The 121,896-nt window shown below is 38.3% G+C and overlaps 13 protein-coding genes, 1 long non-coding RNA gene and 2 other non-coding genes across 27 annotated transcripts; 6 read left to right on the top strand and 10 right to left on the bottom strand.

Annotated features, from left to right (window-relative positions):
- The first annotated feature begins 2,323 nt into the window (after positions 1–2,323).
- On the top strand, positions 2,324–4,367 carry LOC143358724 (CUE domain-containing protein 1). Of its 2 annotated transcripts, XM_076796075.1 has the most exons (5): positions 2,324–2,784; positions 2,867–3,034; positions 3,111–3,480; positions 3,573–3,668; positions 3,751–4,367. In XM_076796075.1, the coding sequence occupies exons 2-5, from the start codon at positions 2,882–2,884 to the stop codon at positions 3,885–3,887; spliced, it is 756 nt and encodes a 251-aa protein (XP_076652190.1). In that variant the 5' UTR covers positions 2,324–2,784; positions 2,867–2,881; the 3' UTR covers positions 3,888–4,367. The 2 variants fall into 2 exon arrangements, with proteins under 2 accessions (XP_076652190.1, XP_076652191.1); XM_076796076.1 differs by lacking the exon at positions 2,324–2,784 and having other exon boundaries at positions 2,894–3,034.
- An 806-nt stretch (positions 4,368–5,173) lies between these two features.
- Swip (strumpellin and WASH-interacting protein) lies at positions 5,174–9,085 on the bottom strand. Its single transcript, XM_076796070.1, has 2 exons — positions 8,892–9,085; positions 5,174–8,803 (listed from the first exon to the last, which is right to left on the bottom strand). Exon 2 carries the CDS (start codon positions 8,597–8,599, stop codon positions 5,342–5,344), a length of 3,258 nt encoding a protein of 1,085 aa, XP_076652185.1. The 5' UTR covers positions 8,600–8,803; positions 8,892–9,085; the 3' UTR covers positions 5,174–5,341.
- A 760-nt stretch (positions 9,086–9,845) lies between these two features.
- On the bottom strand, positions 9,846–19,295 carry LOC143358722 (popeye domain-containing protein 3). 3 transcript variants are annotated; one of them, XR_013082992.1, is made up of 10 exons: positions 19,160–19,295; positions 18,630–18,803; positions 18,117–18,378; positions 17,438–17,805; positions 16,233–16,390; positions 15,824–15,926; positions 15,609–15,749; positions 15,344–15,509; positions 13,155–13,429; positions 9,846–12,517 (listed from the first exon to the last, which is right to left on the bottom strand). XR_013082992.1 is itself a non-coding variant. In XM_076796072.1 (9 exons), exons 3-9 carry the CDS (start codon positions 18,337–18,339, stop codon positions 12,450–12,452), a joined length of 1,227 nt encoding a protein of 408 aa, XP_076652187.1. In that variant the 5' UTR covers positions 18,340–18,378; positions 18,630–18,803; positions 19,160–19,295; the 3' UTR covers positions 9,846–12,449. The 3 variants fall into 3 exon arrangements, 1 of the variants encoding a protein (XP_076652187.1); XR_013082993.1 differs by lacking the exon at positions 18,630–18,803 and having other exon boundaries at positions 18,117–18,409; positions 19,160–19,277; XM_076796072.1 differs by lacking the exon at positions 13,155–13,429.
- Positions 19,275–20,774, top strand: LOC143358725 (centrosomal protein 20). Of its 2 annotated transcripts, XM_076796077.1 has the most exons (4): positions 19,275–19,404; positions 20,003–20,061; positions 20,334–20,543; positions 20,637–20,774. In XM_076796077.1, the coding sequence occupies exons 2-4, from the start codon at positions 20,034–20,036 to the stop codon at positions 20,771–20,773; spliced, it is 375 nt and encodes a 124-aa protein (XP_076652192.1). In that variant the 5' UTR covers positions 19,275–19,404; positions 20,003–20,033; the 3' UTR covers position 20,774. The 2 variants fall into 2 exon arrangements, with proteins under 2 accessions (XP_076652192.1, XP_076652193.1); XM_076796078.1 differs by lacking the exon at positions 20,003–20,061.
- Positions 20,775–21,569: 795 nt separating this feature from the next.
- On the bottom strand, positions 21,570–35,696 carry LOC143358719 (uncharacterized). Of its 3 annotated transcripts, XM_076796069.1 has the most exons (17): positions 35,447–35,696; positions 34,690–34,874; positions 34,383–34,617; positions 34,031–34,270; positions 33,444–33,610; positions 32,802–33,167; positions 31,770–32,031; positions 31,451–31,694; positions 31,062–31,371; positions 30,877–30,946; positions 30,248–30,535; positions 29,842–30,156; positions 29,455–29,748; positions 24,913–25,155; positions 24,399–24,632; positions 23,122–24,007; positions 21,570–23,019 (listed from the first exon to the last, which is right to left on the bottom strand). In XM_076796069.1, exons 2-17 carry the CDS (start codon positions 34,853–34,855, stop codon positions 21,571–21,573), a joined length of 5,769 nt encoding a protein of 1,922 aa, XP_076652184.1. In that variant the 5' UTR covers positions 34,856–34,874; positions 35,447–35,696; the 3' UTR covers position 21,570. The 3 variants fall into 3 exon arrangements, with proteins under 3 accessions (XP_076652184.1, XP_076652182.1, XP_076652183.1); XM_076796067.1 differs by having other exon boundaries at positions 21,570–24,007; XM_076796068.1 differs by having other exon boundaries at positions 21,570–24,001; positions 35,447–35,695.
- Positions 35,697–40,862: 5,166 nt separating this feature from the next.
- Positions 40,863–47,003, bottom strand: LOC143358721 (kinesin-like protein Klp61F). The gene is made up of 17 exons (XM_076796071.1): positions 46,853–47,003; positions 46,629–46,776; positions 46,353–46,502; positions 45,633–45,793; positions 45,408–45,557; positions 45,069–45,305; positions 44,623–44,998; positions 44,290–44,561; positions 44,053–44,192; positions 43,886–43,983; positions 43,461–43,802; positions 43,157–43,384; positions 42,900–43,079; positions 42,606–42,828; positions 42,418–42,539; positions 41,732–41,969; positions 40,863–41,357 (listed from the first exon to the last, which is right to left on the bottom strand). Exons 1-17 carry the CDS (start codon positions 46,915–46,917, stop codon positions 41,257–41,259), a joined length of 3,231 nt encoding a protein of 1,076 aa, XP_076652186.1. The 5' UTR covers positions 46,918–47,003; the 3' UTR covers positions 40,863–41,256.
- Positions 47,004–48,325: 1,322 nt separating this feature from the next.
- Positions 48,326–64,536, top strand: Dnah3 (dynein heavy chain 3, axonemal). The gene is made up of 15 exons (XM_076797212.1): positions 48,326–49,005; positions 49,959–50,179; positions 50,247–50,516; positions 50,598–50,960; positions 51,031–51,241; positions 51,309–51,536; positions 51,617–52,775; positions 53,265–55,930; positions 55,995–56,300; positions 56,520–60,511; positions 60,589–61,636; positions 61,868–62,025; positions 62,169–62,937; positions 63,025–63,522; positions 63,763–64,536. The coding sequence occupies exons 1-14, from the start codon at positions 48,484–48,486 to the stop codon at positions 63,319–63,321; spliced, it is 12,210 nt and encodes a 4,069-aa protein (XP_076653327.1). The 5' UTR covers positions 48,326–48,483; the 3' UTR covers positions 63,322–63,522; positions 63,763–64,536.
- Positions 49,606–49,677, bottom strand: Trnad-guc (transfer RNA aspartic acid (anticodon GUC)). Its single transcript has one exon. It is a non-coding gene; the product is annotated as a tRNA-Asp (tRNA).
- On the bottom strand, positions 64,001–68,860 carry LOC143359326 (UNC93-like protein MFSD11). Its single transcript, XM_076797213.1, has 2 exons — positions 68,535–68,860; positions 64,001–66,677 (listed from the first exon to the last, which is right to left on the bottom strand). The coding sequence occupies exons 1-2, from the start codon at positions 68,625–68,627 to the stop codon at positions 65,400–65,402; spliced, it is 1,371 nt and encodes a 456-aa protein (XP_076653328.1). The 5' UTR covers positions 68,628–68,860; the 3' UTR covers positions 64,001–65,399.
- An 837-nt stretch (positions 68,861–69,697) lies between these two features.
- On the top strand, positions 69,698–79,095 carry LOC143359022 (rho GTPase-activating protein 44). Of its 2 annotated transcripts, XM_076796636.1 has the most exons (10): positions 69,698–70,346; positions 70,732–70,885; positions 71,362–71,647; positions 71,724–71,948; positions 72,542–72,839; positions 72,923–73,162; positions 73,477–74,270; positions 74,484–74,659; positions 75,601–75,648; positions 75,733–79,095. In XM_076796636.1, the coding sequence occupies exons 1-10, from the start codon at positions 70,294–70,296 to the stop codon at positions 76,024–76,026; spliced, it is 2,568 nt and encodes an 855-aa protein (XP_076652751.1). In that variant the 5' UTR covers positions 69,698–70,293; the 3' UTR covers positions 76,027–79,095. The 2 variants fall into 2 exon arrangements, with proteins under 2 accessions (XP_076652751.1, XP_076652750.1); XM_076796635.1 differs by having other exon boundaries at positions 75,601–79,095.
- LOC143359026 (acyl-CoA-binding domain-containing protein 6) lies at positions 78,744–79,979 on the bottom strand. The gene has a single exon (XM_076796641.1). The coding sequence runs from the start codon at positions 79,845–79,847 to the stop codon at positions 79,149–79,151; it is 699 nt and encodes a 232-aa protein (XP_076652756.1). The 5' UTR covers positions 79,848–79,979; the 3' UTR covers positions 78,744–79,148.
- Positions 79,980–79,981: 2 nt separating this feature from the next.
- LOC143359024 (histone-arginine methyltransferase METTL23) lies at positions 79,982–82,421 on the bottom strand. Of its 3 annotated transcripts, none has more exons than XM_076796639.1 (3): positions 82,295–82,421; positions 80,998–81,220; positions 79,982–80,707 (listed from the first exon to the last, which is right to left on the bottom strand). In XM_076796639.1, the coding sequence occupies exons 2-3, from the start codon at positions 81,160–81,162 to the stop codon at positions 80,123–80,125; spliced, it is 750 nt and encodes a 249-aa protein (XP_076652754.1). In that variant the 5' UTR covers positions 81,163–81,220; positions 82,295–82,421; the 3' UTR covers positions 79,982–80,122. The 3 variants fall into 3 exon arrangements, with proteins under 3 accessions (XP_076652754.1, XP_076652753.1, XP_076652755.1); XM_076796638.1 differs by lacking the exon at positions 82,295–82,421 and adding an exon at positions 81,292–81,470; XM_076796640.1 differs by lacking the exon at positions 82,295–82,421 and adding an exon at positions 81,323–81,457.
- Sirt7 (sirtuin 7) lies at positions 81,674–85,908 on the top strand. Its single transcript, XM_076796637.1, has 4 exons — positions 81,674–82,286; positions 82,433–82,530; positions 82,730–82,945; positions 83,015–85,908. Exons 1-4 carry the CDS (start codon positions 82,188–82,190, stop codon positions 84,174–84,176), a joined length of 1,575 nt encoding a protein of 524 aa, XP_076652752.1. The 5' UTR covers positions 81,674–82,187; the 3' UTR covers positions 84,177–85,908.
- Positions 85,909–86,723: 815 nt separating this feature from the next.
- Ckn (CRK like proto-oncogene, adaptor protein) lies at positions 86,724–115,294 on the top strand. 3 transcript variants are annotated; one of them, XM_076797217.1, is made up of 7 exons: positions 86,724–86,855; positions 107,706–107,984; positions 108,210–108,533; positions 109,844–110,181; positions 110,615–111,001; positions 111,217–111,666; positions 111,954–115,294. In XM_076797217.1, the coding sequence occupies exons 2-7, from the start codon at positions 107,714–107,716 to the stop codon at positions 112,209–112,211; spliced, it is 2,028 nt and encodes a 675-aa protein (XP_076653332.1). In that variant the 5' UTR covers positions 86,724–86,855; positions 107,706–107,713; the 3' UTR covers positions 112,212–115,294. The 3 variants fall into 3 exon arrangements, with proteins under 3 accessions (XP_076653332.1, XP_076653331.1, XP_076653333.1); XM_076797216.1 differs by lacking the exon at positions 86,724–86,855 and adding an exon at positions 89,365–89,850; XM_076797218.1 differs by lacking the exon at positions 86,724–86,855 and adding an exon at positions 97,335–97,761.
- LOC143359329 (uncharacterized) lies at positions 99,409–104,481 on the bottom strand. The gene is made up of 3 exons (XR_013083100.1): positions 103,724–104,481; positions 100,155–100,329; positions 99,409–99,955 (listed from the first exon to the last, which is right to left on the bottom strand). It is a non-coding gene; the product is annotated as an uncharacterized LOC143359329 (long non-coding RNA).
- Positions 115,295–119,788: 4,494 nt separating the features above from the next.
- Positions 119,789–119,981, bottom strand: LOC143359425 (U2 spliceosomal RNA). Its single transcript, XR_013083118.1, has one exon. It is a non-coding gene; the product is annotated as a U2 spliceosomal RNA (small nuclear RNA).
- Between the last annotated feature and the right edge of the window lie 1,915 nt (positions 119,982–121,896).

Raw genomic sequence — 121,896 nt, 5'->3', positions numbered from 1 at the left:
AAACTGTTACACCTACATGTATATGAAAAATTATAAGGTATTTTACTAACAATAAAATAAACAGTTTGTCCTCGCTCGCCAAGCGCAGAAATATTTGATGCAGTGTAACACGATATAAAACACAATATAACTTATTACGGTATAACATAAAATAATATAACATAATTTAATCTAATTTAATACCATATACTATAATTTAATTTAATAGAATAGAAAATCGAATATAGCATAATTGCAACTCTAACATTTATGGCTGTTGGGCGAAACAATGTGACCCCCTAAAAAATTGTAATTACTCCAGGGAAGAATATTAATCAAATAATATCGAGTACATTCTAATAATTACAGATCAAAGTACTAACGAAGTTCAAATGTCTAATGGCCGCCATTGTTGGTCCAACAGCCACAAAAGCACCGAAATTTCTGTTCGATCAAGCGTAAAGTATCTACATTTAAGGTATAAGTCATTATACTTGAATAAGAAGCCTGACCTTCCACTCGAAAGATGTATAAATAACAAAAGAATTTACAATGCGATTTTTCTATAAGGGTCTCGGAAACTTTTTACTATTTTCAAGGTCTAATGCTTGTCGAGCTAATTCCTGTTATTACGCCGAACTGTTTTACAAACTGGACTGTTGTGTACCTTGAAGATTTCTATACGACTGCGCTTAGGTCGAATTGTTTCTCTTTTTTTACGGAGTGTTTCTTTGGAACGTTCAAGATCAAAGAAAAAAAAACCTTTTAATTCTCTCGAACAAGCATTAGAAGAATCGATGATTTGACATTGTTTGGAGTACTTTTGTTGATTTTAGAGTGTTTAAATGGACATTAATAACACGTAAGAATAGTCGTTAGTTTTTTAAAAACACTTCTACGACGACGAATTCGTGCTACGCTGTTTTCCCCCAGTCGGATGTTTACACTAAAAGGTCGACGAGATTGTATGGGACACTCTATGGGGCTCCCGCATCGGACAACATGTGTTTTAAGTATAGCGAACGAATTCTTACGGCGTAAACGTTTGTACGAATCTCTTTTCTAATTTTTTAATCTCTTGAGTCACGACAGGTTACCGATTCATAATATATTCTTCTGGATATCCTTCGGTTTTCTATTAACATTGTAATTAATTATACATATCTGTGACTACGTCTTTAATAAACATGATTATTCTGTTATCAGTTTGGGGTTCGGGTTTAGTGTTTTCTGTTTTGAGTATATGTTTATTGTTTAGAGAATTACTATAAGGATACAAATATATATGTTTAATGAATGAGTAAAGTGTTGGCCATACATGCACAACGTTCAGAAACTCTATTTCTCGTAAGATTATGTGATCTGCTAGCTTCTAAAAAGTATGTTATATTTTATATATACCCGCATCGTATACATACACGCTCTCCGAGTTCTTTCAGGGACGCCGAAAATGTAGGAAAATTAATAAAAGTTCAATCAAGGTCGACCTGTGATTCAGAGAATTTTTGACTAGTCCAATACTCATGGAATTTTCAAGACTCTCCTGAACATGATAGCATATTTTTCTTTTTATAAGATTATAAACAATTTAACTTTGAACATTCCCCGAAAAGAAACATAGAGTTTTGAATTTTGAGAACTTTTTACGCTTTAAAATGTATAAAATGGATTGTGGAGATAGTGAAGACTGTTCATGACTAATTATACTTTATTTGTTGCAAGTAGTTAATTAATAAAATAAAAAATTACAGCTTAATTCCAGACGCAGATTATTCTTGCCGCGATCGTCGTATGTGTCAATACGGTTGTCGGCACGAATTTTCTACTCTAGAAAATATAAAGACAGCGCCATTGCACGTAGCGGCAAAATGCTGAAACTGGTACACAAATGCGACCGACATACGGTAAAATATCGACGCGGTAGTCGTAGATACTGTAGATTTCTGTTTTATCAACGTATTAGTGCATACATTAGTTTTCTATTTTATCGATCATGTTAATACAGGTACAAGAGTAGACCTATCACCCAATGTATTTTTTTGTCTCACGTCCGCGGGTCCCTAGCAGTCCCTAGAGTATATATATAGCTATTTTTAATTTTAATTCCTACCACTAACGACGCTGTCAGCAGATTGTAGTTCCAATTGGTAATACAGGATGTGACACGAAAATGGTAATAGGGTTACGTGACCCCACAAACGTGGGACACGAAAATGCATTGGATGTTAGGTCTATCCTATACCTCGTCTGTGTATATAGTCACTGCAGTCTCGCGAATACGATAGAATATTGTTTTCTAAAACACTTTAAAATTAGTTGTAAATGTTTTCTTTCTAATCCACATCACTCGCCAAAATGGCAACACTGTTCGTATGTGGGTCAAAAATTACGAGATCACGAACATCAAATATTCCGAGAAGAGTTTCGTCTTTGTAATAATGCTTTATGGTTTCGTTAGAATATAAAGATATACACAGTGAGTTTTCGTTCTACAACACAAATGAGAAGAGACTGAACGAGATTTGACAGCTGACAAGTCTTCCCTTGCATGTGTGAAGTGCTGCTAATGTCGCATGTTACTACATCAGTTATGTACATTGACATTTCGCGTAGCTTACCGATTCGCAAAAGATTTCATTAATTACGATACATCGTAACGCAATTTATCGGTTGGAACACCATAATAAAATGTAATTTTCTTCTTTAAGTAATGTCGTATTGATTTAATATTCAAACAACGGCAGCGTAATGGAAAGCTCAATTACTTTCGTTTTTAATATATTTTAATTCTATTACCTTATTAAGGTAAGTCCGATTAGCATTGCATTAGAATGCTCGTGATAATTTCCAAAAAGTTTTCTTAGTTACATGTGACTGTCTAATTCAGGTAATTAGCGAATTTATGATATTTCACGTAATGGCCTCTACCATGGAGCAACAACAGCAACAGCAGCAACAACAACAACAACAACAACAGCAGACCACCCTGGAATTTTACCAGGCAATGGCTGATTTTAAAAACATGTTCCCACAAATGGATGACGATGTGATAGAGGTAAAATTCATTTAATGAATAATTCCGTAAACATTTTGTGTTCAAATAATTTATATTATTTGTATGCAAACATCAGGCTGTATTAAGATCTAATCAAGGAGCCGTGGACACTACTATCGACCAGTTGCTCAGCATGAGCACAGACAACGAAAATGAAAAGATTAGAAGTGAATTAGAACAAAACGAAAAGTCACCGAGTACCTCTAAGTCTCCGAAAGCTGATTCAAGAGTGACCTTAAAAAGTATACGTAAATGGCAGCCTGCTTTACTAGGACCATTACCAGAAACATTTCTTAGACTTACACAAGTTCCAGAAGACAATCACGATTTGTCCTCGAAAGAGAATTCCATGTTGGAGGACGAAAGAATCTTTATGTTTCTTCAGAACGAAGAATTCATGGCTGAACTACGTTGGAACGAAGATTTCCTGTCAACTTTAGAAAGCGGTATGCAATATTTCGCTATAATTATTAAAGTTCAAACAATGGATATCCCACTTGAAAGAATGTTCCACGCTATTTCTTTTATTTTATGTTAGATTCGAAAATACCAGGAACGAATCTCGAAAAGTATGGCCAAGGAGGCCACGATGATGAAGATCTGTTCAAAGAAAGACTAAAACATATGGGAAAAGGTAAAAAAATTTATTACTTAATGGAAGCATAGTTGCTGATACAATTACCAGCATTTATGTGATTTTATTGTTTTTGTTGCAGTGTCTCGACGTAAGTTCGCGCAACTTACCAAAGTATTTACACGCAGTAAAAGACGTGGAGGTAGGCAATTACTAACACCAACAGCTTCTTGTGATGACTTACTGAATCCTGAAGAGTCCTCTAGATCTCAATCTTAGGAGACTTACCGATATTCCTTACTTTATTTAAATGAAAAGACAACTTCAGCAACTCATACCTATAGTCATATGTCGTCCAAAAATGTGGAAAAAGCATATCTATATTAACGCACTTAAACGAGAAACTACAATGCAGACTTACATAGACGTCGATTTGCTTTTAAAAATTGTACAAATTAAAGATGAGTTACATTTTTTTTGTGAGATCACATGCAGTAATTAATGTATTATTATCATTTTATTTATTTCGTTGCTAGGATATGATTTTAACCACAAGCTCAGAAAGATCAAAATGCAAACTATACAAGTAATATCTATAGACACTATACAAGAAATTCAGACCCGCAGAATATTTCGTATTTTAATAACTTAGTACAGATAAGTATACAGTCTATATAGTAACAGTACAATAATTACTGCCATTATACTGTTAAACTAAGAATTTGTGAAACTTTTTTTAAAGAATTTTCATTTACCGAACAATAATGAATTTTACTTCCTTCTTATAAACGGGATATTACTTTTTGAGAAAGAATGATTTTATTGTTGATAATATTTTTAAAGTTTTACGACTGTTTCTTTTTTTTTTATAGAAGCTTTAAGTAATTTATTTTCGTTTAGGGCATTACCGTTTGTAGCAATTAGCAAATGTTGTTAATATATAAGGCAAATAATGTTCACCAATATTGAATGAACGTAGTCGAAAAATATAGTGCAAATATTTAAGAGAGAAACAACAGCATCAAATTTGTGATTTTATGTTCCGTCTATTGGCAATGTAAAATTTGTTCATTTGTGATATAAGTGGATTACGAACGAATGTTCTAATTCGCCAAAGCGAGAAAGGAAATTCCTTTTCGTATTATTTTGCGCACGAATAATAATTTTAAATGCGCGAGCACATATTATTTCAAATATGTACTTAGTTGCATCGCAGTTTTAATTGTAAGTGTAATACATTCTAGTTCGTTCGTCTAGCCATTACTTATTTAACGATAAGTATGAAACATCGCAATATTGTTGGTCTAGGAATCATTTATATAATAATTGAGCGTAGGTAGAATATTTACAAATATACTGGTACGTGCCACTGGCATGAACATAAACTAAAGATATTGAGCTCAAATATACTGATACAAAAAGCAAAACAGCATTGTTTTCAATGATCCTTTGATAAATCAAATCTGCTCGGTTCATTAACTTGTACTTTTTATTTACTCGTTACCATGTAATGCGTAATACAAGTTACAAAAGGATTATAAAAATAAAATAAAATTTATAACATATAAAATGTTTTAAAGCTGTTTTTATAAAGCATACAATTGTATTATATGTATATATTGCACAATTTTATGTTTTTCAAACATCAGTAATGTACAATGTGGAATTAAATTCAATGATTAATGAACAGTCTAACCGCGTTTCGTCGAATTCTCAGCGTCGCTTGATTTCTATTACGTATCTGACTGTTTAAAAAATACTCTGGCCCCAGATAAACTGTAATAGAGTAACTGAAACTCAGCGCTCCTCTCCTTCAAACGTTTCAACGTTAATGCCCTGGTTTGTTGTAACTTCTCGTCCCCATGATCGTTCTTGTTCGCCGTTCCGTGCTTCTCCGTGCTTAAATGCTGTTCAACCGTTTTAAACCAATGCAAACTGTCCAATTCCGCCGACTGATTCAAAAGAGCATTTATATATGCGATTCCCATCGCGAAACCGTCGTCAGTGAATGCCGCACCAGTTTGATTCTTTTTAAACATTTTCTCCTTGTTCGATATCGAATTGTCCACGAAGCTCAACGTTAACGGAGGGACAATCGCGTAGAATTGTTGCAAGTGGTGCGACTCTGTGTCCCTGAACGCAGACGCGAACACATCAACAAGGAGTTTGAAGTATTGTATACCCTTCGTGAAGTTCTGCACCAAACTTGCGATATCGTTTTCCAAGCAGCTAGCCGCTGCTTGCGTTATAGTACTGTAATTCAAGTCTTTGCAGATCAGCTCGAAAGACACGGATGAATTAATGTCCGGCAGGAAGGATATAGCATTCGAGCTCGCATGCAATCCGCCAGATCTGATTAGTCTGACGTATCCCAGCGCGTTTCCGATTTGAGTTATCAATTGCCGGAACTGATCCAGGTAACTCAAACCGTCAGACGTCATACCTAACTTTCGGATTCCCTTCTGGAACTTTTCTGCTCTTTCGTACGTGTAAGGTGTCGCACCGCTTTCTCTTTGGGCCTTGATGAACCTTATGTCCCGCATTAGCCTTGACTTGATGTGCTCGTCGAATAGAAATTGCGAAAACGTGTGCAGCTTCACGCGAAGAAACTGATACACGAAGTTGACCGTCGTGCTCATGATACCAGTCCCATGGGTCCTAATGGAATTGGCTATGTGGCGAATTCCAAAGGTGTTCAAATGCTTATTGTTGCTAGTATGTTCGATGAACGTCTGGGTATTTAAATTATACAAATATTTCGAAACGAACACATGAATGTTTCGCATAATCTCTAACGCGTCCAAACCTTGCTCCAAGGTTTGCGTAGGCAGGTGATTCTGTACAGTATTAAGATTCAGTTTATAGTGAGCGAGAGCATGCATCATCCTGTACGTTCTCCAGTCATGCAGGGCCACCGTAGTGAGATTATAAAACATGTTATCGAGGTAATGTTCGATAAACCTTTTGGCATAGATCATACTGTTCGCCAAAGGTAGTGGCAACGATTGTACTACTCTTCCGCCGTCTTTTGCTCCAATATTGAATGGATTAGTGGAATCCAATTTTAAGTGTGCATGAACGTGAAGCCTCAAATTCGTTTCGATCTCGTGGCAAACAGGTTCTAGAATATTTTTTGTTAACATCTCTTTCAACTGCAGAATCCTCTTCGTTTTCAAATCCGACCCTTCTTGTTCATTAATGGTACTGTTAAATGCTCCGAATAAATGTATGATATGGCTTATGTTCAAATTACTGTCTGCTACAAAAGAGAAGTAAGCAGGAATTATGTTCTGATGATGCAGCAATATAGAATAATCGCAAATTTCATTGATAACATTGTGCAACTCTGCTACGGTATCGTAATTGTCTAATAAAAACCTTAATTTCAGCATGTCTTCCTCTTTGAACGTATCTGTTAACTGACTACCACACGCTAAAGCGCATCTCACTATTAATCTTCTGTCCGCACTCGCCGGCCCATTCAATAGTTTCATGCTCAAACTTATGAGCGACAAAGTGTCCAATCTTTCTTTGCTGTAACCTTTGTCTTTCTGAATTAAACTTTTCCGTGTATTCTCTAACATGGCTAAAATATAATAACATAGATACTGTAATACCTGATTCTGTGATTGCACTATGACTGGTCCCAGTATATAAAACGTGTTCTGTAGAGACTTTTGTACTTCTATTAGTCGGCAAATCAACTGAACAGTATTACGATTCATCGGCTTAATTAGTGCTGCATGCATGTTCATTACAAATGATACAGTCTCCTTAATTTGGGATAACAAAACAATTAAATCTATCAACAAAGACTGCTTTTGCCAGATGTCAGATACTTGTAACGTATTCTTCATCGAAACAGCCTGTACTTCTGTAGACCATGTGACAGCTTTATGAATCAAATTGTTCACGGTCTGAGACAATTTCTGTGTTCTGGAGGACAATAGTTTCTCTCCAATCTGTGGGCTAATAGCGTTGCCAGTTTCCTTTGGCAAAAACTCGCTTAAAAATTTACTCGGTATCCATATAACATTGCCAATCAGAGTAACAGCATAAAATTTCTTATTATTTTCAAGTACTCGTTTAATTAATTTTTTATCACAGGTACCGAACAATTTGGTCATCACAACAAGACCGATATTTACTCTAGTCCAGTTCTTGCTCAACGTAATGCTGTTACTAGACTTGTTCTCGATATCCGACATTAAATTTTTTAAATAACTAGTGATCTGTTCACTCATCATAGGACCTTTACTCACATCCATAACTCGTTCGATTGTTTTCGAGAAAATTACCCTCTTCAACAAACATTCCTGCAAGTCCTTCAGCAACTTATCGAACGTATGGAGCTTTGATTCCAGTATACCAAACTGCGATGGATCATGGATGATAGAGCGCACGTGCATTCTATATTTCTTCCATTGCTCTAACAACGATGGTTGTGACTCAATGATTTCGTCCAACGTTAGAGCAATTACAAATAGATCAACGAAGTGTTCTATCAGCACAGGTAAATAAACCTCGTTAGCATTACCAGCCAAGCTGGACAGTTGCTCTGTCGTCAAATGCACAACAGTCCATACCCTATTCACAAAGACAAACAGATCTTGCAAGTCGGACAGCAGGGACGTGATGCTCTTCTGATTGTTTTCAGCGTCTCTTTCCCCATGCGTAAACAGTTTTTTGTAGAAGAATTTCGCTTCTATTTCGAGGAGCCTGATCTCTCTGCAAGTGGCAGCGACGGCGGCTAGCAACTTGGTCAAAAATTTATTCTCCATTTCTATTAAAAATATAAGACTGACATCTTCGACGGGTTTGTATACCAGCCGCAACGGGCCCTCCATAAAATATTCTAACGTGGAGTCCACGTTCCACGTTTTCTCCGCCAGCTGTTCAAAAAACTGACCATACTTTCGCAAATGTATCGAACCTGCCGCTTTGTATACTGTTTCGTCCTTTTTCGCGTTCCATGCTGTTGATTCTATCATCGCTACGTTGATTGTTTTTTTTTCGGTACACCGAGGAACACAGTGGTCATCCGCTGCACCACGGTTGCATGTATGTAGGGCGCGTCACTGCGTTCCGATATTTCTGATTAGCAGAATGCAACGATGATACGGATTTTATCAGTCAGAAGTCGAAAAGAGTTTAACCAACTCGATAGATAATAATTACGTTCGTCAGTGCATGATCTAAGCGTGAATAAAACATACATAAATTAACTTCACATGTTGACAGATAAAGGTATACATAGATCAACTGGTATATAGCAAGACTTACCGCGAATACATAACCACAAGAAGGCTGGCATAGCATTGTTGCAAATCCTCGATCCGACAATGAATCACTATGCGTGTACACACAACTTGAAAACATTGAATATAGTAGCATTTAAGATAAGGTCTGCTATACAATCTTATTGGTAAATACTATAATTAATTGCTTCTTTCTTCTTAAATTACTAATTTAAATGAACCGCTGTCAGCGATGTCACGTGGTGTAACCACAAACGAGATATAGAAGCAGACCAGACAGGATACGAGAGTATTCACTGCAGTTCACTGGTGCTCACTTTCGTGACTTCGTCGTTTTAGCATGGAACAGAACCTGGGCAACTTTTAGCATGGAACAGAACCTGGGCAACTTTTAGCATGGAACAGAACCTGGGCAACTTTTAGCATGGAACAGAATCTCGGCATCGACGAGGCACTGTTAAAGACTGCCAGCCCCTGTGCTATTCTGCGAGCCCGCAAGTGGGTCCCAGGCACGTAGCTAAGTAGTATCCCCACCCCAACATCCTCCTCTCCCACAATCCATAGTCCGCCAAAGCTTAAATTTGAATTTTCGAATTCAGCGCAAGTTCGCGCCATCTGTACAATAACAGGGATAATTTGAGCGTATCATTACGAATTAATTTATATTTCTTTCCGTATAATGTATTTTTATATACAACATATGCCACGAAATAAGTATATAAATGAATAAATTCTGTAATTATTGTAAATTGCACATGGAAGGGGGAAGATATGGGTGCAGATGCAAAGAATGATTTTTTTCGTGTTTTGTCTAAAACTAACTTTCTTTATTCCTTTCGTCATTAAATCTCTCATCATTGTATTCAATGTGATTAAATTTCTTTCACTTCATCCATATCTCTTTGTGTTATCTAACTACATATATACTAAAAAGACACCATATATGATTATAACAATAAGAAACAATGAAAAACAATGATTAGTAACGAATAATTTACATTCATTTGAATAAACCATTTACACTTTTCTTGTACATACATGAATTAGTATTAGAGTAAAAAATAAAATTACACGATCCTCCGCTCTTCTCTTCCAACTTTGCGGTATGTATAAGAAAAAACATTCCGATTATATAACGAAACGAATAATTCAACATGTCTTACGTAATTATAAAACGAAAGAGAAAGAAACATCGTAACAATGTACTTTACACATATGTAGAATACTTATTATCCAACTTTTAAACTAGTTACAATATTTGGAATACAATATTCTCAGAACTATAATTTTACATATAAAAAGTCTTCTTAATAGTATGTATTACAACCTTAACTGGGCAAGAATTAGATAATTAGCAACATTTTTAATTTTTTTTATAATGCTTTCTGCTAAAGACTAGACAAAACTGTCTTCAAAGATTTTTCTTTGTTCTTTTATAGTTTTTCTTTTTCCTAGAACTGTATCCAATCATCAAAACCTGAGATTTTTATATTAAATTTCAGTACGTAATACTTTCACTATTTCCGTTCAAAGAAAATCATGAATTATGAAAATTATGTTCCGTATGGTTTTACTTTTTCCCTTTTCAAAGCAAATAAAAAATTTGCCTAGAAATGTTTGCACACGAGTAATGAAACATTCGTTTCTCTGTGCGCGTTGATTTCCGTTTCTTTCTTTTTTTCTTTTACTCGTATATCACTTACAATTGTAATCGATTTCAATCATGATTACCGCTGTCAAGTAAAATTAGAGTTAACACTAATATTGTTTTCCAAACGAAAGGAATGATAATCGTGACTATAATATATTATTGTAACGATTTTTCGATAATTTTACCATTATTAACCGTTAAAAGTTATATGCATTTTTATTTCTCTATCTGCAATGTATATCAATATAAATATTCCATCAATGTAGCTTACGTTGCAATTTTTATTATCAATCTGCGCTTTTTGGCGTAACTTCCTGTTTCATTCTCTATATTCTGAAATGCCATCGTTCAAACGGCATTATTTAATATCATGATGATTCGCGCGATAATTCCCTCAAAACTATTTAAAGATAGTTTTGATAATGGAAACGACCAGCTGCCGACGGGAACTGTCGATAAATTAGTTTCTCTCGAGTAAAACAAGTAGAAAAAATTGCAATATTAAGTACCCAACACGTAATAGAATCTTAACATTTATTTCAAAGTTCATTATTTGACAAAAAACTCCATTTCAACACTAAGCTTTATATATGCTTTATATATGCATTATAAAAAAAAAAGATGGCTAAAAATTTGGATAGACACATTCTGCGTACACATCGAACATTAGATAAACTCAGATCAACGTGACTATGTTTTCAAGGTGTATATTTTCCGACAATTATATACCACTGGTAGCAATATGCAACTGCAGATGAATATTATTCCCGTCTTCCCTTCTGAAACAAAGACCAGTTTAAATGGTCCCATTCTAGGCTATACAAAGAAAATTGTCATTTAATTTACTGGGATACATATACGTATATGTATATACATTCTTTCGCATATACACAGCGAGTCACGAAAAGCTACACACACTTGTTAAATTTCAAATACTTCAAGCCAAGTAACAAACATTTTGTACATTTCATGGGTATTAATTGAAAGGTGATACAAATAAAATGAAAACAGAAAAAATCTGTAAAGAATTAATATTAACGTATTACTGAAATTTTTATGTACTAGTCCTGATATATACAGTACAGTACATATTCATAATTTTGTAAAGTGATTGCTTTGAAATATTTGGATTTTATCAGATGTATGAAGATTTCTGTGACCGACTGTGTAGACGGTATAGTGCGGTTACCGTCGGCAACTTTCTTAAACGATAATGAATGAACATGTAAATTAGTACACGGTAATATTGTATATATAATTTCCTTAAAAAATGAATAAATGAAATGCAAGTAAAAAGGCACTATATCTGGGTGTGGGAAACAATCAGGTATTTAGGCCTCCCTAATTTGTTTGTTTCTTTTTTTTTCTTGTTTTCTATACCATATACTTCCAGTAAATCACAGATCTTTCAGTAAAGAAGTTACGCCGTTGCGATCGAACAACTTCCATTCTATTACACATATAAAGTCTTATTTCGTTTGGTACTAAACATACGTATATCAAGAGGAAAAATTAGTGTAAATTAGAAACAGCCGCTCCTTAAAACAATCTTGGTGGTACTCGACAATACATTTGGAAGCATAAAGTAATATTCTTTGTTTTCTTCTTTTTTTTTTTATCGTACGTCGTTTTGTATAAACTAGGATGGAACCATTATGCTCTAGAAACGATGAAATGCTCTTGTTTTCCTTTCCATTGTTAATAATACTTGACTAGTTGTGGGGAGAAATTATTAATTGGCAAGAGAATGTTGAATTGTTCCACGCATAGCATACCATGCCATGTTTTTTGTTTGTTTGTTTGTTTGTTGTTGTTGTTTTTTTTTTGTTTGTCAATGATGTCGAATACATTTCATCGTTATGTAAAAAGACCGATGTTGCTTTTGTTTTATATTGACTGTCGAGGATGACACTCATCTAACAATCATTTTCATTAAACAGGAGTTTCATGATCAGTCTCTTCAATTCTTCCCAATCTCCATGCATTTGGATCTCCAGCTGCTGCAATGTAACAATGCAAACGATCGTTCACTTATTTCATCCAGCAGGTATCGCGAGATTTTAAATAACAACGTATATCTGCAACACTTGAACTGTGTTTATGTACAAACAATAGCAAAGTCTTTTTTTTTCTCCACGATATGTAGGGTGTTGTTCACGCTATTGCGTTTTTCTTGCAAATAATAAATATTTAAAAAAAAAGGATAAAACAGGAAAAAGTAACTATTTTTGCAAGCAACGTGATGTCGTACGTAATTTTTTTGTGTTTGCACTACGTTTTTAGAAATGAAGGTAATCTTCAATTTTTTCCAGTCTCACTTTTCTCTAATATTTGCTATTCGCAAGAAAACGCTGGATAGCAATAACGTGAACACCCTGTATACATTTCTCAAATGTAATACACTTAAAGCGACTCTAACGAGCAAAAGAAAAACCAATATTAAATCTTTAAAAAAACAGCAATTAGGAAAGAGAGCGGATAAACGAAAATATACACGAGTATAGTATACGTTGCTGTTGTATTTCGATTTACAGAGTTTAGCGAGTTTATAAAGTATTTCGATCGAGTTGCAAAACCTGAGAAGTTGATTGTGAACAAAATATAAAAGAAAACGACATAAGCACAAGGACAACTCACCTGAATACAATAACCAGAAGAAAATAACAAATGAAGTTACCCGACGATATTTTGTATAACATATGGGGATATCCATTGTAGAAACATAATACATATACATCACGTACAAATTTGTGCTAGGGTAATTGCACAGCCTGTGTCACAGGGATATTACAAGGAAGTCTGAACATTATTGTGTTGCACAGGATCTAAGGGAGGTGTACGTAGGTGATTGATATGATGCAAAGTGTTGTTCAGCACTTCCTGAGTCGTGTACAGCAGCGGCATTCTCTCTTCTATCCAAAGCAAAATCAAAATTGATGCACAATTATAAAGAGTGTAGTAACAAATATATAAATATATGTTATCAGTGTCGTCATTACTAAGTCGCAAACGCATGCAGAATTTGCCGTGCAACCAACAATTCTCAACTATACTTTTTAAATTACAATTGTACTGCACTTGTAATCAAATTATTATAAATCAGATTTTACAGATTCACTTTAATTTTTATATATTTTTATATATATCTTGAGAGACGAATTCTGTTGAACATTTAATAAATTTTATTAATTATTATAAGTTAATAATCTCTAAATAAATAAAATATAAATTAATGATTTATACACAGATATTGTTTCTTGTTTAGCACATGTACATGAAACAGTTTAATAAAGAATTGAGTCTAGTTTAACCCAGAGTATATATTTTCAAACAAAAACCCAAAAACAGCTTGCTTCTCGTGCAAAGAATCGAGCATGTGCAAATATAGCTGCGCAGAAAAAAGTATAGTACTATTTATATCACTAGAATTGAACTTAAAACATCTTAGAAGTTACAAAAGTTAAAAAAATAGATAATTTATTGCACGTTGTAGCTCTAAAAGTTTTTAGACTTTCTAACCAGTTCATTTTGATTAATTACAGTATTATTAACAAATCTTTATAGCATAGTGTTGTAAAACTTATAAAAATTTCATTATAAAACATCTATTAACGCGCAATAAACTGTTGCAAATAATTATAAAATAATGAACCTTTAAGATTCAGAAAAATAATGCCCATGCATAAATTTAAAGTAGATAATTTAATAGGTAAGAGTCTTCATAAAATTCAAAGTACATTTTATTTAAACGAAACTTTAATTTTCTTGTTGGTGTTTTTTACAAATGGTAAAAGAACTTTGAATTGTTACAACGACTCTTATACGCAATGAGCTTGTGTGCTTAAGAAAGTTTAGAGAACAACTATATATCGGTTGACCTAATTTTCCCACACACAATACCAAAAACTTACCTTCGGCCTCAACCGATGTTCAAAGTTCCTCCACCCTTCTGTACTCATACATCCAAACAACTTTCCGCATAAAACACAAGGAAAATAAGAATACTAGAAATATACGAATGTACTGCAATACAAAAATGACATAAAAAAAAAAGCAAACGAACGTGGAACAAGACTACTGCGAAACAAAATTCCATCATCCATTTTACTATAATCTTGTTCCTATATTTGTTTCGTGTATGTGCTATTGTTTTCTGTAGAAAATTATATGAACGTCTGTGTATAAAAGAAGGAGAGGATATTTGAATACCAGTTATAAGCAGAAGATAAGCTTTTAGTATCATTTCTGTCAGTCAGAGTACTTGTATTTCAAGAAATTAGACTACCTAATAAAAAAAAATCGTATAATTAATAAGTTGAATCATATTAGAATACACATATACGTATAGAAACTTGTTTCATTATTCGAATGTATTGAATGTAAATTCTTTTCATAAAGAATGTCAAAGAATGTAAAAATTCTTTTCATGAACGTATATACTGTCAACCGTTATGTATGACATATGTATACATACTGTGTTACATATATATATATATGTATATAAAATAATACAAGTAACTGAAAAACTGATTAGTATAGTCACACCTTTGGTATGTTCCATTGTACATATATTACAATGTTATTTTGTTATTTGGTCAAATATCAATATCAACTACGAAAACTACCAAGACACGTAGATAATTGTACAAGTAAAAAAAAAATAGAGTAGAAGACTAAGGTACCAGTTTCTATGTAAAATAATGCATTAAGAATTTCGTTTTCATATAGGTGTCGCAACGAAATCGTTTAGACAGAATAATTAGTAACAAATATGTAACACTTCCTCCGCAATCGTACCATTATAAAAATGGTCGATTGGTACTTACCTTGAAGTTGACGACTGATGAGAGCAGTAATACTTTGACTGTCGCCAGTCTTTTTCACAACGAAAAGTTTGGTGTCAGGATCGTTTTCTAAGGCTCCGATACCACTCAAACCAATTACTTGGCCATTTTGTTGTTGGTGACTACTAGCAGCCATTGTTTCACTGACCTACAATCGTAATATTTACACGAACGCATACGACTTAAACAGACATAACATCTTGTTGAATAAATCGATAGATTATCCATGTAACTGAAATTCATATACCTGCATCAATTTTTTTACTACATCCCTTCCCAATATATGATCAAACACTGCCTGCAGAAATTGATCACTAATTATGCTTAACTTTAACTTGTCTCTATGCCATAATAATATTCTTGATTCTACCATAGCTGTTATTGATACCTACAGACAAAAGTTCATAAGGTATTTCAACCATGTTTTGCCAATGGATGTACAAATTACAGAACCACACGAACCTGAAAGTAATCGTCCGTGGAGACACCAAACCATTCTGGAGAATCCAGGAACTGATGTGGGAAGACAATGTGTAATGCTCTTCCATTTTGTGATACTACTAATCTGAAAAGATTTGTATAAGTACACTCACACGATTTCAAAATTGAATTATTATAGAAGATGTGTCTTAAATGTCTAGCCAATACAGGTGTGCGAGAACCCGAAAATGGTGGATCGAGAATTCTATTCGGGACCCCGACGGGTTCTCGAAAATTTTCGATATATTCGGGAATCCCAAAATTCTTAGGAATCCCGATATATTCGAGAATTCTAAAATTTTCGTGAACCCATCCAAACCCGACGTTTTCAGGATCCCGCGCACCTCTACTATTCTAGTATCGCTGAAACTATAACGTATCGTACACTTACTTTCCAGAAAGTACCAAAGATAAAGAATCAACTTTTGTCACTTTTTCTTGGGCATAAACTTCTTGATATTTCAACTGTCGTATAACCTTCATACAATTTAATACTTTTTTAAACTGCTGACGTGATACCCTTAATGGCTGGAACACTGCAATATATACCTGTACGAAGAAGAACGAAAATAATATATAAAATTTACACGATACCAGATCGGATAAGTTATTAGTGTAGAAATAGTACTCTTCGTGAATGTTTTGCATATTACTTCTGCCAAAATTATCAATTGTCATTCATATTATAGTAACTGATACGAAAATAAAACGATTTGATTTTGTGTTATTCTTCGGTCATCGAATATTCAGTCTTTTACTAATTAAAAACAATCATCTTAATACAGAAAGCGTATTCTATAAAGAAATCACTCGTGTTACATGTATGAAGATGCAAATGAGGGGTAGTATATATAAAAAATTCCAGCATAATGCAGATGCAATAGCCAAACGTACAAGCAATTTACAATGATAACTATTTCTAATATATCTATCTAGAAGATCTAAGACAATAATATTATACTACCTAAGATACACAATGTTAAACTACAAATAATATTGAAAAATGTGACAATAAAGTATAATCTTCTGCAAGGTACATATATCAAATATTACTTTAAAGATAGATAGACAACTTAATACCTGGAATTACACATTTCTATTTCGTAATGGTATTCATTACATTGACAATCACAGTGCCTATTTCATACATTTTTTAGCCCTTGAAATATTTTTTATATTAACTATCCACGGAGAAAATATATATAAATATATACTGTACAATTACGTATTCGTTAAAATTCTTGTCTACGTCGAAGAATAAATAGTAGTCACTACCTCAAAGGATGCGAATACAAGTAACTATTTTTCTACGGTTTGAATCGAAACAATTTACACGATTATTAGAAAATAAGAAAAATATTTCAGCTCAATGAATAGGTACACATTATGTCCATGTCTATTGCTTCATTGTAGTTCTTGGAAGGACCGTATTATTTACGAGAAAATCGAATGTATTTATATCATCTAATACCGAAAAACACGGTGCGCGTTAACGCCTAAATCAACTGTACAATTAAATACACACAATACAGAAAAGTAAGAACGTTCTGTGATACCAAGTCAGAGAATCTTTCTTTTGTTCTTCTCTCGGCTTACCTCTTCAACTTCCCTTGGAAACTTGATAGGCCTGAGCTTGTAAAGAAGCGTGCATACATGGACGAAGTTGATGGCAACAAACAGAACATTCCAGAGAGCAGCGTCCAGCCAGCAAGCTATTGTCCAGCCCCACAAAGCAAGAAAGGCACAGCCCACGAGTAGAGTGCACCTTAAATAGAGTACACCGTGTATGCCACTTGGTGCGAGGTGTGACAATAGAAAGAAGGCATTTGCTAGTTGAAAGTAGATGTGGTTCACAGAAATTCCTTGATAAGGTTGGCAGGTAAGAACTCCGTACAGAAAAGCTGGAGGCACTATCGGCGAATGTGGAGAACCAGATCCATGACTGACCACTGACAGATCAATAGCTGCAAAATATTTTTATACCCTTTAAGCATCACGCCAGTTTCATGTTTCAACCCTTATCGCTATGACCGTTATTCCCAGTATATGCTCGCTTGCGAGTGTTTCTTACTATTTATGATAAATGACTGAACAGCATTTGGTCTTCTCTTCGTATAAATATAGTTGCTGATCGTAACAATTTCAAAGAATTTCCAAAAACAATATTCAATGGGCAAACACACTAGGAGCGATAAAGGTTAAACGAAAACAACTTCGAACAAAATTTGCATCGATTCGTTTTAATATGCTCAAAACATAATGTATGTCTACATACCCGCTTTGTTATCAGTGGTCACATTCCTACATTCGTCGTTTTCATGATGTGTTGGAATTGGTAGTGATACTTCTGACGTGACAGTATTGTGAGGAACATTAGACGCAGCTGCATTCGTTAAGCTGGCATCGATACCGAAATATGTCCCAGAGAAAAATACAAGAAATAAGATAGAAGCACGCCAGCCTTCTCGGCTTCCTATAGGATCAAAACAGATCCACATCCCAGCATCACCACCAAACTAAATCAATTTCGTCTTACTCTGCAACATCAAAATCGTACGTCTCTCAACTCTGAAAACACAACAGACTGTATTCAACCCATTTGCATCCGTTAGCAGACTAATACACGCGCGACAACTGTTCCTAGTCGCCTAGCACGGAATAATCCTCGCGTTCTACTGTCGATCGAGCATCTTGGACTTTTGGCCTCGGTTCGCAGCCTGTTCAGAGCTGCGATGCAAATGGGTTAACACATCGCAAGGATGAAATGTATTAAATGTCCGCTGCATACTTATTCATAGAAGATATTAAATTGAATGCTATGCACCACTTGCGAATGTCCTATCATCGTTCACATTCTACTCTCAGCTAAAATTAGAGCTCGAAGACAAATACCATCTTGTAGATTTCAAATTAGGGAAGGGTATTTGCATTACCAACAGCTGCGGGAAGACTATAGAAACATCTGCAATACAAATACACACAACATGACACATGCTCTCTTCGTATACTTTGTTCTACACTTTACGCTTCTCTCTTTACTAGACACATTTGAATCTAACATACTTAATAATAACGTTGGTTAACGAAAAGACTCGCCGAAGTATTACATCGTACTTTACATTGAGCATGACAGTTAACCAAAGACGTCGACAAAGAGTATGCGAGTTTCAGCGTCGTTTACGGACACATGAACATTTAAGGTATACAATTTAGCGATAGAAAACAGCCGTTCGGGGATGAATTAGGTTCGAATATCGTTGGTCGGGTGCGTTAAAGCACGTTGCAAAAGTATCGTGTCGAAATCGATAAATAACTTACTCATGGAAAATTTGAAGAGATGTGAGCGTACGCAAGGCATACAGATGAAAAAATCAACGGTGACGTCGGGTGATACGATTGTTGAAATAAACTGAACACCGTACGTACGCGAAACAAACTTGCTTATCTAATGAACGTCAAACTAGCAGAAAGACGTTACTCTAGCAAGGACAAGCACAGGCAACGGTGTGGAGAACTGGGAAGCAGATAGGGGATAAAATAGGCCACGCGGCCCCTAATTTAAGGTTCGTTCGAAAATTGACTAGGCAAAAACTTATAACATGACACGCGAAATATAACAGACCAGATTGCCCTTACGCTGCGACAAATTAACTATAGGTTGGCGGACGTATAAACGCGGCGAATCAAATCCGACCGAACCCCCCACGCGTTTTCTTTGAAATTCAAAGTTTTTGCGAATATGAATGAGCGATCAACCTGCATCTTCATTCATGCGTAACTGTTCGTTATTTATCGACCGAACAATTTATCAGATTTGATTTAATTTGCATTATTGCTCACCGTGTACCATTTTCCCATGAATAACATACATGTTAATTACGCCCGCTCACCTTTTTTTTTTGCGGAATGACAAATTACTTCGAATAACGCGATCTTAATTCGCGGATCATTCCAATAAACAGCGACTTACCTATTCGTTCTAGAATTTTGCGAATTTTCAATTCGAACAGCGTGGAAAATGTACAGACAATTATTATAAATTTCGAAATAGATTTGAGCTGTATATATATATGTATATATATGTGCGTGTGTTCAACGCCGGTTTAAATATACTCGAACAATAGAAACATTTAATTAATCCGAAACCATTACTTCTTTTAGTTTCTTCCTTGTACACATCGGCGGAGAAGAAATGGCAATGGAGAAGGATTTAATTAACGGTATTCTTTAATTGTATATGGGTGGTCACCGACGTGAAAAAAGAAATTTTTCTGTAGCGTATTTAAATAGCATAGGCTTCGGCAGGAGTCAAGTTATATGAAATATATAAATTTTTACAATTTTCTTTTTAGAGTATCAATTAAATTACAAGTGAAACAGAAAACATATTTCAATGTATCAATCTGTACCTCGTGAAGTTAATATATTTCATACAAAGATTCGAATTTACATAGATATATTTTTTTAATTTGAAAGCTATTTATTATCGTAGCTGTAAGGGAATCGCTCATGGATGGTGGAGAACTATCTCGCATGAAGGCTGAAATGCGCACAAAGATCATACAGATATTGGACAATTCGAATAATGGAGGCAAACAAAAGCTACCAAAGCCGACTCAAGATATTGCACTGTTGAACGAGCTTATTCGCGAGTATTTAGACTGGATGGGATACAAATACAGCTCTACCGTTTTCATGTCAGGTATTAAAACATATATTCCATATGTAATATAATGTACAATAATACAAACGATTATTTATAAAATAAGACATCTAAAGAAACGGTATATTTTAGAATGTAACTTGTCGAAGCAGCCCCCGGACAGATTTTTACTTGCCCAGAATTTAGGAGTAGCAGAAAGCGACAATGGCAGGGAGTTGCCATTGCTTTGCGGTATTCTGGATACAATAAAGGCTACAAGAAACGCGTGAGGAGTATGTTCAATTGTTCTCGGACGAAATCAACGAAAATTTCGATCGCTTATATTTAATATTTACACATAAATCTCGAAATAGTTAATTGTGTAATTAATGACAATTCTGGAAACAGAATTAAATGTCCGTCCTCTGTACATTCAGAACATTTTATTCAACAAGAATAAAGATAAATTAAAAGAATCTCGTCTTTTTATTTTACGACGTCTTTTACATATTGACAGTACATTACGAAAGTACAATATAATGCTGAGATATTTGGAGATCTTAAATATAACTGCCTGTTACTTTCTAAAGTATTGTACCGGATCTCTTAGTGATATCGTTATCTACTGAATGCTATAATATACATCACTTACTGTAATGAATTTACTTACATCGTTTTATTCCTTGAAATCGAAATGTAGACAATTACATGTAAAGGCCTTAATAACATTTCAAAAAAAAAAGAAAAAAATCAAATATAACAAATCAAACGTCATACTTCGTTTACCCACTCGTTATTTCATTAAATGTTTCATTCCCAAAAGTGTTATAAACTATTCGCAGCAAGTAATAAATCGGTAATGACTGTTTCAAATGAACTTTGAACACTGTTTTATAGCATTATAAATAGAGAATAAGTTTTACTACTTTGTTTCGCAACGGACAACCATCGTGTTTTCGGTGCACAGAGAATTCTAAATAATCCTGGGTAGGAGAATCCCTTATATTAAAAAGCATCCACAAAGAAAAAGTTCTTGTCAGAATTCGATTTGTTTGTTTTTAAAACCTCTAGAGGACATCTAGCGATATCATTTGTGCTTCGACTTTTTCTTCTTCTTCGACTGTTTATTCCTACTCTTTGATTTCTTCGATTTCTTTTTGTGTTTTTCCTCGTCGCTGCTCGTGTCGGACGAGTCCGAGTACGTGTCCGAGTCCGAGCTGCTGTCCCTTTTCGCAGACTTCTTTTTCTTGTGCTTCTTGTGTTTCTTTTTCTTTTTCTTATGCGACTCGTCCGAGCTGTCTGAATCTGTACTGGACGTGTCCGAGCTGCTGGACGAGTCCTCGCTGCTCGTCGACTTTGATCGTTTCTTAAGAGACTTCAAATCCATCTCTTTCTCAATATCAGCCTCGTCAAGCTTCAGCTTCTTGGTGGGCAACATCATCTTGCCGTCATCACCGTCAGACTCTGAATCCGAAGCGCTATAGTCAGGCTCGAAACTAGCTTCGTCAAGTATACTACGTTTCCGGTCCGAAACGAGTCTGGGATTCTTCCGTTGTTTTTTCACGGTTTCCGGAACCGGCGGCTCGGGATTCTCATAACCTATCTTCGTCTCGCTGGTCTCCGGCTTCTCCTTCATGAGAAGACTATCTTTATGCTTCTTCTTCTCCAAATTCTTCTCCTTATCTTTCTTGTGTTTCTTCTCCTTCCGTTTCTTATGCTCTTTCGACTTACTTCTGCTCCGATGCTCTTTCTTCCGTTTCTTGTCCTCCTTCGACTTTTTCTCCCTTCTCCTGTCTTCCTCATCTTCCTTGCCTTTGAGAAGACCCACCTTGGGCATCTCGTTCCTCTTGAATGTGCAGGTGGGTGTCTTTCCCCTCCTCTCCCTGTCCCTCTCCTTCTCTCTCTCTTTATCCATCCGATCAGTCTTTGAATCGTTTCGATTCGAGCGGAAGTCACCTCTGGAGTCGATTCTCGGGTCTCTCTCGGACCTGATGTCGTGTCGCTCGTTACGGAAGTCGTTCCTGTCTTTTGAACGGTCCCCTCTGTCTTTGTTGTCCCGTTTTCTATCATCCAGGAACACCTTGCGCTCGTTACCCGGCAACGTCAACGACGAATCGACGCGTCTGTCCAGAAGTGGCGACATCCTCTTGTCTCTGCTCCTGGGAGATCGACTTCTCGACTGCGTCTCGCTGCTCTTCGTCTCCCGTCTCTCCAAGAAGCTTTTGATAGGGCTGATCTTCCTCTCCTTGTTCTCCTCCACCTTCTCCCCTAATCTCTCCTTGGCGGAGAGTCTGGTAGGCGAATATGTTTCCGGGACAGGCTTGAACTTGGTCCTGTCCAATTTCGCTTTCTTCACCGGCTCCGTGATCTCGACGTTTCTCTCGTTGCGCCCCACGTTTATGGTCACGTTCACGCTCTTCCTCGGCTCTCTGTTCGCCTCCGGTTCGAGCACTTTCGGCTCCGGGTTCTGGTACAGCACTTTCCTACTTTCGCTGATCTTCTTAATCTCAATCGGTCTAATGGCATTGATGGCTTTCTGGAAAATCGCGTTTTCCGCTCGCTTTAATACCTCCGACGTGACTACTTTAGCGGACTTCGGTTCATCCAGCTGTATTTTTTCTATAGTAGAGTCACATACCTCGTCTGACTTCTCTATGGTGTCATCTCTCTCCCATTTCGACAGCTCGGGCAGGGGAGCCAAGAATTCGTCCTTCTTCGGCGATTTGTCTTCGAGCAAAGTATTCTTATCCTCGGTTTCGTTCTCGGATAGCAGAGAATACTTCTCCGTGATGACAGTGTTTATCTCCGCGTCATCCAACCCGCTGTAAAGACTATCTATAGGTTTAATTTCGGATTTCAATTCTGGGATTGGCTTGAAATTAGGATTGGGAGGATTCGTCCCGAATTCTGTGTGATCGATTCTCTCTGGACTAGCTTCGTTGAATTCTGGCGGCTCCGGGTTCATAGCCAACGACTTATCCTCGAACTCCTCTTTAATCGACTCCTCCATCAGAACTTCCGTAGGAATGCATTCTATTCTGTTCTCAATGTTCTCGTCCTCGCTGATTGGTTTCATCGCGTCAGCTTTGACTGGCGACATAACCTCCGGTCTAGTCTCCGCTATCGAGTCCTCTTGCTCGGATGATTTGATAGGCTCGTCCTTCGCTGCCTCTTTCTGCCCAGCTTTTTTCTCCTTCTTCTTCTTCTTTTTCTTCTCCTTCTCGTCGTCCTTCTTTTTCTTTTTCTCTTTGATCTTCTTCTCCTTTTTCTTCTCCTCGTTCTTCTCCTCGTGATCCTTCTCCTTTTTCTTTATGCGCTCCGGCGACAAGTCTTTCGCATCTGTCCTGGACTTTTGAGAATACGGAGTCGGACTTTTCCTGTTCTTCTTCCTTTCAACCGATCGCCTCTCGTAACGTTCATGCCGGTCCCTGTCCTTCTCAGATTCGTAATCTCGTTCACGTCTGTCTTTCTCGCGACTGCGGTTTTTGTCGTCCTGTCTGTGACGGTCCCTTTCGTCCCTGTAACTGAACATGTTATAGAATAATGTTCATTGGGTACGCGAGAATAATATTCATTCGATACGTAAGAATAATATTCATTGGATACGCAAGAATGATGTTATAGTATAGACTATGGATTTTTATACGAAATAAAAATGGTCACAAGTCAATTGTAAGAAATATCCACAGTCTAAATACGTAAGACAATTTTTTTATTAAATTTCAACGGCTGAACTAACAGACCGATGACAATGAGGTTTTGGGAGCTTATAGTGAAGACATAAGAGTATTCAATAAAAATGATTTCAGTGGAAAAGAAATTCTTTTCCACCGTTTCAGTAATGCGAAAAGTGTCCGAGTTGGTTTTATATTTCTATGTGTAATGCTAAGTATTATTAGAGAAAGAAATACGCACCGCTCTTTATCATAATCTTTTTTCTCAACGTGTCTGTCATCATCACGACGATCACGTGTATGCCTATCGTCCCGTTCCTTTTCCTTTTCTCTCCTGTCACGTTCATCTTTCTCACGTGGCCTGTCGTCATGATCTCTAGGTAATACTTGTCTGTCACGATCCTCCCTATCCCGGTTCGGGACTCTACGATCTCTGTCGTCCCTCTCACGTAAACGATCATCACGTTCACGTCCCCTGTAAAAAGCAATTGTTCACTTTACCTCATGTTAACTCCTTACGGCTACCCCGTACACATTACATTATTAACTCCTCATATGTAACATCTCATATTAACTCCTCGCAGTACTCCGATTAGATCCTATCATGATTAGTAGGAATTTTATTCGCAGTCTTAATTATTAGGATTGTCAAACTTCTGCAGAATTTTACAGTAGCGAAAGAAGAGCTGTTAAAGAAGAGGATTAAGAAATTGCAAGGTTGCGAACAGGTTCAGCATGGAAAGCATTTGATTTACCTGTCCTCCCTCAATCTGTCTCGCTCCTCTGCATCGTGGTCTTTGAGAGAATGCTCTCGATCCTCCTGATCTCTAATTAATCGTCGATCCCGATCATCTCGCGAGGATCTATCGGAATGCTCAACTCCAGGTGGCGAGAGATCATAGTAGCCCTCAGTTCCAGGAGGAGCAACGTCATCGAATCTTTTGTGAGGAGTGTCCCTCAATGGACTGCCAAACCGTTGAGTAGATGGTCCGGGATACCTGTTGACAAAAAATCCATAAAAGAACGTTTATATTAATGTTGATCCACTCTCAAAAAAGTCATTACAGAAGTCTTTCACTATCAAAACGAATATGTTCCAAGTTCCTCAATGTACAAAATACTAGAATTCAAATAAAAATGAAACTTTGTTAGACAATTTGCTTTACTGTGTATACCCTACAAAATTTGCATTGAATTAATTCAAATTTACAATTAATGTAGAACTTTGTTTTTGGAAAAAAAAGAAGAAATATTTATGAAAACATGTTATAATCGATGCATTGTGTATAATTGTACGTGTGTGTATATACTTTCAACGTGGATCAAAGTACAGCTTTTGTTATTAGCCTTTCTCTGATTCTTTTCAACTGAACGTTGTTAGACAAAATTTATACTATTTGTTGTTCTCTTACTAAAATACTGCCATGGAAAATTGAGACCGTCGCGAGAGAAAATTACACTAAAGCTGAAAAGATGAACAGATAAAATTACTTAGTACCAAATGGATTAAATTTACTGACTATTGTATATATGTATATATATATATTTATGTTTATATATATATATCATAAAAACGAAAAACAAATAAACCAACATTTATAACTTCGATTAAATATCCTGAATACAATGGGGAAATGTGTAAATTACGCTGATTGTATTCCCGTTTCAATTATTAGAGGTACGTAGATTTACTCACCGAGAATGTTACTAAAACCATACAAATACTACTAAACAAACAAATACAATGTATAACGTAGTTTCAAAATTTTGATCTCTACCGTTCCGATAGTTTCTTTGGTCTGGAAAGCGTTTACAGTAAACACTTTACACACGTCAAGTACTGAAAAATAGACAAAAGAAAATGTATATTCTTTTTTTATGTTACAAATGTTGATTTGGCCCTGAATTCACCTGATTCAGAAACCATGCAGATCTGTCAATCAGCTGGGTAGCTTCCAGAAACTCCGAGCAGGTCCTTGTTGTATACACTTTTCCTTGCTTCTCTCTTCTTCTCTCTCACTTTTTTTCTCGTTTGTTTTTTTCTCCTTATTATTTGTATATTTCATAACGTAATATCATTATGTACATACAAATAATATCTTATATGCATGCAAATGATAAAATTATTCACCCAACGATATTGTATATATATATGTATATATATAGAAATAAAACGAATTAAAAAAAAAGAAAGTGAACATAGATACTTGTGTTATTTTTCAAAAAATATTTCCTTGTGTCGCGTACACAAAAATTACATTCTTTGTAAGCAGTACAATTACACCACTATAATGGTATTTAAAGAAAACGTAATATTATGAGATACAGTATTAAAAATACTTATGCTGCTACAAATATGTATAAGACTCAGTGTTTACATATATATCAAAGTCGAAGTGTAATCTTGAGCTTATTTAGATAAAACTGATGTTTATCATGAAACGTGTTTCATTATTTGAAAAATATGTTGCAATATGTGTAAATGCATTAGCTTGTGATTCTTTCGATAGAAAATCTAGATAATATCACAGTGAATATGTGAAATACTGGAACATCTCTGAGCTGTGCGAGACAAAATTGTCTATTCGCATACCGCTCTATTGCCACATGTCTTTTTTTTCTGTAAATTCGAACGAGATCGTAATTTTCAATTCTCATACTTGCACCGATACTACTCTATGAATCAGCATCAACAAATTATATGCAATCATCATCAATGTATAGTTTATGTGGCATATAATTCTTCAAACTAACTCCTCGATCATGTAAATAAGGGTTGATAAGTTATCACAGGCAGTACAATGCTTAATTTAATCCTAGATTGTACCAGTTTCCTAAATTACCTTAGTGCAAACCAATACATTCAACGTAGTGTAATTTTAATAACATTGACAGAATTTACATCGAAAAACATACAGCCAGAAAAGATCTTTGAAAATGAATATCATGTCTTTTTCTCTACTATATCTTGAGCCACTTATTTGTCCAAAAATTAATTCAGAATTAAACATTCATATACAATACAAGAAAAATAAATATCATATTAGTCATTAAATCCTTTCGAGCAGATATTTTTCAATTTACACATCAAATCTGAGTTGTTACTAAAACGGTCTATATTACTTTAAGATCAATATCACTAGCCTTGTCAATTGCAATTTCTCCGTTTATCCATGCGAATCTTTTTTGCAATTCTTTGTATGTATGGAACATCAAAGGATTGTTTATGGTGTTGGTACAATAGCACCACATGATAATGTTCAAAGGAATTTCAGCGAAGCAAAATAACGGTCTGCATAAATTATGTAAAATGCTAACGGTCCAGAAAAGTGAAGATATTAATAAAAAATTCATATATCCCTATTTATAATTTATGTATAACAATATTATATCATAATATTATGCTGTTCGAATCTCGATTATCCAAGACTCCACTTCCACCACAATTCTATTCATTTTAGAAAAATATATTTATAATCTTTCAGCTTAATCTTTAATTGATCGTTTAATTATATATACAAATCATTCCTCGTCTGGATAATCAAGATTGCTAGATTAAATTTCATGTAAAAGTGATAAAGTCCTAAGAATTGCTTAAACAAATCAAATACCATTTTCAAGATTTATCCAAATACTTTTTTACGAAATATGTTTTCGTAATGTGCGCAGCGTCTCTAAATAAAAATACAGCAAAAGAATACAACAGAAAATACACATACTATATATGTATAAGATACACACACCCAGTTCACACACCCATGTATTAACTTGCATAAGTATGTATTCCATATCCATAAACAAGTGGAAAGGTAACGTACGGCAATAAAAAATATCAACGATTGTTAACACGATATTCCAGTGAGATCGTTCTGCGGCACGTAAGTAGTTTATATGCCTTCGAGTCATTTAGAAAAAAGATATTTCATAAATTAGGTTGTAGACAAAGTAATGACTGCTTTCTAACTATTTACCTACGCAACAGTCGTTACATCACCTACAAACTAATTCGCTGATTTTTCGGTTAATCATTTGTACTTCAATTGATTAATTACAGTCATCATTATTCACCTATAATAATCTCTTGCATTAGAAATACGTAATAATATATCACTATCATTAAATAATAAAATAATTCATGAAAATCACGAAATTAGATGTTCGCCTTCATCGAAGGCAAGACAAAATGTTTCTTTTTTTTTCTTTCTTACATTTCAATTGTATCATTCCGATATATGATCGGCAATTGATAATCTCACTGCACACTACCATTAACATATCACATCGGCGATGGCACGAAGCTTGCCTTATTCAAATAGTTGTATAAATCTGTTGTATGCTACTTTCCATTCGCAACTTCTGAGATATATATTTAGCACGACGGTGCAGTGCCCACTTCAAGATTGACAACATATACTTCGTATGATATATTATAGTCTTGAAGTTCCATAATTCGTTTGATTGCTTCACAACTAATACGCGTGTACAGTAGGCGCTCGATAAGTAGCCGTTACACACACACTCGCGCACGCATACTACTCTAACGCCTATAATATCACCGAAATATTACAAATGAAAGTTCTGCGGCGTCAAAGGAGCCATAAATGTATAGCAATAATAATTGTTTCGTGGATGAAGGCTCTTCGGAGATTTCAAAATCAATTTCATTCTTTAAATAAAATCGTATGTTTGTTTCGTAAAGTCGAGAACACTTCGACCTTGAAATCTTTGAAGATCTTTTACCCATAAAGAAAGTTATTATTGCCCTTTCATGGGCTCAATGCGAACACCGAACAACTTTCGCGAATAAACGTTGCTTCGTATCGCTAAAAATAATGGAGATGATTACAGTGATCACATTTAGTGTCCCACCCTGTATATGGTCACAGCGAGAAAGCAGAGAGCCCGTCTGGAGCCCCTAGCGCAGTTACTTATTGAGCGCCTATTGTCTGTACACAGCCTGACTAGTACGCACATATAAACTGCCAGTTTATACAACTATTTTCCCTGTTGCGTGCATGTGTATGTGTTTGCATTATTCTCTATAAACAGATATGTATATGTATGCTCATACATATATATACATACATACGTGTGTAGGGAAACGTAAGTTATTTGCGTACACATTTCTCTTCAAACATCATTAAATTAATCGTCTCACTCATATTACATATATGTATATATATCTGATGATTCCGGAACGCGGTATTGGTCTTTTTAACCGGGACATCGGCATAAGGTAACGGTAGACTGTCTGCTTAGCGTGTACATGAATTAAAGTACTATTGAGGCGGAAATACCTGTTGTAGGAATCATAATAGTCTTTCCTGTCCGTAGGTGGAGGTCCCAAAGACATAAGCGGCGGTGGGTGACCTCCAGTGACTAGATGCGGCAACAATGGTGGTATACTATGTTGTGTCGGTTGGTTCCGTATCGGGTATCTCGGTATTGGCCTGTCTCTAGGAGGCAAATCACGCTCCCGATCACGGAACTGATAATCGTGCGCCGGCGAATCATTGTAGTAACTATTATAGCCTTCTCTGGGCTCGCGTGATCTCGGTCGTTCTCTGTCACGATCCCTCTCTCTTTGGAATCTGAAAACATTGGACTCGTTCAGACATTATAACGAGAAAACTTAGTTAGCTTAATTAACTTAGTTAACTTAGTATATATATATATATATATACCTCGGAGGTGATCTGGCTGGTGACCGATATCTAGAAAGTACTTCTCTGTCTCGATCACGATCCCGATCACGGTCACGCTCACGATCACGATCACGGTCACGATCACGCTCTCGATCCCGATGATCTCGATCACGGTCACGATCACGATCACGATCACGTTCGCGATCCCGGTGATCTCGATCACGGTCACGATCACGATCTCGGTCTCGATCCCGATCGCGCTCTCGATCTCTTTCTCTGTCCCTTTCTCTATCTCTGTCTCTGTCTCGTGACAGAGATAATCTAGGCGACTGACTACGGGAATACGATCTAGATCTGCAAAATCATATATAGTTTATACAGTGGTTGAATAGGTTTGACAAATTGATGTTCATTTCATTTGTATCATGGAGATAATATGATTTACCTGCTAATCGAGAAACTTCCGCTTCTTGATCTACGTTTCGGAGTGCGACTTCGTGCTCGCAAAGGCAAAGGTGATCTCGAGGACCTTCTCTTCGAAGGCGGGCTTCTAGATCTGCTTAAACGAGCCGGGAATGGCGATCTGCGGCCAAACGAACGTGATCTAGATCTAGTGTAACTGCGAGATCTTGATCTTGTTCTACTTCGCCTTCTATGTTTGCCAAGCCTCCTGTCCCGTTCATCTTTCTCTCTCAGCATTCGTTCGAAAGCTTCTAGTGGATCGTCAATTATACTAAAAGGTAATATTAAGAATGATATAGATTATTTGTTCACCATCGAGTACATCATTGTGTACCACCATCGAGAAAGTATTTATGAAAATGTATCTAGTGAAACTCTTTCATTTTGCTATGATTAGACTGCGGATTTTATGCGCTTACGATAAGATTTGGATAGCTGCAATTTTAAACGGTGGAAACATTAAAAGAATCGAAGAGTATCGATGCATTACTTTTGTCCTGCTAACAGTATTAAAGGAAGAATTCTTACATGGTTCTAGTACCTTGAAAATGTTTATTTTGCATGAAGATCCGCAGTCTAGTTACGATATTCTTTCGAAAGCCACTAACTTACCCAGGTGGATTGCCATTATGTATATTTCTACTTAAACCTGGTGGTGGGGGTTGTAATCCTCGATAACTAACTGAAAAATGTATGCAACTATTAGAATGTCTGTACACACATTCATTTTAGAATGTACATAATAAATTGTAGTAATTCATTCAAGAAATTTAAATATCTATTAAACAGTTACTCACTATGGTGCATTCCCCTAATTGGCCGTGGTGGTCCATTATAATTTCTAGGTGGCTGCGATGGCCTGTATCCCTGTTGCTGATAAGGAGGCCTTTCGTATCGAGGAGGTCCATAGTGAGATCCCTGTTGATGAGGATACATAGGTATCCGATGACTCATGTACGGATCTGGCAGCAATGGTGCATTATGTGGTGGTACATTGGGTGGAGGTTGATTATAGCTTGGCTGTGGAATACGATCTTCTCCTGGTGGAAACGGTAACAGAGGTGGTTGATTGCCAGAAGTAGGCACATGTAAGTGTGGTTCATCAACCTGTAATATTCATACGTATGTCATTAATAAGTTACATTAACAAGTTCACATTAACTAATGTGAAATATTTTATACATACTGTCGGAGTGCCTGGACGATCTTCGGTTGATCTACGTATGGTACTATCATAATGCATACTAGGAGGATAATGTCCATCGTCTGGTGGTAATCCTTGATAACCTTTTGATGGAGGTGGGTTCATTAAATGTGATAATGGTGCTCCTTGAGAATTGTAATCACTATGTTGAGAATGCCTAGGTGACAAAGATCGTCTTCTGCTCAATGGTCGCAAATTTTCCATTCTACGACCTCGTTCTCCGCTTCTGAATCGTTGAATGTAAAATTAGTAACAAGCAAAAGCTGATGGTGGTCTTGTTCCATTGATTCAATGGTTTTACCTGTCACGATGACCATCTCTGCTGAAACTTCGCCTTCGTTCTCTAGGTTGCCTTTCACCCAAATATTCATTCTCACGATCTTTCTTTTCCCGGCTTGGGGGATCACTTCTTTCTCGATCTCTTTCTGGAGAACTACCAATAGCAGGTATTGGAAGCAACGGTTCTGTTCCTGGAGGTGGTGGTACCTCTGTTTCTTCGTCAGTAGTCAGCTTTGTTACAGAATCACTTTGCAAATCAGACTCTGACGTTGATTCGGGCAGAGCTATTAAATATGAATAATATTTCACATAATTTTTCGAGCTTTTTCAATGTACATTACTGAATTAAAGAATTTTCAATGATTTCTCCCCACAATGTTGTAAAATTTGGTGTTTTGTCTGTATGTTTGAGGTTAAGTGCAGACGATATCCGCTAGTTTGCAAGTATAAACGTAATTTAAACACTACATAACAAAACGAGTTTATGCAAAGAACTTGAACTCATCCAAATGTTTCAAAATAACCACAATATGCACTGCTACATAAAGAGAAAAACATTTAAACCGGATTTATCGTATATGTTCTTTAATGGCGGCGTCTACCCGGCAACTTCAAAAAAAGAAAGTAATTTTATAACAGGAACTCACGTTGCATAGGTAATTCATTCCGATTTTTTTATCAAAACGCTTTCTATCCATTTTCAAAAATATGCGAGTAAATAAAAAATTAATTCATATATTTTCGATTGTTTTTACAATTAGAATACATGAAAAAATGAAGATGAATTCAGCTTTAAATGTAAATGATCACTCATTACTGGCATTATGATTATGAACATATATATTTATAGGTAGTTTATTTTTGCCGAACATTGATCATTTATTTATTGGATTAAAGGAAAGTCATGAATATTGTATATCACTTTTATAATCGTAAATATCCTAGTTTGAAAAATTCCTTAATGAATATCTTAATTCAACATTTGATTCACAATAGAGACATTATACATTCATTAAGAAATTTTTCAGAATTTAAGTTACGAGGAGCAACTTACTTGTTGTTTGTGGTTGTTGCGCAGTACTAGCTGGAAATTGCTGAGGGGCCGAGGACTCGAAATTTGTCACCTGTGGTTCCGCATTTTCTTGAGAAGGCGCATTTGTTGCAACCGGAGCTTGGGCAGGTTTGTTCTGATTCGATGTTTGACTCGCAGTTTGTTCTGTTTTTTGTTGATCTACTTGTCTATTCGTTTGAATAGGCGGCGGTCTATACGTTTGTCGCTTCGCATACCCAGTTTCATTCTTAAAATTCATTACAGCAGTTCGCAAAAATCGGTTGGGTATAAGCGTTTCCGGCGAAACGTCTTTCTCATTGCAATCTGGACATTCGTGTTCTTCGGACTCTAATAAGAATGTACGGATACCTATCGCACGATATACAGAGATGATAGAAACATACACAGTAAATTGCAATCGTTAACACGTCGACCGCCGCGTTGGTCATATATGGGCGACACAATTCTTCGTGTATCTTTCAAAATTAATTTGGTTCATGATACAGTTGCTTGGACAGAACATCAGAACATCAGAATTGATCCCTGTGATAAGCCTTAGCTCTTCGATATTGTGAGATTATCGGGGGGATGATTGTTCGGCAGTCAACGTGTTAATGATAGAAATGAACAAGAAAAAAAAATTACATTCGTCGCAAAATGAATTCCCACAGCATGGTATCATTACTGCATCGGTCAGAAGATCTTTGCAAATGTTGCACAATAGGTCTTCTGGAATTTCAGGCTTTTCTACAGCAGGTTCTGGATCTTGTGAAAATGGTGGCCGCTCCTTTTTACCCTCTTTGTATGCTTGACTATAAAAATATAAAACATTGTAAACGATATTAACAATATCGAAAGGAAAAAGAGTTTCTTAATACTAAGTTTATGGGAGCCCTCAAAATGACGTGATCTAATATTTTTAATTTACGATTATTGAGATTGTGAAGATGAGGAATTATTCAAAAAACTTATTTCTTAGGTATGTATTATAAAAAAAAAATAGCTAAAACTTTGGATTGACAGATTCTCATTATTTTTATAAAGTAATGTAAAATAGTCACTTTTAATGCTCTGTAAACCTAGTGTTAAACTACTGCCACCGACTGGTCCTGTGAACAGATTGTTCCCATTTGCTACAATAGTAGAATTACGTGGACTTCTATTGTATGAACAATATCAAATTATATTAACTGTTTCATGCACAATCTTACTGTTGTTTTATTGGAACTTACTGATCGATGGCTGGGACAGCATACTGGCCTGTAGGAGTCATCATAGCACCAGGAACTCTTGGCCCTTCTACAGGAACCATAAAACTTCTAGGAATGCCTGTGCTTTTCTTAATTTCTATGGGCTCCTGATTTGTTCCTAGTGGACAATTCTTTATCCAATGGCCAGGCTGATGGCATTTATAACAACGATAATTTGCAGGCACATCACCAGTTTGATTAGCTCCACGTATTTTCATATAACTGTAAACAACATTTTTATTATATCTTAATAAATGAATACAAAAAATTTATATTTGAGGAAAATGTGTCCCAGAAAAGATTACAGTAAGAATTCTGTTAGAAAATCACGTACTTTGATGGATCATAATCTTGGGTTGACTGAGTCATCATCGCTCGAATCTTATCCTCTTCAGATCCATCGAGTCGCGTAAGATCCACAGTTCGACCAAGATTCGATTCATCTTTTAAATTGCTAAACGAAGGAGTTTCATTTCTATCCCATGATCGTTTTTGTTGTACCGTTAACGGAACTCTGGCAACAATAAGGCTAGTATTCTTCGCGATCAATGCATTGTCGTCTGTGTAATCTAAAAAATCAATTCAATGTTATATTTCAATTGATAAGAACAAGATTAGACAAGCACAGTATATTTTATTACCTTCTTTTGTCTGGGCATTTGTTATTTGCAAATCAAAATCCGTATTTTTTCCTATACGTTTTTGATGGAAAATAGCTTTCTTTAGGTCTGCTACAGAAATATGTAATCCATCGAAGGACACAGTGTCGTAGTCCAAAGTGGACTTAAATTTATAATGTACTGACATTTTATTTTATTTATATGTCCTGTAAGGTGAAATACAATACTCGTAAGTCATCGAAGTTAATACTGGTGTTAAGTTATTTGACGATAAGAGTTTACAATATCGGAATAATATAATGTTCAATGTTACATAAAATTGATTACACTGAAAATAAACGATAATTAATATAGTTCAACATTATGAAGGTATGGTACATAATATTCTAAAATATTTTACATGTATTTTTACGAAAAGTATGTTAATTGAACCTGCCTTAGATTTTATACAACATACATACACACCACTAAGTGTGTACACATTACTAAATCTTTTGTACACAATAATCTTAAAATATGTTAAACGTTTACGCACAAAATTCTCCAATATTTCGGAAAAAATTCATTGTACATTGAACAACGCACAAAGCAAGCATAGTACGGCTACAGCAAATGCAGAAAAGTAGTCTTCTTTTGTCATAATAGGTTAGTAGAATTAGATATACAATACTGTGAGATGTCCAACATCAACTAATTAAGAATGCGTTAAAACGATGCGAAAGGTCGTAGCAAGATGTTTCGGAATGAATAGAAACGAGAATAGAAGTGAAGTTATTACCTATTAACAAGTACTCACTACGAAATGAGTAAATTCAAATTGTGCAAGCGACAAACGTATTTTCATGGAGAACATACAAACATGATTCCCGACTTCTGACATGTTGCAAGGTGTAATAACTTTTCCGTAATATCCACCGGGAATCTCGAAATCATCGAATATATAACCTGTACACACACGCGTGTGTACTAATTCTGATAAAAGCGAGGCACTATACGAACAAAACACTGGAATCGCAAATCTGAAAAACACCAATTGACTATATAATTCAACCGTGAGTGTAGCAGAGGCGAACAGACATTGGATTCATAGATGGCACAATCAATAGTGCATACACGAATAGACAAAATAGTTGTCCACTTTATTCCAATTTCCCCAAACACACTAACCAAAACCATAGAGTATGTTGGAAATGCAGTTCCTGTTGGAATCTTTTATGTTTGCATTTCTAAATTGGGTATCCTACATATATACAGTATTGCTGTTTTATAAATTCGAATATTCTCATCCCTTTCCCAGGATTGAATTTAAAAACCACAGCAATATTTGAAACTGAATATTGCTGAAAAATTGTCTTTATTGTGTCAAACATACAGCTAAAGGTTTCTAAATATTTAAAACTAATTTTATCACAAATATTAATGGGTTTGATTGATTTCTAATTTACGCAAGTAGTTCTGAAGCTATCTTCATAAAGTGCATACTTACGCACGCATGCGCAATGCAAGCAATTTTGAAAGTTTGCTCTATGTCATCCATATTGTATGATTGATTTACAGCGCCATGATTGTACGTGGTACGTGGCATTATCGGTAATTAATTCGTGATTTTGGCGGGTATTTTTCTTTGAGTCAATATTATTTATATATCTATTTTATGAAAAATAATTATGTATAGATGTCGTAACGCCGATGAAAAATAAATTTAATTATTTTATTTATGTATTACAAAATATATTATTTGTAATGTACAATTGTTTATATCCTAGCATCACAGTCCATTAAATATAAAAAATGAAATATAAATTAGAGTACTTATGAAATGTTAAAACTTAACTTCTGCAACACACGTTCGCACATAACAAACCTCCTGTAAACCCAACTAATAACTCAACTATTGTCCTAATTAAGAATTGTTTTGAATTTTCAATAGCCTGCTTCTTATTCTTTTCAATGTCTCCATATCGGAGAGTGAGATTTCTTTACTTGTCTCAAAAAATGAAATAACGCAGTCCAAGCTTTCTATCGCTTTCGAAGGTGGAATTTCATTTCTTATCTGTTGATCATTCTCTGCGCCCACTGTAAATAAAACAACTAAATGTATTTGTAAAATGTGCAATAAAGCGCATTATTCAAATTTGTAGTATAATTACGTACCAATCTCTTCATTGATGGGATCTTCAATGGCTTCGATGATTTCTTCATCAGTAAGATTCGCTTGACTATCGGCATGGATCCATTCGTCGATCTGATCCAACGTAATGGTCTCATAAAGCGGAATTTTTTTACATATCTGATGGATATATTCGGGACTGAAATGGTCATTACTGTCGTCTACTTCAATTGGCATATTTAACAATGGTTTCCAACAATTCGAAATTGCCTTTTCTGTGATATTATCCCAAGATTCACTGATAAAATCGATGGCGTGTTTAATATTAAATGAAGTTACCGCTGCACTATATTCCATTCCATCGGCTTGGGCATTTATTACATACGTCAACAATTTTGCTTTATAGCTTCGTTTCATTAACTCCAATACACCTTGACTAAGAGGCTGAATAAGCGATGCCACATTGGGTGGAAAAAATGTTGTCCTAACTCCATTGTTAGTTGAAACATTCGTTAATGAATGCGACCTGGTATTATCCAGTAATAAAATTGCCTCTTCCGGCAAATCTCTCGATTTTAAAAACTTGCAAACACCAGGTGTAAACTGCTCTTTGAACCACCTTTTGAAAATAGTAGTGCTCATACATGCATTCTTTTCACTTGTATAAATTACAGGCAACAATCGTGGTGCTAAATCTTTTAGTGCTCGTGGCTTGCGATAGTTTCCAATAACTAACAATGGCATTTTCAATGATCCATTAGCATTACAGCATGTCAGTATGGTCAGTCTATCCTTGACTTTGTTATACCTTATGGGTGCGTCCTCTGACTTGATAACTGCAGTCTTATCTGGCATCATTTTAAAATAGAGTTCAGTCACATCAGCATTAAATATTTGATACAGAGTTAATTCTTCTGCTTCGATCAACTCTGTTACTTCATTCTTGAACTTGTCAGCTGCCTCAGAGTTTGTAAATAATTGTTCCTCCGGAGATGTTGTAAAACAAATGCCGTTCCTTTGCTTCCAATGCCGAAACCATCCATCGCTCGCTTTGAACGTCTCCATGCCACCAAATTGTCTAAAATATTCTAGGGCTTTTGCTAACAAAAGTATTTTATAGTTAGAGCAAAATGACTTTGTACCAAACAAGATTTAAAGCTAACAAGGGAACATATTCAAGTTACACAATGAAGAAAACATGTGTCGAATATTTTTGTAAGAATTACCTCTCACAAAAGTTTCATTAAAATTGGCTTGTGTAACTTGAATATGTTCCCTTGTAAGATACTTATAAAGATAATACCTTTCACTTGTGAAACACTAATGGAGTTATTCCGTTTTTTCTCATCATAAAACCACACGGTTAACGCATCGTTTACTTTTTCAACTGGAGATAGACGTACACGTTTCGAATAAGTGGAAAGACTATGCTTCTCCAATGATTCCCTGTCGTGAATCCACCTCCTCACTACACTTTCATGAACGTCATATTCAATCGCTATTGCTCTTATGGAAGCTCCTGCATCATTCTTTCTGACTGCTTCCAATTTGTCTTGCAGCGACCAATTTTTATACGTTCTTTGTTTCTTTACATTTTCGCTGCTAGTACTTGGTTTATTGGAATCCTTTCTTAAGCTCTTGCTAGTCACTGGAACAATTATTTCTTTAAAGCTCAGCTATGTGTACAAAGTTCGAATGCAAAAGTTTCAATAGTTTTTCTAAAAAAAAAATTCCGAAAAATTCGCGCGAAAACGGCCTCGAAAATAAGAATCCTTACACATACCACTCTCATCACTGTTAGAATCCTCCGCGGTTTCACTTTCCTCATCAGTCAGATTGAACTGGCTAGTAGTATGGATCCATTCATTAATCTGATCCAATGTAATAGTCTCATGATGATGAATTTGTGTACAAATTTCGTGAATATGTTCAAGAGTATAATTGTCACCACTATCGTCTACCTCGATCGGCATATTTAATAATGGCTTCCAACAATTAGAAACTGTTATTTCAGTGATTTCATTCCAAGATTCGTTGATCAAAGCAATAGCATTTCTAATATTAAACGAGTTAATTGAATCGATAAACTCTATTCCCTGACCTTGGGCTTTTACTACATTCATCAACAATTTCGCTTTATACCTCAGTTTTATTGCCTCAATAATACCTTGATCGAGTGGCTGAATAAGCGATGTCACATTAGGTGGGAAAAATATTGCTTTATATCCATCCACATTTGAAGCATCTGTTAACGAATGCGACCTACTATTGTCCAGCAACAGAACTGCTTTTTCTGGCAATCTCCTTGATTTCAAGAAATTGCAAACACTAGGAACAAAATGTTCTCTGAACCATTTTTCAAAGATAACAGTGTTCATGCAAGCATTCTGTTCGCTTGTGTAAGTTACAGGTAGTAATTGCGGTGCCAAATTTTTCAGTGCTCGTGGCTTCTCAAACCTCCCAATAACTAGTAATGGCATTCTCAATGAACCATTAGCGTTACAGCATGTCAGTATAGTTAGTCTATCCTTCATTCTCTTAAATGTTGGAGACATGTGCTCCATCTTGAGATCTGTGGCCTCCTTGGGCATCATTTTGAAATAGAGACCAAACTCATCAGCATTGAATATTTGATCTAACGTTAATTGTTCCGTTTCTATCAACTCTTGTATTTCATTCTTGAATTGATTAGCTGCCTCAGAGTTTGAAAGTAACCGCCCCCCTGGTGACATCATACAATGAATACCGTTCTTCTGTTTCCAATGCCTGAACCATCCATCACTTGCTTTGAACGTTTCCATGCCGCCAAAATCTCTAAAAAGTTCCAGAGCTTTTGCTGACAAAAATAATTGTTACGATTAACAGCAAAGTTACTTTAAAAACAAACTGTTTTTATAGTAAGTTCACTCGACATATTAATACAATACCTTTCACTTGTATAACACTGACCGGGTTGTTCCTTTTTTTTTCATTATAGAACCACACAGTTAGGGCTTCGTTAACTTTCTCCACAGGAGACAAACGTACACGTTTAGAGTACGGGGAAGTACTATGCTTCTCCAATGTTTCTCTGGTGTAGATCCACCTTCTTACCACACGTTCATGAACGTTGTACTCAACAGCTATTGCTCTTATAGAAATACCTGCATCCCTCTTCCTCACTGCTTCCAGTTTGTCCTGCAGTGTCCAATTTTTGTACGTTTTTTGTTCCTTAATATTCGTGCTGCTTGCATTTGGTTGACTGAAGTCCATTTTCATGTATATACTGATTATTAAGATAACTTAATTTTTATAGTATTAATAATTTAATTATTTTCTATTCTGTCGTATTCTATTCTAATTTAAGAGTAATATATGTATGTATGTATGTAATCGAACCAACCTGTTTGATCACCTGACATGCATTACAGTGGCCGCTCGATAAGTAAAGGCCCTTTATGTGGGAATTAGGAACGCCCCTTGCTCCCACGAATGAGTCATACTTGCGCGAGCATTCTCTTTGTTACCGAATGAGAATGTACACTGTGTCGCATTTAATTGACACAATTTTTTATTACCATAAGTGCTTATGATATTGTTTTATTAAAATATTTGAAATCGAAGTTGTATGATATAAAGGAGGCCATATGAATAGTTGTAGTATTAATAGATGTAATGAACAGATATAATAATAAAAATAATGAGATGTTCATGATGATCCACCCGGTATATGTTCTGCGCGTGGAAGTAAATAATTGAGAGGAAAGTTGCTCGGTCGATAAGTGTTGATTGTAGACACTTGTCGGGGGTAACCTTCTCTAGAGCCCCAATATTTATTACTTATTGAGCGACCATTGGGATCGTAATTATTATTGGACTGCGGATCTTTATGCAAAATAAAAATCTTGTGCACCGATTGCAACAAACACGAGTTAAATACAAATTAATATGGAGACTGCTAATCATTTTAACAAGTTCACAATATTACTATGATATGCTTAACCTCATGCGAGTTTCGACTATTAATTTTTGTTATAAATGCATAAAATCCGTAGTCTAATTATCAAATTTGTATACAGAATTAATAGCAATATGCGTACATAAAAATGTTCACTTAGTTTATATTTTTTGTTACAATTACTCGTAAAATTCATAGACAATATTTGTTATTTACATCATTTTATACATTAATAAAAAATTATATCGATGTAGATTCTTAAGTAAAACATGATCTTGCACCAATGATTTAAGTTTCGGAATGTTTTTGTTAGAATCTAAACGGTTATAAAGTACAAAGATGTTAACTGAAAGATAGCAATAAATGAGCGAGTAGAGCACATAACACAGAAGAAAGCTACTATAAAGTCTTGAGCTTTTTTAAAATCCACAGAAATTAACTTAAAACTTGCTTAAGAATTTATAATTCCTCAGCTTCGAATTCTTGAGTAGCTCAAGAATCTCAAGTATGACGAATGTAAGTTTGTTTCTTCTAATGTTGCTCAATTGTTCATCTTTTTGAAGTTCAACGATGGAGCGTCTTTCGTTTTATCGTAAGGGCGAGAATTGTAATTGTAATTCTCTTTATCTTCACTCTGCAAATCTGAAGAAAACAAACACGTTATTAGGATTGAAATACGCTTGACGTTACACTGGTTTTGTATTCCAATTTCACCATTTTGCAGATCGCATTCAGCTTTGTGCGAAGCAAATTCACCTTTTTGCAAATCGAGTTTTCGTGACAAATTTGTTTCCTAATATTATTGTAATCAAATAAAATGTATTGATCCTAAATTTAAAATTTCATGTATAAATTCTGTGCAACGATTAAGAAAACAAATTTATAGAAAAACTTGAATTGCAAAAGAGTGAATTTCATTTGCAAAAGGATTCATTTGGAGCATAAAACCTGTATTGTGTTCCAATAATTGTTAGATAATTTTTGCAGAATATTAGACCGTGTAATCGGATACCTACAATCATTTAAATTTTTAGGTTGAATGTGTACTGCCGACATATCCAATGCCGATGTGAAATGTTCATTAGAGTCTGTAGGGTTGCACGAGTTGAAATGCTTCAATAACAACTCGCTGTTCATAGACGATGTAGAATATCTTGTACTTTCAAGTGGTGGTGACGTCACCGTAATATCGGATATAGCAGTTGAGTTTACAATTTGTGTTAATGTTATTTCACCACCCAGATCCGAATAGTCCTACAAATATAAGTAAAAAGATAATTAATTCATTTCTGAGCAATTAAAATTTTTGTTTCGTTGTACAATTGGTTTCTGATAGTCATTTAACTTCAAACTTTAGGACACAAGTTTATTTTCGCTTCTGTGGAAATGGAAATAAAAAATGTTTCCCAAAATGCGTATCGTTTTCACGAAACGAAAATGACCATTAAATAAAATTCAAATTATGATTATCTGATTTCATTACAATTAGGAGAAGAACACTTTAGCGCATTGTATCATTGCATAAAAAATATAGGGGATACAAACGTTTGCAACTTACAGAAAAAACTCGCGAATGTGTTTTCTTTTTATTTAATCTAAATGGTCAAAAGTGACCATGAATACCATTAACGTTATTTTAAACGAAGACCGTATGAGGATTAAGTGTTTACGTTATTTAACAGAACTCATTATGATCACTTACATCATCTTCAGATGTTTCAACTAATTTCCTAGTTTCCCTGAATCTTTGAAGAATTCGTTCGTGCGGCGATGTTACAGTAAATTGTCGAGGATAAGAAAATTCTTTTCTGACAGGAGTTGCTCCTGCAAATAAAAGTCAATCAATATATTTTAATTCTCCAAGAAATTTCAGTTTTCAGTATACAATACCTGTGGGTACATCGTGCTGTACTTCATTGTCGAAGAATTGATTGATACTGCCCACAGCTGCGTGCAATTGTTCAATATTTCTGTAGCAACATTCTGTTGAGTCTGTGATTAGATTTTCCGATTTATTAGATATGTTTTCACACATATTAATGAGCTCAGTTTCCTCGTTCTTCACCACACTCGCGTAATTTTCATTTGCGTTGTCGATTATCTTAGAAGCATTCTGTAATACATCACAGTTTTAAATGTTTTATGTGAAACATCTGCTTGTTACAATTTTTTTTACGAACTTACATCTAATAGGACAAGAGCTTCATTTTTATCGTGATCCATATCCTGATAGAGTTCCTCCACATTGCATTCTACAAGATTTTTATACTTCTTCAGAGCATTAGAACTTGCATCGACATTAGATATCAATTCGTGTACCAGATTCTTTCCTTCTCTTACAGTTGTGTTTTCTATATGTTCATTCTGTTAACGAAACAAATTACACGTGACCATTCTAAATTTTCTAATCTGTAATATATCAAAATCTTTATCGAAATTACCTTTTCTGTTTCGGCAACTACATCGTTTCCAATTTCTTCCAAACGAGTTTGTATATGTTCTCGCAGAGTGTTCCCCAATTTTATATTGTTGGTACAAGTATCGGTCATGTGATCGTTGACTTGGTTACAAATGTCACAAATGTAATTACATTTACCAGTTATCAGAGAGAAATGTTCGTTCATGTTCTGGTTGAGAAGATTGAACTCGGAAGTTACATTCTCCAACATCTTAAAAATAATACATCCTGAGTAAAATAGCATAACGCGGTAAGAAATATAAATTTATGCGGTAAAATGGTTGTACCTTCGCAAACGAACGTTGTGTCTCCGTGAACTCTTGCCTTTTACAAATTTCGTCCACATCTTTCTTAATAATTTGAATATTTCTATGAATACTTTCGCAAGCACTCTTTTCCTCGTTACAAAGATGATTTATCATTTCATTTAGCTGAGTTACAGTCTCTTTTACATTGTCCAGTATATTCTGTTTTACTAATTGCAAATGCTTGCTAATTTCAATTTCGATTATTCTATCAATTTTTTCGATCGATTTTTGAGAAACAGTTCGGAAATCATCATGCTTATTTTCGATCGTGTCTGCTGTACCTCGCATCTCACTTCTCGCCCAATTCTGATAACTTGAATACTGAAATGTATAAATTATTATCAATAAACATAACGATATATAAACAAGAAAAGATTCTACTATACAAGTCATTAAACACATACAGATTCATTTATCGTTTCTTTTAAACTATTAAATATTGAATCTTTTTCAGTTAGGATACTTGAATCAGCAGCTTCGCATTTCATGATGGTTTCAGCACCTGACAAAAATATTATAAATTTAAATCACTGTTAAAAAAATATTTTCATCTGATACATTTATGTTTTACCGATATTATTTTTCACTGATATACAAAAGCTCTTCAAAGTTTCCCCATAATTACAGATATCACTTTCAATGCCTTCGAAACATGTGCGAATTGTGTTTCTAAATTGTTCCCCAAGAGTTTCAAATTTCTGTTCTGCAAATCTAAAAACGTATTGCGAATTTTATGTAAGCAATGTTAAGAATATATAACTAGAAGAATTTCAGTTTTTTAGTAACGTGTAGTTTATAATTAACTTACTTTTTACGATCAATTTTCTCATGCAGTTTTTGTGAATCTGCGGTCGCTGTGTCCGCAACATTCAACAACGACTGAGCTTGAGATAATAAAGCTTGTTCCGTACTAACATGTTTTTCTAATAAATATTTTTGTTCATCTCTTTCTCGCGCTGTGATTTTCAGTTTCTGATGCGTCGACTTCAAAGCTTCTGCAGTATTCGTTAATTTGTTTTGAGTTTTCTGTAATTCTTGCATTTGCGCGATGTCTTGCAATTTAAGTTCGTTATATATTTTCTGGAAAGGAACGAGAAAATTGCAATCAACGATGCAAATGAATCATTCATAAAATAATTACCTCTTTGTCTTGCATAGCTTTCTCCAAAGCTTTAATGTGATTAATCTTCACTTCTATATCTTTGCCCTGTTGAGTAATCAGCGTTTTCATTTCGTTGTAATTGTTGTACTCAAGATAAATACCGTTTCTCTCGCGTGTAGCCAATAAATCTCGTCGCAATCTTTCAATTTCTATAGTGTATTGCTTGAGAAACTCTATCTTTGAAAGTTTCTTATTTATCTCGGGACGATTAGTAATATTCTTCGCGCGGCGAGCATAATCTAACGTGGACAGAGTTTCCTCGTGATTGATACAAGCTGGGGAAATAGTTGCAATAATTGATGTCTTCGTGCGACCACCTAATGACTCTTGTAACAATCTTGTGAGCTTGGATTCTCTGTACGAATAATGGATAAAAATGAAATAAAATATTTCTCCTTACGTAAAAAGACAATATATTTCATTACCTGTAAGGTATGTGAGGTGCTCTTTCAACAAGAGCTGTTATGACTCTGCCGAGAGTTAATAACGATTGATTAACATTACCAGCTTCTCTCGCTCTTCTGTCAATGGCCCCAGATCTGCCAACGTTCTCACTACCTGCTAGATCCACCAAATTTAGTTTACCCGTCTTCAAAACTTCTTCGCCGTCCAAGGTGGTCTCTTTCAAGTGTACCGTGATCGAAAATACTGTATGAGATCGACTACAATAATTTTTAAAACTATTATCAGTTGATAGTTACAATAGAACACATAAAACCATATATATACATATATGTACAATGAATATAAAATGCAATACTGACCTGGATTGAGCGTTCAACAATGTTGCAGCGGTCTGTCTTCTTTCTAATCCCTTCTCAAGAATCTTATAAACTTCGCTCTTATTGCGTACTGTTATTTCTTCCAATCCATGGATTATAACTGCTCCTTTCTTTGATGTGTCTTCATACAACCTAATTAAATACATATTATTGAAGCTTCAATATAACGAGACTAAGAAGATGTTTACACAATTTTGTTTTCTATACTTTATTTTGGAGCCGTCATCACTAGATGACAGAAGATCGAACAAGTCCTCATTGTACAGTTCCAGAAAACTGACTCTAATAGTGAACTCCTGTGCTTCCAATAATTGTAACTCATCGAACAAGTGGCTTAGAGACCGGGGGATCATGCCAGCAGCTGAATCCTGTACAACAGTTTAATTTATATTAATGTAGGAAGTAGAGACATTCAAATCGAACGACGCGATGGTTGGACTAAACACATATGAAATCCGATCTAACTGATCAGCGGTTGACCGCTGACAGTTAGAACCCGAAATGTAAACACGTATGAGAGAGAGAACAATACATTAGGTGCGATAACTGTGAAAACCGTGTGTGACAGTGTGAGAGAGTACGAGAGATATATTTTGTGAGGTAGGACGAAAGAGGCAGTTCTTAGCTGATACAGAGCGAGCGAGTTAGAGAGAGAGAGTGCGAGTAAGCGAGACACGAGGTTCGACATTGTGCGTGGCGAGTTATTTTTTTGTAGTACATTATTAATCAATAAATAGTTCTTAATTAACCTTGTATTGGATCTTCCTGACTCTACATTAACATTACAGTATTATCATGTAAATTTTCTTAACGAGTAGACTTTGGATTTTATGTATTTAATGAACGCAGATAATTTTTAGTTTACCCACAGGTCCTCAGTCTAGTAACGTATAGTTTCATTTTAATCTTATCACACAAATAACTTACGCTCCGCCAATGTAAAGTTGGATCGATATTAATTCCTTCCATCGTGAAGGTTTTCCCAGTACCAGTCTGCCCATATGCAAACACTGTACAATTATACCCGGCCAGAACTTGCTCCAATAATGGACTGACAACAGCATTGTAGACATCGATCTAATAATAAATAAAGCCTATAGTTAATTTGAGATGAAGAATTTTGAGATGCAATTTCGAAGGAATTAAGCTTAAAATAACAAGACTAATAACTGGAAATTAAATTTATTTCGAAACTTGTTATACCTGTTTTGAATTAGGTCCGAACGCATGATCGAATATAAACTTCTTCGTAGATTTATCCTTTGGAAATTCGTGTACTACCACTTCCTTATCGTTTGGAACTTCCACTATAATTGAAGATTTGCTACTCTGCTCGACCGCATTGATAGGTCTACAAAAAAGACAGTGTGTATCTAACACGTATAGTTCAGACAAAAATTGGAGGCAAGAAATAAATAATTTCTTACCTGACGCGAATAAAAACTTGTATGTTTTGCGATTTATCCCTCTTCCCGGTCCGTGTGTTGTTCATGTTTCCTTTATTTCAACTGCACTGACTTTTGACACATTAATACAACCGTATGTTTTCAATCTTCGCATCAAAGTTTACGTCCTTTTCTCCAGTTGCGATTTAAACGGAAAACGAATTCAAAATTCATAGTACTCCAAGCGGCCTGTAGAGGCACTATGTTACATTTAAAGGCGGATTCTTCAATTATAAATATTGTGTCCCATGTAACAGCACATTGCAGATCAAATAGGCAAACATTTTGTTTTTCTACGCTTATGTTCATTACACAATTTTTTACATAATTTGGTGGAATTTCATAAAGGGAAGTATATAATAATAATGCGTTTGCTTTCCTCTTTTTGTCATCAATGAATTTATATACGACGAACAGGGTGCAATGGAAACAAACCTTAATTGTAATGTCATTTCAAGCTCCGTTCACATGTATACGGGATTTCCCCCACTCTACATCAATTGCTTGAAAAAGTACAATTTTAAATTCTCCCGCCCCGTAGTAGAAAATCATCAACACATGTTTCACATGTTTCAGCGTTCGCTGTTTCATGAAATACAGCGTGCAAATAATATTGTTTATTCTTAATAAATGAAGACAATGAAGCGCAACGGGACAATTATTGGAACAAGTAAATTGCATCTTTTGGAAACAATTTACAAACTAATATACAGTCGGAGAATATCGTGAAGCGTCCTTCAGGTAATAAATTTATTTAGATCGATTTGACAAAGTTGATGTATAATTGTATCCGTTTACGAATACAACAAGATAACATCATACGATTCTTCTAAGATCTTTCCGTCCGTTTTACGACTAAAACCTATTGTTATCGTCATAGTAACGTTCTTGTTTATGATTGCTATGCTTTTTACTCGACTACGTTCTACTTTAACGCTTTAATACGATTTTGTATAAAGGTAATGTTGATAATCTATAATTTACAATTTCTCATGAAAAGTATTGTATATTGGAATTTTACATGAGACTGTACATTACAGCAACAGTACTTACCATGTGAAACTTTTTATTGATTTTGGTCCATTAGGCTGCATGTAGATAATATTCTAAAGCAAATTATTTTTTAATGAATCTAAGGCATACATCCTAGAGAAGAATAAAGCTACCATTGTAATTATTTTATCAAGTAATCAAATGTAATAAAGTTTTTAAAAAATGTTTCAAAGATTTTAGGTAATTTAAATATAACAATTACCTCGCAATATCTTAACAGAATTTATATCAAATGAAATTGTTTATTGCGTTGTACATAGTACAGTAAGTACTCACTTGTTGCATGGAAATGGAAACAGAATTTCAAGCAAGATTCAAGGTTTTTGCAATGAACAAGGTATCCAATCAATCTAATAAGATTTCCCACCTATAAATCTCTAGCTATTGAATCGATGCCATGATCAATATATGTACAGGTAACAATATAAAGAAACAAAATGCAACGAACGAGTTCCATGTAAAGAACGGGTATTCGTTCAGGAGTGCAATGAGCGAGAACTTACTGTACAACAAAGTAAATATAATTATTATAATTACATTGGAAATTAGATTATAGAACAATGAACAGAAAGAAATATGGAAATGATTTTACACAAGTACCATGGGTACCAGCGGTCAAATCAGTCGAATCTGTAGATTGGTCATTGTGTCAGCAGACCAAAGGAAAGCAGACGTTACCGGGTCATTCTTGGACAAAAGTCTCATCCAAGAAACATTTAAATAGGTACATCAAACTATCAGAAGATTTTGGAAGCATATTTACATCGCCAGTGTACCAGCTTCATACACAGAGGATACTGAAAGAAAAAGAAAATTTCACAGCAGGTCCTCAGATTATTGAAAAAAAGCTTGCGTATCCTCCCTTGGAGTTTCAGAGAAAGTATAAAGGTGAGACGCAACAAGGACCAGTAAAAAAATATGTGCATCTTCTACCAAATAATATTATTAGTTTGAAAGATCTAGCTGATGGTACTTGGCAACAATCGAATGATGTACAAAGACAAGATTCTAGAACCTTTAAAAGGGTTGGGAAGATTAAGAAGTTCAAGGATACCAGGCAAGATGTTTTGTCAGAAATGGAGGTAAAATGTTTTTTATTTATGTATGTAAGTAGCAATTTACAAAATGTTTCATTTAAAAATTTGTCAAAATGGAAGAATAATGGAGAATAATTAGACACAAATGTACAATTTGATCACTTTTTCTTATAATTATTTTATGAATTGCGCACAAAGTGGAGCAACAAACCTGACAAGAACAGTGTAATACCTAGAAGCGATAGGTTAGGTGATGCAATCAATGGTATTGTCAGGGAACTAACTTACCGACTTTACTTAATGATGAATTGCGCAATGCTATGCTACACATACGCTCTACATATGCATTGTATATGTTTATAAAGACTATATTAAACATTTATGCTTATATTGGTATAGTTATGTAATTGCAATCATACGATTCATTTTCAATGTTGTAAAATACAGCGTATGATATAATACTTGTACTTAACATGTTACATAATGAGTACAATTGAATTTTGTTACTAGTATGTTACTAATAGATTACTATTGTTTATATAGACATACATATGTGATGTATAAATTTTATATAAGCAAGATGAAAACTAATAGTATGTTTGGCTGTAAAAAATAAGTGTTATTCATAAATAACAAAAATAATTTCTCCCCGGCGGGGAATCGAACCCCGGTCTCCCGCGTGACAGGCGGGGATACTGACCACTATACTACCGAGGAGGAGATGTTTTACTCATCCACCTTGCAGCTAGATCAATCACGTCATGTAAACTCACATATAATTGCATTTAAGCTGCCTACCTGGTTTGATAGATAAGGGTCTTCCCTAACAGGAGCGTTTGGAAAAATAAGTTTCCGGCTGGGAAACATGATTTTGATTATTGTAGCCACATAACACTCCATATTTCTTACTTTACACGACTCGTAGCATTAAAAAAAAACTTCAATTATGTTAAACATATCGTTTATACGAATGAAATAGGAATTCAAATAAATTACAGGACTTCCAGCAGTACGAGGCTGAAATGCCAAGGTCAATAGAGGAACAAAGGGATAGTTTTTTAAAAGAACTAGAAGAGCAGAACAGATACGCCGAACTAGAGGATAACGAAATAATTTATCTTAGTAGTCGCGATACTACCTCAGAATTAGACACTTATGATTATAATAATCTTGAGGAAGCAAAGAAGCATATTATTGGCAAATTGCGGAAACGAGAAGAGTAAGCTCCTAAATTACTTTTAGTCCTGCACGTGTTGATACTATTTTATTAATGATGTCTTCTTTAGCTTCGATGAATTGCTAGAAGTATTGAAGCTAGAAATTATTGAAAGTTACAAACAACGTCTTCAATATACTATTCGCGACTGTATCATTTTGGATGTCAATGAAAGAAAAAGACTACGCATAGAAACATCACCTGTTGAATATCAACTTCTCACTATAAGAGCACCTGTTCCTTGGCATCAGCCTAAACTGATCGCAGAACATTATATGCAGTACAATTTGTTTATTGGAAATGAAATACTCAGAGATATTCGAGATCTTTACTTCTCCAAGTAAGATAGGTATTTTATAGTTAGCACTTTTCAGCGGAATAGTTTTCTTATTTTATATCTCATTGGTTTCTAATTTTTTAGGTATCAAGACATGATGATACTGAGAATTCAAGATATAGGCGACCTCCCTATCTCAGCTTTCGAAATAGAGGCCAGAGTGAACTCATTGTGCGAAGAAACTACGAATAAACTTATGAATGAATGGTTGGCTGATGTTGCTGAAATTTTTCTAGAAAAGAAGCATATTTGGTCGTGCCTGGTTGAGGAGCATCACAACGCCTCCACCATGTTGATACAAGATTATTTCCACAGTGTGAACACTCTGCTGTCTACACAGCTACGAATGATAGTAATGAAAACGCTGGAACATATCAGAGACTTTTTTATAGAGTACAAAAATGGGAATTACTTCGAGGGTGACTATGAAGACTTGATGTTTTACAAGTAGGAGAACTCTTATCAATGATTGTCCTCGCATGTTCTCCAAATAATATTTACCATAGGTGCATTTCAGACCTCCCTTTCTAACGATAATAATTGAACCAGAACTTGGCACTCCTTATTTGCGTTGTAAACCAAGCATCGCAGAAGTACGAACAATGATGTCACGGTGCATTGAAAACATCATTTCCGTTGCAACATATATCCCAAGGATCGAAACTATTTTATTTCCTGAACTGCAATGTCGGGATTATCTATTCTGTGTATCACGACACGAAGAAGAGGTGAAAACAATAGTATATATTGTTCATTGGAAATTATAACTGCAATGGCTACAATTATTGTTTACAGGTCTTGCAAATAATTAGCGATACACTGAACGTTGTCAACGTGCACACTACGGGCCCAAGAATTTATCTGAACTACTACAACGATTTGCTGTATCTGTTAGACGGGCAAGCTAAACAAAATTTAGATAATTTCTTCAGAATCGAACCATTTCCGTTCTTGCGCGAATTTGAGCACCGGATAAGAGATTATGATAATCTGCGAAAAGTGATCACCCTATTTCGTTCTAAGGTAAGGCGTCTCGAGTCAGAACAGTGTTCCGTAGAGCAATTTGAGCCAGAACAGTGCCTTTTTCACACTGCATTTTTCAGATTCCCTTGAACATGATCGAGATCGACTGCTCCCTAGTCAACGACACCCTAAGAGATGTCCTCCACGACCTCCGCAGCCAGATCTGCGACTATTTCGCCGACGAACTCCGTGCCAACAACCGCGACATCTGCCTGAACTTCGACACGATAGCAGAAACCATCTCAAAAATGCCTGAGAAAACTCGAGATGTAGTCGAACTGTACAGTTACTTGTGCGAGAGTCGAGACTCGACCATGTTCAACTTGAAAAGACAACTGACCCGCTCCATCGAGCTGCTGTTATTCTTATTCGACTATCAGCCTCCAACAACAGAGGACATCAACCTAAGTTCCCGCGCTATTACGTGGCCAAAAGAAATGGACACTGTGATGGAGCTAGCGAATACCAGGCTAAACATGAGGAAGGAGTTTCTGGAGGAGCTGTTGCGCATAAGAAAGGAGACTTTCGAGCAAACGATCAGAAGTATGGAGCAGGGGATTGACCAGTTCAAACGGAAGGATCCTCCGTTATTGACTATGTCTGAGATGGAGGAGGCTGTTAAGGAGGTGGAGCACCTCTCTGCCGGAATGGACGCTATAAAGAACGAAGCCGAGGAGATCAACGAGGAGGAATCTCTGTTGGACATGGAGTTGACTCCGTATTTAATATTACCGGGAATGGCGAGCATCGTGAACACGTTAGACACGGTCTGGCATACTGCCTTGAACTTCCACGTGTATTATGACAAGTGGTACTACGGTCCCTTCGCGGATCTAGACGCTGAAGAGATCAGCGAGACCACGGAGAACATCTGGCGAACGTTGTATAGACTGGCCCGTGTCCTAACGGACATTCCTGGTGCCAGAAGGATCGTGGAGACCGTTCGCGGGAAGGTGGAGAAGTTTAAACAACTGATTCCTGTTTTGCAAATTATCTGCACTCCAGGCTTGGAGACACGCCACTGGAATCAGATCAGCAAGATAGTGAACGTGGAGATCGTGCCCACGGAAACCAGCTGCCTGTCAGATATGATAGACTTCGGGCTACTAGTTCACGTAAGCAAGCTAGAGGAGATTGCATCTGCTGCAGTGAAGGAGCACGGGCTGCAGCAGAACTTACTCAAGATGAAGGACGAGTGGAGTAACATATTCTTCGACCTGACGCCGTACCGTGAAACAGGTCAGAGTTAGGCATTAAAAGACGATCATTCTTTTAATACTGCACAAGACGACTTGGGTTTTTTTTTTTTCGTTGGGAAATTACAACAACTAGTTTACCACATGATGTGAGAAAGAAATTTTTAAAAAATTGCAATTGGTCGGAACTAAAAAAAAGCAGTAAAAGTTGTTCTTTGCAACTCTTTTTACATGGGCCTATATTGATAATTCAAAAAATACGTGTTCTAAATTTATGTCAATTATATACTTTCTGAAAATTTTATCGCATTTCATAAAGCGTTAAACAACCTGTGTTTCTATGATACTTTTTTCTTATTTAGACCCATATTGACAACGTTTGGCACTTTAAACCTGAGACACTCTTTATAGGTTCATTTTCGTCTTGCCTATTGTGACTGAATATTTATTCGACAGTGACGAATAAAATTTGATTCGTTACTCTTTCTCATTATCTGTTATCCAAATAAAAATGTTCCCAACGTTGAAACAGGTGTGAACATCCTGACAGCCGTGGACGACATCCAGATGCTGCTGGATGACCACATCCTGAAAGCGCAGACCATGCGCAGCTCTCCTTTCGTGAAAGCGTTCGAACAAGAGATGCAAGAGTGGGAGGACAAGCTGCTCCTGATGCAGGATATCATTGACCAATGGCTGATGTGCCAGGCGACCTGGATGTACCTGGAGCCGATCTTCAGCAGCGAGGACATCATGCGGCAGATGCCCACCGAGGCAAAGAACTTCCGGCGTATGGACAAGATCTGGCGCGGGATCATGAAGTACGTAACCAGCAACAGACGAGTATTGGACGCGACGGACATGCCGAAGATGCTGAACGAGTTCAAGCTGTGCAACCAGCTGCTCGACGAGATACAGAAAGGCCTGAACGACTACCTCGAGAAGAAGCGTCTATTCTTCCCGAGGTTCTTCTTCCTGTCCAATGATGAGCTGCTGGAGATACTGTCCGAGACCAAGGACCCTCAACGAGTCCAGCCACACCTGAAGAAGTGTTTCGAGGGCATCAGCAAGCTGCGGTTCACTAAAGAAGAGGAGATCATTGGGATGTTGTCGGATCAAGAGGAATACGTCCCATTCAGTGGGAAGATATACCCTGCAGACGCAAAGGGCATGGTTGAAAGGTGGCTCAGCCAGGTAGAGAATCTTATGGTGACCTCTCTCCGCGACATCGCTGAAGAGAGCGTGATAGCGTACTTCACTACACCCAGGCACGAGTGGATATTCTCCTGGCCAGGTCAGATCGTGATCTGCGCTAGCCAGGTGCACTGGACCAGCGAGGTTTGCGAGGCCTTTGAATCTCGTAGCGTGCCAGAGTATTTACTGAAGTGCAACTCTCAAATTGAGGAGGCTGTTACCTTGGTCAGGGGAAAACTAGATTCAGGAGCTAGGATAACGATGAACGCGTTGATCGTGATAGACGTCCATGCACGAGACGTAGTCAAGTTGCTGGTTCAGAATGAGGTGCAGGACGTGATGGATTTTGATTGGATATCGCAGTTGAGGTACTACTGGCTGGATAACTCCATCACTGTCTCGATGATCACCACCAGTATAGCATATGCCTTTGAGTATTTAGGTAACACTGCCAGATTGGTAATCACGCCGTTGACCGACAGGTGTTATAGAACTCTGATGGGGGCTTTGAAATTAAATTTCGGTGGCTCTCCGGAGGGGCCAGCTGGGACTGGTAAGACCGAGACAGCCAAGGACCTGGCGAAAGCTGTCGCCAAACAGTGCGTGGTGTTCAATTGCTCTGATGGCCTTGATTATAAAGCGATGGGGAAATTCTTCAAGGGACTCGCTCAATCTGGAGCCTGGGCCTGCTTCGACGAGTTCAATAGAATCGAGTTGGAAGTGCTTTCAGTGATAGCACAGCAGATCCTGTCCATACAAATGGCTATCAGCATGAAGCTGGAGACGTTCATGTTCGAGGGAACAGAGATAAAGCTGAACCCCACATGCTACATCATAATCACGATGAACCCTGGGTACGCTGGTCGCCAGGAGCTGCCAGATAATCTGAAAGTCCTGTTCCGCTCTGTGGCCATGATGGTACCCGACTATGCCATGATCGGAGAGATTACTTTATACTCCTTCGGCTTCATAGACGCCAAGAACTTAGCAGAGAAGATCGTCCACACATACAAACTGTGCTCCGAGCAGCTCAGCTCGCAGAATCACTATGACTACGGCATGCGAGCTGTGAAGACTGTTCTCATCGCTGCTGGGAACCTGAAACTGAAGTACCCGATGGAGAACGAGTCCATGTTGGTTCTCAGAGCTATCATCGACGTGAACCTTCCGAAGTTCTTGGCCCAGGATGTTCCTCTGTTCAACGGTATCTATACGGATTTGTTTCCTGGCGTCGAGCTACCTCAGCCCGATCGAGACGAGTTGATCGATTTGCTGAAAGTGATCTTGGAAAAGAGAAATCTGCAAGCTACGCCCTGGTACATGGAGAAGATTGTGCAGGTTTATGAGATGATTCTAGTGCGTCATGGATTAATGATTGTTGGACACACGCTTAGCGGAAAAACAATGGCGTACCAGTGTCTAGCAGAGGCCTTAGGCGATCTGTCTGGTAAAAGACGGGCTGCTATGAGGGAGTTCCAAACTGTTTACAAGATCATCAATCCGAAGGCTATCACTCTGGACCAATTGTACGGCAGCTTCGATCCGGTGTCACACGAGTGGAGCGATGGTGTTCTGGCGAATATATTTAGAGAGTTTGCTCAGTCTTATTCTGTGGACCGCAAGTGGATAGTATTTGATGGTCCTGTGGATGCAATCTGGATAGAAAGCATGAACACGGTGCTGGATGATAATAAGAAGCTTTGTCTGATGTCTGGGGAGATCATAACCATGTCGAACAAGATGAATATGATGTTTGAACCTGAAGATCTGGAACATGCGTCGCCGGCTACTGTCAGCAGATGTGGCATGATCTATATGGAGCCTTCTCAGCTAGGTTGGAACGCATTGTTCGACTCGTACAAGAAGTATCTTAAAGAGAAGTTGCTGCTCGAGCAGTTCGAACTTGTCGTGGAGTTGGTTGACTGGTTAACAGTACCGATTTTCGACTTTGTGAGTCGATATTGTAAGATGTTTATACCAGTATCGGAGCTTCATATGTTCTTGGTAAGTGTTTAGGTTCTTAGACAGCAGATAGTTGTTGATAGTGAAGCAATACTTGACGTTCCAGTCTTTCACAAGACTTCTCACTGCGATGTTGGACGGAGAGACACAGGTTAGCACAGTCTGGTTGCAATGTATATTGCTGTTCAGCATGATTTGGGGCATGTGTTCGGTGTTGATCAGCGACAGCAGGAAGTCTTTCGATGTTTACATAAGAAAAGTGTTGTTGGGTAATGACGAAGAGTGTCCCAGACCAAAATCATTTAAGTTGTCGAAGCAGCAACTGTTTCCTGATAGGGGTACGGTGTACGACTGGATATACGACAAGAGGAATAATGGCACTTGGATATCATGGATGGATGCAACCTTAATGGTACATACACTCTGCGACAACCAGATGGCACACCTGATTTATTTAAGGTTTTTGTAATTTGCATGTAATGCAAATGCTAAAAAGCATTACTTCGTTACGTGCAAACTGCGAAAACTTCAAATACATCAGGCATGCCATCTTCTTGGAGTGTAATACGTCTGGCTACTATAGTTAAAACAAATCAATCATTGTTTCATGACCTTCACTTTCGTATTCCAGGCTTCGCTACTCCCCGAGTCAAAATCCACTCAACTAATCGTGCCAACCTACGAGGTAGTGATCCAGAACTTCTTCCTAACGAACTTGTTGTACAGATCGATACCTCTTCTGTTCGTTGGGCCAACCGGTACCGGCAAGTCGGCAGTCATTTTGGACTACCTGGTGTCCTTGAATCGAGACAAGTACCTAGAAAACGTGATAAACTTCAGTGCATGCACCACAGCCTATCAAACGCAAGAAATGGTGATGTCGAAGCTGGACCGTAGAAGAAAGGGTGTCTTCGGTCCGCCAATGGGGAAAAAATGTATCCTCTTCGTGGACGACTTGAGCGTGCCACAGAAAGAAGTCTACGGTGCCCAGCCACCCGTCGAATTAATCCGTCAGTGGGTAGACCATGGGCATTGGTTCGACGTGAAGGACACAACGATGTTATACTTGGTGGACATGTTCCTGATCGGTGCGATGCTGCCACCGGGCGGTAGCTCCAACGTGGTCACCTCTAGGCTAACTCGCCACACGCACATAGTCGGCATCGACGTGTTCGAGGAGGCAACCATCTCGAAAATCTTCTCCACGATCTTGGAAACTCATTTCGCAAAGGGATTCCCTCAGGAAGTTTCGAGATTAGGGAAGATGGTAGTCAGCGCCACCACTGACATATATTTCGCAGCCATCCAGAAGTTCTTGCCTACTCCAGCGAAGAGCCACTATACATTCAACCTGCGAGATTTCAGCAGAGTCGTCAAGGGCATCCTCCTGGTCCCAGCCTCCAGGATGCAGGACCCTGACAAATTGATCAGATTATGGATCCATGAAGTGTATCGGGTGTTCAATGATAGATTGATAGACGAGAACGACCAGCAGATCCTGTTCAAAATGGTTCAGCACACCTGCTACGAGCAGCTGCGTCAACCACTGGAGAAGGTGCTCTATAGGTTCCTGGAAGAGGGGGAAAAAGAGATCAAGGCTGCACACATTCGGGACCTCTTCTTTGGCAACTACATCGAGCCCGACGCCGATCCGAAGGTGTACGACGAGGTGGTCGACCTGGAGGACCTGCAGAACAAGATGGACTACTATCTTATGGAGTACAACATGCTCACGAAGACTCAAATGTCCCTGGTCTTGTTTAGGTACGCAATCGACCACATTTCGCGCGTCTCCCGTATACTCCTTCAAGAAAACGGTCATGCTCTTCTGGTAGGGATTGGTGGATCTGGCAGAAGCTCTTGCGCCAAACTGGCGACTAGCATGTGCGAGTATTTGATACATCAGATAGAGATGACCAGGTCGTACGGATTCACGGAGTGGCGGGAGGACATGAAGAACCTGCTGCTGCGCGTTGGCTGTGACGGGAAGTCCACCAGTTTCCTTTTTGGGGATCATCAGATCAAGACCGAGTCTTTTGTGGAGGACATAAACATGATCCTGAACACCGCGGACATACCGAATTTGTACAACACTGAGGAGAAGGCCGAGATCATGGACAAGATGTCGAATTTGGCTCGCGATACTGCCGGGAAAAAAGGAGAGACTACACCGATGACCTTGTACAGTTTGTTCCTGGAGAGAGTAGTGAAGAATCTTCACCTAATCCTGACCATGTCGCCGATCGGGAACGCGTTCAGGAACCGGCTCAGAATGTTCCCGTCTCTGATCAACTGCTGCACCATCGACTGGTATACTATTTGGCCGGAGGACGCTTTGGAGAAGGTGGCGAGGGTGTCCTTGCAGAACCTGAAGATCACCGACGAGCTGCGGGAGAAGTGTGTCCAAATTTCTAAAGAGTTTCACACGAGCATCACTGAAGCCAGCGAGGATTACTTCCGAACGCAAGGTAGAAGGTATTACACCACTCCCACGAGTTTTCTGCAGCTGATCAAGCTTCTGGGCAATCTGTACGACCAGAAGACTCAGGCGATAGTGTTGCAGCAGAACCGTTACGTGACGGGTTTGGAGAAGCTGGATTTCGCGGCCGGTGAGATCGCGGTGATGAAGGAGGAGTTGCAGGAGCTGCAGCCTAAGCTGATGAAGCAGTCCGACTTGAGCAACAAACTGATGATCAAGATAGAACAGGACACGATCAACATAGAGGCGAGGAAGGAGGTGGTGGCTGCCGAAGAAGCGTTAGCAAATGAAGCAGCTGCAGCGTCTCAGGCCATCAAGGACGACTGCGAGAGCGACCTTGCTGAAGCCACTCCTGCTCTGGAAGCTGCACTGTCCGCGTTGGACACCCTGAAACCCGCGGACATAACGATCGTTCGATCCATGAAGAGTCCACCAGCGGGCGTGAGACTGGTAATGGAAGCTGTCTGCGTGTTGAAAGGCGTGAAGCCCGAGAAGGTGACAGACCCGGCCACAGGTCAAACGTGGGAGGACTACTGGCCAGCCTCGATAAAGGTCCTCGGCGACATGAGATTCCTCGAGAGCCTGAGGAACTTCGACAAGGACAACGTACCGCCGGCGTACATGAAGAAGATTCGCGACAAGTTCATCAATGACAGGAGCTTCCAACCGGACGCGATTAAAAAGGTCTCGACCGCTTGCGAGGGTCTCTGCAAATGGGTCAGAGCCATGGAGGTCTACGACAGGGTGATCAAGGTGGTGAAGCCGAAGCAGGAGATGCTGGCGGAAGCTGAAGCTGCTCTGGCCACGCAGATGGAGGCTTTGAATGCGAAAAGAGCGCTGTTGCAGGAGGTCACCCAGAAACTGCAGGCGTTGAACGACGAGTTCGCTGAATGCATGCGCGAGAAGAAGAAGCTGGAGGATCAGATCAACTTCTGCATGCAGAAGCTGGACAGAGCTGAGAAGCTGCTCGGCGGTTTGAGCGGAGAGAAGAATAGATGGAATTTAACTGCGATTGCGTTAGGCGAGAGCCTTCACAACGTGATAGGCGATGTACTGCTTTGCTCCGGAGTGATAGCTTACCTAGGAGCGTTCACGATCGACTACAGGACTAGCCTAATCGCTCGGTGGTACTCGTCCTGCACGAAAATTAAGATCCCCTGTGGCGCGAAGTTCAGTTTGGTCGATGTTCTTGGTAAGCAGGTGGAGATCAGAGCGTGGAATATCTTTGGCCTACCTGCGGACAACTATTCCGTGGAAAATGGCATAATCGTGAAGAACGCTGACCGCTGGCCGCTCATGATAGATCCTCAAAATCAGGCGAATAAATGGGTGAAGAACATGGAGAAGGAGAACAAGTTGATCGTCATCAAGCTCTCCGATCCGAATTACGTGAAGATTGTCGAAACTTGTATACAACTTGGAACACCCATTCTGTTGGAGAACATTCTGGAGGAGATCGACGCCATACTCGAGCCGGTACTGCTGAAGAACATCTACAAGGAGCGCGGTGTGCTGTACATGAAGTTCGGCGAAAATGTAATCGAGTACAACACCGACTTCCGGTTCTATATCACGACATGTCTGAGGAATCCTCATTATCTGCCGGAAGTGGTCGTCAAAGTGACCTTGTTGAACTTCATGATCACTCCGCAGGGTTTGCAGGATCAGTTGTTGGGTATCGTTGTCGCTAAAGACCTGCCTGTTCTTGAAGAGCGTAAGAATCAGATGATAGTCGAGGGTGCCAACAACAGAAAGATCCTGGAGGAGGTAGAGAACAAGATCTTGGAGGTTTTGTCACTGTCGGAGGGCAATATACTGGAGGATGAAACCGCGATCATGATACTGTCCTCTTCGAAAGTATTGTCCGAGGACATCCAAGCGAAGCAGAAGATAGCTGCCAAAACCGCCATAGAGATCGACAACGCTCGGAACGGGTACAAACCCGTTTCAGAACACGGTTCCGTCCTCTTCTTCTGCATCTCGGAGCTGACGAACATAGACCCTATGTACCAGTACTCGTTGGTGTGGTTCATCCATTTGTATGTCATGGCGATAACCAACAGTGAGCAGACCAAGAACCTGGGGGCCCGGATAAAGAGCTTGAACGAGTACTTTACCGCGAGCATCTACAGGAACGTGTGCAGGTCAGAGTAGTAACTTTCCTCCGGTGAAATCATTTTTCGCCTATTTTTTGTTGGTAACGTGCCCAACTCTGATGCAGGTCTCTGTTCGAGAAAGACAAGCTGATATTCTCGTTCGTCCTGTGCGTTGGCCTGATGCGTGCCGCTGGACAGTTGGATGAAACTCTTTGGACGTTCTTGTTGACCGGTGGAGTAGCTTTGGATAATCCTTTCCCTAATCCTGATCCGTCTTGGTTGACCGATAGGTCCTGGTCCGAAGTGGTCAGAGCTACGGACCTGCAAGGACTTGAGAAACTGAAAGAGTCCTTCCAGAATGACACGAGAGAGTGGAAGGTCTTCTACGATCTGACCAATCCTCAGGATAATCCTTTTCCTCATCCGTTTGACGATGTGTCCGAGAGCATGACGAAGCTGGTGATCCTCAGGACTATAAGGCCGGATAAAATCGTGGCGGCCGTGAGAACCTTCATCATACACCATATGGGACAATCCTTCGTTGAACCTCCTCCATTCGACCTTCAAGCGTCGTACAACGACTCCAGCAACGTGACTCCACTTCTTTTCATTTTATCCCCCGGATCTGATCCGATGGCTGGACTGATCAGGTTCGCAGAGAACTATGGGATATCGAAGAAAAATCTCATGACTATATCTCTGGGCCAAGGTCAGGGCCCTATAGCCGCGAACATGATCAACGTGGGCATTAAAACTGGAGAATGGGTGGTGCTGCAGAATTGCCACCTGGCGGTCTCGTGGATGAAGGAGCTCGACAGAATCTGTAGTGAAATTATCACCCCCGAAAACACGAATTCGAAGTTTAGATTATGGTTGACTAGTTACCCGTCGAAGGACTTCCCCATTTCCATTCTGCAGAACGGCGTGAAGATGACCAACGAACCACCGAAAGGGTTGAAGAATAATTTACTCAGAAGCTACCTGAATGATCCTATATCGGACCCGAAATTTTATGCTAGTTGCATAAGGATAGTAGAGTGGAGGCATTTGCTATTCGCTTTGTGCTTTTTCCATGCTGTCGTCCAAGAGAGACGTAACTTTGGACCTTTGGGTTGGAATATTCCGTACGAGTTCAATGAATCGGATCTGCGGATCAGTATTTTACAATTGCAGGTGAACTGTGCAAGAATCTTTGAGAATCTTTAAATTTCAAAATCAATTTTGACTATAATCCATTAAGTAAACAAAATTTTATTCAGATCTTCACGAGAATTATCGTTAACATTGTTTTCTCTGTTCTTGTATTATTAAACAAGCTGTTTCGATTTTGTGTGACTCTCATGGGCACTGGCGAAGCACTCAATATGCTAACCAGGCTTTTAACGAATCATTGAACTCTTTCAGCTTTTCCTGAATGACTATGAAAAGGTGCCTTTTGCTGCGCTTCTCTATCTAACAGGCGAATGTAATTATGGTGGACGCGTTACAGACGATAAGGACAGACGTTTGCTGAACTCTATACTTGAAGGATTCTACAATCCTTCAGTGATCACTCAGCAAGAGTAAGTGTCTTGCACATTTATAGATACTTACGTATCTAAAAAACATTGATTGACAGTTGGTTGATATTCCTTGTCAGCAAGAATGAATGAATAGAAGACAATGAGGTGAAAAGCAGAAATTTACTAGTTGCTATCTTTTGCAGGTACTGTTTCTCACCAAGCTGCAATTACCGCATGCCTATCAACACTGAACAGCAGGATTGCATAGCATACATCAGAAGCCTGCCAATTGTTCAGCAGCCTGAGGTTTACGGTCTACACGAGAACGCGGACATAACAAAGGACAATCAAGAAGCCATGCAACTCCTGGAGGGAGCTTTGCTGACACAGCCGCAGATCACTGGAGTTGGAGTCGAGCGAGACGTGGACGCTATGGTCTTCAGCTTATGCGACGACATTCTGTCCAAAATAAGACCTCCTTTCGACGTTATAGAAGTGGCTAAGAAATATCCTGTACTCTACATGAACAGCATGAACACGGTCCTCCGCCAGGAGCTGATCAGGTTCAACGACCTCCTGCACGTGCTCAGAAGCACCCTGGTGGACGTGCAGAAAGCCATCAAGGGCTTGGTTCTAATGTCAGCGGAACTGGAAGAGGTCTTCACGAGCATGAGCATCGGCAAAGTGCCAGCAGCTTGGAACAAGAAGTCCTATCCGTCCCTAAAACCGCTTGGAAGCTATGTGAATGATTTGATTGAGAGATTAGAGTTCTTTCAAAATTGGATCGATCACGATTCACCGAATGTGTTCTGGATATCCGGCTTCTTTTTCACCCAGTCGTTCCTCACGGGCGTCCTGCAGAACTTTGCCCGGAAAAATAGGATTCCAATTGATAGAGTGGACTTTGAGTTCGAAGTGACCAAGTTCGAGAACGATGTCAAGTCTACACCACCTTATGGTGTATACATAAAGGTAACTACGGAAATATAGTATATAAAAATATATATAGCATTCTGGGATTTGGCATTGAAGGATTCTGTAATTAACTTTATATTTTAGGGCTTGTTTCTAGAAGGTGCTCGATGGAACAGAGAAATCGGAGCGTTGGACGAATCGAAGCCCAAAATCATGTTCGATGTTCTACCAGTAATATGGTTACAGCCTGGTATAAAAGCCGAGTTTGTTCCCAAACTTGTGTACCACTGTCCAGTGTACAAGACCAGCGAAAGACGAGGCGTTTTAGCTACCACTGGCCATTCGTCCAACTTCGTTTTATACATTTTGCTGTTGACACAGGTCAGTGAATCTCACTGGATCAGAAGAGGAACAGCAGCTTTGTGTCAACTCGACGACTAATTGCTCTGCATTTATTCCTGAAACCGAGGAGGGACAAATTTAACCTCATCCAAAGCGACAACAAAATTCTAGGTCTGTATTATTTATTCGTACTTCAAACTTGCAGTGAACGACATGGTGTAGCTAAATATTGTCTCGGTAATTTTCAAAATAAATTGACAAATGTGTAAGAAGCTTTCTTTGAATATTGTTCGTACATAGGTAACACTAATTTTACGGGACACATTCTAATATTTTTAATTTACAATCACTGAGATTGTAAAGATGCGCCCATGAGGAATTATTCAACAAATTTATTTCTTTTGGTATATATTGTAAAAAAATACCTAAAAATTTGGGTAGACATATTCACGTTATTTTTATAAATTAATGTAAAATAATCAGTTTTAATGCTACGCGAACGTGGCGTTAAATGTTTAAAGTCTATGCAAGACAATACAGTTAAAATTTGTTGATCAATGTGATCAGTTTTGCAATTTATGCACCACTGTGTATGTGCTGAATGTTGCAGCAGCACTTCGTTCTCAGTGGTAAAGTGGTCTTTAATAGTCGTTTAATCCTATACTTATCCAATTGTGGTTTAATATGTACAATTTGCTCGCCCTATCTGACACATTTGAGTAGCGAATTTTATTTTGGGCCTGTTAGATGGGACAATGTATAGCTCGAAACGTGCGCATACGAAAAAATTGTTTATTTAATGAAATTTCCATAACAATAGACGGTCAATATCATTGCGTCGATGATCGTGATATTGTCGCATAGTATCGATTTTTTTTTTCATTTTTGTACAGTTAAATATATGTACAATAGAGACTTATAACAATACATTATGATTTGTTCAACGGTTGATTTCCAGATGTTTATTCACGTATAACAAAATTTCAATTAACGCGAATATAATTAACAATTTTCAATAACGTTTTTCGAGATAGAGATATGAGATAACAAGATTGGATCTGAAAATCCACTCGTGTTAATTACATTTTCATTCATTTTCCAAAGTCCATCCAAGTTCCATTTATATATCTTCCACATGCCTACATCCTCAATCATTAAAATAATACTGATTGTTGTCCAGAGACTTCGTTATTTCTTTTTTTTTTTAACAATTTTAGTTGAAGAGAATTTTTTCGAATGAAATATTTAGAGACAACTTTGCTTAAACAATTTTACAGGAAATTAATTCAGTTCCTAGATGGCATACAGAAATCACAAATTCCATACTAACCCTAAGCAATATTAAATAACCGATCGGTTCTTTGCTATTGAAAATTCGAAGTATATACATCACTCTTCATAATGTTACAAATATATAACAGTTCATTGCTTTCATGGTTACCCTATATGGAGAAACGCTCAAGGTCCGTTGAACGAGTTAAATCAACATACGTAAACCGAACATTAACAATTGTTTACAGACTCTGCCCGTTAAACGGACTGCACACGTTTAATCCTGATCGCTGTACAGTTGCATATTAATTATAAAATCGATCATTCGCATTACAAATTTCAAGTATAAAAAATCTCATGCAACAACATGAACTCATCCCACCATTTCCATCCCATTCTTAACGCACATTTTACATACTGAACAATCTCCTTTTCTTCGTTCAAATATTTCCGCGAGAACGTGGTTTCTTAAGTATAGTTTTCCTTCCGTAGCGTCGCTCTCTATCCCCGCCCCTTGAACCAACAGTGGGAGGAGCAGCGAGGACAGCCAATGAGACCGAAGACAAAACAGCTTCGACTGCTCTCGAAGGTCTCGCGCGACGTTACGGAAAAAGTTCTGTATTATGGACAGAGTTGAGCAAAAGTTATTTCGAAGAACGAATAATATTTCATTCGTTACGCGAATAAAAATTTATTCGAATAATGCCCAACTCCGGTTATGGAATAATACGAGTCACCGCCATGCCCTGACCGCGCTCTAATATAAATCTGTTCGTATAACAAACGTATGTACAATAATAACAGTTCTGATATTTAAAATATGTCGACAACCTCTCCGATATAAAATAAACTATACTATTGAGCATTTTTCGTATAAATTATTCGTCGGGCCTCGTCGTGTCGGCTTATGATTCGACGAGGGTAGTGTTTGTCTCGGACGCGGTGTTGTCAGCTTCCTTTCTCGTGATGCGTTCGACGTAACAGAAGGCAACGGTGCCGATGACGATGCTTATCGTCAATACGAGAAGCTGTACGTAAAGACTGAGACTGCTACTGTAAGCGAAGCTGATGGCAGCGGCGACTGACTGGCAGAACTTGAACAACGCGAACGCGGGCGCGCTCTGGTTGACAAAGAGGAGCCCGATCAACGAGTACACCTGGGTGTTGAAGCAGGCATCGCCAAAACCCAATGCAAGGCTTCCCGCCATGGCTAAGTGCGGGGAAGGTTTGATGTATCCTATATTCTCGGTGTCCTCGAAGGGTGAGTCGTTAGGGAGGTTCAAGAAAATGGTGATGAAAGCGAACAGGTGCACTCCGAATCCCGTCAGCGCTACCAACCATCCGCCGCAATTGCGAGTCAGCTTCGACGCGAAAATGCCGAAGATCGCGCCGCCAACAACTTCGCCGATGCCGATGAAGATTCCTGAGAGTCCCACCAGCCTCTTGCGGTCGTCGCCGATCGCTTTGGTGAATCCAATGCTGGAGGAATAGACGCCCGAGTAGAACGTCAACACGAGACCGGTGTATATGAAGGTCAGTGACAGCAGAAGCATCTTCGGTGTCAGGAAAAGACTGAACGCGTCCTGGAAGGCCTTCCAAGCGGCTAGCCATGGCTTCTCTCTCGCTGGCTCTGGGATCTGGAGTTCCCTGTCAGCGCTAGAGACTCCTTCGGCTTCACCCAGGACGAAACTCTGCGACGTCCTCCTCAATGTAGCCAGCAGACAGGTGCCTGCGATGGCCAAGCCGGTCAGCACACTGAAAACCAATCTTCGGACCGAAACGCCGATTGTCGGGTCTTGGAATGTGAAGTACACGAACAGGTTGCCGGCGACATTCGACAATTGGAAGATCGCCCAGAACACTCCGCTGTTTCTGGACATGGTCTCCGAGTCGCTGTTCTCGGTCAGATACTGCCCGTGTCCTGTCCATATCAATGCTGCCCCGAAACCGAGGATACTCGAGGCGATATAGAGCAAAGCGGTTTGAGGCCACAGGAATGATGCTATGAAAAGGACGTAACAGCAAGATCCGGTTAATATCGCAACCCTTGGCCCTGTCATGGAGATGTAGGACGGAGCTAACCAGTTGCAGATGGCTAGGACACCATAGATTATGGACAAGCTGGTGTAAGCCTCGCCAGTGAAGCTCTTATCCTCGTCCTTGATACTTTGCAGCACGGTTTTCTGTGGAAGAGATTTCAAGTTTAGCGAGGCCTACCGATCTGCGGCAGAATTGTATTCATGAACACAAAAGATCCTGTTTCAAATCTGTTCTCATTCTGATCAGAAATGCTTGCTGACTGGGATGTCAATAAAAGCAAATTATTCGGTCATCTTTTTAAATCCCAACTTAAGAAATTGTTCACTTGTTATTTAGTAATGTTTTGAATTCTTTGTCTAGAAATCTGCATTACCGACGCAGTAGCAAGTGACACTTCAGCGAACTCTACCCGAATAGAACGGTCGATTAGTGAACTACCTAACACTGCAACACGAATGTACGTGTGGGAGACGATTAGCTTCTGCGGTGTGTCGGATATTAAAGCATTCAATGTTGTGCGACTTGATTGTTTAGAACAATTTGATGCCAACATTTAACGGAGAATTTCCTCTCGTGAAAAAGTATGTTACATTTGATGATATAAGTACACATTTTACGTATAATTTAATGTATTGATGGTACATACAAAGTGTATAAAACATATTCACCTAGTCTTGTTATCTTTGTGCCATTTATCAAGAGTTTATCATATCTGATACAGCGGCTGTTTTAATTTTGATCGAATACTATTACAAAGAATACATATAATATAAGCTTAGAATTACTGTTATCAATTTGACATATATATATATAAATCATACGTGATTTTTACAGAAATATTGAATGTTTGCTCCGATCTGATAAGAACAGGACTTGGATCAAGCATATAGATTTCAATGTATGTATCAAATTCCAATGAATCTAGGGCACAAGTATTAATCACATCAAAGAATCTTCAAAAAATTGTCACAGATACTATCTAAACTCAATGATTAGCAAACATATTCCATTTAGTTGATGCAACATTAATTTCAGAATATACTAATGAATATGACCCTAAGATACTGTGTGAATTTCACTATTTACATAATATAGTATCTTCGCTAGCCTAAATACGAAATTCAAATTTTGAGAAATCTACAAGGATTGCTGCATACGGTATGATGGGAATTTAAATACACGTCAATATGTCAATTCTACAATATATTTATTCCAAGTTCATTATCTTGAAGTGACATAATATCTGAATTGCCATTGATATTGGACAGCTATAAATACTTTCTAAAGAAAGCTGACTAACATTATTTTAACTACTATTTTTTAATTATGTTATATACATTAATGCGTATAACAGATAAGAATACAGATTATATTTGTAGATAGCATTGTTACACATACAATAAGGTTTATAAGATAAATATTGTAGACTTGTATTAACAACACACAGATAAGATCTATTTTATTATCACGAGTATCTAAAATTTTTGCTAATTATTTTTCCAAAAATATCCTTGATTGTTGTTTGTCTGCTAAATGTTTCTCTAACAAAACGATAACGTCATATTTTAAAATTTATTAATTATAAATAACGAAATATGAAACGGTAAAGCTGTCAGAAGAATTCATGATCCTTAAAGACCCATTACGAGTCAAACCACGATACCAATTAATCAGTCAAACAAAAAATTTCTATCCATCAATTGTGTTTCGAAAATAGTGTACATGTGAAAGCAGTTCCGAGAAAAATCTGTGTGTACATCAACACGGAACAGGAAGATAGAAACGTCACCGGAACTATGCGAAAAAACAGAAAACACATTACGTGTCAGCGTTTGAATTCCGTATACTGCGCACGTCAGGGTCTATGCACACGGTCGGACGTGGACGGAATTTTTAAAAAGTACGCATCTAATGCGGAAGTGACAAAAATCACGATCATCTGAAACCGCTGACCTGATTCGGTTGTCAAACGCATATGTCAACGTTGCCCTCGTACTCACCTCGATGTTGCCCATCGTTTGAAATGCGGTAAATACCAACATGAAACCCCAACTCAGTATTATCACGTTTACAAAATTCCTATTTATCGTCATGACGATCGCGTTGAATAAAATCGGTCGAATCGAAACGGGAAAACCGACGGATCTTCGCTTGTTTGTTTTTCGCGCGCACAGTTTCGTTTCGCTGTTGAAAACCGTACGTCCCTAGTTAACAGATGGTGTCCGTATGACTATAAAAGAAAACTACGAATGATCGCCTACGACGTGTAGTGTTGTCTCTTTCCCTCCTGTTCGCGCGATTTGAAGTTATCGCCGGAACCAGGATCTCGACCGGCTGGCCTCCCCACTCTGACGTACTGCGCGCCAGTGCGCGCGCACGCGCTACACGCGAGCTTATCTCACTGACATAACCTGTAACGCCATTTGCGGGCAATTGTCCAAGCTGGAGTTAATAATTTTGTTCATTTTCCCTAGATGACGCTATGGACCTCTTCCTTTATTAAATCAGAGAAGAAATGAGAGTGCTCACCGCCCGGGATTTTAGTGTTCCCGGTATAGTGCTGCCCCCTAGTCTAATTTCTAGCCTGGACCAGAACCTGCATCATCTTTTTAGCCTGGACCAGAACCTGCATCATTAGCAGCGGATTCCAAATAATGCCAGAGTGGATGCTGCTTCTATGTCAAAAGAGGCTCTTCTATGTAGGCTCCGATCCAGCCTAAAAGATGATGCAGGTTCTAATACAGGGTAAAAAGATGATGCAGGTTCTGTTCCAGGCTAAAAAGTTGATGCAGGTTCTGTTCCAGGCTAAAAAGATGATGCAGAAAAGTGGGGACGCTAAAACCCCGAGCGTGAGCACTCTCATTAAAAATGAAATATCAATTGCAAATTATTAATATAAATGCAATATTCATTCATACGAACTTGAATATCAATTTCATACTGTTGAATATACGATATAATTAAACTTTTTGCAATTACATATATGTTATTTCCGTTTACGTTATAAAGTACAGTGAAGAGCTGTTGTATCCTTCGGTATAACAGTTATGATAAATATATTTCGATTGTTTTTGTTCAAATGAAGTAATTCGATTGGAAATACCGCTTTTCGAGCGAAACGTATTCAAATTTTCCCGCCATGAGGATGATTATTCGTTCTAAACCGAATCTTAGAGAGTAATGAAAATGGCGAACCGTTGCCAGTGAAAACTCGTTGAACCGTTATCGGATGCTCCGATAGAATTTTGCAAGGCGATAAAAAAAAAACTCGCGGAACGATAAGAAATCGGTGTGGCGCGGAAGAATGTGAGGTGTGGAAATTTCACACGGTTTATTTTCTATACGTTTTGATACGGTTGCCCAACGAGCAAGGGTGTAAAATGCCGTGACTAAAATTTGCGACGTTCTGACACGTTTACAAACTGGGTATTTTCGGTGCTGAATTTTGTGCACGGTTTTTGAAAGTGGCGACTAATCTGCGGTGCAAAAAGTCAGGCCGGTCCGAGGCGTAGTATTTGGTGGTGGAGGGTATGAAATCACTGTACAAACACTATGACAAATTGTCTTGATCGGAGCAATGCAAAGGAGTCTCCCTTTTTTTCTGTCAAGTCTGTATATTTCTAGTGTCGCGCGATCGCATAAAAAATGCATACCTGTGAACATTGAAGTCAACAAGTGACAAGTGTTTACGTGACTGATCTATTTAGTTGAGTCAAATACCAGTTTATTTCTGGACAAAGTGTTAAATGCTTATCAATCATGAAGAAACAGTTTTTCAGAGTTAAACAGCTCGCGGATCAAACGTTTTCTAGGTAATCATTTCTCCAAATATTTCTTGTTCTGTTTATTTGCTCGACAAATCGCGAAATAACCCTTGTGCTTTCTCGGAATGTGTCTATGATAACATTGGAAACGTTTACAAATAGATTGTAAATGAGAAAAAGCAAACAATTTATTCGGTATCTTGGCATTTGATAACAAAGCGATAAAGAGTGATATCTGTCCTGCCCTTACTTTTTACGCTTTCCGTTGTAAAATTTTTTAATGATACGCAACCAATAATAGCGGGCATGCTATATACCAAAATAGATTATGAATCAGAGAATCTTAAAATGGATTGACTTTACACAACTTCGAATCTCATTTCCATGCAAATTTATTGGCACGTTAAACTTCTCCAAACATTCTTTTTTATAGAGCTGGTAAGACGGAAGTGCTCACAGATGATTTACAAGCTGCAGACAAACATGTTGAACAAATTAGGTTGGCTCTCATTGGGCTGAGCAAAAGGCTCGCCAATCCTCCAAATCAAGCTATAGCGCAGGATGTGGCAATTAAAGAAAAACGGCTGGTAATGTTCAATAACAAAAGCTTATTATTAACCTGTTTCATCCAGTAATATTCAATTTACATAGAAATATTTGCGATACAAATATTTTTAGTAATCATTGAAGCATATTAATGAAATCATTTGATTATAATTAACCCTCCATGGGCAACCAGAGTTGTTTATGTCTGGAGCAAAATTTTACTCTTAGATTTCTTCCTTCTCGATATTTATTTTTCCCATTGAGGCTTTAAACATTTGACATTCCAACGATTACATATTAAAATAGGGACCTCAATACCTATTCCTGAATGTTTTTTGATGTTTTGAAAGCCTAAAACAGTATAAAAATTAGTCGTGAACATAACCCTGTATGCAGATGGAGGATTAATATAAAAGATTAAAATGGTTTGCAAAGCTTTAGATATTTAGATGCATTGAGCAAACCAAAAGTTTCTCTATTGTGTATATTATTTGTTAAATGTGTGTTTGATTTTTAGAAAAAATGCCCAGAATACGTATTAGGGCAGACGATGCAAGAAAATGCCCCTGATGACGGGCTCATGGGCTTTACCCTTACAGAATGTGGCCGCGCACAAATGTATTTAGCGAATGAAACAATTGAACATGAAGCGAAAGTTGAACAATATGTAACGAGCCCTCTACAACATATTTTAGATACGGATGTACCAAATATATTAAAGCATAAAAGAAATTTAGCCCGGTTAATCTTGGACATGGATAGTGTGAGAACAAGATATCAGCAAGCTAGCAAGCATAGCGCCGGTAATTAACGATTTATAGAGAAATTATTATGTTTAAAGGTTCTTTGAATTTTCTGAGCAATATCTTTGTTCAAAAGGTACGGGTGCAGCGAAGGTAGACAGTTTAAGGGAAGAATTAGAAGAGGCTGAAGCTAAAGTGGAGCAATGCAGAGACCAGTTGGCTGCAGAAATGTTCCAACTTATGTCTAGGGAAACTGAATTAGCACACACTATTATTCAATATGTAAAACTTCAAAGAGCATACCATGAAAGTGCGCTGCATTGTTTGGAAGAGCTTATTCCAGGATTAGAAAGTTATATAAGTAAGTATTTTGATATTAGCCAACTTTTCGAACCAGAATATATATTTATAATCAATTCTGACAGTTAAGCCTTTGTAGTCAAAGCTACTTTAACTCGAAAATGAACCATTCTATATGATTTTTTTTCATTTTGTGGACATAAAACTGGTATAATGCTTAAACGTTTAGAGATTTATTCAATTCAAACAAATTTAACCCCTTCGCTTCCATGGACGTATTATATCGCAACGCCGAATCTGTTTGTACAAGGTCACAGACGACATATCTCGCGACGCGATGCCACAGACGAGTAAACACGCCTGGGGTGACCCCAGACAGAGCAAGAACATGAGCCGCGTGTTTACTCGTCCGTGACATCGCACGAGCGGCATTGTGTCGCGTGATAATACGTCTGTGACCTTATACAAACAGTTTCAAGCAATACTTTGCTCGTAAGCAATACAATAAGCAATATTTTGAATAATAGTATAGCAATTTTTAGCCTTGAAGTCGCCACTCGATTGCCATGGGTTAATTTTATATTTTATTTATAAAAAAATTGTTGTCTTATCGTAGCGTATGGTGTGGGAATATTTATCCTCCTCTAATTTCAGATGACAATGAAATGAAACCCGTTTATGGTTATCCACTTGAGGAGCACCTTAGGGTGACTAATAGAAAGATTGCTTTGCCTATCCAGTTATGCGTATCAGCTTTATTACGACTGGGTATGGAAGAAGAAGGCCTTTTTAGAATAGCTGGCGCTGCGTCGAAGTCGCGGCGAATTAAGTTAAGTTTAGACGCCTGCTGCCTTACGTTACCAACTGCTCTGGAATATAAGGATCCCCATGTGATCGCTGGCGCGTTAAAGTCTTATTTAAGAGAACTCCCGGAGCCTCTTTTAACATACAAGTACGTACAACAGCTTTTTGCACGCTAAAAAAAGAAAATGGAAAATAGATGAGGTAGTAGGCTCGTGTTTTATTAATTTTAAGGTTATATCCTGAATGGATGGCAGCTGCGAAGATAACAAATAACGAGACAAGATTGAGAGCTCTTTGGGAGGTGCTGTACAAACTACCTCCCGCGAATCTAGAAAATTTACGGTTCCTAATCAAATTTTTGGCTGTACTCACGAAAAACCAAGACATAAACAAAATGTCGCCGCAAAACATTGCAATTGTTATCGCGCCGAATTTAATATGGAGTCCCCAAGAGGATGCGAATACAATGGTGTAAGAACAGTCTTCCTTCCACAAACTGTTACAAAGAATTTTCTAGTTTAACGCTCGCAGGACCGTCGGTGGGTCTTTTTCAACCCAGAAATCACAGTTTTGCTACAGTATTCTCTCCGTAACTGTGAAAACTTCGGGTCTGCTGAGTCACAGTTATAGAAGAGATACTACATTCTTTTTAGTATATATTAGATGGATGGCTGTCCGTGTAAAACGTTTATCAATCACCGTGCGAGTGTTAATTGTTGTGTCGACTTTCTAATTGCTTGTGGCTTGATAATTTTCTATTTATACGATCTTTATTGTCATTCCAGAATGAACATGAGCACAGCTAATAATTCTAGTCTTATAGTGGATCAGTTGATTACATACGCAAATTGGTTTTTTCCTGGCGAAATAGATTTTGACCGTGATCTGGACGTTGGCATTATAAACGGTATAGAAAACCAAATCGCTGGCATGCGTCGTTGCGTTTCGAACAGCAGCCTCAGTGATCACGGTGAAAGTCCTCCGCAAGGTAGTCCTAAGCCAGCAGCTCGTAGAAAAAATAAACCGGCTCCGACGCCACCGAATAGCACCACGCCTGACAAACACGACAAAAAGCCCGATGACAAACCGCCACCGACACCTGACAAACCACCAAGACCTCTAACGTCCGCGACACTTAATCGTACAGTGCATAAAGCTCATAAACAAGATGTGATAAATACAGAGTTACCAGTCAAGCAGGAAAATAGTATAGAAAAACAGGACTCCAATTCAGAAACAGAAGTGAAGCATACCCATGATACAATAGCTGTAGAGACACCGTCTTCGAGTGGTCCGGAACACATAAACGAGGTAATAGATGAATTGCGTACTGTTCATGCGGAGGCGGAAAAAAGAAATCAGGAAATGCAAAAACCAGAAAGGAAATTGAACACAGTACCAAGCATGGAAAAAACTACCGTGGAGAATTCGTCGAACAATAAGTCGGAGACAGAGAATTCGGAAACCTCGGTACAGAGGATAAAACCGGTAATCACCGAGAAACCACATCCTTCCACGTTGGAGAGACGAAGACCAATCGCTGCTCCGAGGAGTATAACCAATGTAATACATAATACAGGTAACGATAGTCTCTGTTCAATACGTATTTCCACTTTAAAAATTCTAGTAAATGTACATTTTCTTTTCTATCGTGTGTGGCTTCATTCAAGCTTCTTCAACTGTAAGAATTTCTTATACTTTCAATGTAAAACCTGTACGAATGCTTCTTGCGAAGAAGGTATTGTTTTTGATCACAATTAATGGTACAATTTGAATATTGTTGGAATTGTAGAAGAGGCAGTCGAGTTACGTAGAAAGTCAGACAACACAAGTTCTACGAGCACGAGCACTCTGGATAGAAGTAGTAAACCAGCTATACCAGAACGACCAGCTGGATTGATTCGACCTTCGAGCCTGATTAGGCAACACCCACGTCACAGTAATGAAAATTTAGACAGTGAGACAGGGGTGAGTAACAGGGCCGTTCCTTGCTGACTTGTTCGGTCTCAGTTTTACATGTAAGATATAACCCTTAATAAATATAGTTACTGCCAGTGGACACGACAAATATGCCTGGATATTACATTATTGAAATACTATAACGTAAGCTATACTTATGAAGTGGAGAACGATATTCTGTTAACAATTACATACATTAACACGTTGACTGCTGTGTGGTGGTCACTACCGACCGTCGCTGAACATTCCAACGACGCCGAACTCGATAAAAATCCGTAAAATTTTCAAACAATAACATTTATAATTCTGCGAATGCAATGAATATTAGAATAGTGCTTTAACACGTTCCCTATTCATTTTATTTTCTTCACGTAAAATACAAAATTGTGGTCATGACACATGTGTGGCACTGGTAGCGAACGTGTTACAATAATAACTATAGCATGTGAATATATTAATATTTTTGTTTTTAGTATTGTAAACTTAAATACGTGGACAATTTCACTCCGGCGCTCCGAGGCAAAACCAAGGAAACACGCTAGGCAGTCAACGTGTTAACTTTGCTCGAAGTGTAAATACGAGATACAGTATTCTCTCCGTAATTGTGACAACAGCGTCTGGTGATACTGTGAACAAGAGAAGAAGCAGAAATCGATTTATAATAATTAGAACTTACTTTTTCAGCAGAACACACACTTCGAAGCAGCAAGTGCATTTGTGGCTGAAAAAGTGAGTTCTAACGCTTCGTTATAAATTAACAAAGACAAGGCGGATATTTTTTACTCGGTCATTGGTTCCAAGGGGGATACCCTCTAGTGGTAGGGATAAAATTTTAACAGTTACGGTAGAGCTCTTTTTCACAGTTACGGAAAGAATACTGTACGACGACAATGGTTTCCGCAGGGCTGCTAATCTGTTCTATTTTTTCTTTTTTTTCATAAATCCTGCAGCCTTTAACATTGGAAAGAGCTCACGTGTACTCGGTGGACAAACAACAGGTCAGTATAATACAAGTGCGTGGCAATGGCAATGTGTTCTGCTCAACGGGCGACAACAATGGCAACATGGCTTCGAACTTGCAGAGAAGCCCGAGTGTAGGTAGTCGACCGTCATCTATGTCCTTGTACGGTGAACGATCGGAAAAGCCTGCGAAACTAACCGCGCCAGAACAAACGAAAGCGCACGTGCGAACCAGATCGGAAGGGAATATTATCGATGTTCAAACACAGACTGAAACAGTGGTAGTTATTAAATCACCGCAACCACCTGTTCCGGCCTCGCCAAGGTTCCATCAGAGACCCCCAAGGCCACAGCCACCACCGCCACCTCCACCGACCGCTAAGCTCAAAACGGATCAAGAAAGCACTAATCTCTGAGATGAATTTGTAGAAAAATGTGATGATTACCGTAAACCCGTTTGATAGTCGAACGGTTCTATGACAAGACGATAATACAGCATTATGGAAAATGACTGCAATGTAAGTTTTGTAAATTTTCTCATTCCGATGGGCCTCGGAGGTACCGATATATCTTCACTATTAGGGAAATTATAATTGAACCGATACCACTCTCAAAACACGCTATTTTTTCAATTAATTTTTGACAGAAAGCGCCTGCTTTTACGTTTCGAAACTAATAGCGACGAAATTACACGAAGCGAACCTGTACAATCGAGTTCTTCGGATTCGTAAGCATTTGTAACTGTGTTTAGTCGTGCACCTTGTGCAGGGGTCACTCTTGTGAAGGGTTTGCACCTTCGACACTGACGCTAGCAGGGCCCAGGAATAAAAATACGTGTAATTATTGATACTCGACTTAGATTCTACACTTATAGTCGAAAGCAGTTAAATTCAAGGCAACGAATCTTCCTCCGATCGACTACAAGTGTAGAATCCAAATCCACTATCGACAATTACGCGTATTTTTATTCTTCTGCTCTGCTGAAGTCAGTGTTGAAGGTGCAAGCCGTCACGCACAAGGTGCATGACTGGACAAACTGTATATTAGAAATAACTTAAGAGGTTATATCTAATTTTCATACTTAACTCTAATATTTTTGCAATTTATCAGTTTTTTGTACGTATCGCAGTAACGATGACAGAAGTATTATAACAATAAGGAAGTAATTTGATATAATTGATCTCCAGCTGCCTGACATACGGTTTAAGTTTGCAAATTTTTGTATGCTTATGATCAGAGTCGCCCTTAGGTTTCCTATTACGAGGTCTCTAAAAATAATATATTTTTTGCATTGTTAGAAGCAAAGTGAAACAATCGGTAAAAGTATATTTAGAGTAAGGTTCTAATGTAAAGAAAATATTTGTTCATCTATTTCTTAGTGCCTTCTAAAATTATGTGATTCAGTGTCTGTAAATTTTGTTTCGTTGTTCGAAGAACTCCAAAAAAATGCTTTTACCTTTTTTAAGGGCATCCCTGCTCATAGTGTAATGTAAAGTAGAAAATATTTTATTTGGTACAGATTTTGTCGAGTTCGTATTTATTTGTAGTATGGATCTATCCGTACGTACAAGATTAATTTTTGCTAAATAATGTTACAACTAACGAAAAGGTGATTCAATAAGATAAAAAAGACATATTTAAAATTTTTATATTGATTTTATATTTTTTATAAGAAATTATTTTATGAATCTATTATTTTTATATAAAATTGATTATTTATACTACAGAATACCGGTGTTTTAATGTAGAATATCGCGAAACGTCTAACGATACGAGTGATTTTAAAATTTATTTTTCATAATTATTATAAACTTAGTTATAAATTGCAAAACTCTTTTAATATATTGCGGTGTTTCAGGGTCGTAGATAAAAATAAGGTTTCGTGATAATTGGTTAAATTTTATTTCGAGAAGGTATAACTGTAAACGTTTAAATTTTTATAGACAAACTCGTAGAATTTGTTTATTTATAAAGACTCTAGCAGAATTTTCGATATTAGGAGTCACAATGGAATCACCTAATCGTATGTATTATAATTTAGTGAATACCATGATGCAACTAAAAGTCTTTATAGCCTCCAGTGTAACAAATAGTATAAACAAAATTATTTTGTAGCCAATAATATCAGACAAAAATGAAGTAGCTAATTCTTGTGAAGTATCGTAATATTTTCCTATTTTTGAAAAGTATATTAAACTTGCGTCCGATTCATTCTACATAAAAAAAGATTGCCAGTATTTAAAAACATTAAGGATACGCCTAATTTGCAAAATAAGTAAACCAAATATAATGATGTGGTATTTTTATTTAATACATTACTCACCATCTAAGAAAGTACGATTGAAAGTAATATTTAAAAAATATTCATTTTTAGCAAATGCTTATTAGTCTTATAATTCTATCGCAAAGAAATTGTAAATCCATGCAATTGTTTCTTCAAGTTTTAGTGAAAAGAATCCACAAAAAATAGTTTTTCAAACAGGGTTTAATTTGCACGATGGTAAATAATGTATTACAATAAAAGTGTTAGAATATCATAATGAAAAATTTCTGTAAAAGAAAGATATTTTTGTTCTTATTTATGTTACAAGTTTTCTTTTACTTCCTCTGTTATGTGGTAAAACACGACTGTTCATAAAAACAGTTCAAATAAATTCTTTTACTAACGAGAATGTAACATAAATAACAAAATGTCTACTTGCTTGGTGATGAAAATTTAAGCGTTTCTTATTATGTGAATTTTGTTCATTCCAGTAAATTGTGCAATGCTGTATATTGTTATATCGATGTTTTCAGATCATTTCTATTTTGAATGATCCACTGAAAGTGTGTGAAATTTGTTAAATTTGTAGTTGCAATTGAATTAAAAGACAATTATACTAGTTAATGAAAGAACTTTATTATATTTGTTAATCTCTATGACTGAGTTACATCTTTCGATGGGTTTTCTATTATCAACTCATTGAATCATTTATATTTGTTACATTAAAGAAATCATTGAATAAGTTATTAATTGACATTTCCATCACCAAGTATCTGGACGAATGTAAACTGCGTTTCCGAGGTATCTCTTATAAATTCTCTTCGAGTCACATACGAATTTATAAGTGGTTTCTTTGTAATAAGCAATTAATTAATACGAAAAATATTTGTTTATTTCCTTTAAGTTTTATTTTTACAAATGTTCTAAATACAACTACAATTATTTCTTGCTGTTATGAGGAAAATTACAAATCTTTTATATTCTGCATTTGTCAATTTAAAAATACTTATAAAAAAAACATAGCATTCTTTATGTACTCTGTTACGTTCAACAGATTAGGATTTATGTTCCACAATAAGCAAACATAATGATATGTAAAAAAAATCCTTTATATTACCATCGTGACAAGTTGTGCATTTACCTAAGGGGTGCTTAGGCTGTGAATGTAATGAGAACTGTTACAGAATCTATTTGTACATAAATAAAGAATTTATGAAAAGAATGACGTTCTGTAAGAAAGTACCATTTTTTTTACGAATAACTTTCACTAGTTTACTATTCCATGCTGTGTAAATAAGACAACGTATTAACATCAGCAACATCTTTGGGTTTCATACCATCGTTATCCTCTATAGATTCTGCACCAATGGAAAGTAAATATTTTACAACGTCAACGTGTCCACAGAACGCTGCATAATGCAATGGGGTTTGACCGTCCGAGTCCTGTGAATTCACGTTTGCTCCTTTCTTAATTAAAAGTTCTATGATTCTCACGTGACCACGATCCGCAGCCCAATGTATCGGTAGCAAACCGTCCGCGTCTATTGAATTCACAAGTCGTTGCTCTTTGTCCAGTACTTCCAGTACCTTTTCTTCATGACCTTCCTTTATCCAATCCAAAAGGGTTTTATCTGTGTCGCTTATCTGTTCTTCTGCATTTAGCAATCGACTAACAGCAACCCACTTCTGCGGTTCAGATTCTACATCTTTCTCCCAGGTGGGACACAGTTTCGTCAACTCTTCTATATAACTAATCATAGCAGTATCGCAGCTCATGTCGTTCAGATTTTTCCATGTTTCCCATTTTTGTTTAGCTTTCATTTGGAACCAACTAGGCTGTGGAATATTACATGGACCAACCGTTGCCTGTTTATACAAAGCATAGAATTTGAGGAGCTCGTTCGAATTCAATTCGGATGCTAACGTCTGCAAGTAGCTCGCAGCTTTATTGAATGTTTCCTCAAGACTCATCATGAAGGTTTCTTTTATCTTACTTGTCAGGATATATATCGGTCACGCGTATATCCGTATTCTCCAAAACATGACGTTTAGCAAGCACATTGAGCATTACAGTTCTATTGTAGAATTCAATGGAACCATTGCCCGTGTTAATACCTTGTTTGTCGAATAGAAGTACCGCCTTCTTTACTCTACCAAAACCCGAAAAGTAAGATTCGAATTCGAACGGTGAAACAGTCCAAGGAACTCCGCGTACGTAAAGCAAATATCGAAAAGTGTTGCCAGACATATTAAGTTGCGCGTTGTATACTTAGTAAGTGGATAGTGTGGTCCTGCATTAAATCATATATATTTACATCAGAATCTGTACCAAGATCAGCCAACGATATATGGGTGCAAGTGAGATTCCATTTATTTAATAAATGCTCTATCGACCAATCCGTGCTTCGTTCTTGGTACGTGCAGAGAAATTTTGCATGAGGGTTCCTCTCCAATAGAAAAGCAATTGTGACAACTATATCTTCGAACACGGCTGGCTCGTAGAAACAGTCCGATCCAAGAATTAAATCTAATGGTCCAATGGAAAATAAACTAGATAAAAACAATCCCCATGTTATACCAACGATTTGAACCTGAGACAAAATTCCATTCAGCTCGCAACTTCTTCTTATATGTTGTAGACTTCTCGGCAAGCTAGCAGAATCGCTTAAAGTTACTATAGCACCGCATTTGCTAGCTAAAATCCCAGGAAGCGCGGTGCCAGACCCAAGTTCTAAAACTCTTTTTCCAATAAGTTCTTCTTTGTGTTCCCAAAGAAACCAAGCAAGTACAGGTGCGGAAGGCCAAGTATAAAAGCTATAACTAGCCTGAAGTAACTGTAACAAAAAATATGTTAATAAGGAATTAAACATGTAAGATTCAGTATATGAAAGTAATAATATATTGTTTTTTAGTAAAACACAGACCAGACCTCTGTATAAAAGGAATTCGATCGAAAAATAATGAATTTATGCTCTCTTACAGATTCGACGTAAATGTAAAATGTAAAACAAACTTTCACAACTATGCATAACCAAAAACTACGTAACACCGGTAGCACACACGAGAATAGAACGTATCAGTGGTTTAATCGTTAACAGGAAATTTGTAAAAAAAGTTTGATTACCTCCGGAATGTAAATCTCTAAGCGTTCGTTACACTCTACGTTGTCCTGGGTTTTACGAGAGGTGAATAAAAATTTCTTCACTTGCTCCGAAACAATTCCATCGGACATTAGGCTCTCTGTGGGTGAACTGCTATCGTGTAAAATACTTTCTTCTAAACCTGGCATGACTAACTTTCAAACCATTTGTTCTAATACATTCTCATTCTGGCCGGAATTATTCAGTCTAAAATGGAAACCATAAATTGAACAATTTTTATCGTTTACAAACGATTTCGAAATGGAAAATATAATCACTATTTTGTCCAGAGTTGTCGTCGGTACACACGAAACAATAGAAAATGCAAACATTTAGACCATATTTAAATTACCAAATGGCGGGAACTATTTATTAAAAAATTCCATTGTTTTGTATTCGAATATACATCCCATTATTACTTTGCTTACAAATATAATATTTATCGATTCGTTTTTCCATATTCTCATTTCTGCATCTTATACATTATTATGCATAACTATGTACGGATGTATATATACGTGTAATTTTTATAATATCTAATATAAATTGTTTTTATCGCTAACTTTTTGTACAACTGTTAAATTTAATTAAGGTTATACATTCCTGAAACACTGCAAAAAGTACATTGTGAATAAAAAAGTATAACGCGTTGAACACAATAAATAAATAAGTTAAATACAACAAATAAATTTATACTAATCTATTGTCATATAAAAATTTGTTGTAAATTATTTTCGATCTTAAATTTTTCGATAAATCTTGGAATTTACTATTTGTAATTTTTTTGCATATTCAAATTCACTTTCCAGTACAATGAATACAGTAGCGATAAAACAATGTGTGTCATACTGATAAAATAATATTATATAATATAACAGTCTTGTAATGAAATTGCATTATCGCCATAGAAATACTGTGACATGAAATAAATTCAATATTAAGCTTTGCATTATACAAATCTGATATTTAACATATCAAAATTTAGCGAACTGAACATAATATTTTTATCTTTTATAAAAATGAATTTTATCGATCAATGCACATATCTTGTGTGCAGTTTAATTTCAGTTTCGAAGGAATTTACGGAAAAAGACTGTTATAACACATTATTATGACATTTGTGTTATTTTAGCAACACTTGAGCGATTCTGTGTTACAGCCGTCTTGATTAAACATGGAGGAGGCTGGTAACGAGAAGTTCCTATCGAGAAGGCGTTCTGCTGCACTTAAAGCATTCAAAGTTAAAGATGAACGAGTGGCAACGTTTAAGAAAGTACATACGCAATTTTAATATATACTGCTCAATCGTAATCGCTTCCAAACGATCTTTAACCAACATTTTTCCATACTTTTCCCGGTGTTAAAACTGATGTATCGTAAACAACACCCATGGAATACTGCAGCGTTTGATTTTTCCAGGTCGCGGCGATTTTACAAAAACGCGAAACAGACAGAACTACAGAAGAAAATGGGATACTTCTTTCCTGCAGTGACGTAGTAAAAGAGGTTAATTTGAGGTATAGCCATTTTGGAAATCATTTGTGGTTGTATTAATTTGTTTTATGTTATGAGCAGTAAAACGTGAACTGTTCGTATTATAGACGAATGATCGTGTAAAATAAGTAATTGTCAGAAATCTTTCATATCAATTTCGTTGACAGTAACGCTGAAATATAATCGTACCCCGTTACTAATCGAATATTTCCAATTTGTTAGACAAGAGAAGAGGCATAGAGTAAAGGCCAGATTAGAGGAAGTGGAAGACGCACCAGAAATCTTGGAGGAGAAGTGCATACGGTTGGCTGCAGCGATTAGCAGAGCGTCGTCGTTGGCTGTTTACACTGGTGCTGGCATCAGTACAGCTGCTTCTATTCCCGATTACAGAGGAACCAATGGTGTTTGGACTCGCTTACAGCAAGGGAAAGATATTGGGTAATGTCGTGATTAACACAGTTGAATTTTGGTAAATGCTCTTATTATTGTTATTTAATATGATTGTAGGAATCATGATTTGAGTCTGGCGGAGCCTACGATAACCCATATGGCTCTCTACGCTTTGTACAAGGCACGAGTTTTGAAGCATGTAGTGTCTCAGAATTGTGACGGACTCCATTTGCGCAGTGGGATACCTCGTACGCTTTTATCCGAAGTTCACGGGAATATGTACGTGGAAGTTTGTAGAACATGCAAACCATACAGAGAGTATTGGAGACTGTTTGATGTTACAGAAAAGACTGCTCGGTATTCGCACGGTACTGGTAGATTGTGTCATAGATGTAGCTCTGTTTTGCAAGATTCGATCGTTCATTTCGGCGAGAGAGGCAACCTCCCGTGGCCAATAAATTGGAATGGCGCGACGAGAGCGGCGAAACAAGCGGACGTTATACTGTGTTTAGGTTCCAGTTTAAAAGTTCTAAAAAAGTATCCGTGGTTGTGGCAGATGGACAGGCCGATTCATAAACGTCCCTCCCTGTACATTGTGAATTTGCAGTGGACTCCGAAAGACGAGAATGCAGTTTTAAAAGTGAACGGAAAATGCGACGAAGTGATGCGAAGAGTGATGGCTCAACTCGGGTTAGAGATACCGCAATACAATCGTGCTAAGGATCCAATATTTTTTCACGCTGTAAGGCTCAAGAGCAGCGAACAATGTACAACAAGCCAGCCCTGTTTAGAAGAACCGTCTAACGCTGCTCACAAAGAGCTGACTGAGATCACCGCCAACTATCAAGAGGACATGGAGCCTGAAACCAAAGAGGATAAAGATTGCATCTCTCCTAAAAAAATCACCGAAACCATGTCTTCTTATTCAGCGCCTTTTTTCACCGCATTGCCATTCTTATCGATGGGTTTACCGTTTCCACCGATGTACATGTGTCCTCAATTAACACCGTTCTTTTATTATCCGTTTATACAAATACCGGACGTGGCTATAAACATGCCGAAACCGAAGCCAGCCTGTACTTTTTGTATGGAGAACGAGGGTTCTCTCACTTGTATTTATTATCCACAGGATACGGATAATCTTTTAATAGAATCTGACAGTAAACAGATCCAAGATTCGGAAACGTTGGTGATTGAAACCGATTCCCCGATAGCACCACCAAAAAATCCAGGTTGGTTCGGCAAAGGTTATCGCAAAGGCATGAAAAAGAAGCGGTAGCATTCGTTCTCGTTAATTATGGTATATGACTTCTTCTCTGTTATTATGCAATTATGTACGACATACATATATATAATAACCCACTTAAATGTTTGACGCCTCCTCATATCATGACGAAATCTGCGAACATGATTTACGAATGTGTAGCGGTTTAACTTCCAGTATCGAAAATTTTAATAATCAAACTAAAATTGTGACAATAGTTTTTAAGAATTTAAACTGTAGACAAGTTTATCATTGATTCATGAAATTTCCATATGTGAAATTTGATAGTAAGTTAATGATTTAATGGGTACTCGTATCTCCGATAAGTCTGATTTCAAAATTGTTCGTTTGTAAATTTTACCATAACTGATATCGTGCGAAATATGTTTTGATTCACAGTCATTACTACTGTATAAGTCAATTATGTTGTGATTTTTAATTATAGGATTTTATTTAAGCAGATGAGTGTTATGCAGATCATGATAAATTCCTAGCGACCAAAGTGATAATTTTTTATTACATTTTGTGTTCTTCTTCTCTTTTTTTTTACTGTTAGTTTTGTATTTGTATAGTTGACTGTATTATAATTTCTTCTCGTTTCTTTACTTTTCGAAAATTGGATTTATAAGTGTTGTTTGTGTGAAACTTTTTGCATTTTTCCATTGCATTCATTTATCATTCCACTTCTGTAAATATGATGTAATCAATCGTATAACATGGGTGTCATGACTATTACTATACTGTTTATAACAGATCTCGAATCAAGATTATATTAGTCATTTTATCTTGTGTCAATGGTCAATAGACAGACCAAACAATGAGTTTCACGCAAAAGGTCATTTCCGGTTTCGCATTGCCTGCAATGTAGGAATGTTATAAAAAAAGGGTTTCAACGAGATACATTTATCTCTATGAAGTTCTCTTGTTTAAAGTTTATTAGACATATCAGTTGATCTGCTCATATTACGAGTTAGCTTATTAAGATCAGACGAAGCATAGCTTACTGCTTTTAATTAAATTAAGACTGTTTTTAAAAACGTACTATTTAACTAACAAGAACATCTCCCATATTCATTTTAGTCGAATGTTTAGACAGAACATATAAATTTGATTACATTCCTTATGAAAACTATCGAAATTTTCATCGCCAAGTTTTAAATTCAAAAAGTATTAATGCATCAGGTATTATAAATATTAGTATTCATGAATTGTTACTCTTATTTATATGTTTATTTATATGAACCAATAAATTTGTACTGTAATAAGATATCGAAATATGATAATTATTATTTTCTATTTTTCAGTAATTATTTTAAGTGCTTAACTTCTAACGACTGCGTAATTCATATTTTTATTGTTATTTTATTAAGCATAACGTTGGAACGGATATTTGTTCACATTTATACAAATTGTATGTACTTGTTACAGTCTTTTATGCTTTTAGTATATGTTTTTAATTAATTGTAAATGATATTATTAAAAATTCTGTTATTTCTATTGAATGTACATATGTTAACAATTACATACAAGATGTTCAACAACTACAAACACATAGAAAGTGTCTTTTACTACAACAATTCGCAAAACATAAACATTCATCTTCGAAATTAAAAATTCGAATTTAAAAATATTTGAATTTTACATGTCGTAAGCAAGGTTAACGAACGTTCCGGATTGGTCCGGACAATCTGATTTGAAAAAACGCGGGATTCATAAACAATCGATTTAGCAAGATGAAAGACATTAATGTGAAATTGATAAAAAGTTGAGATATCATAAATATCAGAGCCTTGTCAGAGTCGAATAATCTAGTTTCTGCAAATTTTGCGTAGATGTGTTCAAATTTGAAGAAATCCAACTCCGCTAAATATTTGACCTAACAATTAAAAAAATAAGAGTTAAGCGAGGGTAGCTGATTACTCCACAATGTTTCCATCGTACATCTACAAGAATTTTCGATCGATCGGAAAACCAAATCGAATCGATAGTTTTTCGAAAGAATTATTCGCCTGAAATTCGCTCGCAGTCATAATAGCCGTCCACCCCACTCCCGTTCGTCGGACAGGCAACATAGAATCGCAGCGGACATCTATTATGACTATGACCGTATTTCAGGAATCTTCTCTAGCGAAACGGGTTACAGAAATTTGCAATAACCGAACATCCTAATGTATCCCGTCTAATTCGCATTCAGCTTCGATACGAGCTACTGTGGGTCAGCGCAGGACGCGTCTGCAACATGTAAAATGAATATTGACAACTAGAACCGAGGGTGAGGAGGGGAAAGGTGGGTCGGGATTCTCGCACACGCGAGCAATTCCGCACACAGACATATCGGCGTAGGCGAGACCTCTCCTCATCCTTTTTCTTTTCTTTTCGGGTTTCTTGCTAGCGGAGAAACTAGTCGGCCGTAAATAATGTTTATTGCTCGAATCGCCATCGAGTGGTACCCTCGAAAGCGGCGGATCCGCGGTCGTTAAGGGCCGGTTTCGCGTGACAACGGTATCAGCGGACGGGTGGCAGTGCTCGTATAGTTAGTGCGAGGTCGCGGGCCCTTAGAACGTGGCCAGGCAAATGAAGAAGACAACGGTGTGAACGCGTCGGTTTACAACACGCGAGTTGTACATCGACGATGATCCCTCCCTGCGAATGACGTATGCGGCGGTCTTTCAGCGGAAATCAGCCAGCACAGCGGTGAGTGAACATTGTTCAGCGACCATGAAAGATCCATAGAATGAGTTGGCTAGAGGAGTGGGGGGCGGGGCGGGGGGTGAAAGAGAGTAAAAAGAAGAGGAAGAAACGAAAACGAGATACACTTGGAGAGGGGGGTGAAGAAGGGTCTAACGCGATGAAAGAGGGAGAAATTGGAAAAGCCTATACAGTCTGTTGCTATGGTGACCCTCTATAGCGTCGCCCTAACCAACGAGCTCGACACAGTGCTCATTGTGAGCCTCGTCGTACTACGATATTTACAATAGTTTACGACGATCGCTCATTAACTTCTTCAGCCGGAACAACGGACCCTTGTTAGGGAGCACGTGGCGGTATTTATGGTTGCCGGAGTGTCGGAAAAGAAAGTTCGAGCTCGAGGGAGAAATGTATCATTTAGCAAATCGTAGAAGCGAAGCGGATTTATGTAGAAATGGTTGTGATTGATTTTGCAGCGTTGTTTATGCGTTAACACATAGATGGCGGAGCGATGTTTTATAATCATTGCTTGTAACGCGAACGATTGTTGTAACTCGTTCGAGTTCCTTTAATTCGGATTCGTGAATGAATGAATTTTGTTAATTTTCGCATAGGACGATTAAGTAGAATTTATGTAATTTCGAGACAGTTGAACAAAGGAATTTGAATTTGCCGCGCTCTTGCTCGCCGGCGATTTTTCCGTGAAATCTCGTTCTCGATCTCGTTCTCATTCTCGTTCTCGCTATCGTCCTCGTTCTCGATCGCGATCTCGTTGCAATTCTCATGCTCGTTCTCGATGTCGCTCTCTCGATCTCGATCATCGCGAATTCAAATTTGAAACAATGTTCGATCGATTCGAATCACGCGCCATTACAATAAAGAGCAAAATTGCAAGCGTTTAATTAGGAATAAATAAAGGTGTTATCGTAGATATTAGAAAAGAGAATTCAAATGGAAACAATGCATTTCGAAAGCGTTCGTCCTGTGCGAAAGATTCCTAGCATGCCCACCAATTAGATCCTCCGCAATAAATAGCAATTAGGTTACCCAGTTTCTCTACGGTTACACTAATTAGGTCGTTTGCTTTACTTCTTGCTACTGTATACATAGAATGGAATACACGACTGGAACTGCTTGTCAAAGTTTGCAAAATTAGTTCAGATAAGCGTGCGAATCGAAGGAGGCCACGTGCAATGAATCATTCAGGTGTCCTCTATATTCTTTCAGGTTTTAATTTATTTCATTCCACGAGAACTAAAACGATTGAATTATTTACATATCAAAATAAAAATGTACATGACAAGGTTAAAATAATTTCGCCATTTACATAACGAGAAACGAGTAAATATTTTTCTTTTTCTCACAGTATTTAAGATTTTTTGCTGTGTGAATTTTTTCTCTGAGAAAAATGTTTTCAGTGTTTCGAAAACGAAGGTATTTGCAAGGTCTGTACAAGGGGGAAAAAAGCACGATTTTGTCCTGTGATTTTTCGGGAAGAGTTCTTATCTAATCTCTCTGTACATTTACTTTCCCTATCTCTTTGAAATACGCCATCTGACATGAACCGTTCGAACGGTGCAATGCAACGAGCGCGTGTGCGATGCGTGCGTACGTGACGCGTGCATGCCTGACGACATCGGGAATCATTTTTAATATAGGAGTTGTAGCTACGGTTCCCCTATATCTATAAAGAGATACACTTGATTAAAAACATCACAGCTGTTTCAAATAAAAGTTTACGTTACATACATTTTTATTTTACTAAATGAACATAATTATAATAATTAAGGTAATTATAATTTTTTATTACAGTAGAATAACGATCACTCGAGATCGATTTTCCCCGTGTAAACTTGAAGTGCGTCGAATGTAAACAGAATTCGAACGGGGACAGGTACGGGACCGAGAACTCGAAGCGTAATTTCAACGATATAAAGGTCGCGGTAAAAAGTGTTGCGTACCACTTTTCGAGTAGGTGTTCCCCGAAAAGCTGTCGGTGGAAATACATTTTCGACCGAGTGTGTAAATCCATACAAGGTGGAGACAGAGACGACACGAGAGTGCTCACGCTCGGGGTTTTAGTGTCCTCACTTTTCTGCATCATCTTTTTAGCCTGGAACAGAACCTGCATCGTCTTTTTAGCCTGGAACAGAACCTGCATCAACTTTTTAGCCTGGACCAGAACCTGCATCATCTTTTCAGCCTGTATTAGAACTTGCATCATCTTTTAGGCTGGATCAGAGCCTACATGGAAGAGCCTCTTTTAACATAGAAGTTGCATCCACTCTGGCATTATTTGGAATCCGCTGCTAATGATGCAGGTAAGATGATGCAGGTTCTGGTCCAGGCTAAAAATTAGACTAGGGGGCAGCATTATACCGGCGACACTAAAATCCCGGGGGGCGTGAGCACTCTCATGTCCTCTCTGGTGGAGATTTATCGTTACCGATCGGTTGGGCGCTCTAACGGTGGCATTCGACACTACGGGGACGACAGTGGTACGTGAGAAGTCGCGACGACGAAGTGGTTTTCTACTACACGGCCTCGGTCGTTGTTTCCCGATCGCGTACGAGCGAGCACGTCGACACCGTGAACGTGTTACGCGTTACGTGTGTACGTCCCCGGCGTATTTGCTCGGTTTTTCCCGTGCAAAAACGAAGATTCTCGCAACCGCCTGCTCGCATTATGTCGCCTCCGCTCGGACGGACTGCTCGGTGGTTGCTGTTAACGTAGTTGGAAAATAGACGGTGGTTTCGGGCCAGGTTATATCTTCAACGGGAAGAGAGAAAGAGAAAGAGAGAAGTTTTCGTTTCGGTGTACAATGGCGCGGGAATCTCTTGTTCCCGAATCGATGTGTGCACGGCGTAGGTGATGATCGGTGTTCGTACATGTGGCATGGTGTTTATAGTGATCAGGAAGACTTGCATACCCCGCTGGATCGACCAGCCCGACAGTTTTTGGATAGGAGCCGTATAGTGAGCCGCCATGAGGCGCATTAGCGGTAAGCTCAATGCTCTTTTCATTTCTTCTGCCTTCGCTATTTTTCCTTTTTTTTTTCTCTCCACTCTTTCTTTCTGTCTCCCTCTCTCCCTCTCTCTCTCTTCCCGTTTACGTCGACAAGCGGAATCGTTGTACGTTTCACTATGTTTCGACGAGTGTTTTGCAGCAGGATGCTTTGTGCGATCCTTCTTTTTTTTCCTGTTTCATTTCACTACCTGTTCTTGACGTATCAAGCACATTTAAGGGTTTTCACTCGATCAGCGATTTTGTATTTAATTCGTGATCGTTGTGTTGGTCTGTGGGTATTATGTGTACTAGATTGTCATTATCGGTAATGGGTGGATTTGTTGTTCAGTTGTCATAGGCTGATTATTCCGTGTGAAAAGAATATTCTATTTGTAACGATAATCTTGGTGTTCCTTTGTTACACTACTGAGTACTGATTAGCTGATGTACAATTCTTGTATCTTGCGTACGACTCTTGTATCTTATGTAGAATTGTATCTTAAATTGCTCAGAAGTTTTCATCTCTGTCAGTGAAGTCATCGACAATATATGTCAGTCGTTAATTAAATGTTGATTTATTTGACTCGCTCTTTATTGGAATTGTGAGCGATCGATTACCAGCTACTTAGAAATGGTACGGCGGTACTATAGTTTGTAAATATCTTGGTCTCCTGCAATGCATGTGTCTTTCTGTTTAAAAAGACACATCAGATACTCGAAGCTTCGTACATTAGCTTGATACAGTAATTTTGTTATGTTATGTATATGCAAAGTATATTCTTAAACATTTTTTCTTCCATCTTATTCGGTTTGTGTGGAGTGTCTTCCTCTCCTATTTGATTTGACCAAACAAGCTTATTTTATCTCCATAAGGTGTAGATTCAAGGATATCTAAAAGTGAGACGGTATTACATAACATTCAGTTCATCCTTCAGAAATGCTCACTGAAAGAAGTCAAGGTGTAGCCTGAATATTTGAAACATTAAATTTTGTTCAAAACTGCTTCTCACTTAACAGTGAACATTTCTATGAAAATGTGAAAACCATTTGAGCATTCTGAGAGTCAGATTTATTGATCTGTTGTAATGTGCATGAAATGTAAAAAGTTGAGATTTGGGATCCGAAGATCTTTGATGCTTCGTAAAAGTGGTAATAGCATGTTTGCCTTTATTTTATCTGCGAGATAAGAAAATCTTAGCAATTTACACAGAGCATTCCGAGTTCTGATTGCCATAAATTATTCAACACAGGCATCCTTTGTATTTGTCATTGAATACATTTGCTTGTTATCAGGTCAGTCAAAAAATGGTCTTGCATATTAAAAGGTATAGCATTAATGAACCAAACTATTGAAGTATGCGTGGCTCTTATATTTTTTAGCGTGCGTTTATTTGTAATATTCATGTATCGTACAAATTCTGTTCGTTATAATGCAACCGTAATTAATCACAAAATGCATGCAACATGAAAGTACAGAATGCATCTGTACGATTTTAAATGACCCCTAAAATTTAATATTTTAGCATTGAAATTACAAAGCAAGGTTTCATGCTTCAATATTAAATTGATTTCCAAGAATATTTCGTGTAATCAATACTTGGTGGACATATACATTTAAATATGCTCAATTAATTAATAAACACCCACATATTCCTATCATGACCATGTAAAATGATATTGTATAAATATAAATTACAGTGCATTAATTAATGGAGATTGTTTGACCAATCTATGAGCAGCCTGACGCACAAATGTATGGAAAATAATAATCCATAAATGAGGAGAATGTTAATTAAAATCTGGCCATGAAGTTCCATTGTAAAAAGAGATTTTTAGCAAATTACTTCTCTAATATCTATTAGTAAAATTTCTTGCTGTTGTTGTAAAATCGACTGATTTAAGAAAATTATAATCGGAAAACTACTGAGGGATATATTTTCGCGGAATCAACACTCAGAAATGGCGACTTGCTATTTTTCGGGCAACCGATCAGCTTAATGGACGCGCTTCGCGTGTTGTGCGTGCGTGTTGACATTATAAATACGCAGACGTGTACGTTAGCCCGATGAAACGTGAAAAATTGTATGCTTCAAATGCTTCCGGATAAAGAAGATTTATTTTTTCTCCTAACCTACTTATATACCGGCGGCACGGTGGCTCGTTTCACCTCTGATGCGTTTGTTTACACAAGGGCGGACCATTTAAATGGGAACACCCTTGCTGACGGATATACAGGGTGGTCCATACAACTGGAAAGTGTCACATCCATTTCCTTCTCGTACTTTAGGACCAAAAAAAAAATGGTAGCCGACAGCGTTGAGCGATTTATAGCTGTCTATTTTCATGTCCCTTCTTGTTAGAGATTTTTCTGCCCCCTATTACATATTTGGTGAATCTGTTTGCTTATACTGCAGACATTTATGAAACATTTATACGTTATTTATTATTGATAAACCAAAAATATAAGATGTATATAAAAACCAAAATAAAATTGAATTTCACATATTTTTCAATTACACCAAAAAGCATTATCTTGTTAGCACATCCGGCTTTTTGTTGGTTTTTGCAATGCAAAATTGTGAAGAGGCGGAAAGGAATTATGTAATATGAAAAAATTTGATTCTACGTGTGCAGAAATTTTTGCCATTGCAGGTACATCCGGTGTTATGCCACCGGAGGGTACTATGGCTTCTTCCTTTTGGTATGCTTCTCATTCTCACGCTGCTGATGAAGCACTTAATGATGCGTGAGCAGGGGGATGGAATTCTCCCCCCTCCCCCTTCCCTGAAATTCACAAAGGAAGCTTCGGTAACCCCGAAATTCCAATTTCCGAATTTTTCGAAGTCGACTACCCTTTAATGACCCTTTAATTTCTGTCCTTAAAATTCCTCTTGAAAACCTTAATCATTTTTCTGCCCCTGATCATTCTAAGGGGTGCTGTGGCAGCAATATTGGATCTAGGGTATTCATTCTAGGGACATTTATCACGTTAAAAAGTAAAATTACGTGGAATTTACAAATTTCTAAAAAATGAATATTCTTTTCGTATGTTTTCGAAATTGGAAATGTAACTGATAATTTGCAAAGCAGTTAAAAGTTCAACTAAATTTGATTTAAAGTAGGATCTCCTAATCAAATTAATATTAATGTTAAATAGAAATTGAATTGAAATCGAATTCAAATTAATATTAAAATTAAATAGAAATTGAATTGAAATCGAATTCAAATTAATATTAAAATTAAATTAAAGTTGAATTTCAAATCAAGTTAAAATTGACCAAACCAAAGTTAAACCGAACTGTCCCCAATTTTTGAATTTCAAAAAAGTAAGGATTGGTATTCAATTGGCAGTGTTAAGAGAGGCAATGTCATTGAAAAACGCGTAGAAAATTGGAAAGCCCGTTACATTGAGTAATGTCGTCGAGTGAAATGGCGGTATTGAATTATTCGGTTTTGAATTTTTCCTTTCACCAGCACGTGCTCTCTGTCGGCGCTAAAACGACCGTGTTGAGCTCTGTTTCGTTTAACACTTGAAATTCTATGTGAGTACACGTAGGTACAGTGCGAGCGTTAACCGAGACCTTGCCGTACTTTAGACAGTGCTTATGTAAGGGCGATAAAGAATCAGGCGTGCGTCGAATGTATGCCGTTTCTTTCGTTATTCACATGAAACACGCTAACACTTCCGGTATACATAGACCTCCTCTTTATATTTCATAACGGAATGATGAATTCTTTCGAAATTTATGCCGCGATCGTTCCACCTGGAACACCTGTAGTTCGCTCCGGATAGAATACTTTGATTCCTCGAAAGTGAGCACGCTTTCTGGATTTTTCTCGACAGAAAATTTTCCATTATTCTGCTACACTAAATTCTCATTGTTGTTTCAAGATGTATTGAAATCGTGGCACTTTTCTGATAAAAATGAGCCCAAACACGATACATTTTGGATCACGTTCACTCGTTCAAATCGAACCCTTTACTAATGGAAAATTCAGATATCTCCGGTTCGGATAATAGAGGTTCCACTGTATCGCGGTTTAAACGACCAAATCCGATCGGAATTGTACCGTGCTTGGGCTCATTTTAATCAGAAAGATGTCGCGCATATGACAGTAAATGTTCCATACAAAAATAATTACAAACAATAAAGTGCTATCACTAAATTAGTATTGTTTCACCGATGCGCCAGCAGTAAGTGATCGAAAAATCGTGTCTGTATATTTCTTTTTAAGTAATTTGTTTCAAGGAAAGCTGTTCTCAAGACAGTGGTGTATCAACAAAATCATCGAATCTGCCGTCAAATAGGTATTCTTCGCCGGTGGCCTTGAACGGCCTCGAACCGAAAGTCATTGTACCGAAGTCTTAATTCATTCAATTACGGGGTATGCAAAGAGAGATATATTATTCCAGTTGAGTAAAAACTGGATCTTGTTGATGACTGTCGCCGGCCTTGAAATGTTCCTTGACCCTTCGATCCGCAACCGGAACAATGTCATTCGCCGGATGTTCCCAGCGGTCCTTTTTTCCCCTCCTTTCCTCTCTTTCCGTTGTTCTTTTTTTTTTTTGCCCCCGCTGTCTCCCGTCCTTTGTCAGTGAAAGTGCAGGAATTATCTCGGGTGATCCGTGCAAAATGCCACGAACCAGGTAAACCCGCACTTTTATGGGACAGGAATTCGCGTGGTCACTTTCTTTGAATGGTTTCTTCCCCGTCTTTTTCACGACCGCGCGCATTAAGTCATTAAAGGAGTCTCCGGTACGTTAATGATGCGGACGTTTAACTTGTAACATCTTCCGAGGAGAATGGAATGGTTGCCGGATCGCTGAGCATTTGCTTTTTGGCAGCGATATGCGGGCGAGCACACTGTGTAGACAATGTTAAATTCAGTGACAAATTTATTTATGAGAACTCTGCTATCGTATTCGCGACGTTCTTACGAGTAGAATGAGTACCCACATGATACCATGCGGAGCTTGTTTGACTGTGCAATCCACGATACAGTCGAACCTCGATTATCCGAACCGCTCAGAATGGTATCGTGTGGTGGGTACTCATTCTACTCGGAAAAACGTGTCGTGAATGTGATGGTAAAAGTTCCATTAAAAAATTTGTTATGTCGAAATGGTGTTTGTAAAGTACCACGTTATAGGAGGCTCAAGTGTACAGTGAATTCTCGATATATGTCAACAACACGGGTCTTGCCAGCGTCTTGTATCGTCCAGGAGACATACCCGAGCCTATGTTCATACTTCTCGGCGTCCGAGGCATCTCGAGCGTACCCCCTCACGGGGTAAACCCCGCAGAACTGGGGATAATTCTACGACATTTATCATCCAGGCCTTGGCGACATATATAGAGAAATCACTGTACTATTCTTTGATCCATGCGACTTTACACTCGGTGTCCGAGGCCTCCCGAGCTTACTCCGCAGAACTGGGGATAATTCCGCGACATTTATCATCTAGGCTTTGGCGACTTATATAGAGAAATCACTCTATTATTCTTTGATCCACGCGAACTTACACTCCTCGGTTTCCGAGGCCTTCCGAGTGTACCCCCCCACTGGGGATACCCCGCGGTAGGGGGGATAATTCCGCGACGTTTATCGTCCAGGCCTGGGCGACATATATAGAGAAATCACTGTACTATTCTTTGATCCACGCGACTTTACACTCCTCGGTGTCCGAGGCCTCCCGAGTGTACCCCTCACTCGGGATAATTCCGCGACATTTATCGTCCAGGCCTTGGCGACATATATAGAGAAATCACTGTACTATTCTTTGATCCACGCGACCTTACACTCCTCGGTTTCCGAGCCCTCCCGAGTGTACCCCCTCAGTGGGGATACCCCGCGGTAGTGGGGATAATTCCGCGACGTTTATCGTCCAGGCCTGGGCGACATATATAGAGAAATCACGGTATTTGAATATACAAACAACTCGAAGACATTCTGAAATTTTCCCCGAATTTGCCGAAAGTCCTCACAGCGACGTAGTCCGAGGAAACGGTGGTAGCATAGCAGGTTCGCCGGACCGTGAAAGGATTGTCCGAAAGGATCGTACCCTCCACCGGTCGGCCAGGTAGCCAGAAATCTCGCGGATCTATTTCTGTGGGCAATACCTTTTAATATTTCCACGTGGAAAGTTGTTTCACGTGTCGCGCTTTCGGATACCTACGCGTGGAAGCATTACCGGGGGCGACCTACGCCGTTCTCCGGAAACTCGTCCACCCACCTTCGACCTCGCCTCTTTGCATTCGCCAGAACACACCGGAGAAGTTGGCTGTCGCCAACCCGAACCTGCGCCCGACAACCGAGCCTTTTTGACAGTCTCGCGTCGAGTTCGCACCGAGTCCTTCGAGGCTTGACTCCCGGAGAATTTCTCCTCCGTGGACCCTGAAGAGTCCACAGAGGCCCCGAGGAGTCTATCAGACCCTGGCGAGTCCGTGGACAATTGGGACAGTGTCCACGGAGAATCGGGATACAGTGGGTTCAGTGATTACTTGGACCTTCGCGGGAGAAGACATCTGTGTGATCTGTGTGACCTGCTAAGTGGACCCAGTTTCATGTCTTCTGGAAATCCAGTTCAGTTCGAGAAGAGTCTAAGAAGCTCGGAAGGATTGGTCCTCTTGGAGGGATTTTTTGGAGAAGTTTCGTTGGATCGGATCTGTGGCCAGGATCTGTGCGATCAGTGGATCCATGAATGATGTTCTCCGGAAACTGACTCTTCGAGCACTGCCTGTTGTGTGGGTTCTAGGGGACAGGGTATAACAATGGAACCTTTGGAAGGTGTTACTCAGCTTTGACTTAAAAATTCTATCGATTTTAGAAACTTTATTGATGAGGTCTTGCAGACATCCCTATCTTTGATTTAGGGTACAAACTCCAGTCTAATGGCTCTGAAAAATCCTAAGGACTTTGGGTTACAGACTCCAGAAATTGAACTGTTCGCTAGACACTCCCCATTTTTGTCTTAGGGTGCGTATTTTAGGGTATTGATCCTAGAAAGCTTCCACTGATGGGACACCTGAGTGATTGGACATTGATAGACATTCCCTACTTCGATCACGCGATTTGGATTTCGCATTATAGATTCCAGAAATTGAACGCTTGGTAGACATCCCCTGTTTTTAGGGTATCGACCCAAAAACTGAATTTTCGAACCTTGACGCTAAAAATGGTAACTGCAATTACTCAAAAATAGACATCCCTTATCTTGATCTTAGGGTACAATTCTGGGACTGTACTCTCCACAAACTGATCATGTATTAGACATCCCCTATTTTCTTGAAGAGTCTCAAAAATTCACCTAAAATATTTCTACGACGAATGACCACCCCATAAAGTACCCCATCTATAGTTCTCACGAAAGTGTTAGTTCCCATGCCTGCCAGAAAAATAACTGAAAAAGAGCTGAGTTAGGGTTTCTGAAGAAAATCGTGCGTCCTACAGCTGCTGAAAGACTGATAAAAATTGTGGTTTGGTGCAGAGGGTGGTTGACGAATGTCGAAGGGTTAGCCAGGCCGGTAAAAGGCCTTGATCACAGTAGCATAAGCTGCGCCATAAATGGCGATCACTGCCGTCTCGAGCTGCCTGGGTCCCCCGCCCTTGCCACCCGGCAAACGCTTTCTACAGAAGTCCTCGAAGAAATTGTCCTCGACGTACAAGAGCTTTCGGGACCCGGCGGTGGAGGCCTGGCTGCCGTCCGGGATCTTCGACATGCCCAGGACCAGAACTAGTCCCAGGGATACCGTGGACAAGCCGCTATTCGCGATAGGGGCCAGCAGTTTGTTCCGAAGTTGCTCCGAGGGCAACTTGGCCGCCCGCAAAACCGCGCCGCTGTCCGCTACTCCTCTCGATAAGTGCATCCAGGCGATTTATGGCAGTTGGAGGAACCTTATGCACCGTAAGTGTAACGCTCTCTTGCCGGCGTCCGACTAATCGACGGTGAATATAGGCCGAATAAATTAGACGCACGGCTGCCGGCGATGGCAGCCTCTCCGAGTCATTAAATCGGGCCTTTTTCCTTTTTCTTTTTTTTTTTTTGGGCCCCGAGGAGGGCTCAGAAGAGCCTTCAAGGACCTTGGAGGGACCCCGAGGACTTGGCGCACGGCGGGTCGTTGCCATCGAACGCCTAAGGCTATTTCGGTGCATTGTTGCTTGGGAGATAATGTTAAATTTGGTGTCGGAACTTTTTTTTTTAATTGTTTCTTTATGAGACCTTTACCCACGTATTCGTGGCGTTTTTTCGAGTAAAACGAGTACCCACATGACACCATTCGGAACTCGTTTGGCTGTTTAATCCACGATTGAGTGGAACCTCGATTATTCGAACGGCTCCGAACGATACTATCGGATGTTATCCGAGTGGTATCGTGTGGGTACTCATTTTGCTCGGGAAAATGTCACGGATGTGATGGTAAAGGTTTCATTAAAAAAAAAATAATTATAAACAAAAGAGATTTATGTTTTCGACTTCAGTACGAATTTATTGATCAGAATTTCGACAATTTTCTGAACATGTTGAATGCAACTATGTTTTAAGAAGAGCGCAGGATCATTTCGAAATCATCGTCGCAAACTACATTTTGGGTCATCGCATAATGCGGTCTTCTTTCTCTAGTATTACAATGGGCAAGAATAAATTATCAGGCGACAGACAATCGTGGAATGAATTGAATTCGACTTTTAGGTTAATTCTCCGACGCGTTCGATTGGGTCGTGAATGATTCTAGTGTAGCAATCGTTGGACTTGAAGAAGAATTATTATTCAATGAACTGGGCGTTACTTAATCTTTTCTCGTCCGGCCTACGTAATGTTAGGAGGATTGGAATGCATGGAAAAATCAATGGACACATACATAGTCAATGAAGAACTGAATTTTTTTATTATCTTACGGCGTGGAGGTGTATTTATGAATCAATGATGACGTGGAAGAATTTCAGTTCCGAATGATTGCTTGCGGGTCGGAATATATTACTGTCATCAACTTGATAATTAGCATGCATCGTTTTTGTAAATTGAGGTGACACTGTTGCCTTATTTTCTGCAGCTTTGCTCGAATCGTTTTTTGCTCATGATGTATATATTCAAGAATATTTTTACCGGTGATCTACTTAATATTTTTCATTGAAAAAAATTCAGCATAGTCTTCAAATATTCATTAATAGTACAAAATTTTTTTAAATCGATATGTCCGATGATTTTTCTTAAAAAAAAAATTACCAAAGTCATTGGTTTTCTACTGTTCTAATATTTTCGTTCAATTCATGATCAAATTACAATATGTTTATCGATGACCGAATCAATATTTTTTCATAAAAAAATTACTATACATTCTTGGAACATGTATTCATAGATCAATGAAGTTTTAGATCGATATGTGCAATGGTTCTTCTTTAAAAAATTATCAAGTTTTAACTATTGCGTATTCTCCAATAATTTTCAATCACGTATATTTAAAAATATTTTCACCGGCGACCGAATTAATATTTTTTCTTGAGAAAATTACTATACATTCTTGGAACATGTATTAATAGATCAATAAAGTTTCAGATCAATAAGTGCAATGGTTCTTCTGTAAAAAATTATCAAATGGTAACTATTGCGTATTCTCCAATAATTTTCAATCATGTATATTTAAAAATATTTTTACCGGCGACCGAATTAATATTTTTTCTTGAGAAAATTACTATACATCCTTGGAACATGTATTAATAGATCAGTAAAGTTTGAGATCCATGCGTGCAATGGTCGTTCCTTAAAAAATGACTGAAGTGTTCCCTTTTTACCGTGACGGGTTGGCAGTCCGCTAAAAAAGGACTCGGTCTGATCTCAGGTTTTCCATGTTAGCGTTGTTAATTGGACGATTTTCGTGCAATCTCTTCGCCGAACTTCTGACACACTTGTCCGAGCTTCTGTCTGACAAGTCGTCACGCTGCCTGCCGTAAACTCGTTGACCCAACAGGTGTATCTGTCGTAGACCGGGTACACACGGATCTGCTCTCGAGGTAGTCCGTCTACCTGCGGCGTTCGAGTCCTTTCATGGGATTCTAAACACCGATTATTATACGGGGTGTCTCTCGAATTAAAATCGAGCCTAAAAAACAAGCAATTCAAATATCAGAATTCAATTAAACGTACGATCCGTCGTATTAGTTTTATTTGATCCACAATTTGTATTTATTATCACGGATCAAATTATTATTATTACAGATCAAAATCGAAAGACGACATTCTTGCGCTTGCTGCGACAGTATTCGAATCAGCAGTTAAATTCCGCATGACCTAATACTTACGGAGATATTTTTAATAGAACCTATCGTTTATGGGACGATAGCGTGCTTGTGGTAACTATAGCGGCGAGCACACGACGCACTGGCTCAGTGAAAGTTCTAATAATATCTCGATAAGTAATAATTTCAGGCCGGTATATGCCATCGCACTTTCTCAGTGAGGCTGCCGAAGCTCTTTCTGAAACAGTAAATCCCTCAATCTTTCCTCTCAACGAGCGGACCATTTTGTATAGTAACTACATAATACTTTGTACACACTGTTACATTTATTTAACAGACGAAGCACAATTTTTCAACCTGATTTTTATTTGGAAAATACGAGAACGGATGTGCGACTCACTGTATCTCGAAAATTTTTAAAATTTCGAAATCGGTTCTTTGCTTTTCATCATTGGAAATGTATAAACAGGAAATGATTCAAGCGTCGATTAAATTTCCACATATCTTCGCGTTCAATTTGATAAATGCAGTTTAAAGTCTTCGATTTTTAACACTTCACGCAGAATATCGTTGTTTTTAAATTGCTTCGTCGATTTTAGAAAAACTATTGTGAGAAATACTTTTTTTTAGAATACACCTTCATAGTTTTATTTTTTAAGAGAATAAAAAAAAAGATTTCTCAGATTTTTATACTCAAATTCCCCTTAGTTTAATATTTAGAACTCTCAAAGTAAAGAGTCTCTTGTCTCCGAGGGCATTTGCCCCATGGGGCAATTTACACCGCCCTCTGGAGCACTGTTCTGACTCCTTAAAAATTAAGAACATCAATAGCAACTTTTATCGGCTGTTAAACTTGCAAAGCAGATAGTATCTATATTTCTCCGCGGTCATTTGCCCCATGGGGCAATCGAGACTGCTCCCAAAGATCCCCACTCTACCCCCATCAAAGTCTAGTACACCGACAGCCTAGTACACCAGTCTTTTGTCGCCAGATCAAACTTGCAAACTATCTCTTTTGTCTCCGAGGATATTTGCCCCATGGGGCAACCAAGACTGCCCCCAAAGATCCCCACTCTACCCCCATCAAAATCTAGTACACCGACAGCCTAGTAAACCAGTCTTTTGTCGCCAGATCAAATTTGCAAACTATCTCTTTTGTCTCCGAGGATATTTGCCCCATGGGGCAACCAAGACTGCCCCCAAAGATCCCCACTCTACCCCCATCAAAATCTAGTACACCGACAGCCTAGTACACCAGTCTTTTGTCGCCAGATCAAACTTGCAAACTATCTCTTTTGTCTCCGAGGATATTTGCCCCATGGGGCAACCAAGACTGCCCCCAAAGATCCCCACTCTACCCCCATCAAAGTCTAGTACACCGACAGCCTAGTACACCAGTCTTTTGTCACCAGATCAAACTTGCAAACTATCTCTTTTGTCTCCGAGGATATTTGCCCCATGGGGCAACCAAGACTGCCCCCAAAGATCCCCACTCTACCTCCATTAAAATCTAGTACATCAGTGTTTTGTCGCCTCATCGAACTTGCAAACTATAGAATCTCTATTTTTTCGTGATCATTTGCCCGTGGGGGCAATCCGGAGCGGTCCCAGGTCAAAGATCGTTCGACGGGGCCCTAGGACAGTTAGCCAGCTAGGAGAGACACTGTCGCGCTCGCGTCCTTTGTGTCCGTTCGCTGTATCATCATCTTGCGGCGACACCGTTACGTCAGCAAGCGCTCGCCCATGCGATTGCTTGTCGCAGCACCACCGTTTCAGCTCGCCTCTGCCAATCACCATTAACAGCGTTCGTATAATACGATCGCATCATACGAACGGTTAGCCCCGTGCCTGCGCACACCAGGCTCGAACGCTCTGTTTCGAATTCTTCGCGGCTCTGCTCCCCGGTCTAACGAGCCTAAAGTGCCAATAAATGCTGATCGTTTCGAAATTTTCGGTGCCAATTTTCTCAATTGATTATGCCCCGCCGCGAACCACTCAAAACCCCTCGTTTCACCGAACGCTATACCTGAAAAGATGTTCCCGGTTCTTGGACCCCGAAAAATCGAATTCTTTCCTTTACGTTCTGCTGATTTTTTTTTTTAGCATTATAAAATGTAATGAATTGTTACATGTTTTGCTTATTTTTGCATTAACTGAATTCGTATAATAGTTGAAAAAGATGGAGACTGGTGGTTCATTGGCAAGTATAAGGTGTGGGAACGAGGAGAAGGAACATAAATACTGGTTGAACGAAGAAGAGGAGAAATGTGAGCCGTGTGGGGACGAAGAAGGGACGCGGGAACATTCGATACAACGCGCAGCAGGATAATGCAGGATAAAGAACCGATGGGGGCGGAGGATTAGAGTGGCGGTTAGGGTCTCTCTGCCTACCTTCACCGTCCGGAAAAATAACGCGACTTTTGGGAACTTTTTCGAACGGAACCGGTAAACATATCAATTTGAAACTTTGTGGCTGGATTTAGCAGTCTTCCGAGATCATGATCATATTTTCTCTTTCAAAAGTGCAATTAGGATACTCGTTACGAGACAGTCTTTCGACCTTGATGGTGTATACGATAATACGACTATTGAGCATTTTTTTAAAACAAAACTAGTAAGCATGTCGGTTTGAAATTTTTTGGTCAGATTTAGCAATCTTGGAAGATTATAAAAATATTTTTTCTTTCCAAAAATAGACATTAGAGCGACCATTATTAATGCGGTTTTTAGACCTTGATGATAAAACAGTAATGCGACCTTTGGGAATTTTGTAAAATAAAATTAATAAACATATCGATTTGAAACTTTGAGGACATATTTAGCAATCTTTGAAGAGTATGAAAATATTTATTATTCGCAAAAATATAAGTTAAAGATTCGGTAAAGATTCCGTTTAGAGTTAGAATCGTTTTTCTAAAGTTTTGGAGTTACGTTTGCTAATATTTCGAATCCAAGTATAATATTTTGGTGTTCTATTTTTAAGATGTAAAATTGAAGGAGAATGCACAAAAGGTCGATTTTTTGAAGCCACCACAATAGTGAGCGCCCTCAAGAGTGCTAAAGTCGAGAGACGGAAGAAGAGAAGAAGGCAGAAGAATGAGAGTTAGAAAGAAGGAAACACGGGAACAAAGATTGAAGGGAGTGAAGAAGTGGAGAAAGGAATCGATATGTGCGTGAAGAGAAGAGCATGAAGCACACCACTGGCGACCATAAGTCGCGGAACACTTGGGGCTTCGTGCACAATAAAATAAATATTCGGCAATTTTAACATTCGTGGAGCACCAATCGTGCGATTCAATTTATTCTTTCTCAATCAACACCTACGATATTTTCATAATTTAACAGGCAATTAGTAGCTACATATTAGCTCTACTTTCTACAAATTCTTCAAAATTTTCATTCAATGTTTAGCGGTAGAAAAAAATAATTTATTGGGTTAGGTCTTTCCTCTAAGGGTAACAGGAAGCAACAACCCCTAACTTTATCAATATTTTTCTCGATTACTGTTCAAGATATTTGGACGAATCAAGAAGCAATTAGTAGCTACATGTCAACCTAACTTTCCACAATTTTTTCAAAACTTTGGTTAATCGCTAAAGATACAAAAAATTATTCACATTTCGAGTACATACCGTTTGCACACACCTGTGATTCTGCTCAAAAACTTTTTTCCCACCCCCACCATCAAATCTAAAATTTTGAAAAATTATGCGAAAGAAAGTAAACGAAAGGCCTACATTTGCCAATTTATTTCATCCAAATATCTGAAAAGGCAACTGAAAAAATACACAATGTTAAGGATTAAAATGTACACTCTGAAGGAAACCGAGTAGCAACCATGCTATAATCCTGCAGAAGGACACCGTTATCAAAGCAGCGACTAAGACCGTGCGAATAGCAATGCGTTAAGCCGACGGCTATTTATGCCAATCACAGCAGAAATAACGAGTTTTATCTGCAATGTTGCGAGCAGACGTCCAAGGCGATGGAAGAACGCATCCGACTCGTAGACCCGTTTCTGATTCACACGAATAACTTACTCGTCGATCAATAGTCATCCGCGGTGTATTGTGCGCTATCACACGTATTTGCATTCTCCGTTTTCCGCATGAACGTTTCACAAAGTCACATCCGCGTTCCGGCGAGCGAGCCCCGTGTTAAGTATCGCTGGCTGCGTCGGAGCATTCCTTTTCGCGAACTTGAAGAGTTTGTCTCGAAGAGCAACGTCTGCCTGGGACGAACACGTTCGCGATATGTCACGTACGGATTTTGATGAAACTGCGTGTCCATATCGAGTTTCAGCTCCGACGGTTCTCGACAATTGCTCACGGAGACTTACTGCGACGCGGAAAATTGGCAAAATTGCACTTCTCGCTCTACACCGCGGAAACAATGGCCGCACGAGCTCTTTTACTTATCAGGATAAACGGAGCTGTTGATTGAATAGCTGCCCCGATGAATACACTGCGAATTTTATTACAAAAAAGAAAAAAAAAAAATGCAATGATAAAACTCATTGTGCTAATTTTTTAATGAAAATTTTATCAACGTATTTGCGACATTTTTCCGAGTAAAACGAGTACCCACATGACATACTTCGGAGCTAGTTTGATCGTTCAATCCGAACCTTTCGCATAACAGAGGTTCCACTTAATTGTGGATTACATAATCGAGCAAGCTCCGAATGGTGTCGTGTGGGTACTCATTTTACTCGGAAAAATGTCGCGAATGTGTTTATAAAATAGAAATACTATCAATGTTCATTTAAAATTTATTTGTGAAATAAGGATATTATTATTCATTCTAGGTGTATTTATGAAATAGAAGTATTATTAATCTTCATGTATTTTGGGTGTACGTGTAAATGAAAATATTACGAGGTTCTTCGTACATTAAACATTCGCGCGAGCCATAAACGCGTAAAGATCGCCGTTCCACTAATGAGGGTTAATGATTTTCGCAAAATCCACCCCCTTGTCCTTAAAATTAACGTCATTTCCGTTAATGGTGCTCATTAGCCGCTCCCAAGGCTGCAGTCGCAATTATTTTTACAACATCGACTGGAACCGGTGAAAATCCATAACAATAAAATTTGTACCGCCATTTCTAATGGCACCCTAAAAATTACCCTCTTCTCGAGGGTCCAGACGGTTGAATTGTCGCCCAACTACCGGCTTCCATCAGCGCTGAAAGAATAATCTTGGAGCGATCCGACGACGGGAAGAATAGTTATTCGGCTTTGTGATTCCATTGCCATGATGTTGGGACGTCCACTCACTGTAGTCGTTAATCGACGTCGCGCTAATGGCCTGATTAATAACGGGAGCGCGTGCGCAGTTCTGTTGGTCACTCGGCCTCAGTTAATGAAACGTGCCCTTTGTAGTAAGTATCGTGGGTGCACAACCATAAATTCGTGTGTTCTGCGGTCCCTGACAGAGCTCTTTTTTCACCCAAGGTCACGGAAGCTTGCCGTTTCGTTTTTTCGTTGCGTTCTGTTTCAATGCGGATATGTAAGACGGCCTTTGTGAATTTTTTTAAAACAATACCAATAAACATAAAAATTTGAAACTTTGTGGTCAGATTTAGAAATCTTTAATGAATACGAAAATATTTTTTCGTGGCGAATTAGGATAGTCTTAAGTATGGAATTTGAGGATTTTAGTGGTCAAACTGATGGTAAAACAATAAGGCGACTTTGGGAATTTTTTAAAACAATAATAATAGACATATCGACTTGAAACTTTGGGATCGGATTTAGCGGTATTTAAGGTATAGAAAACTATTTTTTCTTTGTAAAAATGTCCAATGTTGCTGGCCATTATTAATGAAATTTTTGGAGCTTGATGATGAAACAGTAATGCGACCTTTGAGAATTTTTTAAAACTATACTAATATTTTTCTGATGCTAGCAGTCCACTTATTTCGTATTTCACAGTCCAAATTAACTGAAAGAGTGTACAACAGTTGGGAAGATTAGCGTGTTTTAGAGCGGAAGCGAGCCTGTGATTTTGGAGGAGACTATGAATAGTAGAAAGCACTAACTAAAAAATAGCGCTAATGTTAGGAGCATTAAGTACTTTCTAAATCGGTGAAGGGTGGATCTCTTCAAAACCGGAAACGACTTGTCCGATTCTCCAGAAATAGAGCAACCATATGCGCGCGATTATACGAAGCGTTGGGCACGAACCGAAGACAAGTGCACCGAAGATAGCTATCGTGGTGAAACTCTGATCATCTTCCCATCTGGAAATAAAATTAACATACGCTCAAATTTAATCGTCAACATAGAATTTGTTATTAATTTTTCTCGTTGCCCTGACCGTTCAAAACTGCTGCGACATTTGAAATTTTTTCCAATGAAACTAATCAACCTATCAAGTTGAAACTTTGTGGGTTTATTTAACAATCTTTGAAAAACCTACATGAATTTTTTCGTGCATAAATAATCATTTTATCCTAAGTTATACGTACTTGATTCGGACGCCTTTAGGAGGAGGAACTTGCCAGCAATGGCGGCCGTAAAGTCGGCCATTTTGGTTCTCTAGAGTAAAAGTTTCAAAGAATTGTTCAATTTTTGTTAAAAAATATCCAGAATCAATCATAAGGTTTTTATATCTATAATAAAAATTAAGTAACGATATTTTCAAATTTTCTACAATATTTTTTCATTTTTTGATTCTATACCTCAAGCATTAATGTTTGTCACAAATATATAAAACCGTGCGCATTATAGTTAAATGTGCGAATATGTAATTAAAAAAAGGGTCATTAGAAAATTTTCATTTCCTGTACGTGCTAATTCCAAAGAGGGCTGCGATCCGCTATTGAATAAGTACTAAGTCAATAAATAAATAAGCTATTACAGCGACGTGAGCGGCAAGTTAGTTCCATTAATGCAGTTAAAGTAGGAAGCAATTCAATAGGGTCTGTATGACCACAAACGGCCCCCACCATCTTGCCAGTTAAACGCTCTTCTAGTCCCCTTTAGACAAGGATTGATTCTGCTAACACTCATTGTTGGACGCATTAGAAAATTCATTTTCGCAAAACACAACAAAACAATATATATATAATCCAATACGTAATTTTTTAGTTAACTCAGTATTTAAATTTTCGATTTTTCTGCCCTGGGTCACGACAGACCCGGGCACCGCCGACCACGAGAGATACTTTACCTTCAACTTGTTATTACTGAGTTTTAACATTTTCTGTAGAGAATTACAAGCCGCATCATTCAATATATATGAGTCTATTTAAGAAAGATAGAGTTGACCTTCACACGACCTCTACGTATCAACGAATGCGTGCTCGTTGAAACCATACAATTTTTGTTCGAAACATTTTTCGACGTCACCAATGGTTTGGTAGGTACTTGACGAGGACACCCGGTATACTTACGGCAGTCTACATTATTATTGTCACTTATCGTTCTGCATATTACTTATCGCATTACAACAGTTCACGGTTCGTCCGAGTTAACTCGTATGCGAGAAGGGTAAACGCGACCTAAGCAGCCCCGTCCGCGACCGATAATAATAACAATAATAATAACGATAATAGGAACGGTCACATAAGTGATTGAATAATAAAGAGGATATTATTATTTGTTTGCAGTTGGCGGCATGAACCGGCCGTCCAAAGCAGTAACGCAGGCGAAGAAAGTGGCACCGCCGGCTGTACCCGACGTGTTTCGACATTCCGGCTCCTCTTTTGGTTCCGCTGGTTATGCGAGCAGCGAGGATAGCTGTTTCCTGCCCGGAAGTGGTCCTGGAGGAACGGCGGACGATGGTTCGTACGGGATGCCCTCTGGAAAGAGTCCCGGACCGATTTTCACTCATCCAGGATTCGCTTTCCCTCCGGTCGTCGGGAAATACGCCCATGCCGAGGACCAAGGTACTTCATCCCCAACAAAAACTCGCCAATCCCAATGCTAAATATACCATAGCGATCACACATGCTTTATTTCAACACCGAGTCAAACCTGCCGCGGTACCATTTTAACATCAGGTTCACAGAACCCGTCAAAGTAACGGGTTCGAATATTTTTGTAATTCAGGATTATTGACATGGTAATCGTGAATGTCCAGCTAATGATGTTTTGTTTTTTTTTTCTTGTAGGAATCGACATGACTCAGAGCCCCGGCAGAGACAGTCCAGGCAGTTCAGGATCAGGTTCTGGTTCCAGGCATTCTACAGCTTCATTGGATTCCGGCAGAGCCTCCGGATATCACCTGGGTCCCAGAGGACCCGGTGCACTCGCTTCGTCTCCCAGATGCTCCATAAGCTCGCTCGGCAGCCATCCCGACAGACCGGCGGATCTTGACGTCGTTCATGCTTGGCTGACCGAACTCCAATTCGAGGAATACTCTCCTTTGTTTGCTTCGGCTGGTTATGATCTTGCTACTATCACGCGCATGACGCCGGAGGACTTAACAGCCATAGGTACACAAACGCTCGAGCAAAACCTTTTCGGGTTGTCACGTTCACGGGAAAAACCATTATTGTTTCAATTATTCATTTTTTAAAATATAATTTTGGGGGAACCTGTTGTAGAGACATTCATTTAGTTTTATCGTCAGAATATTTATAAATCCGTTTCTATCACATGTTTTTCAATGAAAAAATTCGCACACGTTCTTCAAATAAGGGACAAATTGCCGTGAAAGTTTCAACAAGAACCGTTTCATAGTTCTTTGAAAATAAAAATGGTCGAAGTCAGCTTGCCCCGAACGCTCTGAACTCTGACGTAAAAATCAGGAGTAGAAAAATTAATGTACATGTTGCAAAGTGCCGTTGCCGTTTCGACAACTGTAAAATAATTTCCGAGAGTAAATATCGTTCACCTGTTAGCAAGGGACGTTGATCAAAAGCGTGTTTGCACGAGCGGAGACGCGGTGATATTTACATGTACCTCTGGCCGAGGTAATACGGGCAACCATTCCTCTCCGGCAAAGGTACAAACAGTGACACGAAAGAGTCTGCCACTTGAAGGGTGTATAACTCCCCTTTCTTCTTCTCAACGCGTCTCTAGCTGTCTCTTAGCTGGAGGCTGGAAGGTGCATTACACCAGGCACGGGAGAAGGATGAGGAGAGACGTGCCTCCCCTCGAGCGGCAGATTTTCATGTCATTGATTATACCACCAGCACTTCTGTATATCTGTGTCTGGCTGCTTCTTGTCACTCGTGCCTCCGCGCACCGCCTGAAACGGGAATTATTGGACATACAGGACAGATATGAGATATCCGAGGCTTTCATGGCCCCGGCTGCCTAGCATAGTACTTTTGGATGCAAGCCATATAACCCCCGTTCCCTCCTCCTTTTTGGAACATGATTTTATTGTTTCGCACGGCTGTGCAGCTGGCTTTATCTGGATCTGCTGACGCGCGCGACACTGATATCTCCTGCTCGTGCCACAGATCATTTAGTACCAGTCACGGTTCGCCTGATTAGCCATCTGGCCTAATTAAAAAATTCCAAACAGGAGATACCGGGGACAGATACGTGATCCTTCTTATCTAACTCTGTTCCATCTATTGCATAATCTCCGATGAATTGTCGCGATCCATATTTTGTCAGACCGATGAGTAGACTGGGGATCTTTATGCAAAATAGAAATATTTTACATCAGTTGTAAAACAACAGAGAGAGCCATTCACCGTATTTCCTTACTTATGTTTATTTTCTATATGTTTGGGTAAATTGGATAATTGCTGTTCGGTGCAGAGATTGATTGGTGCTTGCGTGCTTGCAGGAATTAAGAAGCCGAACCACAGAAAGCGACTGAAGGCAGAAATAGATAATTTAAACATCGGGGATGGTTTGCCGGAGCACATTCCTGGCTCTCTGGAGGAGTGGCTTAGACTTCTACGACTTGAGGAGTATCTTGGCGCTCTACATCAACAGGGTATGCGCTCGGTCGAAGACGTGACGACTCTCACTTGGGAGGATCTCGAGGACATTGGCATTGTGCGGCTGGGCCATCAAAAGAAGTTATTGTTAGCTATTAAAAGAGTCAAAGATATCCGCGCCGGTAAACGTATACAGCCGCTCGATCTTGCCCGGTTACCGCCTCATCCTGGCCAAACACAGGTATTCTCATCGTTCACACTTATAACAAAAACTGTCAACTTGTACAGTACAAGACAGTAAACACTGCAACAGAACTTGAGAACATCCTTGTACATTAGAATATTTATTCAACTCTTTCCAATCACAATTACACAGAATAATTTCATTTCGCTAAAAGTTTCGCAGTCTAGTCTTCGCTTAGAAAATTGATCAACCAATGAACTCTAGTCTGCGGATTAAATTCTTGCATTGATTACAAGACGCATGAGTCAAATAGAAACTTCTTCCTTCATTTCTTGTCATAGATGCATAAAATCTGCAGTCTACGTATGAAATACAGTTGCAGATTGTTCTAACGTAGACTCTAATCTAAAGCAAAAGTATATTTTCGCATCGTACCAAAGCAAATATGCTTCTATCGCTCTTGCGTATACCAATGGAATTGCACTTTCAGGACGTAGTGATTCAACGGGCAGGTCCAGATCTGCCATCTCCGGACGAAGACTGTTCGTCACCAGTCCTGAGGTCTTTCCAAAGAGGAGGAAGCGACACAACGTCTGGCACCGCATGGAGAAGTATGTACGCTGCTTTGCCAACCGATTACAACATGGTTGGGCGAGCCGGATCGCGAGGAAAGTCCTTGGAGAGCTTAGAGGACGCGCCCCTCGGGTATCCACCGTCGCCCGCGCCTTCTGCGCATCCTCAGCCCATCGAATGGCGTCCACGTAGCTTCGAGGACGGTGATCTGACTCCTACAAATGATAATTCGATCGTCGAAGCCGGCGGTGGAACGCTTCCACGTCCTAGACATTGCCTTGTTCGTCCAAGACCTATAGCTAAGGTAATGATTGCACTCCAGGTGGCGATACAGCAAAGTACTTTCGATCATAAGTGATTTAGGACCTGTAACACTGGGGTGGCTCATATTTTTTGACTTTCTCCCAGGATTGAAGCAAATAATTCGGCTAAATCAACAATTTTAAGGGCTATTTTTACATTTTCAACACGAATGATTACAGTTTATAATTTAATGAGATAATTTGGCCCGGCTTGCAGGTCGCCGCAACACCGGGGCAGTTCAAATCTCTACCGAGAGACTTCGACAACAAGTATCAACTGACATACGGACTGGAAAGCAGTCCACATCTTCCAAAACGCTGTCCCCCGTCACCCCCAAGGCGTCAAAGTTCTAGAGAGAACAGTTCTTCTGTTGGCGTTGGGGGACCGGCGGTCGGCGACGTTGTGATAGATTGCAGCGGACCAGTACCAACCGCATCCTGCGATGATCATCACATGCATCATCATCAGCATCATCATTTGCTCCATCATCCCTCACCGCCGCCACCAGCGCCCGCAGCTGCGCCGTCAACACCGCCGCAGATGAACCGGCCGCCTTCTTCCATGTCCCGTTCTTGGGGAAGTGTCAGCGCTAACGTGAACGAGGAACACGAATTGATAGCTACTCTCGCTTTGCAACACCGTAATGGTTCTGACGCCAGCTTCAAGGTACTTCGTTGTTAGGGCACCTTCTTGTTGCAGATCTTTGTACAGGTTGTCCCAGTTGGGACGTCTCTAGAGAAAATATTATGCAAAGTAAAAATTGTCCACATTAATTTACTAATTGCAAGATGCTACTGTTTAAATAAGAGGTTCGCGGGACGCGTCAAAACGACGCAATTAAAAGAAATGGCTAAAAATTTGGATAGACACGTTCTCGTTAATTTTACAAAAGCAATGCAAAACTATTCAATGCTGTGTGAGCCTAGTGTTAATGAATGTCGTGTCATTTGCAGTCAAGCTCCAGCACGGAATCGGATTCGCTTCCTTTCGCGAACGAGAACGCCGGGACAATAAAGCAGAGGTCCGCGCGAGCCCAAGAGTATGCGAGCAACAACGCCGGCAACAACATGCAGAGCCACATGATGAGCCATCATTCTAGCAGCACCGAGCCAGCGGACGTGCTAAACGACATCGGCAACATGCTAGCCAATCTCACCGACGAACTTGATGCCATGCTCGAGGAAGAGAAACGCCAGGGCCTGAATTCGTAATCGCCATTGTCTCCGTCATCGTCTTCTTTCGAATCGCGTTACCCCTAAACGTTGGCTACAGGAAGAACACACACATACACACACGTACAGCTTCTGCTGCGAACATATATTCTTCTCTCACGGTACGGCGCATGTAACGAGCGTACGACTCGTTTGTTTACAACATTCGTATGGAAATGAATTCGCGTACGAATTTCTCGAGCTCTTGACACTTTGCAACGATTTTTCGAACGCGAGCACAAACCGGCGCTGGACACAAAAACACTCGTTACGTTTCATCGCATTAACAACTACAACACACCGTTACATTACACAGAAGAAAAAAAAGATAATTCTGCTATCCTGTTATGTCATTGTATGAGTTAATGTAGTGGGATTGTGTTCCTCCGACGCCGTTTTATTTTTTATCGTACTGACTCGTTTCAACGATTCCTTCGTTTATTATTTTATTCTCTTTATTTTATTTTATATAGAGCAAAGCTTCTTATTTTTCTACGAACGTATTTGCGAACTTTTCTCATGAAGTTTCCAGAGACTTAAACGTTAAACGATCTTTGTGATTCATTTGCTTCATGTACTTATTGCTATTATTATAATTATTCTTATTATTATTATTCTTATTATTGTATCGCTTTAAATTCTTCTCTTTTATGTTCTCTCTTAAGATCCCTGTTAGTATCGCGACACCACGCCCACGCCCAGGTTTTGGGCAAAGTTATTTTGTAATCGAATGACGAATCATCGCACGGAAGAGAATAACACGTGAAATAATGTTTAACGAATAAGTATGAGTAATACTTATGCCTTATGAAGAAAAAAAAAGAAGAAGAATAACTATGAGAAACATAAATGTAGTTTAGTTCCATATACTAAGGTTTACACTACACTTACACAGCACAAAGACTGATGTTTCTCTGGAAATTTCATTACTATGAAACATGTATACATTCCAGCTAGTATATTTCCTTTTCCACTTCCGTCCTTTGCTAAAACGATAGCATGTTAGATTGGGACCTTCATAACTGTTGGACTGTTAGACGTTTTTGAAGTTAGTAACGGTACAGAGAAAGAGAGAAGTCAAATTCCGTGTCCCATTTTCCAAAAAAAAAAAAATAATAATTCTTCCAATAACTGTCAATGAAGAATATTACCGAATCGAGTTGTTTTTTGATAATGAAGCATAATTATATAACTTCGCCTATATTGTGGTACAATTTCTATAAGAGTGTATGATAGTTTATACAAGCGAAAAAGAAACGACAAAACAAAAAAAAAGAGAAGAAGAAGAAAGAAGAAAGAAGTAAAGAAATTGACATCTTCCATTGTTTGAACTTCGAATGGGTTCTCCGTGTAAGACTGAGAACGGAGCGAAGCGTAGACATTTCGACTGCCAATTGAATTTTATGGACGAGATACAGTTCAACGCAGAATTATAATGCGCTCTGTATGCCAATTAACATTTTATATTTATTATCCGTACTAATATAGTGACGTATGTAAACTCACTATTGTTATATGGTGCACAGAAAGGGAATACCGTGCGGAATATTTGCTAGTTTCCGCATCTACGTGAAATCAAAGTAATCATAGTAGTGGAATGTTGTCGATACAAAGTGTTCAGGTGCCCCGCCCCTCCCCCTAACTCCAAGTATGATGCTGATATGTACCGAGACTTGTGCGTCAAATTTTATGCGTACAAACTATTATATGACAGTTTGTGTATATGCACGCGCATCCGTACGTATGTTTGCGTATATACATTTATATAAGATATTCGCAAAACGAACACAGAAATCGATTCCTCGACGTTCCAAGCGTTTTTTCAATGTGTACACAGTATTTATTGTTTTTCCTCGTGAAATTGCTTTCCTTCATTGTATCGCGTTTTTGTTGTCAGTGTGTCCGACAGTATTTATGCATTGGGTTGGTGCAAAGTAATTGGGGCTTTTTTCGTTTTCGAATTTTGCAGCTATAAAAATAATAAATAAATAACGTCGCTTCAGAAATATGGCTGAAGCTTCAACTGATGAAAACCACAATTATTTTTGCGCCAGTCCAATAATATTAATTCACAAAAAAAAAAAAAGAAACTGTTCGCGCGTGTAGTCGAAATTTTTTATTATTTTGTATATGCATCGTAGAATACTCCTATATAAATGTATATAGAGTTTCAGAGGGACATTTAAATAGCGATTAGATGTTTTACGATTCGATTAAGTAGTACGAACTTGTTATTGTCTCCGTACGAATCAGTTTCATAGTTAGAACACACACATTTACAAACAGACACACACACACACACCCGTAAACAAAAACGAAATAATGAATTGCAGTGAACGCGCGATTATATTATCATTCCTCTGATGTTTTATTCTTAATCGATAAATCCAATGGGTCGTTAATTATATTCGAATCCAATTATGCTATATTATAATGATGAGAAAAAAAATAAAAATAAAACATGAACATGTGGTAGAATATATACAAGATTTTCAAATAAACTTAAACGAAAAGTAAAAAAACACTTAGGTTAATCGATTTAAACATCAGGGCTGCGTTATTGGCGGCCCGCAGACTTGTTAACTATTATAGGTATATAGTAGGTATATGTATATACCCGGTTGGTATATATGTATATTATATATCAGTTTAAGCAGTGTACTTAGGGAAAAATGTTCTGCGGTGCTGCAACTTTTACGAATCTTCTTTCATATCCCTTCTTTTTTACGTTCGATTATTCATTGTATATCTCTAGATTTATTATAAATAAGTCGGTTTTATTGTTTAAATCGCGGACAATTGACCGGAAAGGCAGCGCAAATTTTTTATACATATACAGATGCTTTATAACGTTCGATTGTGACGAATAAAAAACGTGCTTGAACACATATTTCATTAATTACCGGCGATGCCAACGCACCTATAGTTAATTATAAGAATATATTGACTTGCGTTTGTTCGTATACACTTGACGAAGAGCTATACTGACTAATTCTAAAGGTCTTTTTATATTTATGATAAATAGTTATTTTAAGTTCTAGACGAAACAACACGGCGAAGAGCGTTGTTAATGTTAAGGTGAAATCGGGTGCAAAACACGAGTATTTATAAAAAAAAAAAAAAAAAATAGTAAACACTAAACTATTCGAGATGAAAGGTGTGCGAAATCAATTCACAGTCATATGTTTGGGATACTATGTATTTTATACAAAAATAATTAACACTGAAAAATTAAAAGATCACGACGACGACGACGATGAATATCGGATCAGAGCTGCGATCAACTAACGGGGATGTAGATAATTAATAAAATATTAGCAGAAAATGAAAAAACCTTTTATACGAACATCATGTGATCGATACTAACAAAATCTTCTCTTTTTCTCTTTTTTCTTTTAAACAATTGACAAAACACAACAGGATGGAACGCACACTGCCAACTTTTTTATACCTGTAGCTTCATGTTGTCGCAATGCGAGAAAAACAAAACTAACGAAAGCACGAATATTCGAAATTTTTACCAGTTTACAAAATACGCCTACTCGAGGGACATTTGAAAGCATTATCACGACTGATGATAGTTCCAATCGATTTGGATGTGTTTTGATTACGATGTGTGCACGACGAAAGCTTTTATTAAATCGTCGAACGTATTGTTTTAAACAAATCGGGTGAAAAAGACCTATTGTGAGATAATTCTGGTATTTATTAAAAAATATTAAAATTCGAGTCAAGCGTCGAAGCTATACCGATTTATTTACTTAAAATAGTACGTTTGATCGTATGATAAACATGATGTATTAGAGATTTAGAGCTGTTTGTAGCACGACTGTCCCCTAAATTAGAGAAACTTGTATCTTCCACTGTTTTCGACTCACTTACTGCCTTTTTTTATACGAACAGTCAATATAACAAACGATGAAGTGAATTAACAAACTCAATTACCGGCTCGACTTTTTCGGCAGCTTTACAACTCAAAATACCTAAAGGCATTGCTTCTACGTGGTGTATACATATTATACATACATAAATATTATATAAATACAGAATATAGATATGAATATACGTTTATATTCATATTTCTATTAAATTAATCATAGTTTTTGTACAAACGTTTGCGTCGCTGCAGTTTTTGTTCAGCGGAATCAGTACTCGCCTAACTGCATTTTACAACATCCCCCGATGGCCCCCCTCCTATTTTCCATGTTCGTTTATACATATAAATATATATATATATAAATTTGAATTTGATTGATCGATTATGATGCTTTTATCATAGTTCTTTGAATAAAACATATTATTAAACTTAGTTCTTAATGTTATTTAGCATTCACCTTTAAAATACTTTTATTATTTTTTATTGAATAGGATTCTACAACAAACATGTCAAACTTATGTCATATATTAACAAATATAACATGAAATCAAAGCACTGACTTCTTATCCCTCTCTAATGATCATCTACAAAATAAAGAATCAGTAGTGAACGTATTTTAATAAAAAAATTAATTCATCTCGTCTGACAGCTCGGAAAAGAATGAATAAACTTCGAGGAGTTACTAACTTTAATTTGAGCCCTCAAAAATTAAAAAGATTGCTACAAAAACCATACAAAATAATTTTTTTTCAATACTCTACCATTCGAGTACCTACTCCCTGGGAAAATCAGTTCTTGTTTTTAAATTTCCAGTATGTTATCATAATTATTTTGAAATTGCAATTCTTCTGTCATAAAGTGCATTCTTCCAGCTTCACTTTAAGCTATTCAACATTAAAAAATTTCACTAGGAAAGTATTAAAATATAATTTTTTATCTAAGCAAATGATTTTTGCCGCTTTTCCTATTAGAAACCGTGCTAATTCCGGCAAGAATCATCTGCTCCGTTAAAATGTTCGTACAGCGCCAATTCATGCAGCGGCAAAACGCTCAAACTGTTAGCCAAATGTTACCGACGCAGCAACCGAGACAACGACGCTAGCGATCCTAGCGGTAAAGGATCGAAGCTTGTTGCCGTTTAGTACCGACATGATCCGCTAGATGGCGCGAGCTGTATCCAACTGCACTGTCGGTAAATTTGGCGACAAGTTTGAGCGTTTTGCCGCTGCATCGAATGGCGCTGTACGAACATTTTAACGAAGCAGATGATTCTTGCCGGAATTAGCTCTGAGCTTATGGGAAAAGCGGCAAGAATCATTCGTTTAGATAAACAAATTATATTTCAATACTTTCCTGTTGAAATTTTTAAATGTTTAATAGCTTAAATTGAAGCTGGAAGAATGCACTTTATGACAGAGGAATTGCAATTTAAAAATAATTATGATAACATACTGGAAATTTAAATTTAGGAATTGACTGTCCCGGGGAACAGGTGCTTGAATGAAAGGGTTTCAAAGAAATTATTTTTTTATACTTTCCGGTGGTGATTTATCAACTTTCTAGGGCTCAAATTAAAGCTAAAAGAATGTACTATATGGTGGATTAAGTGTCATTTAAGAGTAATTGCGTTAAAGTTAAAAAACACGGGCGACTATTTCGGGGTACTTCAATAATGAAGATCACCTAAATACGAGTAGTGTAATGAAGAAATTAACATTTGATTTGAAAGTCTTTCCTCTAAGGCGCATTTAGAAACGAAGTTTTATAACTTATTCAAGTCATCACGCCTTTGATCAGCAATAAAAATTGTTTGCACCGTACACTGACCCTTAGGTCAATAATAAAAAAATTATCTACAGTGTTCACCGACCGTTACACTGTCTAAATTAAAAACAGAAAGAGTGATCTACCATTTCAGTTTACAATGTACATAATTTCAAGGTATGGAATCTGAGGAGGGATAAATGTTCACCTAATATGGACAGAGGGGTTGGGTGTGAAATGCCTTCACGTTTCACGAGATATTTCGCAGAATGATGTAATTTGAAGTTAACCAGATGCATAGGTATAGTGAGAGGGTGAGAAAGCAGTTAGGCGTGACGGTCGCCGTCAAGGGGAACGCATATATAGATGCAAAATAGATGTAATAAGACAATGGCCATCTTCGGGGCCGTTCTCTATCTCTATCGAGGGCTCTGCCCCAATCTGAACGATCCATGTGGTTCGACATCGGTTCGATACTTAAAGGTAACTCCTTCCGTGACATTAAAAAGGCACTCCCAGGCCTCTTGTGTTGCATCGGTCCCTTTGCCCGGCCGTTTGTTGGCGTTTCACACGCCAACGTCGGATGTAGAAACCGTACCGACACCGCTGTCTCTTTTGTGCACAGGTCTTTATGAACAGGAACAGATCTTCCTGTCACCTCTGACAATGGGGGCTGCCTGAAATCGAGAGTTCTAATCGCTCCGACATCTTGATACGGATGACGCGTCGAAAATTGGACCTCGAGCACACATATGCCGTGAAAAAACCGGACACGGACGCCAACATATTATTCTTTATTCGTGGCGCATTTATGATTTTTTATTTATTTTACAAACGCAGGAGAGTGCTCTTCTTTAACGCGTCTGGTACTCGTATGGAGGGCAATTGTAAAGCTCAGATCGTACTCTATAAAAAAATATGTAACTCGCGTGATTTTGATAATTTGTACTTTAAAAAAATCACGCGTCTACTTCAAGCACCAATGAAGACGCGTGCAAAATCTCAACGCCAGAGGTTCGACCAGTTTCTCTGTAAAAAATTCCCAAAAATGGCTTGGAAAAAGGGAGGGAGCGGATCGGCCAGTGGCGCGACTGTTCGATGGAAAGGGTGAATTCGATCCTGTTTCTCTAACCTTCCCCCTGGATGACCTTACCCGGCTGCTCATCATTCCACAGCACGTTGCGCCCGATTACGATTTGCATAAGACCAGAGGAGTGCGCGAGCGTGCAGCAGCAGCATCGCGAGTTAGGTCTCTCTCGGGATCGCATACTCGCGGGGCAACATGTGCTTCGACAGTGCCGAGGTCTTGCTTTACGGCCACGATCCGGGTAATACACGATACGGTATAGAGCACTGTAAATTTCTTCGCATCCTACAAAGATCAAATTAGCCTCGGTTACTCTACACAGACTGTACAGTATACGTATAGTTTACGTCGCATACACACGCGCGCGACCGGGAATCCTTTGCCTCCTTCGTCGATGCCTATTATATCCTTTCCAAATAAGAGGCCTCTATTATAGTGAGACGACCCACCGAACAGACATAAATGATTTCGCGCGAGCTACCTTGCGTACTACAAACGACCTATCTTCTCCCCTCTACCCGGTGACCTTGAAAATTACGCTGCCGACACAACACATGGTCGCTGAAATTATACGACTTTTATCGTGACAACCGGAGTTTTACAAGTCTTTCAACGGCTCTACTGTGGACACTACTAATACACACGAGCTCTTCTTGAGACCTTCGCGCGTCTTCAGGCAGAATTTATGGCAATGCGAAGTTGTTTTTCTCCGTTTGTTGATATGATACCCAATTTTTGAGCTCTTCGGGTCAAAGAGATTTTGATAAAGCAATATATTTGGTATTAATATTTATTTAATAATAGTGGTTATATTTTTTAACTACTGTTGTAATTTATGTTTTTCAATAAGTTAATTGAGCCGAACCTAACAGAACTGCAAGGTCAGGTCGACTCGTGACAGAGGTGGGGCAAGCCCCGACAAACTCCGTCAAATTTCAAAAATCAAGTTAATATACTGACTACCCGATGGGTAGTGTATCAGATATTAAGCTGATAAGAACAGATACTACACTTTGATCTTAGCCATAGGCCGAGAAGCGATACATAAGTGATTTCCAACAGCCCTTATAACGTCTACACCCCTCAAACTTTGCAGCGAGAAAAGTTTCGCCCGAAGAATCCATCTAGCGGTCGGATCCGAAAATTTTCGACCCCAATCTAACGGTCGCCTGGAAATGTCTCCTGGGCGTCCCAGAGTTGGGGTCCTCAGGGGGCCCTTAGGGGAATTATTCCCCGGGAATATAATAGAACAGATGCTACCTTGTAGCTTTTTAAACTGTACTGGAACATTATTGTGTAAAAAGAATATTAAAAATCGAAAAATTCACTGTTTACACAATCTGTAAAATTTTTAAATGTCTACTGCGCAATCCTATTTCCTGCTGGATAAAGTGTTTTTAATCATACATTTTTTCAACAAGCATTCGGCGATGTTATTTTCAAAGAAAATTTTTAAAGAAAATTTGTACACATATATCACGCTGTACAGACGAATTAATAGCATGTACCTTGTAGCCGTGATCGTAAATTGATAAGCTACTAATCCGAAGACCAGGGTTCAAATTACTTCTCGTCGCAGTGGTTTCGCTATCGTCGAGGAATAATAAAAGCATACGTAAAAGTGCAATAAAAATTGCGTAAGAACATCAGTGAAAATAAAAAAGGTGATTAAAATCGATTAATACTGGAATAATTAATGTTGTAAAATCTTATCAAACCATGTCGACCACAAAAAAGTTCTGAAAAATTATAAATTAACAAAACAAAATGCAATCGAAACTGCACCGTGTTTGGGCTCATATTAACCAGAAAAATCTCACAAACACGTTGACAAAACTTCCATTACAGAATAAACAAGTGTTTTGCAAATAGCGCCTAATTGAACGGTCCAATAAACGATTCGAATGATAGTCAATGATCAAATCAAAGCAGCAATCATTCTTCCTCGTGACCGTCCGTTCAAAGGTTGGAGAGAGACTGCTCATTGTCGATCCCGAATCAGTCTGGTACAGACAAAAGCGATTTCGGTACCGATGTTTATGCAGATCTGGTGAAATTGCAAGAGAGATCGAAGGACCCCGGTGCCCAATAATTTCGCACCTGTCCGCGCACAGAGAAAGGGGACCCCGAAGCCTCTCGTATCTGTGTGTTTCTGTTGCAACGTGCAACATCCACATCCAGAAAACGAATGGCTCAAAACGGTTCTCTGTTTGGCGAACAAATTGCCGAAGATAACGAGGAGGGTCTCTCTAACGATGGTTTAGCGTGTGTGTCTTATGTTCGCGGAGTGGTGGAGACTCTTTCGCGAAAGGTCTCGCTGAAATCTGATTGCCTTCCGCGCGTTAAAATCGCAATCGGCCGATCTCGCCGCGGCGTCAGGAACACAATGCCGAACAGAACCGTTGTGAAACGGAATTTCGATAGCTGTGAACCGTGACTTGGTATCATCGTTACTCTACCTTTCGGCCCTTCTTCACCATGCCTTCCACTCTCTCGCTTTCAGTGTGTATCGCAACTCTGGTATTACGGTGGTACGAGCCAACTGTAATTACTCAATCAGAGGCAATTTTTGGTAATTGCTACAGACACACATTTGTGCATTTTGAAATTTGTACGAGTGCTCTCGCAACTGCGTCTTTAATTTTTAAGCGACTAACCACCCCTTTCTGTTTTTACGAAAAACGCTCCTCTTTATTTTAAACCACCCCCTTTATTTTCGTAGAAACCAACCCTTTATGTTTCAGTACAATTCACCCGCAATTGGTTTATTAGACATCACCTTTTTTATTTATTTTAGTATAAACCAACCCTTTATGTTTTAGTAGAAATCACCCCCATTTGCTTTATTAAAAAACCACCTCCTTTTATTTGAGTATAAACCAACCCTTTATGTTTCAATAGAACTCACCCCAATTGGTTTATTAGACATCACCTTTTTTAATTATTTTTGTATAAAC

This window comes from Halictus rubicundus, chromosome 11 (genome assembly GCF_050948215.1).
Source record: "Halictus rubicundus isolate RS-2024b chromosome 11, iyHalRubi1_principal, whole genome shotgun sequence".
Taxonomy (NCBI): domain Eukaryota; kingdom Metazoa; phylum Arthropoda; class Insecta; order Hymenoptera; family Halictidae; genus Halictus; species Halictus rubicundus.
The sequence above is the reverse complement of the archived record's forward strand: the minus strand, read 5'-3'. Positions and strand labels throughout refer to the sequence as shown.

Excerpts from the sequence above, each read along its gene's own strand:
- LOC143358724 (XM_076796075.1), top strand. The coding sequence starts at position 2,882 with ATGATATTTCACGTAATGGCCTCTACCATGGAGCAACAACAGCAACAG. Across the intron at positions 3,035-3,110 it reads TGGATGACGATGTGATAGAG|GCTGTATTAAGATCTAATCA; the intron begins GTAAAATTCATT and ends TGCAAACATCAG. Across the intron at positions 3,669-3,750 it reads ACTAAAACATATGGGAAAAG|TGTCTCGACGTAAGTTCGCG; the intron begins GTAAAAAAATTT and ends TTTTTGTTGCAG.
- Swip (XM_076796070.1), bottom strand. The coding sequence starts at position 8,599 with ATGATAGAATCAACAGCATGGAACGCGAAAAAGGACGAAACAGTATAC.
- LOC143358722 (XM_076796072.1), bottom strand. The coding sequence starts at position 18,339 with ATGTGGATCTGTTTTGATCCTATAGGAAGCCGAGAAGGCTGGCGTGCT. Across the intron at positions 16,391-17,437 it reads TTCCAAGGGAAGTTGAAGAG|GTATATATTGCAGTGTTCCA; the intron begins GTAAGCCGAGAG and ends TTCTTCGTACAG. Across the intron at positions 15,750-15,823 it reads CCACGGACGATTACTTTCAG|GTATCAATAACAGCTATGGT; the intron begins GTTCGTGTGGTT and ends TTTTGTCTGTAG.
- LOC143358725 (XM_076796077.1), top strand. The coding sequence starts at position 20,034 with ATGGCAATGGAGAAGGATTTAATTAACG. Across the intron at positions 20,062-20,333 it reads GGAGAAGGATTTAATTAACG|CTGTAAGGGAATCGCTCATG; the intron begins GTATTCTTTAAT and ends TTATTATCGTAG. Across the intron at positions 20,544-20,636 it reads CTCTACCGTTTTCATGTCAG|AATGTAACTTGTCGAAGCAG; the intron begins GTATTAAAACAT and ends GGTATATTTTAG.
- LOC143358719 (XM_076796067.1), bottom strand. The coding sequence starts at position 34,855 with ATGTCAGTACATTATAAATTTAAGTCCACTTTGGACTACGACACTGTG. Across the intron at positions 34,618-34,689 it reads AAATGCCCAGACAAAAGAAG|ATTACACAGACGACAATGCA; the intron begins GTAATAAAATAT and ends TTGATTTTTTAG. Across the intron at positions 34,271-34,382 it reads CAAGATTATGATCCATCAAA|TTATATGAAAATACGTGGAG; the intron begins GTACGTGATTTT and ends TGTTGTTTACAG.
- LOC143358721 (XM_076796071.1), bottom strand. The coding sequence starts at position 46,917 with ATGAACAACACACGGACCGGGAAGAGGGATAAATCGCAAAACATACAA. Across the intron at positions 44,562-44,622 it reads AAGCTATGCAAGACAAAGAG|AAAATATATAACGAACTTAA; the intron begins GTAATTATTTTA and ends GTTCCTTTCCAG. Across the intron at positions 43,984-44,052 it reads ATCAGTGAAAAATAATATCG|GTGCTGAAACCATCATGAAA; the intron begins GTAAAACATAAA and ends TATTTTTGTCAG.
- Dnah3 (XM_076797212.1), top strand. The coding sequence starts at position 48,484 with ATGAACAGAAAGAAATATGGAAATGATTTTACACAAGTACCATGGGTA. Across the intron at positions 62,026-62,168 it reads TCAGTGATCACTCAGCAAGA|GTACTGTTTCTCACCAAGCT; the intron begins GTAAGTGTCTTG and ends TATCTTTTGCAG. Across the intron at positions 62,938-63,024 it reads CTTATGGTGTATACATAAAG|GGCTTGTTTCTAGAAGGTGC; the intron begins GTAACTACGGAA and ends TTTATATTTTAG.
- LOC143359326 (XM_076797213.1), bottom strand. The coding sequence starts at position 68,627 with ATGACGATAAATAGGAATTTTGTAAACGTGATAATACTGAGTTGGGGT. Across the intron at positions 66,678-68,534 it reads AAACGATGGGCAACATCGAG|AAAACCGTGCTGCAAAGTAT; the intron begins GTGAGTACGAGG and ends TCTCTTCCACAG.
- LOC143359022 (XM_076796635.1), top strand. The coding sequence starts at position 70,294 with ATGAAGAAACAGTTTTTCAGAGTTAAACAGCTCGCGGATCAAACGTTT. Across the intron at positions 74,271-74,483 it reads CAATGTAATACATAATACAG|AAGAGGCAGTCGAGTTACGT; the intron begins GTAACGATAGTC and ends TTGGAATTGTAG. Across the intron at positions 74,660-75,600 it reads ATTTAGACAGTGAGACAGGG|CCTTTAACATTGGAAAGAGC; the intron begins GTGAGTAACAGG and ends TAAATCCTGCAG.
- LOC143359026 (XM_076796641.1), bottom strand. The coding sequence starts at position 79,847 with ATGATGAGTCTTGAGGAAACATTCAATAAAGCTGCGAGCTACTTGCAG.
- LOC143359024 (XM_076796639.1), bottom strand. The coding sequence starts at position 81,162 with ATGCCAGGTTTAGAAGAAAGTATTTTACACGATAGCAGTTCACCCACA. Across the intron at positions 80,708-80,997 it reads TAGAGATTTACATTCCGGAG|TTACTTCAGGCTAGTTATAG; the intron begins GTAATCAAACTT and ends TTTTTGTTACAG.
- Sirt7 (XM_076796637.1), top strand. The coding sequence starts at position 82,188 with ATGGAGGAGGCTGGTAACGAGAAGTTCCTATCGAGAAGGCGTTCTGCT. Across the intron at positions 82,531-82,729 it reads GTAAAAGAGGTTAATTTGAG|ACAAGAGAAGAGGCATAGAG; the intron begins GTATAGCCATTT and ends CCAATTTGTTAG. Across the intron at positions 82,946-83,014 it reads CAGCAAGGGAAAGATATTGG|GAATCATGATTTGAGTCTGG; the intron begins GTAATGTCGTGA and ends ATATGATTGTAG.
- Ckn (XM_076797218.1), top strand. The coding sequence starts at position 97,422 with ATGGCGATCACTGCCGTCTCGAGCTGCCTGGGTCCCCCGCCCTTGCCA. Across the intron at positions 97,762-107,705 it reads TTGGAGGAACCTTATGCACC|TTGGCGGCATGAACCGGCCG; the intron begins GTAAGTGTAACG and ends ATTTGTTTGCAG. Across the intron at positions 110,182-110,614 it reads CTCATCCTGGCCAAACACAG|GACGTAGTGATTCAACGGGC; the intron begins GTATTCTCATCG and ends TTGCACTTTCAG.